Source organism: Misgurnus anguillicaudatus, chromosome 10, assembly GCF_027580225.2.
Source record: "Misgurnus anguillicaudatus chromosome 10, ASM2758022v2, whole genome shotgun sequence".
In the NCBI taxonomy this organism is placed as follows: domain Eukaryota; kingdom Metazoa; phylum Chordata; class Actinopteri; order Cypriniformes; family Cobitidae; genus Misgurnus; species Misgurnus anguillicaudatus.
This window is the reverse complement of record NC_073346.2, coordinates 18,905,663-19,025,817: the sequence shown is the minus strand read 5'-3', so window position 1 is coordinate 19,025,817 and position 120,155 is coordinate 18,905,663. Positions and strand designations below refer to the sequence as shown.

General features: G+C 39.5%; 3 protein-coding genes across 7 annotated transcripts; 2 read left to right on the top strand and 1 right to left on the bottom strand.

Moving 5' to 3' along the window:
* Positions 1-12,679: 12,679 nt before the first annotated feature.
* Positions 12,680-65,175, top strand: erfl3 (Ets2 repressor factor like 3). Of its 2 annotated transcripts, XM_055209903.2 has the most exons (6): positions 12,680-13,274; positions 30,129-30,543; positions 42,387-42,621; positions 59,734-59,849; positions 59,940-60,961; positions 61,050-65,175. In XM_055209903.2, exons 2-6 carry the CDS (start codon positions 30,531-30,533, stop codon positions 61,644-61,646), a joined length of 1,983 nt encoding a protein of 660 aa, XP_055065878.2. In that variant the 5' UTR covers positions 12,680-13,274; positions 30,129-30,530; the 3' UTR covers positions 61,647-65,175. The 2 variants fall into 2 exon arrangements, with proteins under 2 accessions (XP_055065878.2, XP_055065877.2); XM_055209902.2 differs by lacking the exon at positions 30,129-30,543 and having other exon boundaries at positions 12,683-13,274.
* A 2,959-nt stretch (positions 65,176-68,134) lies between these two features.
* Positions 68,135-105,086, top strand: cicb (capicua transcriptional repressor b). 4 transcript variants are annotated; one of them, XM_055209855.2, is made up of 21 exons: positions 68,135-68,374; positions 75,012-78,828; positions 91,691-91,840; positions 92,095-92,251; positions 93,426-93,534; positions 93,614-93,796; positions 93,907-94,039; positions 94,239-94,420; positions 94,498-94,630; positions 94,767-94,864; positions 95,147-96,008; positions 99,709-99,848; positions 99,947-100,107; positions 100,265-100,446; positions 100,545-100,994; positions 101,330-101,736; positions 102,625-102,764; positions 102,972-103,123; positions 103,236-103,370; positions 103,488-103,613; positions 104,663-105,086. In XM_055209855.2, exons 2-21 carry the CDS (start codon positions 75,114-75,116, stop codon positions 104,947-104,949), a joined length of 7,902 nt encoding a protein of 2,633 aa, XP_055065830.2. In that variant the 5' UTR covers positions 68,135-68,374; positions 75,012-75,113; the 3' UTR covers positions 104,950-105,086. The 4 variants fall into 4 exon arrangements, with proteins under 4 accessions (XP_055065830.2, XP_055065827.2, XP_055065828.2 ...); XM_055209852.2 differs by having other exon boundaries at positions 68,136-68,374; positions 100,542-100,994; XM_055209853.2 differs by lacking the exon at positions 68,135-68,374 and adding an exon at positions 68,709-68,921 and having other exon boundaries at positions 100,542-100,994.
* Positions 105,087-109,878: 4,792 nt separating this feature from the next.
* On the bottom strand, positions 109,879-119,579 carry znf526 (zinc finger protein 526). The gene is made up of 8 exons (XM_055210449.2): positions 119,154-119,579; positions 118,454-118,862; positions 118,196-118,356; positions 118,019-118,126; positions 117,147-117,925; positions 116,693-116,819; positions 110,845-112,404; positions 109,879-110,752 (listed from the first exon to the last, which is right to left on the bottom strand). The coding sequence occupies exons 2-8, from the start codon at positions 118,701-118,703 to the stop codon at positions 110,591-110,593; spliced, it is 3,147 nt and encodes a 1,048-aa protein (XP_055066424.2). The 5' UTR covers positions 118,704-118,862; positions 119,154-119,579; the 3' UTR covers positions 109,879-110,590.
* Between the last annotated feature and the right edge of the window lie 576 nt (positions 119,580-120,155).

Sequence of the window (120,155 nt, the reverse complement as noted above, 5' to 3'; positions counted from 1 at the left end):
ACATTTTTTTTGAAAATATGCTAATTTTCCATCCCTATACACTGTTAAAAAATCCGTAGAAATTACAGTGTTATTGCAGCTGGGTTGCCAGTAACTTACCGTAGATTTAAATTTATGTTATTTACTTAACAAGTCTTTATCTTTACAGAATAAAACTATACAATAACAGCATCATGCAAAGCATTCTTGGAACCAGAAATCATCATCAACCTTTTTCTGTTTTTTGCTTCAGATTTTGTTTTCCAGAATGTTTTGCTTGATGCTGTTTTTTTAGTTTTACTCTGAAAAGACAAATACTTGTAAATGTTTAATGTTCATTTAACTTTGAACAAAATGTTGCCATTAAATAAAATAAATTTAAATCTACGGTAAGTTACCGGCAACCCAGCTGCAATTTCTATCAATTTTTTTAAGGTATTGCGGAGGATTTTCTTTTTCCGGGTGGATCATCAAGGCTATTGGTCCTCCTAGTTGTCAATCAGGAGTGTTGCGCAATTGCATTTTTTTAAAAAGTGGAGAAGGCGGTTCTTTTCTAAAATTCGAGAAAATCCTCCTCTACACCTTAAAACATTAGATTTTTTTACCTTTTTGGAATCCATTCAGCCGATCTCCGGGTCTGGCGGTACCACCCCCACGTAGCCCAGCACAATCCATTGAATCTGACTAGACCATTAGCATTGCGCTAAAAATAACCAAAGAGTTTCGATATTTTTCCTTTTTAAAACTCGACTCTCCTGTAGTTAGATCGTGTACTAAGACTGACGGAAAATTGAAAGTTGTGATTTTCTAGACAGATATGGCTATGAACTATATCTCATTCTGGCGTAATAATCAGGGACTTTTTGATATTACGCAGCAGCCGAAAATATTCCCCTTATTAACTTTCAATGGCAGGGGACTATTTTGGGGACTGTGTAATATCATTACGCCTCCTGCAGTCATGTTACATCAACAAAGCCCTTAATTATTACGCCAGAATGAGAGAATAGTCCTAGCCATATTGGCCTAGAAAATAACAACTTTTAATTTTTTTGTACACAACGTAACTACAGAAGAGTGAAGATTTAAATTGGAAAAAATATTGAAACTCTTTTGTTATTTTTAGCGCAATGCTAATGGTCTAATCAGATTCAATGGATTATGCTATATGCTAAAAGTGCTAGCGCCAGACCTGGAGATCAGCTGAATGGATTCCAAAACAGTAAAAATCACATTTTTACCTAGGGGATGTGAAAAATGAGCATATTTAAAAAAAAAGTCAATTTAATCCAGGACTAGGCCTTAGTTATATTAGGGCATTAAAGTAGTTTTTACAAACAAACCTTACAAAAAACGTTACTAATGTGCATCTTGAGACAAACACTGGCAGTGATATATGTTAAGATATGTTAATGCAAGTTGTTTTTAAATTAAGGCAGCTCAAAAATGCTTTTTTAAATCTGGGACTAGGATAAACCCTGTCCAGAATAACGCCCCTTAATGTTACATGATTGGTCTACATAATGGCGTTCTATGCAACGTATCCCTGTCCATCAACAGCCATAAAAAAGGATGTTAGTCCGGCACATAAAATAAATGTGATCATTAGTTTCCATAAGTAGTGAGATGTTTACAGATTGGTCACAGGATGCGTCAGTCATCTCCGCTCCCACTCACAATCTGCCTCAGTCAGACTTTACCCACCCACTCGCAAAGACAGGGGGTCAATCTGTCACTTCATCGGCACAGGTGTGTGTTTTTGTGAGCGTACGCTGATGGACCGGGATGAAACAGATGACGGCGACAGTTCAGGTGTGTAACAAGAGCACGGTAAATTCCACAAACATGGGGGGAGAGCATATGCTCTATTGTTTATGTTATCAATCACAACACTGTATCTGTCATGAAATCATGCCATAGTGATTTAACAGTAAAGGAAAATGCACACCAGTGAAGAGAAAAACAACAAGAAGCATTCGTGATTTGGTGAATATTCTCACACTATCAAAGAAATTCCATTACGCTACCTGTCTGCTTTCACACCCTGACCTGAGCTGCCGCACCTGCCCAAAGCAAACATGGGTTTACAAAAGTATTCAGCACATTTCAAACCTTAAGCAGCTATTGTTATTCAAAGTCGGAACACACAAATGGTTAATAATCACAGTAGTCATGCCTGTGACCTGCGCATTTTTGTGTGTGTAAAAGTATTTAACACTTCCAAAATAATTCATTTGGCAGACACCCATCCAACGTGACTCATAGTGCATTACAAGTTATACATTTTATTACTATCCAAGACAGCAGGCAACTCTGGGTCCACACCGAAGTCAGCAGCTCTATTGCGGATCAGGAACAAAGTCGTCTGCTGTCTTAACCCTGCTGGGACTAAACCCATGATGTTTTGCTATCACCCATCAAGCTACAGGAATGCTAGAAATGTGTTCATACAGTACTTACTAGCACTAGCATATACTATCTAGACATCTCCCAAAGGTTCACCTGTGTCTTGCTCAAGAGTCAAGGGCTCTCTACTAATAACCCTTCAGGTAATCCGTATGTAGGGTATGAATCAAAGCGCTTTGGGTTTCCAGATCAATAATCACATCAACACCAGCACTTTTTCCTCAGTTAAAGGCAATACAGATCCTATGAGTATACAGCACACAAATACACAAACAAAACTGAGAAATGATGGGGGTGTCCCACAACACACATGGACTTGATGAGTCATTTGGAACATCTAGTGCCCACTGTATGAATTTAATACCTACACATATTTCCAATTTCTGTGATTAGCCCACACACACAGTAACATACTTATCCGTCATAGCATGTTTCAGATGAAATTGTCTTGCAGGCTACTTTTACAGACTACAAGATGAGCACTCAAATTGCTGTAATATGTGATCCTGTCTGCAAGATAAAAGCTAAAGTCTCAAATCTAAATGAGATTTGGAGCAAAGTTTTACTATACAGCTTTGACATGACCATACTCAGACAATATTAAAGGGGATATATCATGAAAATCAGACGTTCTCTACGTTGAAGTGCTATAATTGGATCCCAAATCAAGCTAGAAAATCAAGATCAACCCAGTATCTTAGTCTTGGTAAACCATTCTCTGTAGGCATGTGGAAAAAAATAGGTAATTGAAATGTGGCTCCCCTTGTGATGTCAGAAGGGGATAATACCGCCCCTTAATCTGCACTATCCAACCACGGCACTGCCATTTAGTGAAGAGATCAGCTCATTTGCATTTTAAAGGACATGCCCAAAATGGCACATTTTTGCTCACATCTACAAAGTGGCAATTTTAACATGCTATAATAAATTATCTATATGGTATTTTGAGCTAAAACTTCACATATGTACTCTGGGGCACCAAAGATATATTTTACATTTTAAAAAAGTATTATGAAATGTCCCCTTTAAAGATATCAAGGTTACATTTTCACAAAAAGTTATTTACAAGATGATTTTAACAGTAAATCACCAAGAAAAGACTCCAGATAGACTTTTACAGGCTTGGTCACGTGTGTATATTTTCTAATATTTTCTATATATTAAAATTTCATGCTAAATGTTTTTTTTTAATTATTAGAAACATTATAAAATATTATAATATATATTTTTTGTAGATTTAGTGTTAACTTTCTATTACATGTTGTTGTTACATGCGGTAGTAGTTTGATTAAGGACTTGGGGTGTATGGTGCAGTTTCCGGGACAGGGTTTAGAATAATCCAGGACTAGCCCTAGTTATTTTGGACGTATTTTGGTAGTTTTTACAAACATACCCCACAAAAAAACAATACTGATGTGCATCTTGAGACAAAACAGTGGCACTGATGTATGTTAAGATATGTCAGTACAAGGTGTTTTGAAATTAAGGCAGATCAAACATGCATTTTAGTCTGGGACTAGAATAAGCTCTGTCCAGGAAACTGCTCCTATAGGTTTTAGGTTTTGAGCAGCCAGGACCTAGTAAATGGACAACAAGAGTTTCGCCATATATGCCAGTGTTTCACTGTGAATTTGAGGGGAAAAGAAATGATTATAACACCTGGCTCAGGTCATTGTTAAGGCCATAAAAGCAATGCCGACTGCCACTGATGTATTCTGAACGGTTCATTGTTTCCAGAGGGGAGTTTTGCTAACTTTGCAACCACATGCCCTTTCTCCAAAGCCCGCACTCCAAAGGAATGTCAGCCAATCCGATGTCAGCAGACCTGAACAGGGAAAATTGTGATTGGCTAAAAGCACCATGGGCTGACTCTGACTGTTTGGTGCTGTTTACAGAGCCTAGGGCTGTCGCACAGAGACAGGTGTGGTTTTATAAGATACTGAGTGCAAAGATACCTGTCAGGTACAAGGAACACTGATATTCCAAAAAAGAAATCTACAGTACTTAAAAACTGGGATATTTTGGGGCAGTTTCCTATATAGGGTTTAGATTAATCTAGGACTAGGCCTTAGTTATTTTAGGACTAATAGTTTTTGCAAACATACCTTACAAAAAACATTACAGATGTGCACTTTTGAGATATGTCAGTGCAAGATGTTGAGAGCTCAAACATTGATTTTATTCTGAGACTATAAGCCCCGTCTGGGAAACTGCCCCAATATGTGTAGCATAACAAAAAGGGTACACTTCACTTTTTGGAAAATATGCTCATTTTCCAGATCCCCTTTGATTCTTACAGTTTTGGAATCCATTCAGCTGATCTCCGGGTCTGACACTAGCACTTTTAGCATAGCTTAGCACAATCCATTGAATCTGATTAGACCATTAGCATCGTGCTAAAAAAAGTTTTTATATTTTTAGTTACGTCGTGTACCTAAGATTGATGGAAAATTAAAAGTTGCGATTTTCTAGGCCGATTTAGCTAGGAACTATACTCTCATTATGGCGTAAAAATCAAGGACTTTGCTGCTGTAACATGGCTGCAGCCGGCGCAATGATATTACGCAGTGCCCTGCTATTGAAAGTAACCAAAGGGACTATTTTCGTGTGTAATATCACTACGCCTGCTGCAGTCATGTTACAACATCAAAGTCCTTGATTATTACACCAGAATAAAAGTATAGTTCCAAGCCATATCGGCCTAGAAAAATTACTTGTAATTCTCCATCGGTCTTAGGACACAATGTAACTACAGAAGAGTCAAGTTTTAAATAGGAAAATATTGAAACTCTTTGGTTATTTTTGAGCATGATGCTAATGGTCTAACTGGATTCAATGGATTGTGCTAAGCTGTGCTAAAAGTGCTAACGCCAGACCCGGAGATCGGCTGAATGGATTCCAAAACGGTAAGAATCAGTGCCCGGTTGCATGAAACTCCTTAAGTGAGCGTTTCCCTGAGGGAGAAAAAATCCCTGAGGTAAGGGATTTATTTAAGAGCGTTGCAACAAAGGTCTTAACTGTCACCATTACCTAAGTGTTTATACTAAGTATTTTACGGTAGTCTCTGCCAAAACACGGCAGCGGAGAAGCGGTTGCTATAGTTACAAAATCTAACAGCGTAAACAAATCAACGCACGCAGCTCAACAGACGGCGGATTTGTGTACAATGAAACATCGCAAATAACAGACTGTAAAGTGCCGCATGTATAAAATGAAAGTAATTCAAACTGGAAACACTTTAGATTGACGGACAATCAAACCGCTATTCTCCTAATAAATGCGCATCACTTTTCTCTAGGGATTATTTCGAACGTTAGAAATGCACGTTGGTACTTCATTTTCTTACATAAGCATAAAATCAGCCATCGCGTGTGATGTTAAGGGACCTGTTATAGTCCCTTAAGTTTTTAAGGTAAAATGGGACTTTAGGACTTTATAGCAACGCATAGCAGAACTTAAGGTAACACTTTAGCATTTAAGGGTAAATACTTATTGACATCCTTAAGGTTCACTTAAGGGTTTTTCTTGCAACCCATTTTTAATTAAGGGCACCCGTAACCTTATATTTAAGGGATTTCTTAGCCTAAGGACTTTTATGCAACCGGGCACAGGTGTTTAACTCTAGGGGAGCTGGAAAATGAGCATATTTTCAAAAAATATGAAGTGTCCCTTTAATCAACAAACTTTCCAGAGCTCATTTACACTTTTAGGAGTTCCAGTTATTTGCCTAAAATGTAAGATATTCACTAAACACAAGTTCAGAGGCTCATTTCGGTGTATGAATCTATGGTATGTCATACCCCAGCACCATCTCAAATCACTACATGAAGTGCGTCAGCTGGCAGTCGATCAGCAACAGCACTGGGATGACCCGGTTTAGTCCCGTCACGCTGCTAAAACGGACCTCTGATTAACTCCACGCCTCTGAAATGACAGCTGTACCGGATCCAGACCCGTTCACAGCCAGTGCTCTGGAATGAAGGTATGAAGGTTTCTTCAGAGATGAGCCATAGTGGAAACAGCAAACTGTGCCAATAGGAAGAGTTTGTTCCTAAGCAAGATACCAGAGACACTATCAACACACAGCGTGTGCCTAATATAGCAACTGACAGGGCAAGACACACATCTCTTGCTCTCTCACCCCTGCCTCTCCCTGCTCAGATATCACAGGCCTGTTACTCGGACGGGTGGATTTCAGGGTGGGTGTACGCTGACATCTAATTCCGTTTCGCCCATCATCCAGTCTGACTCGTGCATCATAACTTTTGCTCCTCGTTTCCTCCTCCTCACAACACAAACCTCCCTCTTGCCCTCCCTCTCTCAGACTTGTTCTCCTGTCTCACCCTCCTGTGTCTGTCCTTGGAAGAGCAGCGTGTGGTAATCCTATTACTCTTGTGCGAAAACCAACTGAGAGAGAAAGAGAGGGAGAGCGAGACAGAGAGAAAGGGGAGGCTGCGGAGGGGGATTGTCAGTTCTGTGTTACACTGGTGGGCAGACAAAAAAGCGGTTTAGACTACAGAACATGACCCTCAAAGACCTGGCAAAGAATGAAGAAAGAAAAAGGAGGGGCGAAAAGGGAGACGATGAGGTTCCTGACAGTTAAGAGCGCCAAACTTGAAAAGAAGCGCCCATTGGAAAACTCTTTCTGCCAATATTTTTTGTTTTAGGTCAACTTTTTGTACAAATTGTTCTCCGTATATTAAAAGAAATATATTGGTAATCTGGCACAAGGTTTAAGTGACTTTAATCTGATGAATTCAGAGTTGATGCAATCTCATTTAGGTGTCAATCTTAGTCTATTCAAGAAGTATCACTTCACTTTCTTTTGTTCCATCAACAGATCTATTACTTTGGTTGTGCTTCGAATCAACAAAACAGATAAGAGCTTCATCAATACATGATAGAGCAACAGCATCCTTGCCTGTACTCTATAAAATGGTGCTAAATAGCACTAAAAGTGGTTCACGGGAACAATTTTTAGTGCTAAATACCATGTAGCACAATATTGTGCAGAACCATATTGTGCTATGTTAAACCATAACTAGTGCTATAGTGTTAAAAATGGTTCCCCTATGATTACAAGCTTTTAGTAATATTTAGCACTTTTTTAAGGAGTGTGCCTGATTGTTTGTTATCCGTTATTTAGGTACAATTTGTGCTTTGTTTTCCACAGTTCTAGTTAGGGTGTGTTTTCACCTACATTTTTAATGTATATTCAGAGGTTTGACTTCTGAGAACAACTTGTGTCACCCGGGACATTACTTATTGTTGTTGGTGTGCACTCTCATAACAGCAGAACAGAGGGAGGAGGGAGGAAGGGTGTTAGGAAACACTGTATGCTAGGGCATCTGTCTGTCACTCTGATTTAAATGCTCATCATCTTGTAAAAAGAAACCGAGAAAATGATTAGGGGTGGAGTGGGGGTGGGATAGAAAAGGCGGGGTTTCATATTTTGTCGCATATGAGCCACTACAAAAACTGTTAAGTTAATATGACTTTGCACTAAAAAGCAATTACAGACGATCAACCGCATGAGAAAATAGTTAATTTCATGGGTTCTCATTGCAGAATGTGAGGATGAAACAAAGTGAACAAGTCAAACGTTTGGTGACACAAAAAGTATTTATTATAATCTCAGAGATCTGTTTGTTTGAAATTTGTTTTGTATACATATACATATATAATTTTTAGATATAAATAGTGCCTTGATGAATTTCTTTACAAAACTATACTTTAAATTTTAAACATTTTTATGAATTAGTTTGGCAGACCGTTCAGGAAAATAACGTAAGCCAACTCCTTCAATAGTTTAAATAGCATCATATGAAAGAGACCTTATGAACACCCAGAGCTGTTACAGGTTGCTACTTTAAAGGAAAACACCACCGTTTTTCAACATTTTACTATGTTCTTACCTCAACCCAGACGAATCAACACATACCCATCTTCACTCAATGCGTGCGCTTAATCCCCGCACAGCACGTCACGAATGTGTTAGCATTCAGCCTAGCCCCATTCACTTCCCAGGATCCAAACAGGGATGCGTTTAGAAGCCACCAAACACTTCCATGTTTTCCCCATTTAAAGACTGTTACATGAGTAGTTACCAGTGTTGGGGAAAGTTACTTTTAAAAGCAATGCATTACAATATTAAAGGAACAGTGTGTAGGATTGTGGCCAAAACTGGTACTGCAATCACAAAACTTGTGGCCAAAACTGGTACAGCAATCACACATTAGGGATGCACGATTCCAGTAAAAATTATGATTACGATTGTTTTGCTCAAACTTTTGATCATGGGGAACTAACGTACGTATTTCTGCACTTTCTTCTTGTTGCTCTGCCATTATGTTCGTTCAAGATGAATGACTGTAAATCTCTTGATGCCAACTTAAGTCTACCATAACACAGACCGCGCTTGCAAATATCCACTCCGTATACTCTGACTCTGCCCATATCAAGCAAACACATTGCTTTATTCTATTTGCTTTGTGCTTGGTCTTTACACACTCCACTTTTTAAATGACAATATCCTGGCCGGACCACTGTTGTATGTGATATAAGTATTTGAAATGAAAATGATTTCTTTATGTGTAGTGGCATATCAGGGCCATATTATGATTAATTGATATAAATATCTTACATACTGTTCCTTTAAGTTACTCCCCAAAAAAGTGCATAATGTAACTATGTTTAGTTTAATTCAGTACATCATTTTTTTTAATCGAATTAAGTAAACTAAAGAAAGTACCTTGCATAACTTTTTTTAAAAAGTAACTCAAATATTAATGTGTACATTTAAAAAGTAATGCGTTACTTTACTTTTTACTTTAGAAAAGTTATATTACGTAATGCACGTTACTTGTAATGTGTTACCCCAACACTGATAGTTACACAAGTATAGTGGCACAAAATAAAACATAGCGTATAAAAAATGAGAACTAGATTGTATGGCGGAAGACCACTGTAACATCATCACTCATGACTACTCCCCCTCTCACTCAAACTTCCGTCAATATTACTGCGCCCGAGGTCGAAGTGCTGCAAACTAAGTGCTCTTCCGCCATACAAAATAGTTCTCATTTTTTATCTGCTTAAAAAATCGCCACGTTATATTTTGTGCCACCATACTTACTCATGTAACTACTCATGTAACAGACTATATGTAGGGGAAACATGGAAGTGTTTGGTGGCTTCTAAATTCATCCGTTTGGATCCTAAGGAATGAATGCGGCTAGGCTAAATGCTAACACATTCACAACGGTGTACAAAGATTAAATGTACGCATTGAAAAAAGATAGGTATGTATTAATTTTTCTAAATTGAGGTAAGAACATAGTAAAATATTGAAAAACGGTGGTGGTTTCCTTTAAAGAAAGCTTTCTGGTGACATCATAATTTCCGACCCACACTGCTTCTTGTTTCTTTGAAGTCGCCTTAAAAATGGAACTAGTGATTGTCTTATTTTCCCCGTGAGTAAAACAACTTCTGAAATAAATTAGGATAGGGCTGGACTTGAATTCGTCCATCGAGAACCGATTGGATCGTTTGAAGTTGGGATGTGTTGGTATTTGCCAATCGCTGTGATTTTTCCCGGCCACCTGCCATACCATATAACTGGAAGTAAAGAAAGATTGTTTCGAAGATAAGAGGAGATTTGCGTTATTGATTTAAGATTATGGGGCCAAATGAATTTTTTATAAAATAATTAAGCTCACAGATAAGTAATTTGTAAAAAAAAAAGAAACACCACAATATTCCAAAACAAATTACCGTCTTCCATTTCAATTTCATTGCGACTTTAAACGTATTGTGAACAATAAAAATAATAAGTAAGGGATAATGTATAGGCACCAAGTTGTTGTCGCAGAAATATGCCAAGAAAGTTTAATCAGGGCCCAACGTGAAGCGGCAATCAGAATCAAGCATTCCAACAAGCCATAATAAATAATAAAGAATAAATAGGTGTGTGCAAACCTTTGCTTTCTAAATAATTTTAGCCCCTTTCCTGTATGTGGGTGACAGTCGTGCTGGTTAAGCCTGAACATAATCAGAACTGTAGGGGTGAAAGACTCGTGTTCACACGAAAGTGCAGGAGAATGTGAACAATACAAACTTTTCAGAGAAACCAATAACCTTGAGTTTATTGTGCTAACAGACTTGACATAAGAAAGTTCATGAGTAAAAAATCACAATGTGGAAAAGCCGAGGTCGATAGCATGAAATAATGACGTGGATGAAGAAAACTCAGGTGAAGAAAACTGGCAGATTAAAGATGAATATAGCTTATTGGTCAGTACAATATATATGTGTGTGTGGAGGCGACACATCACTTAGAAATAAGCAACTGGATGGAATGATTTTTTTATGCAAGTTACAGAGACATAAAGCGTTCAGAATTTTGTTCTCATTTTTTCCATTGTTGAGCTATACGAGCACCCTCTCTGTTGTGATGGTTTCTGCTACACCCTTTAGTGCACAGGGAAACAGAGACAAAAGTAGATAAAGAGAAAGGGAAGAATCGGACTAGAGTGTGAGAGAAAGGAAATGGAAAAAAGTACAAAATTGTGTGTAAACACAAGAGTAGATTATAGTTATTGTCCATATGGTGAAAGGAAATTGCCCGTCCCAATAACTGCTCTGTTTTCTTTCCTGGGGGTAGGGTGGTGGGTCTCAGAAAAAAGGTGACAGCACTGGATATTTCCAAAACACACACAATCACACGGAGTACAGCAGCAGCATTATGGAGGTGAGATGCTTATCTGAGCTACGTCTGTTTCCTGTGACCAGAAATGACTGCTGACACACTACAGCTTAACTAGCACAAATAACAACAAGAAGCACAATTATGAGAACATCCATAACAAGTCAAAGCACAATAACAGCAGTTTCCTCTCAAAGGACATTCTGGTTATCAGGACAATTGATTAGGTTAAAGCTCATAAATGTCATGCCTCAACTTATCTATTACATAAATGTCAACTCATACATTTGATGGGTTGTTAAAATGAAACCATAGGCATATTTTAGCTTTATGCATACATGAGTCATTATGACAGCCAAAAGAGGATCAATGCATCGTATTTTTGTCAGTAGTACAAGTTTTTGTTTATTGAAATTTTGTGTCCAGCTTTCCCCAGTCCCCTGTTATCTGGCAATCGGATGCACTGATCTAGAATAGGAGATATGCTAAACTGCTCATGGGTGACACCACATTTAGTGAAGAACTGTTCATCAGTCAGGCAAGGAAATGGGAGGGGGGTCCTTTTATGGTTCAGGTGCTCAGCTTTAAAACAGGATGTGTGTGCTTGAGCAGATGGATTACATTCAAATCATACAGGAAACAAACAAACACATTTACACACTTTCTCACACAGGCAGCATCCTTGTTCAATCTCATTAGATTGTGGTCATAGCCCCACAACTTTTTTTCCTGGCGATTTTTTTGTGAACATGAAAAGTCAGAAGGAAGTGGTTACTAATTAAGTTCTACTATTAAATCTGACTCATCTAATCAGATTTCAGTGTTCATAATATCTGATCTAGAAGTCAAATTAATTATAAATATCGGTTAAGCAAAGATACATTGGTTTATTTACTTTTCATTTATTTTTCATTTATTTTATACTAATAAACATATGTTTTACAGACAGACATATTATAATGCACACAATGGGGTGGTTTCCCGGAAAGTGATTAAAACCTAGTCCTGGCTTAAGCTAGTTTAATTAGGAACTATAACTAGTTTTAACAAACATGCCTTACTAAAAACATTACTTGTGTGCATTTTGAGTCAAAACAAAGGGCACTGAGGTATTTTATGATATGTCAGTGCAATTGTTTTCAGTTTGGACAGCACTTACATTTATTTTAGTCTAAGACTAGTCTAATCCCTGTCCAGGAAACCGACCTAATAAGTAATATTTTATTTTGATTATCCTAGTAGCCTGAAGATCCCCTATACTCATTTTATCTCGTGGGGCAAATTTCTAAAAGTTATTATTCATAGGAAAAATTACCTCTTCGTGTGGGTAGATAAATACTTAAATGAAAGCGAAAATGGCCAATTACATCAAAAAACACTTGTTGCTGACGTTAACGGACGCGATGACGCTGAATCGCAGCCCGTCTTCAGCTCGTTGGACGCGGATGTGACGTAATTACGGACAGTGGCTACGGCGGTCTCCATAACGACGCCTCGTGCTGCAGTGACGCCAGCCCCGGCTCGTGGTGAGGGGGCGTGACTCACCCAATGCTCGTGCCCCCCTTCCCCTCCTTCACCCGTCCGTGTGGGCGGCCCCGTGCGGCAGCAGTGAGCGAAACACGACACCCGGGAGAGAGAGAGAAATGGGGGAGGAGACAACGAGTAGTTTCAGACTAGGGAGAGTGGGGAATGAAAAAAAGTCGGTGTGAAAGAGAGAATGGGAAACTGACTGATATACTGCGAATGGCGAACCTCGGGAGACCAGATGACAAACTAACACAAGGATAAAATGTTGCGAAAATGATCCGCTTGCCGTAAGAGAGCGCATATGTAACGCAGAGTGTGCCGCTTTTCCGCCGTGTTTGGGATTGTACCGATCGTTCCCGGGACAGACAGGAAAGCGGTGTTTCGGAACTCAGTTGCACCCCGTCCCGTAGCGCTCGTGGAAGTACCGAACCACTCAAACTCAGAGGCTGTCGGGGGATCTGGAGTGATCGCGTAAAGAGGGCAGACGATCCACTTGGTGTTCGTGCGGCAGGGAGCAACAGGAGCGCTGAACATTTGACAAAAGTTTGGCCTTTTGGAGACGGGGGTGAGGGAGAGGCCGAGTCTCGCCACTGTTGAACTGACAACTTAACCCAGCTTGCTGAGATAACTTTCAACATGAAAACCCCGGGGGACTCGGGTAAGTTAACTTATCCATTCATTATCACGCGCTACCACAACTTCGTTGTCTTGTTGAGCCAGGGATTTCACTTTGGTAATCTTCATTGTAGTGAGAAATGTCAAAAATGTGCTTGAGAATGTGGTTTATTAATCCCTTGACAACTGACTTTTGCTGTAAAAGAGTTGACAGAGTGCAGACAGTTAATGATCAGGTGTTTCCCCAGGAATTAATACTTTGACACACCAGCTGATTTACTACTGTAGTACTTTAGTAAAGTTTATGTGTATTTTTGTGTTTAGCCTACATGGTCGTGTTTCACCGTTGATTTTATTGTCTTTAATCGCACTTTGCATATTATAACGGCTAATGCGGTAAATCACCCATTAAGATTACTTTGAATAATCGGAAGTTATGCTACTGTCCACCTCAGCTTTTCTTTCTGGTAACTCTCATGCCAACACGTTTTACGCAGTTTTCCTTTAAAAGTCACAATTCAAACTTGACTGCTTCATCGGAACACACTAAACCTGTTGAATGGCTGCAACTTTCAAAACAATGTTTGTGCTTGCATTTGCGGGAGTTGGCTACATTAAATGATCAGATCTGGACCCAAACACATTTTTAACATCTCCCCCTACGATGTTTTCGCCGCGCCAGTTGTGTGCAGATCAAGCGCGAGCTTTGAACTCGATAGCATGGCACATTTCAAAATGGAAGCCCGCTGTCTAATCAGCGCATTTATTTGACGATTTAATTACTAGGTTAACAAATCAAGCACTTTACAATCATATCGGTGTTGCAATTTTAAGGCTGTTAGTAAAATTAGTTTAATTAACATAACGTGCGATCAAGCACGATATTGCGTGCTAATTTCCAGTCAAACAGCGCGTGAACATATCACTTACTTTTGTTATAATTGTTTCAGTTGCCCGTTCATTTTAATTCACTTTAATCACTGTTTGCTTACTTGCCCCGAGTATTCATTTTGTAACATGTATCCACTTGTCCAGTGTTGCTGCTGTCCCGCCAACTTGAGGAAGTTTCAGTAGCTGTGTTGTTCAGGAGGCCCATTGTAGTATGTTTGGGAATCCATGTTGGTATCTCTCTCTCTGTTTCTTTTCCCAGTCACAGTTATTTTCTCTCACATCACTATTTTCTCTGCGTTGCCACCCACTATGTGAGAAGTTTAACGGGCTTTAACTACTACATTGCATTCATTCTGCTTGCGCGCGACGTCATTAAATGGTCCTATTATTAATAACAGAGTTTAAGCGCGTGATGAGTTTTGCCTCCTCTCCTTTAGGAAGCGGGTCTGAGCACACCATGGTCACTGACTTAAAAACTGCCCTCACAAGGCTTGTTGTGTTTATTTAAATTGTCTGGTGTGTTATGTGTCACAATTAAACAGTACACAATTAATAAATTAATTTAGACTAGAGTTTGAGGAACAGCTTTGTGCAAAATGCAAATGATTAAAATCCATATAGTTCACAGACTGTTACATACAAGCCATCATAAAGCCTTTAAATTGAAATATGTTACATTTTTCTATGTACAACATTCATTGTATACCCACTTTTATACCAATTTGATGTATCTGTCTTAATTCATGTGATTAATTAAAAGCACAAACATCAATGGGAAACCCTTTAGATGACATTATCCTATTTAAGTGCATATTTAACCTAAAATTTATTGCTGACCTTTTGACCTGCTCTAGAAATGTTTATAGTCTTCAAACGCTTTGCATTTTTAAAATTTCTCAAAACAAATCTGTCATATCATGCATTTCATGCCTTCAATCTGCAGACTTAGTAAAAAGGCTATTTTAATGTACAGTATTAGGAATGAAATGCAGAGAGAAAGGATGTAATTTTGCACGCGTCACGTGCCAATAACTACTACAAGCTCCTTGTGGTTTGATCCGTCTACGGCAGTGCGGGCCACATTCTGACCTCGATAGTTACGATGTGAGCTCAGCTGCTGAGTATGCAGACGAGTGAGCGAGCGAGCAAGTGTTTGAGGTAGAGAATGATACAGTACTGAGTATAGGATGTGGTTTGAGAGTGCTTAATTCTCTATCGCATTTTAGTATCTCTCTAGTCTGTATTCCTACCTGCAAACAGCCACAGCCGTGTTAATACATTGCAAGTGCGTGTACACTTAGTGAAAAAGTATTTTCTGTGAAAGCTGTGGTTTGTTTTGAGAACGGGAGGCGACAGCAGTGTTGATATGATGTGCACCTTGATAAAGTCGTGTGTGTGTGTCTGTCATTCCCCATAACACTTGACACTATCGGCTTCATCAAAATCTCTCGCCACATGAATCACATTAGATAAGAGTTTTTATCAGTTCCTCTACAACTGCCACTTTACATGAATTCAGAAAACGATTTGTAACTCTTGTGTCTACACCGACGTGGGCCTCAACTGACCCTGGCTGATCTCGTTTCCTCTGTAATACCTGAAAGTGTCTGTGGTTTAACTTTAACTGTGGTTTATCTAGTAGGTCTTAGTGCATATTTAGGCTGTATCCTGAATGGTTAACCCTGTAAGGTGCAAGTAAGGCGTCAATGGTTCTACTGTTTTTCACTTAATGAAATTTCATGTTTTTTGTGTACAGTGTTTAATTAACGGGTGCAGAGAAAGAAAGTAAGGTGGGAATTAATATTGGGCGATATTCTCCATATAGTGAGATTGTATTGAAGGGTGGGGTAATAGTTTGCTCATTAATTTTGGCTTTTTTTACTCGTAACAAGTCACTGGATTAGTAGACAAAAACAGGAGCTGCTTTACTTTAAGGGCAGCTGGCAACATTGTCACAACAATTACTTGCGTCCCAGAGAATGGGAAAAACTCACAATTCGGTTTAAAGTTGCGTGCAAAACAATCGCTCTAATGCAAGGAAAGGTCAGAGCTGTGAATTACAAGTTCAGGTGCAAGGAAAAGTCAGAGCGCATTGCGAGCAAACTTGCACAAGGAAAAGTCTGAGCCGGGCATTACAAGCTCATGTGCAAGGAAAAGTCCCGGACGCAATCGCATTGCAAGCTCACTTGCGCAAAAAGTCCAAAGCTGGCGCTTACAAGCTCTATATTAGCAATGTGCATTGGATGTGTGTGAATGTTAATGTGAAACTTTAATGATAATAATAGTAGCATTATAATAATTTTAAACATGCATGGGCAAACAATAAGCCAACTATTCTCATCGGCGATATGTGTGACTACCCCAATAGGTATATAAGAGAAAAGATGCTTACAGATTTAAATTGAATCTTTTGGTTGAATCTTTTGTCATGATCAGACCTCCATTAAAAGGATAGTTCACCCAAAAAAAAAAAAATTCTGTAATCGTTAACTCGCCTTCACGTTGTTCCAAACTTGTTTTGCTGAATATAGACTTATTTTTAAAAGAGTTTGTTACCAAAAAGATCTGGGGCACCATTGACTTCTATAATAGGAAAAAATAATACAATGGAAGTCAATGGTGCCCCAGATCTGTTTGTTGTTTTGTGTGTCAGCCGTTTGCACATTATGTGTTTACACACAAGAACTAAAATCACGTTTTCTGTTGTTGCAAGCCTATAATAACAGTGTGTTTGCGTTCGTGCTGTTGCCTCGCTCACTGTAAGCCGGTTGCCATGTAGTTGCAATAGATTGTTAATTTGGAATAATTAGCCTTTTATCGGTTGTTCACATTGTCACACAGGAGACCATGTGCTCTGTTTTAGTTGTTGTGTTATGCAGCCGCCTGAGTTGTTCAGGTCTCTCTGGAACCAGTTCAACATCAACAGGCACCTTTCTGTGTTTACATGCTTATGTATCCTGTTCAACTGTGTGTGTGTGTTTTGTATTTTCACTACTCCCTGCTTTCCCATCAGGCTTCTTAAACAAGTGCTTCGTCATGCTATTTCTGTGAACACAAAGTCACACGTGGAGGCTGGTTGTGTAAGTACGTCTGACACTGAATTCAAGATTGTATCGATATTGCAGGTGTTGTAGATATTAAAAGGTATGAACTTTTCTCCCGCTCGCCCTTGGGAGAAATTGTCCCTTGATTTGGCCGCATTGGGAATAAATGTTCGCTGTAATTGTGGGGATGGTATATTTCTAGGGATGAATGAGGTCCTCTGGGGTTGAACAGTATTTTGTTTGTTGTTACCCTGTGAAAACAATAAGAGCGTGTCTGGTCCGGCAGGGCAACACAGTGGTTTGTGTGTGTTTGCCATATCAGTGAATTATGGGGGCCAGCGTAGAATACGAACGAAAGTGTCCATGTGTTGGAGTCATTTATGGACTGTCAGAAGCACAGAGACCCCTGTGTACGAAGGGGGGAGGGTGAACATGTGTATGCATGACCCTGACCCAATGACCTTTCATAGCTGCACCCCTAACCCTGCATTCCAGCACACGCCCCTGCCCCCGCCAGTCACATGCCTGGCAGCCAATGGCGTGAGGGCCCGATGCCATCTCTTCCATTTCGAGCATATATTGAAACTCTAGAGAGCGTATAAAGTACGTCAGCCCGGTTTCATTTCCTTATCGAATTTCCTAAATTTTTTAGTGTAATTTCCCATTTCTTTAAATCAGAAATACTAGAATTTAAACTTACGGTTTGATGTAGTAACTAATGTCAGATGTATTCACTAGTCTGTTCACTTGTACTTTAAAGCATTAAGAGATACGTGTCTAACCTAGTTTTCTAACCCAGTGGTTTTCAAACTGGGGGCCGCGAGATGGTGCTAGGGGGGCCCCACTTTTATGACATTTTATGAAATACATTTATTTATCATGAATTCTGTGTAATTAAACCTAAAAAAAAATGAGGCTACTAACCAAAAGCACTTCTTTTTTGTATAATTTAATGTTTTTTTTTTAAATTAAAATGTTGAGTTTTAGAACAGTTTTTGTCACAATTTTTTTTGGGGGGGCCGCGAAGGAATGCACCATACACAAGGGGGGCCGCACATTGAAAAAGTTTATGAACCACTGTTCTAACCTCTTCTTTTTTACTCACAGACAGCTACAGTTGGTTATGAAAGATGGATTTTGAAAGAATAGTTTAACCATGGGTGCATTGTGTGGTTGGACATTTGCATGTCTTTTGCAATAGAATGCATCACATAACCTAAAATATAAAAGTGAAGTATTATTAACATTCTGAAAGCTTGTTCTGACAGTATTAGTGTATATAAAGTCTAGGCTAGACTTGAATACTTTTATAATTTAAAAAATGTCTAATTACATGTTTTTTCACATTTATATATATGTTTACATTTTACAAATCAAACTGTCTATATAGGCAGCAAGACTTTCACGGGTCACGGACGTTCTCTGTATTATAAAATTTATTTAGTTAAAGGAAAACACCACCGTTTTTTAATATTTTACTATTTTCTTACCTCAACTTAGACAAATTAATACATACCTATCTTTTCTCAATGTTTGCACTTGATCGTTGTACAGCGTGTCGTGAATGTTAGCATTTAGCCTAGTCCCATTCATTCCTTAGGATTCAAACAGGGATGAATTTTGAAGCCACCAAATACGTCCATGTTTTCCCTATTTAAAGACTGTTACCTGAGTAGTTACACCAATAAGTCAGGGCTCCAGACTAACTTTTTGATGGGGCTAGGCTAAATGCTAACACATCCACGACGTGCTGTACAAAGAGACTAAGTGCAAATTTTAGTTCATATTCATGGTGTCTCAATTTAGCACAGATAAGTACACTTGGATGTTCTTAAGCTTATCTTAAGAAGTACTAAAGAAGACTTTTTAGTATATAAAGTACAAAAATTTGTGCTTGAAAATGGAGCACTTTAAGTACACTATGGAAGTGTAGTACTTTTCCACTTGGCATAATAGATTCATATTTTTAAAATCTATAAAAAAAGTTTTCTAGGTTTTTTAATCGTTTACACAGAACTGCTTCCGCATGCTTTGTACTTGAACTCGACATTTTTATATTGTCTGTCCCACTGTGAGTTCAAAATACTTGAGATTTGAGAACTTTTATGTATCATGCTATGTAATTTAACAAACCAATAAAAAAATGTAATAGTTATTTCATTTCTGTGTGACTAATACCACACCATATACTTTACAAAAATGTCCTTTAAAGTAAACTCATTAAAGATGAAGAAAGCATGTTATGTCACAACACACAAGATGTCGCCAGGACAACTAAATAATACACTAAAAACAGAGTGACTAGACTGGTTTAACTGACTGGGAGTGCTGGGAGGGTTAAAGGTTATCTTGGCTAAACCTCCACGGACTGTCACTACTTTTTATGATTATACCACTGCAACAGAAATAGATTTTTTTTATTGTAGCAGATGTTAAAGTAAATAAACAATCATTCCCAAACTAAAGATTAAGTTTTTGATAACGTCTATGAATGTGTGTGTGTGTGTGTTTTTACGAGACACTAAAGGTTAAGTATTTTTTTTACTGATTTTTAAGTCTTTGCGACCGCTGTTTACTCTGGCTTTCCATTGTGCTTTCACAGAAACCTCCATTAGCCGTTATTAGACCAACTCATAATTGCACCACACATAGGAGAGTTCAAACATCTGTTTTCAATCATTTAGGACAACGCAATAGAGTTGCACACACTACATATAGCCCTACGGACTACATATAGCGAGTAAAGTTTATTGATTTTAAATAATGGACAAAGTGTCCACGGACGAGCCATTGACAACCGATAATAGGGCAATCTTCTCATGGTTCAGCAAACACTCCCTCTTTTAACGCTGACACACTCTCTCACACTGGTTTGTTTTGCAGAAAAAAAAACGTGGACCTCCCACATTCCAGCTCAAAGCTTAAATCACTGCAGCATGTGTGGCATTACTCATTCCAGGAATTGCATTCGGGCAAACACACATAAGCGCTCGCTCATTTACTCAAACACAACTCTCACACGTCGGATCACATTCTTGGTAACTCTCGCTCTTCGCAGCATTCCTGTAGACGGATGCGCAAGCCCGTTCCAAAAACAGATGCCGTACACGCACAAACACAACCATTTAGTGGTCCTTTGATGACCTTTTTGGTCATTTCAGTGTCTGAGCATGTTTTGAGATTAAAGCCTTTGACTTTAGCCGTGTTCGTGGGCTGTGTTTGCCTCTGTCACACTGTATTTAGTCTTTCCGCCGTGATCCGGCTGCTCATTAGCTCTCAGCTGCCGCTCGCCTCTGTGCGCTGGGTTCAGACTGTCATCGGGACTTACACCGTGTTTGAACCTAATGAAATTCAGGCGGCCGTGGAAGAATGCTTGTATTGCACGTCTCTCCGCATGTGTGCACATGGGTGTTTAGAGCGAGAAATGTAATACAGGTAGTTTACAGTGCCTGCATTGTCATGAGCATTACTCAGTGTAACACCTGCATTATGTGTGATAAAGATGTGAGATAGCACACACAAATACACACCCAAGCCAAACAAAACCGAAACCGACACATTTTTTTAAATGCTTGCTAGCTATGGAGCATTGCGTTGGCAGTTCAAAGGTCATGGGTTAATTCCCAGGAAACACACATTTATTTACACTGATAAATAAATGTTTAACTTGAATGCACTTTGGATAAACGAGACTTAGGTCTGCCAATACATACATTTAAATGTACAGGTCAACAGGTTCGTAAGGCTTCGGTTTAAGGATGAAGGATTATTAATATGAAAAATATTTTTAGCCTGGTTTGAAAACAATGGAGGTCTATAAGAAGTCCCTATTATATTGAGAAATGTGTGTGTGTGTGTGTGTTATATGTGCATGCCTGTGAGATTGTGATAATGTTAATGATACAATAAAAGTCAACACACACACACACTTCTGTTCACTTACTGTATTTCATGACACAAATGCACACAAAAAAAGTATGAGAGAGAGAGAGAGAGTGTGTGTTCGTGTGGTCAACTGCCGGGAATTCAAATGCTGTCTGGCGCCACTTTAACACCCGTCCCCCCTCCACCGTACCCCGTCCCCTTTCCTTCTCTTCTTAGGAATGCAAGATCATGTTCGCTCCCTTTCTCTCTATCTCTCTCTCTCTCTGTGTGTACGCATTTGTTTAAACCTGTTTAGGAGTATATCAGAGTTTGCTCTGAACTTTGGACCACTTTGTCACCGCACTCACTTTGTAATTCATCGGTTAGGCACACCCTGACTTTCTGTTTTGTCAAGGGATGGTCTGTGTATGTGTTTGATATGAACAGGAGTGTATATGTGTGCGCACCTGTGCGCTAAGTACTGTTACTTCCAGGATGAAGAAGAGCAGGTGGAAAGTGTTTTCCAGACTGCGAGGAGAGAACGGCCGATCCGCTCATGGTTGTGTAGATGCTGCGATATTCTCGTACACGTGCTGTGTTAACATCGCCGATTGGATTTCAGGCATCACACCTTCTGTATGAGGATTATAAATGATGCTGTCATTCGGAAACAAGACACCATTCAGTTTAAATTCAGAACATTGCAAAGTTTCAGCACTGTTTTAAAGAGCAGTTTGTCTTTCATCAAATCGCACAACTTGCACTTTCACAGCCAGACGAGATGATGTTAACTCTGCACATGTGCAGTGTGTGCGTTGGCACAGATTTGGCTGTACCTACGAGGGCCAAGTTTTAAAAATGTCCTCATAAATGGAGTAGAGCACACCAAACACTGACTTGTGTGGCCGTTTTTAGTAGTGTAAAATGCTCATAGATTGGTCATATAATGTTTTATTGTAAACTTTATGGGGTGGTTTCCTGGACAGGGCATATCCAGACTTTGAGCTGCCTTAATTTAAGAACATCTTGCAGACATATCTTAAAATATTTCTGTGCACTTGTTCTCAAGATGCACACCAGTAATGTTTTGTGTAAGGTATGTTTGTGAAAACTACTTTAATGTCCTAATATAACTAAGGCATAGTTCTGGATTCATCTAAAACCTGCCCCTAAATGTGTACGGCCTGTTTCGAAGTTAAGGGCTCATTATACTGCCCTACAAAGTCTATGTGCAGTAACTACAGAAACACTGAAACTGAGAAAAATGCCCTTAAAGTTTTTTACACCAACCAGTCAAACATGTTACTGCAATTTTGGCACACACGTTTCTGTGAAATGGGACAAATTGAACCAGGAGACTTTGTCCCAACTTAAGACACAACAGATTTCACAAAGCCCATTTCAACCCTTAACTCAATTTTGACCAAATGCGTAGTTACTGCGCTTTGGCTTTGTAGGGCAGTATAGTTGTGCATAGTTTCTACGGCGTAGCCACGCCTGCGAAGGTTATGCGTCGGTTTTCATTTATGAGTTGATGTCCGCGTCGACGTGCAAACACACATGCAGGCCGCTGGTAGGCAGTATCCACGCACGTTACCACAGCAGCAGCATGTCAATAAAGAAGCAGCTTGGCAAGTTTAACCCACAAACAAAGGAAAACAGCAACTTGGTCCATCTTTGTTCTCACTGTCGCAAACGAAAATACCTATGACACAGTTTTTTACCTGATGGGAGGGGTTCTAGTGGACCAATCACAGCGATTGCGGTCTGTGTAAAACTGACGCGCTGTTAAAAATTTGGCGAGGTGCACGTCAGGCTACGCAGAGGGTACGGTTAACCTATAGCGTAGACTTTACGCACAACTATAAATTGGACTTTAGATTCAGGTTTAGAAGATATGAAGAGTTTCGTTGCAAAACGAGATAACCACCGTTTTTTAATTGTTTAGAAATCTCGTTTTTTGGTTGTGCATTCCAATTAATTTCAATGCAACTGCAGTTGGTTTGTTTTGATTTAAACCTTCATAACTTCAAAAATACAGCTAAGTAGCACCATAAAACAAAATAATAACATGATAATAAACATGTTTTGACAAAAATGTTAAAAAATGGATTTATCTCGTTTTGCATCGAAACTCTTCATATCATTAGCGTCATATGAAAATAAAATCTCTGTAAGTGTTCTGGTATGTGTGAGATTTACTTAATGAAATTAATTAAACTTAAAGAGCACCTATTTCATTGCTAAAAAACAATGTTATTTTGTGTATTTGGTATAATGTAATAATGTGTTTGCGTGGTTTATGGTTAAAAAACACATTCTTTTAAACATACCGTACATTTTTGTAGCTCCATATTTCACTCTCTTCCTGAAACGCACGGATTTGAAAAGCTTTGTGTCCCTGATTGGCCAGTTAATCTGTACGTTGTGATTGGCCTGAATACCGCTGACGTCAGCCGGAAATGTGACGCTCCTTACCATGTTTGAAAGATTCAGTTGCTAACAGATTCAGGAGTTAACTTACAGGCTGTGAGCCCAAAGCGGGAGGAATTATGATAATGTCGGTCTCGTCTACATCAGTGGTTCCCAAACTTTTTCAGCGTGCGGCCCCCCATTGTGTACGGTGCATTCCTTCGCGGTCCCCCAAAGAAAATTTGTGACAAAAACTGTTCTAAAACTCAACATTTTAATTAAAAAAAAAAAAAAACATTAAATTATACAAAAAAGTAGTACTTTTGGTTAGTAGCCTTATTTTTTTAGCTTTAATTACACAGAATTCATGATAAATTAATGTATTTCATAAAATGTCATAAAACTGGGGCCCCTGCCCCCAGTTTGAAAACCACTGGTCTACATCACCAATCCCAGGAAGTAAACTGTTGCCTACAATCCGTGTGTTTGTTGTAGTCCAAGAAAAGAGATTTACTTTGGAGACGATAACTTGTGTCGTTGTTTACTTTGGGGTTTGTACCTTTTGCCTATCATTAACATGCACTAACACACACTTACACACCAAAGGAAATGTAAAATCGTGAATCGGACCATTGGTGCTCTTTAAAATAGAAAACCCTGCCATGACATTGTGGATACATTACATTTATGCATTTGGCAGATGCGACTTTAAGTATATTCAAGCTAAACCTTCGTCTTTCCAGTTTTTGTGTTCTACGTGACTCGAACCCAAAACCTATGTCCTGCTAACGCATAATGAACATATACATAATATTCACATTAAAAATATGTTACAATAAAAGAAACAAATATCACTAACACAACAATAACAATCGAAGTCAGAAAGTTCTTTTCAAGATAGAAAAAGAAAAATGAGTGCAAGTGTGTGATGTATTGATTCAGATGAGTTTTGTGTTTCATAGTGAGCTACAAAAGAGAAGTGTGTGTGTGCGCGTGTGTGCCTCGCTGTGAAGAAAAACCTTTTAAACCATCGATTTTACCTCCATCTTGCCACTCTTCTTACATAGACACACACACATAACCTCTCTGTCACTAATCCATGCTGGAATACCCCAGTGGCATCTCATCTTCCCTCACTCTCTTTTTCTCTTCGTCTTTTCCCTCCGACCTTCTCCTGTTTTTAGGCCGGGTGTTGGTTGCACCCCCCTGTGCATGTGTGCTTGTGCCCGTGCTTGCTGATGTATGTGCAGATTCATCATCTATGTACATTAACACATAGAAATCTCCCACTAGCAACAAGTTTGTTTTCCATCTCACTGTCGTGACCTCTCCGAGTACGCCAACAAACAAACATTCAAGCTCCTAATGCTCGTTCTCCTCTTTCAACATATGGATATGTAATGTCTGCGCTGTTGAATAATACATATCTGATCGGACTGAGAAGTGCTGTATTTAGGAGACCCATCAATTGTTAATGTTTGGCTGTCACAATTGAGTAAAATGCAAAACATCCATTCCTCGTTGCTCTTTCACTCGCTTATTTCTGTGGCTCTGGGCGATGTTGAATGATATTCTGGGCCGAAGATGACATCAGCTTTAAGCTTCTTATGTGTGTGATCTCTGGCCAAAGTGCTTGCCTCATAATTGTTTTAACTGTGCCATATTTAGCCTCAGACATAGTTTGGCTGATTATGCAATGCTTATGTGCATGTGGGCCAGATATTAAGAGACACACTTTATTATTACTCTATCTCTCTTTCTCACACACACACACATATTCAAAGGCAGCTCACACATCATAACAGCATGTGATTGTTGTTTTAGGGGATTAGGGTTCATAACAGAGGCAGAGTCACAGTGCAGCTTCAGCTTTCTGTCTCGCACAGGAGCGTCTGTCCTGCCTCACACTGTCTCAGCACTTACCAGTTCAAAGGTGAAGTGTTTCGTTTTTCAATACTTCTGTTTCAGTGTAATAGGCAATGACAACTCTATTTGGTGTTTTTTTTTGCCCTAAAAAGTTTAAACACTTTGGCCAGTGTACCCAGAGGAACATTTTATTGCGTAAGTTGCCCGCTCCCACAGCTCAGGAGGTTTGAGGGAGGTATCAGTTGTGTTATATTTAAGATTTAACTTGGTCTCAGATGTTTCTCCTAAAATCTGAGAAATATGAATAGGAACAAATAAAACAATGCTTGAAATAAAAAAGTATGGAGCTGGAAAAGGAATGTGGGTTGTATAAGTAAATAGCCTGGATTTGGGTAAATTTGATGAAAAATGTTTGATGTTATATTAAAATATTCAAAAAAAAAAATATTGACTTGCAGACTTGGCAAATCTGAGCTCAATTGTGAAATGTGTTTTAAGGTTCTTAGTCTACGTACACACCAAACGCGTAGCATCACATTGCTCGCTCTAGATTACTCGTCTCACGGGATTTAACTTTGTGTCATGCAAATTATTTGTAGAGTTGAATATTTTCAACTTGTGCGAAGTTTGAGGCAAACAGCACGTGTTTTCACGGTAAACACGCCGCCCATATTGTGTCATTCGCATCGCCCCACGCGAGGACACGTCTGATCTTGACTTTGTATTTAATCTACTCGCGCAAATTGTTGAACTCGCTTCTGGTGTAAACCCACAGTTATGGAGAAATTTGTGAGGTTTCTAGGTCTTTCTCTGGAGAAATATTTGAGACGCGGAAAACTCTCCATTTGAACTCATTGGTTCACTAATAATTGCGTACGTTTTTCGGATTAATACGCATACTTGAACTTCTCACGAAAACTTTTCGCCTAATTTACAACAGTTTGTTGAGTTTGTTCTTATTCTTGTTCTTACATTAGTGAATTTGGATAATTTGTTTTTATTTGTGCTGTCACTGGAGGAAGCCAGTGCTGTCCACCGACCGGAGAAACATTAAAGACTTATTGGATGAGTTAACAAATATGGCATTTAATTAATATGATAGAGATGTGCATCTGTATCTAAAATAAAACAGAGAGGAGATCTAGTGATGTTTGGACTTTTCATAACATTTACATGACGTTTACATTAGGCATTAAGCATACACTTTCATATAAGTAAGGAAGGAAAGCGTGAAGATTTGTCATTACATGCATCTGCTTTATATCATATGTGTAGAAAAAATAAGTATTCTATAATAATGTTTAATATGATGTGAATAATAATTAAATAGATCATGTATTATAATGTATAATTCAGAAAATATTAAAATATAAAATATAATCATGTCAATTTTATATATCAACATTATTATAAACATTATAATTATAGCCTAATATTTGATTATAGCGTACTAATTATTGCGTACGAGTGGTTTTAGGTTTTCTTGAATTTTTGCTTACATTTAGAAGAATTTACATCAGTATAGCACTTCTCGCGCACAAATTTGTGTGTTCACATGCTTAGTGAATGAGACCCATTGATGTCTCTGAGAAATAATTTAAATAGGAAAAAATCTCATTTGTGATTTTTCTTATGGGTTTGGGGCGGAAATGTCAGTTCGTCCAATTAATAGATATAGGGTAGTTGGAATGAATGGGAAAACTGTTTGGAAACGTATTATTTCTGCTTTATTTATGTTTTGTGCTGATAGTGGAACGAAAATACACACTTCACCTGCAAAGATGTCACATGTTTCATAAACCTTTAGCATTGCAGATAAAGACAGATAAATAGATAAATGATTAATCCCTTTATGGATACCTTGTGGGAAATAATAAAAAAGGCAATTTCCCAGTGGAGGGAATTGAACCCGCACGACAGATGGAGATACAGTCCGCTACAATAATATGCAAAATCAGCTGCCACAATTTATACATAGACTACCTGAAGCCTTGTTTATACTCGACACGTGCGGATGAGCGAGTTGGTGCGCATGGCAAAAATGACGTCAACAACACTGAGTGGGCAGTCGTGCGCGTTTGGCGAGACCTGAAGTGTGCACAGCAATTTTTGTAACCACGGGAGCTGCTCCGTATCTGAAAATGACTGACCTTAAGGGCATTCTGGCCGAGCAGGCAAGCCTGTGACGTATCTCAGTTGATTGACCCATGCAAAACAATGCATATAATATTTATCTGAAACTCTTAAACTTTTCCATTTAAAACATAAATTCAAATTCTCTGAATTATTGGCCTTTATTTTGTTGAATGTACCGCTGAATAAGGAATAAAATACAAACCTCAAGATTTCTGTATTGTTTGTTTAGTAAAAACGTAAATGAAATGATCATGTTTAATAAAGACATATTTAAAAGATTGTTGTTTTATTCATGTTCGCGTCAACTATAAACAGTTGTCCATTTGTTGAGACACGCATGCGGTCAGCGGAGGCTTGCAGTGCGGAGTATAAACAAAGCTTGAGGGTGTTGATGGCGACTGGGCAGCCATGTTTGGCTGGTATGAGTGAAGTAAGAGTTTGTAGGTTTACCTTGGCCAGCTTCTCAGGGACTGTATGTTTTTTTTTGTGTTACCTCAGGTGGTCATTTTACCACTTTATATATGTAACAGTTCATTAAAGGAATGTATGTGGATTTTCGGTGAAGTTTATGAGCGAACCATGAACTTCAAGTGTCTCTACCACTGGTAATGTAACTTTATTGCTGCTGCCTGCTGAGTCTGTGTGTGTCAAGCTGTGAAGGCAGATATGTTTTTGGTGGGATTCCCTTGGGTGGGGTTCTGACTAGTCATTTTCCATTTTGTATTATACTTGTGTATTACTGCCAGTGATTGTAGTTGTTTCGCATTTTATCTATGCCCTGTGTTTGCGTGTAGTGTTTATCCAGTTACATAATCACCAGCAGTATTGGAGAGTTAAAACATCTCTCTTGGCGCTTTTCCATTGCATAGTACCCCACGGTTTGGGTCAGCTTACTTTTGGGGGCTTTTCCACTGGGTGCAGTATGTAGTACCCATACTTTTTTTAGTACCACCTTGGATGGGGTTCCAAACGACCCGAGCTGATACCAAAACGTGATGCGAAAACACTGTAGATCACTGATTGGTCTGAGAGAATGGTCACTACCAGCGTCATCGCTATAATGTGGTCCTGAATCAGACCCAAATCTGATTTTTTTCCAATGTGGCCGCAGTGTGAACAACCAAGGCGGATTTGATGCGACTTTTATGTCAATCTACCATCACATTCCCACCACTCCTGGCTTCGTCTCCACGTCCACACAGACCTATGTAGTGAATTTGCGGTTATAACCCTGCAAAAGGCTTTCTCTTCATTAGGGATGCTCCGATCGATCGGCCGATAATGCTTGCTATGTTTCTCAATGAATTACGGTGAAATGCCGCTACATCCAAAAGCCAGGGGGCGCTCTCGCGCAGAAACTCAAAATGCGGTGTAGACGAAGAACAATACACACGCAGCTGTGATGACATGCAGCTCCATGAAATGGCTGAAGGATATATTTATATTGCTGTTCTTCAAATCTTTTCAGGTATTTTCATGATAATAAAGAATATGTTTAATAATTATGTTTGATGAGTGTTGCATTTTCAAATGCATGTTATAAACGACTCAAACTAACAGGGATTTTAGATCGATAAGGACTTACTGATCAAAAGCCGTAGTACATGAAATAGCTCTAATAAGATCGGCTGTCCGATTCAGAATAGTGATCGGTCACGTATTATTAGTGGAGATTGACATTGATCGGAGCATCCCTACTCTTCATTCTTCTCATCCTCAGCACCTGCCCATTAATGTTACGGCTGTCATTACACAAACATTTAGAAAGAAAAGCGAAAATGCTTACTTCCTCCATAACCTCGCCAACTTTGGCGCAACGGAGTGCTGCGTGTGACATCATTGTTAATTGTTTGCGCATGCCGATCAGTTCGAAACATCAAACAGTTCACACTGGTATCTGATATAGGCCACATTTCAAAAGGTAATGTGAACAACCAAACCAAAAAATCAGATCTGAGCAAAATATCCAAATTAAAGGCAGAGTCCACGATGTTTGAAAAACGCTTTGGAAAAGGAGACGGGCCGCCTACCAAAACACACTTATAGCCAATCAGCAGACAGCAGTAAGGAACGTGTCTACTTACCGACATCCTTGCCGGGTTGCGTATGTGTGGGGCGGGTCTATCAACAGAAGGTCCAAATTCTATTGGGGTAGGGGCGTGTTTGTTTCGGTGATTTCAAATATCAACATTGGCTTCCAAACATCGTGGACTCCGCCATTAAGCATTAAGACTTGCAGTGTGAACGGGGTCTTGTATAATTTGTAAAAATGTTGTTCTGCACTATAATACATTTTTTTGCTAAATTTAAAAGAGTCATCTACCCACATACGTTGTAGTAAATTCATAAAATTGTCTTATTTAACAGAAAAATTTGTGCTCCACAACAATTTTTTATTTCATTTGATGATGCAGTTTTAGAGTTGAATGGGGTTAAAAAAGGAAAACTTGGATATTGTCGATAACATAACTTGGATACAAAATGTTTAAGTGGAATCTTGTGACAGTGCTGATGTTACAGTTGGAGTCCCAGTGATCAGGAAGATTGTTGATTCGATTTTTTTTTTTTAGATTCCAGTAGTTTATGGTTGATGGCGTGGTGATATGCGTTGTGTTTATAATTAAGTGAATGCAGTTACATCATTAACACTTGCATAATGCATCAGCCTTTACTTACTCTTGCAGAAGAAGCTTTTTTCTACCTTGAAGAGGGAGAAAAACAGAGAAAGAGTCCGTAAAGGGGACTTGGACAGGTGGAGAGACTCACAAGGGGACTTAAGAGAAGAGAGACCAGTCATTGGGACACAAAAGAGAGAGACAGGGTACAAGGACAACGAGAAAGAGATTGGTGACTGGTAAATGGCCAGGACTGGAACAGAAGAAGATATGGGGTCCTGGGACAGAAAGAGAAAGACAGATGGGAGACTGGGAGAGGTAGAGAGATATATCGGGGACTGGGACAGAAAGGCATAGAGACATGGAAAGAAGGCAGGTAACTGGCTAAAGAATGACATGACGATTGAGTCGGATGGAGAGAGAGACAGATAGCCATCAAGAGTGAAAGACAAACAACAGAACGAGAGGAAGATGGATGGCTGTGGTGAGATCTGGACCCAAAACACTCAGCACTGATAATTCAATCACTCCAGTCATCAATGCGATCTATCCCTGCTGTGTGTGTGTTTCTTCACACACACATACACAGAAAAAGATAAACAATGAATATCTGGACAGAGACTGAAGTAATATAGTGTGATCACACATACACACACAGAGAGACGCAGTGTCTGTATGTCAGGTCTCTTGTGGTGTCAGTGAGGTGACTGTTATGTAATGACCAGCAGCAGGACTTTAATCAGCTTGAGGAGATTCATTTAAGCAGCTCTCGGATACAGACTGCAGCCGTCCTGCTGCTCACCACCACACCACCGTCACGTAGAGACACGTCTGCATGTGTGTGTATGTGTGATGGTGACAGGCGCTATCTCTGCATGTTCCTGTATATGTTTACCATTGGACAAACACACACACACGCATGCTGCGTCCTGTCCTCTGTCTCCCCTTTCCCACACATATACTGAACACACACAGCTTTAATGTTGAGACTTCTTTTAGACACAGTGGTTTTCACACTAGAGCAATGCTATTTACTATAGCTGACCAATGAACTCACACAAACTTGCTGACATTATTAGATTGACTTTGCCAATTTATGAGCCTTTCATATGGTGAGAACCACCACAGGTCATTTTTGACACTTTATTTGTGAGGGCGTTTTAAAGAGTTGGCCCTCAGAAGTATAGCCAAACCTGTACACAGCGCACACACACATACAACGCTCTCACATAGTTTCTTCTTGCTAACGTAAAGTATTACAACTGTGGGAGAGAAATGCTCGTAAGCCTCTCTCTCTTTTTCAGATTGTTAGCAGATGTGTGGTGGACTTTCCCCCTATATCTAAAATTAGAGAGGTAGAAGAATAGCAGGAAGAGAAGGAGAGCAGGACTGATGGAGGTGAAGGAAGGGGGGTGAGGAATGGGGTGATAGAGATAAAGAAGAGGGAGTATTTTTGGCCGGTTACACGTCACACAGACGCAAATCAGACTGTCGTACACAAACAAAGATGAGGAGGGTGATAAAAGCGCTGTGCTCTGACAGGAGGGGGGCGCCGTTTGTGTGGACACTCGTGCAGAGGTGTCGCTTTTGAAAAGACTCAGATTGTGTTTATTGATGGATTTGTTCACTGGGAAATTAAAATTTGGTCAGCATAAACCAGCACGACTTAATTTCTTAAGGCAAAAGGGCACAATTTAACACCTATCCATTGGCTAGATTCAATACAGTGGTATTGCTATACTGTATGGTAGTTTGTAGATGTATGACTTTAAAGGTGGGGTGCATGATTTTTGAAAAAAAAAACTTTGGAAAAGGGAGCAGTGTTGCCAACTTGGCGACTTTGTCGCTAGATTTAGTGACTTTCCAGACCCCTTTAGCGACTTATTTTCAAAAAAGAGACTAGCGACAAATCTAGCGACTTTTTGTAGCATTGTTGGAGACTTTTGGAGACTTTGACTTGAAAGCACGTATCATTCACTCTTCTCAACGTGCAGCTACCGCCGCTTCAGTGGGCTCCACCCCCATCCCAAAGCACTCACAGGTGGCCTAGTCCTCGCGCAGAAGAGCAGAGTCTCTCACAGGCAAGGAGATGTTGTTCATCTCTCCTCGTCCAGACGTCATAATCGTGCATGCGGGAAGCCGGAGCTGCCTGATCCTGGCCGCGATGGGTTACATTTATGGCGGGATGTTAATAAATGGTCTTTCAATAAAATAATTACTGTACAAAAATAAATATTTGAGTGAGCTGAGCAGCAGCACATTCAGAACAGACAAAGTGTATGGAGCTGACGCGTAAATATACCTACAAAACAACGTTTCCCATCACTTATCAGTTTATCCTCATATGTTTTAAAACTGGACTATTTGGACATTTAAACAATAACATTTTTTGTTTTATGAAAACAGAAGGAGATAAACGAACGAGAAAACATTTTTATGCATTTATGTGTATTAAAATTAAATTTGTGACCATAGAGAAAGAGAAACATGAAAAAAGCCAATGTAGTAGGAATGTAAATATGACGTAATGACGTCACTATTATGCTAATGTGGTAATCTAGCGGCATTTAGCGACTTTCCAAGCAAGCTTTAGCTACTTTCCATTGGAAATAGTTGGCAACACTGAAAGGGAGTTGGGCCGAGTACCAAAACACACTTGTAGCCAATCAGCACTAAGGGGCGTGTCTACTAACTGACATTGTTGCTTGGGTTGTGTATGTGTGGGGCGGGTCTATCAAAAGTAGGGTCCAGATTCTATTGGGGTAGGGGCGTGATTGTTTAGGTGATTTCAAATATCAACATTGTCTTTCAGAGATCATGCACCCCTCCTTTAAATATACATTTTAATTATAATGACCCAATAAATTAACCAAGATTTTCAGATTTTCAAGCGTATAATTGCGTGAAAACGTAAAATGTGGGGTGAATGGTGCAGTGCTGCCGATAATTTGTAAACACCGCAAGATGACTTGAAGTGTATATGGGGGCTGTCATAATTTACTGTGGTTTTTGTCAGATGTTTCAAAGTTATTTTTAGATTGTGTGAAGTCAGTTTTCATCAAGTTAGTACAGGTGTCCTAGCCAATTGTTTTACATTAACTGTAGACCGGATCCAATAAAATTAAAAAAACTTGTTTTAGCAAGTGTTAAATTGAGTGTTAAATGTTTTAAAGGTGTGCTCGTAATATTTTTCTTTGTTTTTGATGCAATAAAATTGTTGCATGCTATGCATGTATACTTTTGGGGGTCCACCAAATCTTACATTGCTATATTGTATGTTTTCATGCTAAACATGTTACTTTTTTGTAAATTAAGACAGAAAAATAAACACCCGTGCAACACACATCAGCCCACCTGCTACACCTGTAAAAACTTTGAACCACCGGAGTCACGGTTGCCTGTGTGTGTTTGTAGACCCTGAAAAGTTTGCACTGTTCACAGCAAGCTGGAAAGTGTTAGAGTTGACAAGAAAACTAACAAATACCTGTTGCTCTCGTTCATTTGCTTTCCCTCCCCTCCAGGGGCTTCGCTTATTTCTCTATTCCCTTTTCTTGATCCTACCTATTATATTTGAGATTCGGCACTCTGGTGAAAGGATTAATTGTCGTTTATGTTTTATTTCTTGTTCTCTTCATTTCTAGGGGTTTATTTTTAGGCCTGAAGTGTCTGGTTGCTAGGAGATGGTGTCCAAGAGAGAGAGGGAGGGAGAGAGGATGGAGAAAGCAAGGGAATGGAGGAGAGAGATTGTTTGCGTTGTGAAGGCTGAATTACAAACACGCTCACGCACTGAGTCAGCGCTGACGCAAACTCACACACACGCTCGCTGTCTGTTGCTTGTTTTTCTTTATTATATTTATTTCTCGTGTAGCTTATTGTTCATTGTTTGAACTGCGTGACACTTTTAAAAGTTTGTGACTTCCATCCAATCTGATTCGAAATGAGGGGAAGTGACAAAGGTTTGAGTACAGATGTCAAAATCTGTCCCTCTCTCTGTCACACACGTTCAGGAAACAGAGATGTTGTTGTGGTGCAGAACAGTTGCTAACTTCCTGTACCGCATTGGTGACACATTCCAGGAAACACCCAGTCACACGTACAAATACACACAAATACACAAGCATACCCGCTTGCTTTACTGTAACTCTTTAGAGCATTTAACCCTAGCGCTCCTGTAGTAAACTCTGTAGTTTACTTCAAGACCCACCATGATGCTCAGCCACACTGTTGAAATACTTCATTAATTCAGACCGTCAGGAGTGACATGATGTGTCATTCATGTGTCATCTCAGCCTGAGGGGGTACGTCACTCACCCTAGTGCTTTTTTATTTCAAATTAGGCCTCAACATTGTGACCTTGCAAAAAGGGTTCTGCAAGGGCGGGTCCTGGGCCCGCACAAACTGACACAAACACTCACCCGCTCATGTGATGTGTTGACTTAGAAGGGTTAAACTCTCAGTTTCTCACCTACCTGTTGGAACATTAACACTAGCTGGTGTGTTTGTGTGTATATATATAAACTTAGCTTGAATGTTACCTTTGCTCTGAATAGCTTTGAATGTTAGCTTTGCTTTGAATTTGTGCATCTCACCTGCGCTTCATGACCTAACGTGGACCTAACCTTTATTTTTGACAGCTGTCAGTGTGGGGACTGTATCAGAACACATAAATTGGATAACATTCCGATCACAAAAGCGTTTACATTTGTCTTTTCAATGTGTATGTGGACAAAATCCGGATACAGGTTGCATGTTAATGTCAAGTGTAAACGCAGCCAAATATACTCTGAGCTTTGGGACTCTCTGCAGCTCCTCTGTGTACTTCTATTTTGCACATACTTAACACTCACACATAAAAAGAGTGTGTGTTTACATGTTTGGCTATACTTGGAAATATATATTAGAAATATATGTTTTAAATATAGTGATTTTTTTCTAAATCATTAAATAAATGATTTAGGTGGTCCTCTGTAGTAAAAAGAAAATGTCCTATAATGTTTTACTTTGTATCCAAAATAGTTAGTAGGACTGTGATCTCATTACTTTGTGAAACAAACTTGATGCTTACCTGCTTTAAAAAGTAGTTTACCCAAAATCAAAAATCCTTATACCATTCAAAGGCATATGACCTCTATAATGGAACACAAATGTGGATTCAATTAATATTTAAATTGCCATGTCATCATTGCTTACATGACAAAATAAACGGTGTCTGGTGACTTTGAAATCACAGATTGTGTGATGATTACATCACTAAAATTATACACTAGATTATTACATCTAGTGTATGATTTCAGAATACTAGAGTATAAGAGATATACAGTTGTATGAGCTCAGAACCACATGAGCAAACATTGAGACAATTTTCATTTTTGGGTAAGCAACTCCTTTAAGGGCAGTAGTGTGTTCTGATGTTTTTGAGGGGGTAAATGTTATTTTCTTCAGAAGTTGAATGCACAGATGTGTGCATGTCTTTTCTTTGTCGAGGATTTCAAGTGAAATTATGCAAACAACGGGTATTTTCATAGCATTTTCCTCTCTCTTGCAAAGTTCATGAAAAGACCTGCAACTGGTTGTTAGGATTTTCTGGTCCATGAAAGAGAAATGTTGTGAGAGTGTAAAACTGTGCTATTTTGCTTTTTATTTTCTTTCATTCTTTCTTTCTTTCTTTTTCTACCTCTCATGCTCTCTCTCTCTCTCTCTCTCTCTCTCTCTCTCTCTCTCTTGAACAATAACCCCAGTGTGTTTTCTTCTATTTTTGGAGCTTCAAGGCCACCACTTACCTCCACGGTCTTATTTCTAAGTTCTCCAAGGTATAAAACTGCTCTCTCTCTCTCTCTCTCTCTCTCTCTCTCTCTCTCTCTCTCTCTCTCTCCTTGTCTCTCTTTTATTTAAAGGTACTTTATTGGCCAAAGCATTATATATGAAAAAAGAAACATAGAATAACAGCAAACAGTAATGTGGAATTAAATTCTCCCTCCTTGGTGTTTAGTGTGTGATTCGACCTTCTGCCCTTCTTAAATGCTCATTCAGTTGTTATAATACTCTTTATTTCATATGATGGACTTTAATATCTCTCTGTCATAGTCTATAAGATTTAACTGTGCTCGCTAAAAGCCTATGGCTCTGTGTGAAAGCTGAATAATGCTGCATGTGACATTCCTGTTGAAAAATAAGCATCGCAGTCACTAAATATTTGCATGATTCTTGCTAAAGCTCACTTTTAGATTATTTGATATGAAGTTTGCCGTTCTGGAACCAGTTTTGTTCAGAAGGATATTCCTGGTGGTATTAAGGCACTGAAATAAAGTTTTTAAATATTTTGCACTAAGGCAGTCAATTAGTCACTCTGTGAATGTTGTACACTGAAGAAAATCAGTCTCGGCGTGCTCAACCAAAGAATCAAAGTCAGGAACTTCTGACACACATGAACACACATCATCTCTCTGTGCTAAAATCAGCACTGACCTGTTAGTGTTAAGCCACTGACAATTTCTCTATTTTCTCCTCACATGCAGCTATTTTTTATGAATTTACATTGGTAAACACAAACATGCTTACAGTCTTAGCAGAGGTCCTGTATACTCTGTCTTGTTATGTTATATAAAAATGTAGTGCTAATGAAACCACATGAAGTGAGGTTCTGCTCATCTGGATTAGTTCTGTTGGAAACAGATAAAAAGCCGTGGTAGGTGGTTATAGTTTTGGAGAGAACCAGAGAGTTACAGTTCATATATATATATATATATCCAAACTATACAATTCATACCATATACACATCCAAACTCTCTTTTTTGAGTGCCTCTGTCTGAGAGAAATAGGAAGAGCTGTCATTGTGTCTTTTTCTAGGCAATAACTGAATCTGTCCCCTGTGCTGCCTGACAGAAACTTCTTCAAGAACTTTTTGATAATAAGTTATTTCGGGTTTCTTTCTTTTTAGTTCAACTTTTTTAAACAGAGAGAGTTTAGAGATGGATATACAAGATTGATCTACTATGGGTATTAAAATGAAATATCTTCATGCTTTTATATGTCATCATAATTGAAATATTTGCAGACATAATAACACAAATATTTAGACCACCAAGTACAGTAACTATAATGATAACAATAATTATATTTGCTCTACACTAAAGGGGATCACACACCGGACGAGAAGCGTCGCGTCGCCCAATGAATCTAAAAACAGAACACATTATTTTCTATGAACGTACGCACACCAGTGGCGGTTATTCGCTGTGACTTTGGACTGGGTGTGCCTCATAAGTCTTGAAAAGTGAAGCCGCTGGCTCTTTGATCGCCCCCTGCTGGCTGGCTGCAGTACAAGTCATTAACCCCGCCCTCTCCATTCAAACGAATAAGACTCTGCTCTAAATAAAAAAATTATTTACACTTCCAATAAAAGTTTCCGAAAAATGGTTTTGGTCCTTTCAAGTAGTTGTTATCACGCTGATTAATGTTCAAGTGTTCATTTTTGTGATAAGTTTAGCTACTAATTTGATGCTATAGATACGGGGCGTGTTGTTATGATTGGCGTGGTTGAATTGGTCGTGCAAGTGTTTGGGCGGAAGTTTGATACTGTGGCTCCGCCTCTGGCTCCACAAAGGATTTCTTCTGCGCATGCCTTGGCTCCAAACTGACGTTTTTACGTAACATGGCGGCGACTATGGTCGAACATTTTTTCCTTCAATTCATTACAATGGAGGGAGGGGACGTCGCGTTGTCCATCTTTTTTTACAGTCTATGCTCTGGACACTGCTCAAATCCCTGTCGCACCACTCACATAGTTTAACATTAAATTACATCTTATTTGTCGCAAATCGTTTGCGATATTGGCTGCTAACGTATATTTTGAATTTTGTAGTAGACGCTATCTGACTAAGCTTGTGCTATTTAATGTGCACTTATAAGATACCTCTGAGTTGTCCTAGATGCGACGCAACGCTTATTGTCCATAATGTTATGTTTATATTCTAGTTTGTGCACTGCAGGCTTACGTTTAAAGGTTCAAGCCCTTTCGTTTTGGTTGTTCATCTGCTGGAAAAATCTGTACCCATATAGTTGTTTTGTAAATGCAGCTATTCTTGTAACTTTCAATACTTAAACATTTATCATCCTTGGTGTAAACAGTCATATTTTCCCATAGACATGGTGCCCCCCCCCATCATATCTGGCAGCTATTGGAGTTTAATTCAAATTTGTTTAGTTTCATGTACTTGAAATAGTTCAGGTAGTAGGTGAAAAATGTCTTTCTGATAAACCTCATTTTTCTCACCTCTCTCTCTTTCTCTCTTTCTGTATAGACATGTCATTATGCAGCAGCAGCAGTCTTCCTTACATACTCTGAATTCTTTAAATACTTCCTCTGTAAAGACTTAAGTGCAGGAGAGTTTACAAGATTTACAAGAGGAATCGATGCCAGAGAGAGAGAGAGAGAGAGAGAGAGAGAGAGGTGGGGGGGCAATTTGACCTGAGTGACAACAGACTACTAGAGGAGCTATGATCTCATCCCTCTCTCTCTCTTTCTCTCTCTCACCCCATCCCCCTTTCCCTCTCTCCATTGTCTCCCCATCCCACTCCCTCCTCAGGCCCCTCTTTACTTGTCTTTCTTGTTCTCCTCTTTCTTTCTCTTCTGTTGGTCTCTCTTCTCTTTGACACCTCGTTCTGTTTTTTTTCAAGTTCTTCTTTTTAATTTTTCCTCTCTTTTGGCACTTTTCATGAATAGGGTACAATGCAGGGCCTTACGCTTTTTTCAATAATCATCACACAGTGAAAGGGTTTGCTTAACCTTGAGAAAAACAGAAGGTCAGATTCAGCTTCATAGATTTTTTTTATTTTTTTTATATTAGTTTTAGCTGAGTTTTTTTTCTAACATTTAAAATACTTACATGTAAATACTGAAATGCAATGTTAGTTAGTTAACTAAATATCACGTATTACTTTCTTAGTTACTTAGTATCTATTAAACAGATTGTCAGCATGATGATTGTGGGTTTTTAATTAGTTGATACAAACAACATCAAAACTTGGATGTCCTAAAATCACACTTAAATTATTTGATATTGTTAAAAATAGTCACTTTGTCATGTCTAACAGTTTATCAATCATGTCTAAAAAGTCGTACAAACAAATTTGTACCTTAAAAAAGTGTCAAGCGTAGCGTATTCTTGGAAAGTGCTTTTAACTCTCACACAGGGACACACTTACACTCTGATGTCCCAGGACAGAGAGTATCTCCCTACACACGAAGGCGGTCAGATTGTTAAATTATTGATGTGGGGTGTGTGTGTGTTTGTGGGTCTATCTTCTCTCTTCTGTAATGGGGATCCAGTGTCTCCCCCTGGGGGAGGGAGGGAGTGGATAAAGAGACGGAGAGAAAGAGGTGTATGTGTGGGGGGGAGGTCACAAAGGTTAAGTAGGGTGGGGGATGAGGTCATACACTCTCACACAACGCAACATGCCACTGACACACTCACACAACTTGGTATAACACGCCAACGCTACAGAACGCGATCTGTCAGACATCAGGTGACTTGCGTGATCATAATTGAACTTGGGGAGACGTGACTCAACCAGAAAGATTTTGGATTAAAGTTTCGTTATGGGCGGGGCTACCCAGGACAACCAAGACAAGCGGTTAACAAAACATCCCAATTTCTGATTTACATAGAACACTTTTTTTTAGCTTTACCCCGTCACACTGGTTCGAACACAGTGTAAACATCAGTGCACAACTAATGCCACAGTGTCTGGTTAGGAGTGTGTGTATGTATATTATGTGTATATAGAAGCATGTGTGTTTGTATACTCAGGTTGGTATTTCTGAGAAATGCTAGTGTTTAATTTCACAAAACTGACTGACGATGTGAGTGTGAAATATCTGCCGAAACAAAGCATTGTTAAGCTGGAACCTTCTCTAAAGATTAATATCACATACGCACGGTGCCTGAAGAGGTTTCATCCCAACACATGAGCTCATTGTCATTATAGTTTCACTGCATATATAACATCCGCCCACCCTGAGATGGTACAGTGAGCAGCAGATGAGCGATGCCAATTCATTGGCATCAAAAACCTGAATCAAGATGTTTCTGGATGAGCTGAATTTTATGCTCTGATATATACATTAATGTTTTTGTGTGTGTCCTTAAAAGCAGTAACTGTATCTGTTTTGCCCCTTTGTGTGTGTGTGTGACTCATGGAGTCTCCACTTCATTGTTCATCAGGGAGTTTGACAGACATATTGAATTTGGCTCAGACTTCTTAGCAAGGATCCTTTTCATGCGTGTGCAAGTGTGTGCGCGTTTGTGTGTGTGTGTGTATGCGTGTGTGAGAATGTGAGCTGTGAAACCAGATCCGTGTCTGCAGTTTCTGAAGTCAGACTTCGCTCTCTGGTGCATCGTACATTTGACCTCTTAAAGGAGCTATGTGCCCTCTAAAGTGCGTGTTTGTGTCTTTTGCGTGTTTGTCGTATATAGGGAGACGGCTGAGGTTATAGGGTACGCTTCATTTGATTTCATTATGTTTATGTGCAGACAAAAAAAGATCAAATTCCTTTCTGCACATGCAGGTGTAAAAGCTGGACATTTTAAACTACTTCTCGAAACCAACAGATGAATTGCAACTGTGTTTTTCACAGGGTTTCTGTCGTTTAGGTTGTTGACAGGTAGAAACCGGAAAAACAGGTGATTGTGTTTGTTATTAACATCCGATGAGTCAGCAACAGGAAATGATTCATCCGTTTTCTAAGAGTCGGTGAATAAAGTCTTTTGAGTAACGTGCTTCCGATAATGTCTAATGGAGACGTAATTAAACATGCATTAAAAATAGTTTTGTGGATTTTAATCCACGTCTGTTAGCTTTGAGTTTATGCACTCATAAAAAGTTGACGAAATTAATCTTTAGCAGATGGACACCTTTTAACGTCTTTATCTTCAGGGAAATCATTAAAATACTGATGACTCATCTTGCACTTCACAGGTTGTTTTGTCCAATCATTGTTCCAGAAAGACAATGTCCAACATATAGCACATGCATACATCAAGTCATTACAGGATGTCTTTAAGATTTATTTTGAAGTCTATACATACTTTGACCTAAAGACACATTGCATGAATTAAGAAGTGTGTGTGTGTTAGGTGTGTTAGGTTTATCAAACAGACATTTTTACCAACGACCTGAACTATTTCAAGTACCTAAAACTGAACAAATTTGAATGAAACTAGAAAATGCAAATACAACATTTATGCATACGTGAGAGGAAGAGATGGGGAGAGAGAGAGAGAGAGAGAGAGAGACACTTGTAGCAGTATTAAGAGGATCAGCTGTAAAGAAACTCTTCTGCCATTAACCCATTCAGCCTTAACCTCACCTGACCCCATTTCATCTTCTTTACCCTCAGTGACCAAACATCCTCATTGCAGTCCTTTCGAATGATTTCTGTTGTCTTATTTAACTTATGTTCTGCGGTATAATTCAATTTTTGCTAAATTGCGCATGCCTGAATTTAAAAAAGACATTTACCCACATACACTCACCTAAAGGATTATTAGGAACACCTGTTCATTTTCTCATTAATGCAATGGTGTAATGGTGTGGGGGATGTTTTCTTGGCACTCTTTAGGCCCGTTAGTGCCAATTGGGCATCGTTTAAATGCCACGGCCTATCTGAGCATTGTTTCTGACCATGTCCATCCCTTTATGACCACCATGTACCCATCCTCTGATGGCAGCAGGATAATGCACCATGTCACAAAGCTCGAATCATTTCAAATTGGTTTCCTGACAATGAGTTCACTATACTAAAATGGCCCCCACAGTCACCAGATCTCAACCCAATAGAGCATCTTTGGGATGTGAGGGAATGGGAGCTTCGTGCCTTGGATGTGCATCCCACTAATCTCCATCAACTGCAAGATGCCATCCTATCAAAAGAATGCTTTTTAGCACCTTTTTAAATTAATGCCACATAGAATTAAGGCAGTTTTATTTAACACAGTATTAGTATGGTGTTCCTAATAATCCTTTAGGTAAGTGTACTTTGGAGTAAATTAATAGAATTTGTCTTATTTTAAAGAAAATTTTGAGCTCCATAACTAAAGGAAAAAAGTTTGATGATGCAGTTTTTGATCCACTGGCAGGTCTGCAGAGTTTAAGGGGTTAAAAAACAAAACAGTTTTTTTACCTGTTAGATTATGTGTTACTTTAAAAGAGATCACAGACAAAACTATATGCATGGCTGGACTTTTCTGTGTTTTTGTGGAAATTTTGTGTTCAATGGATTTCAATTCAGTCCAGTGTGTGATCTTTTCTGTCTCTTTGCCTCCACAGGGTTTGCGTTCCCAGACTGGGCCTATAAGCCTGAGTCCAGTCCCGGCTCCAGACAGATCCAGCTGTGGCACTTTATCCTGGAGCTGCTGAGGAAGGAGGAGTATCACGATGTGATCGCCTGGCAGGGAGACTACGGGGAGTTTGTGATCAAAGACCCTGATGAGGTGGCCAGGCTGTGGGGCGCCCGCAAGTGTAAACCTCAGATGAACTACGACAAACTCAGCAGAGCCCTCAGGTATTTTGATGATATTTGAATGATATCATTTGAAATTGTTGAATTTATTGACTGCCTCAGGCTACCGGTGTGAGATAGGACTCGGAGTGATTGTTTGGTTTCATGTCAATATAATGCTGGCATTGTTACAAAGACAAAATTTGGGTATTGATCCAATGCTACATGACTGGCTTTTATGTGTCAGTGTTCCCACGTTTATTTCTTTAAACATTGACTTTGCAAGCAAATCATTTAGTAGACGGTTTAATTTGACACAATTTAATAGTACACTTATTTCAGGCGCAATCCCCATTGAGCAATCTGGACTCAACTATCTTGACCTTACAATGGAAATAGCTTGTGGATTGCCATACGCAAGTTTGGAAGCTTCAACCACTAAACCTGCCACTACGAAACCAAACCGTTTAAAGTTCCTGGCAACATTAATGGGCAGCTGCTTTCTGTATAGAAAACTGACATACAGTTACTATTTACTTAATATTTGATATTTTAAATAAGCAATAAATCTCACAACAGCAGTATGTTTAAATATGCTTCCCAAGCTAAAATCTTCTAAAGTAAACTAACTATAAATAAAGATATTGCTCTTAACAAAAATATTGGACTTTTGCTTCTACACTTCTCAAGTTTATTTTCCATACAAGTGGATCCTGCTAATACTCGCTGGATTATCCCACTGTATCAAAAAATGTAGCTATTTTGGTTATTAGCCTTATTTTTTTAGGTTTAATTACACAGAATTCATGATAAATTAATGTATTTCATAAAATTTCTGTATAGAAAACTGACATACAGTTACTATTTACTTAATATTTGATATTTTAAATAAGCAATAAATCTCACAACAGCAGTATGTTTAAATATGCTTCCCAAGCTAAAATCTTCTAAAGTAAACTAACTATAAATAAAGATATTGCTCTTAACAAAAATATTGGACTTTTGCTTCTACACTTCTCAAGTTTATTTACCATACAAGTGGATCCTGCTAATACTCGCTGGATTATCCCACTGTATCAAAAAAGACTGATAATTACAAACCTTGTCCATCGCAAACACTTTCAACCCTTTAATCGTTTACTATTTAAAAAATCAAAAACCCCTTAACACAGTTTAAGTTTGGCCAAAGAAGACTAAAGTCTATTTCTGCTCAATCTAAATGGAGAACAGGTACACTGAGCGGCTCTTGTGTTGTGTTATGGGATTGACCTTGCTGCGGTAGAGGTACTGAGCACTGTAGCGGTGCAGTTTGATCTCTAAAGGGTAATTTATAGTCTACAGTAAGAACAATGATGGGCCAAGTTAAGGAGTGATATGACTCAAACATCAACAAATGTCGTCTATTTACCTCCATCACTGCTGGTCTTCTCAAATCATACACAACAACCTGCTTCTTCTTCTTCATTTGTGGGTTTACTGGCCAAGCTGCTTCTTTTTTGGCTGTTGCACTGCTACTGTGGGTTGCACGTGTGAAAATTTGTCCGCATGTGTAATGGCATGTCAACACGGACAACGTCGCAGAAGTATATATGAAAACCGAGGCTATGCCGTAGGACCTACGCAGAACTATAATGAGCACTTAAAGCTGGATTCACACGCAGATCTTAATGCCCAATTCCGATTCGTTGACTATATCTGATGTTTAACAACCCACTTATGTTACGGACGCTAATGCATGTATCCAATTTATATTAAGTTTATTTCCACATATGAATAAAGTCTGAAAAGATCAAGATCCATGCACTTTTTCTTGCTTACATGTTCGTGGGTCATATCCGTAATTTAAAAAATCATAATTGAGTCACTTTAAGCATGCAGTGTAAATGCGACATAAGTAATCCCAGTCCATTTACCTGCGCACTATCTGATGTCATTAGAGGTCACACAGGTGAATGTATTCTGAGCTCAGGCTGGCAAGGAGCAGATGATGGTTTTACTACATTTTCTGACCTAATCTGCATTTGTTTCTGTTATATCTTTATTTTGGTCCCTCATTCGGCCTCTTTAGGAGATCAGTGCTGATCCTCGAAGCGGATAGAGGCTGATCTGTTTTTGTTTTTAGAGTATTTTCAGGACAACCCTCACCGTATATCAACTAAATGATACTACTGCACTGGATGAAATCAATCATACAAACTATTGATCCCATTGCAATTCATAAACCACTACAGATGAAACTTGTTTATGTGCCTTAAGACGAGGTAACAGCATAGAGGAGGATTAACTACATGCTATCCAGTTATCCAGAGATAGACAGTGCATTTATATCTTCAATTAATCCTTGTTATTTCTTATTTCTTAGTTATTTCTAGAAAGTGAGCTTTAAACTGTTCATCCTTTGTGAGCATCTGTCTGTGTGTGAAGTGTTGGCATTAATTTGATCACTTTGCCATGTGTTGTGCTTTGAAAACAAGTAACTGTGAAGCCAAGACACTTGTTGCCTTAAATTTATATGACTTTCCCTATCCCAAACGCAGTGTGAGCTAGGAAACCAGAACCAGGACAGTGTTGGACTGTGGTGAAACATAATTTGCTGTCAGGGAGAAAGCTGATCCTTTGATCAATCTGTGTATGAGTTTCTTAGTGTGTTTTGGGATGGAGATCTTTGCATTGCATCCATCTGAAGGTCATGCGGCCTCATATTACATTTAAGGCCCTGTTTACACGAGAACGCTTGAGGGTGAAAACGAAAAATATTTTATCGGATGTGCCTTTCGTTTACACAGCGACGGCATTTTTGGGGTTAAAAAAACTCAAAAAAGTAAAACCACTCTCCAGAGTGGAAATCTTAAAAACGCTCTACCGTCGCGTAAAACAGTGGTTCCCAAACTTTTTCAGCGTGCGGCCCCCCTGTGTACGGTGCATTCTTTCGCGGCCCCCCAAAGAAAATTTGTGTCAAAAAAACTGTTCTAAAACTTAACATTTTAACAAAAAAAATTCAATTATACAAAAAACGTAGCTATTTTGGTTAGTAGCCTTATTTTTAGGTTTAATTACACAGAATTCATGATAAATTAATGTATTTCATAAAATGTCATAAAACTGGGGCCCCCCTGGCACCATTTCCCGGCCCCCCTGGGGTCCCGGCCCCCAGTTTGAAAACCACTGGCGTAATAGTCTTCTCACGGTGGCTCTCATCGCGTATGCTTTTACAGGCATGCGCCAGTTCAGGAAAATAACAACAAACATGTTGGATTATTTTCATACGTCGGACCTTCAAGTTGCCATAGCAGCTCTAATAAATATACAAGAGTCTTTCCAGCAGTTGTACGAAATATTCACAGCTAGTATTACTGATCAGAGAAGGTGCATTAATTACCTCCATCAAATTGTTGATGCACCAATTCGTCGAAGGCAAACCAGATGGCTTTGGACGAGACCTGAGAGAACAAGGAAGAAGGTTGTACGCAGGTGGTGTTGTGTATCGGTGCTTTACATTGCCACCTAGCTGCCTGGAGTGCATACTACATCGAATATCACACACTTTTGCGTCACCATATGCACGCAGATTTCCCCCCAAAACGCTTGAATAAACACAGAATAAAAGTGATAATGCAACCCCACTTTTGCCTTTTCTCTTCAGATCGTTTCCGTGTAAACGTAGCCTTATTTCTGTCCTCTATTCTCCTATCATGCCCTGTACAGATTTACAAAATTCGCAAGCATAAGGCTGGATTATGTTACTCAAGTTTTAAAATCTGAACAGATTTAAAATATCACGTATTTGCTGACTTGCCCAAAATCTCTTGCTGAGATTTACTTGCATTTCACAGTCATATACTTGCAGTTTTTGAGTCTATTAGAAAGAAATTTCCAATCATTCAAAATCAGAGGTGTAGCAGTTTAAGCACTCTCTTTATATTTATTATTTATAATTTATTTTCTAAATCCTAATTGTATTGCTGCGGAAGTCAGTTTACATTAGACATCAGTACTAAAACTCTTTATAGCATACAAACGTTTTTAATCGAATTTGGTAAATGCACATGCAACGAACATATAAAACACATAAAAAACTGCTTTCGTGGAACAAACGTAACTTTCAATAAACTTTCGCAAAGAATCAATAACAACAAAGTCTTTTTTAGAGAATTTTATTTATGATAACAGGCAAAATAAACAACACATAGATTACTTTAGTTCAAATCATAGCTAAAGTGTATCAACAACTACACTGAGCTAATGTTACTGTGTAAAATGTTTATTATATAATGAATGTAATCTTAACTACAGTTCGCCGTCTCCCCTCGTCTTAAGAAAAACCAAAACATTTGTTATTTTCGATGAGGTATGTGTACCAGAGTTCAGTTTAGCCATTAGCCTGACCATTAAACAAACAGAGACTGAAAGTTAAGTTCAGACCCATAACCACGACAACACATGTGCGTCTGATGAAAATGTCTATAGTTTTTTTCCCAGCATAGCACATGGAACTAACACTTAGCCAAATATAGTATTAGTCTGAATATGGGAAATGCACAGCAGTTCCTGCATTACAATATCAATGCAATTTTAGTGCACTTAACAACAGACCAATAATTCACAGGACAAAACACATTGTGGTCAGCACAAACCATATTTATCCTCGCTGCATCTAAATCCATATTTAATGTAGTCTGGGTCATATTTTCTTATATTTCACGTAGTTTTGTTTACGAGTGTTTCTGTGATGGGTTTTGCTTCTTTTGGTTTGTAAGAGATTAGTTAGTTGTGAGCGTTTTATTAGTTGCGTTTATCCTTAGTTTTTCACCTGTTATCCTGAACAAATGAGATTAAACAGACATTACCGATTACAAGTTAAAGTTTCTGATATCCTTGTGAGTATCATGTGAAAGTTACAGGGCGTCCCACATTTACATGATCATTACACAAGATATTATTGTGCACAGGCGTTGGATGTGATTTTATCACACTAATGTAAATGTTGACACCAATAATGTTGACACACACTCTGAAACAGTGTGTATTTAAACTAGGGGTGCACCGATACCGCTTTTTCCATGCAGAATGTTCCGCTTAAATCATCCTTTCCATAAAGAAGGTCCCGATTCGGCTCTGATACGGATCCCAAGTATCGGTGCATCCCTTATTTAAAGGTGCCGTAAAATGTGAAACTGTATTTACATAGGCATAGATGAATAATAAGAGCTTTGTTTGTTTGTGTGCATTTCCTTTTTCTAATGTAAACCTCATGGATGCAAAAGACCACTAAAAAAAAAACAGTCCAATCTCAACACAACAGACTTGTGACATTACGGTCGAGATGTACGCCCCAACATTAAAGGGACACTCCACTTTTTTTGAAAATATGCTCGTTTTCCAGCTCCCCTAGAGTTAAACATTTGATTTTTACCATTTTGGAATCCATTCAGCTGATCTTCGGGTCTGGCACTACCACTTTTAGCATAGCTTAGCATAATCCATTGAATCTGATTAGACCATTAGCATTGCGCTAAAATTAACTAAAGAGTTTGGATATTTTTCCTATTTAAAACTTGACTCTTCTGTAGTTACATCGTGTACTAAGACCGACAGAAAATTAAAAGTTGCGATTTTCTAGGAACAAGGACTTTGCTGCTGTAACATGGCTGCAGCAGGCGTAGTGATATTATGCACTGCCCCAAAAATAGTCCCCTGCCATTGAAAGTAACCAAGGGGACTATTTTCGGGCAGTGCGTAATATCACTACGCGTGCTGCAGTTATGTTACAGCAGCAAATTCACTGATTATTACGCCAGTTTGAGAGTATAGTTCCCAGCCATATCTGCCTAGAAAATCCCAGCTTTTATTTTCTGTCGGTCTTAGTACACAATGTAACTACGGAAGAGTCAAGTTTTAAATAGGAAAAATATCCAAACTCTCTGGTTATTTTTCTGTGTGATGCTAATGGTCTAATCAGATTCAATGGATTGTGCTAAGATATGCTAAAAGTGGTAGTGCCAGACCCGGAGATCAGCTAAATGAATTTCAAAACGGTAAAAAATCAAATGTTTAACATTACTATTCATGAACCTTTCAAATAAGGTAATAATAGACCATTTCATTCTGTGGACAAATCCTAGGGTTGTAAATGGACATTTAAAACCGTTTCTGGATAATTTTTGCACTTAATAAAGCCACATACCTTCTATGTAGATATTGGAGAACATTGTAACATATTGTATCAATGCATTCTTTGGCACCTTTAAAAGCTTATTCCATTCCAGTCTCTCATAAACTTTCATTGTATGTGAATTACTGTAAAACCCAAATTTCTTTACCCAAGGACGAGTCGACATGATTTTCTTTCTGTCAATAGATGTTAACTTGTTTTGATCTCTGAATATTCCTGTAAAAACAGCACATATTGAACAGACTGCAGCCTCTTAATGTCAAATTAAATAAGTCATCTACTCTGTTATCTGCTATTGTTTCTTTTTCTCTTGTCCGCCTCTCCTTTCTTCCCCCATCTTATGTCCTCTGCTTCATTCTCTTCATGATAACAGTGACTCACTGCCTTTCCTCCACATCTTCACCGCCTCCTTACTCCACAAACCCACACTGCACTCCTCCATCTGATTCATACCTTCAATCTGACACTTCAACTCACAACAGACCTTTCAGAACCAACCCAGCACGCTTGTGACACACCGTTATACCACAACAAGTGCTGCTTTTCATGTATCATGTGTTCTTTCTAATCCTGAAATTTGACTTGATGTTGGCTTAGTTGGGTTGTTGTTTCATTTATGTTTTCCCGCTGGGACCAGGGCTCATCACCTTCCTGCCACACGCGCGTGGAAATTCCACAAAAATGGATTCTATTGTCCTACTGTTGATGTTTCACAGAACATCAGGACACAGAAACATTACAAATTTCCCGTCTGGCTCGAAGAGCGACGGACGCCCAGCCACACGCTCCCCTCCCTCGACTTATCTCATCCAACTCTCGTTAAAGCTGTCCCAGACTGGAATAAACAGAAATCACTGGAGCTAAATCCCTCAGTGCCGATGTTAATGATTTTTTTTGGCATTGAGCAATGAAGTCATGTGATGAGTTAAAATGCAGCAAGTGGCCAGTTTTTCTCTCCTACTGTTGTTTATCGTGATCTTTCACTCGTTTCCTATTCATCTTTGCTCAACAAATGGTGAACATCTTTGTTTATCATAAAGCCGTTGAAATAGTTTAGATCACAGGCATATCAGTGTCAGGGAAAAACCAGCTTGGTTTTATTGTCCATATAATATCAGGGAACGCTTTGTCTCCAACATGTATTTTAGGCAGAGATACTTTCTGGGCTTCTTGGATATTCTTACCTTTGGTCAAATAAAATAATTTATGTGTGTGTCTTCTCCGAAACATGCAGTCAGAATGCACTTTTCACCAATGCGAACCACCAACAGGAAGTCACAGAGCTGTCTGACCAACTCCTCCGTCATTTTATAATGTGATTTTATTTGATGTCAGACACTTTCAATGCAATCATCAGTATCAGGACTGATCGAGTGTTGATTGAAGTGGCTGACCGTGATTCCTTCTTCACTCTTTGGAGATTTGATTAAGATTGACTGTGTGTGTGTGTGTGTGTGTGTGTGTGTGTACTTGTAGAAAGTGTGTGTCAGAGGCCTTGTCCTACAACAGCTCTCTTTGTTTGGAGGAGGATGACGGCATGAACATGTGTGTGTATTTTTGAGGGCAGCCTTGTGTCTTATTGTCGGGGACAGAATGAGCTCTTTATTAGCTCGGTGGGTGGAGATACACACACACGCTCATGCTACACACTGACACGCGCTTACACGCAGCGCACAAAACATGATGTTTATCTCTGGCTTTTCAATAGAGCTTATGGATGGGCTGGATCACACTGTACATCCACCATCCGCCCTAGAGCCACGCAGGTCCACCCGCAGCCCCCCCCCATTACTTAACATTTTCTGCCTCTTTCTTTTTCTCTCCCTGCGTCACACACAGATGTAGCCTACTTAACAGACTTGTATAAGCTTTTAGCTGATTATAAATGATTATAAAACTTTAAGCTTTATTTGAATAAAAAAGAGAAAAAATATTATTTTGTTTAAAGGTCACGTTCTTCCTGATCCCATTTTTTTAAAACGTTAGTGGTTGTAGCTTTTAGAGCATAAATAATACCTGTAAAATGATAAAGCTCAAAGTTTACTGCCAGGCGATATATTTTCTTTAACAGAATTCGCCTTTCAAAGCCTACAGCTAACGGCTGGTTTGGACTACAGCCCTCTATTTCCTGCTTTAATGACGTCACTAGAATAGTTTTTTGACTAAACTCCGCCCACAGGAATACGTCAGTCGCCGGCTAAGCTAACGGCAAGCTAAGCTGCTATCGAATCACAACACATTAAACAAACTACACAATCAGAACTCTATACGTATTTCTGAAGGAGGGACTTCATAGAATAAGGAAGACATCAGCCCGTTTTTAGGACACTGAAAACAGCGCTAAAGAGATAACTAAATTGTGTGAAAAATAATGCGTTTTTTTTTTACACGTGAAACATGAACACGTTATATTGCGCACTGCAAACACAATCAAAACTTCAAAAACACCAAAAGAACGGGACTTTTAATTTATAAATAGTTTTTCAAATGACGACATATAAGGTCTTAAAGCTCACGTAACACACGCTGTTTCTGCATTTCTGATGTTAATCTGGAGTACCTATAGAGTAGTATGACATCCTTTATATCTCTAAAGATTGTTTAGTTTAATCAGATTTATAAAAGAAAGATTAGCTTTACCGAATCTTTCCGATAACGTACGAAAAAATGAAGAAGGAGGAGTTTCTACCGCGGGTAGAGCGAGTACGAGTCATGCAACACAATACAACTTAACTTATGATTCACTACATGTTCGTGTCATTTATATAATATGCACGCGACTATTTCCAACATAAGACAGAAGTCTTACTTACCGCATGCAACTCGTGACCCGGTTGGGAAAATCCACCGCATCAAACACACACGCAAAACTCCGCTGCTACCCCGGATAATAAACTATATCCATTGTTTTCATAAGGCTGGATTTCTTCTCCTTACATCCAAAACACACTTCTTCATTCGTGCCATTGTTGAGTTTTGAAATTAAACAAAGCTGTCGCGTGATGTGATTGACGGGTGGGCAGGGTTTTCCGGGGGAAGTGCCCATATAAAGAAGTGATACGTATAGAAAACCCCTGAAAGGTCAGTTGGACCTGTAATCAAAAAAAACTTTCAGAAACTTGTACGAACCCTGGCGAAGTGCATTCGGCACAGAAGTACTCTGTAACACGTCCAACTGCTTTTTTGACACTTTGTCTACGTTTAGCATGAGGAAACAACTCTATAACTGTTAATAAGTCAGAATGCTTGAAAAACCATTGAACCCCCCCTTTAAGGGCCCGCCACAGCAAGAATAAGAATGATAACTACATAAGTGTCTACACCAACAGACAATAACATTGTTTATTCTAGTATTAAAGCACGACATCCAGGGGGCGGGGTAAAAATGGACTTACAGCTCCCCCAGGGGCGGAGTTGAAAAGTGCAGATCCAGAGATGCCATTGGTATCAGACACTCTTCTGCAGGCAGGGGGAGGGGCGTCATACACGTGTTGCTGCGTTACCCTCCATTTCCGCCACTTAACTCGTAACGTAATGTAGCAGCTAGGAGGCTGCTCAGGTTGACATACAACAGTACGAACTTTGTCTTATGACTACAATAAAAGTTGTGCCTTTAGGGTGAAATGTAATTTTTTTGCTAGACATGTATTGGAGTAAAACATTTCGGGTAAGCCTACTACGAGTAATCTTACCACATGCAGTGTTAAGACCTATGAATGCACAAACAGTATAAACATGCATCAATTATTACTGATATAGGCTATGTCAATGTTATTTAGAAATCTTTATCATCACAATTGAATAGTGTTCATCTTTGTATTAGGATGCTCCGATCAATCGCCCGTCATATCGGTACAGGCCAATAACGGCATTACAGGTTTCCCTCATAGATGGTTTAACTTTTTTTATTTGCTACTAGGAGCACAGTGGCCCCCAACTGAACATTTGTTTTTAAGGGGCGCATTTACCAGAAAATTTAGGAATAGCTTTGGTAATAAGTTGGATACATGCTAACCAAATAAATTCCTTCAGAGATTTCCACAAATTGTCAGGAACGTGTATTCCCGTTACACCTAACCGTGATACTTTCTAATGATAGGTGTAGAAAGTACAATGTGCTGTTACTAAATTATTAATCAAACGTACACTTAAACTGATAAGAGTCAAACGTTGGCGTTGGTCGACCACATGTGCGACTTATTGCGGGCTGCATACAATTCAGTGGCACACTGGTTCAAATTTTGGTGGAACAAAGTATATAAAGTGGGAGGAGTTGGATCTAGCATCCAACCCCGCCCCCTGGACTCGATTGTGTACTCGCAGTGAGAACCAATCTCGTCTACACCAACAGACAATAACATTTCTGTTTATTCTAGTATTAAAGTCATCACTATGTAGTTTTCCTGAATGTAAAAATGCAATTAGAGCTCCCCCATGTGGTTGACGCAGTGCAAGCAGTGCCTGGTATCAGACACTCTTCTGACAGTGCAGGGGGAGGGGCGGGGCTGTCTTTTTGCCTTTAACTCTTTCCACCGCCACTTGACGAGTGTGCTTGTAGCAGCTAGGAGGCGGCTCAGGTTGCAACAACAGTACCAATTTGTCTAGTTAAAAGTTGTTCCGTATCATTGAAATAATTTTAGAGACATTATTTAAAGGTAAAAAAACTACATAGTGTTGCTTTAAATGCACAAACCTTAAACATTTCAATGGATACTGATGGCTGTCAATGTTTGTATCTGTTATCATCACAAAGATAGTGTTCATTTTGATCAATCGCCCACATATCGGGATCGGCCAATAACGGCATTACAGGGCTCCTGTCACAAACTAACTTGTATTCACTAGGAGCACAGTGGCCCCCAACTGAACATTTTTGCGGCGCAACCAGAAAATTTAGTGGCACACACTGTAAATCAACATGCTAAACCAAATATTCCCATATTCCACAAATTTCCAGCTGTATTACTAATAAATACTTTAATGATAGATGTAGAAAGTACAATGTGCTATTTCAAATTCAGTTTGTAAATCACAAAAAAGGGTCTGTTCTTTACTTTGGTCGCATATTGTGCGACTGGATTTATACAATTCAGTGGCACACTCTCAACATTTTGGTGGCAGTCAGGAGGAGTCCTGCATTAATTGACTCGATTGGTTCTCGCTGAATTTGCCAATCTCGTGAACCAATCTTTCCGTTTACTTTTGTCATCATAGGGCTCCTGAATGTGGATGCAACTAGTGACCATTTTTACGCAGTGCAAGCATTTTTATAACCCGTTGCTCAAGTGCGACATGCGGATTTGGATTTTTCTTTTTGCCTTTACAGAGATATGTGTATTTTCTATGAGGATGCGCTCCTAACAGCGCGACGTGTCTTCACATCCCCATCAAACAGCATATACAACACATATCTATAGCGGATAATTGAATCCTTTATGCTAAAAGTTTATTACTTGCATGCGTTTTAAAGTTTTGACAGTTTAAGGGTTCATTTTACTCGCAGCTACTGTAACCTAATTCATCTCTCAATAAAATGACTCTCTGCTCTTGACTAAAGAACTGTTTTACTTCATACGAATGCGTTTATATTTAATTTATACAGTAAAGTGCTTTATTTTCATTACTTTTAACAGACATTTTAAAGTCATATTAAATTAAATTTCTTTTTGCAGAAGAAATATTTGTTCTGCTAATTTATTTGATTATCTATTTAAAACAATAATAAACCTAATTACTGCAAGTAATATAACAAAGACAACATCTGTGGTATTACTTAAAATGTTATAAAATGTTAACAGTTACAGTCATCAAAGAGTTTGCATATCAGCTTGAAGAATCGACATTGGTATCGGCCGATCACGAAGAAAACAAAACGGTAATCGGTATCAACTGCAAAAAACCTGATCGGGCAACCCTATTTTGTATCATTATCAATATAGAGCCATTTTTAAGATTTTTTTCTTCTTGATGGTGATATTTAGTTAATGCTGGAAACACATTTGTTCCTGAAGTATAGCTAAGTGAAAGAAATTAGGACAAGTGTATGTGTGGATATGATTTCTCAGGACATAAATTTGTCACACATTTGTGTGGAAATTTCAGACCTTTTTCCAGCTGGCTTTTACCAGCATAGTCAACAAGTTCTTAAATACACATATACGAGAGGGTTAACATTGCTTTATCATAATTCTGACTCATAATCCTCTGTCACTTTCTTATTCTATCCCTTGTTCTGACCCGATTTGTGAATACCGGGAATCACTGTAGCTTTCGTTCAGCTCCTGTATTCCCATCAGTTAAAGAATATGTGCTCGGAGAGCTTTTAATAATCTCTGTTTAATCCAAGTCTATTTTCAGTGAAATCTGATTGTTTCCTGGAAACCTGCTCGCCTGTACCACTCATTTAGTCACCAACAGGAGTGTGTGTGCCTGCCTGTGAATGTTGCAGTTTAATCATTTTCCCTCTAACCTTTAATAATGTTGGTCAAAATGTACCCTTTTTGAAAGTCCAGTATGCGTTGTGTGTCCATGAGTGTGTTCACAGTTTAAACACAAGTGTGTAAGCGAGTATGACAGAAGAAGGGTTGTGGCCGCTAGATGCACTTGCTCAAAGAATCCTTTCTTGTGCTTTGAAGTCAGGTCAAATGCTCTTTAAAGTGTGTTTGGGTGCAGTTGTGTGGGGGAAAGCACTGCCTTCACTGTTGCTGTTCTGTGTCATGGAGCATCACATTATTGACCTGTGAAATTGTCATATTTAGAGGAAAAAAACAATCATGCGGGTTCTCGTATAGGTTTTTTTTTTCAAGATTGTCTCTCATGAAAGTGCAAAACGCAAAGCATAGCAGTCACTTATATAATTATACACTGGGTTTTGCCGTAAAAGGACAATGCAGTTCAGTGTTTAACCTGTGCCCACACTATTAGAAAGTAGCTTGTGTCAGTGTCTTTATTTATTTTTGTACTAGTTCTCTTTAGGAACGACAATGATAATCCGGGATTCAAGAAAATGCTCTTTTGAACTGGTTCTTTTTAGTGAAAACGACTCACAAATGATTTACAGATGAACTCATCTGTCTGAAATAGCTCACACACTGACAGAATCAGTCATTGCGGTTACTGAATCAAAATCTGGCTTACTGACTAAACCATAGGTCATTACATTTGGTCATGTCCGTCTGAAAATAAACCAAGAACTGTTACTGTATTAAAGGGACATTACACCCAAAAATGAGAAGGTTTTAAATACTATTTGTTACACCAAAGCTATTCTGCAATGTGTTTTTGTTTGCAATATATGAAAATCCAGATGCAGATCCCTCTAAATGCATCATGTTTTCTTATAAATTAAAGGATTAGTCCATTTTCTTAAAAAAAAATCTAGATAATTTACTCACCACCATGTCATTCTTTATTCAGTTGAGAAGAAATTATGTTTTCTTTGAAAAAAAGATTTTTCTCATTTTAATGGACTTTAATGGACCCCAACACTTAACAGTTTTAATGCAGTTTAAGATTGCAGTTTAAAAGGACTCTAAACGATCCCAAACGAGGCATAAGGGTCTTATCTAGCGAAACGATTGTCATTTTTGGCAAGAAAAATAAAAAATATGCACAACTTCTCTTCCTCCTCCGGCTGTGTAAAGAGCCAGCGCGACCTCACGTAATGACGTGGAAAAGTCACGTGTTACATGTATGAAACGCACATTTGCGGACCATTTTAAACAATAAACTGACTCAAAGACATTAATTGGTATCATTGGACATACAACAACGTTGGAACGGTCCTCTTTCTATACACTTGTAAACACTGGGGCGTAGTTTTGCATACGTCCTCTTGACGTGATGACGTATTACGTGAGGTCGCGCTGGCGCGTCACAGGACCGGGGATAGACGAGAAGTTGTAGTTTAAAAGTGCATATTTTTTATTTTTCTTGCCAAGGATGACGGTCGTTTCGCTAGATAACACCCTTGGGCCTCGTTTGGGATCGTTTGGGGTCCTTTCGAGCTGCAATTTTAAACTGCATTAAAACTGTTAAGTATTGGGGTCCATTAAAGTCCATGAAAATGAGAAAAATCCTGAAATGCTTTCCTCGGAAAACGTGATTTCTTCTCGACTGAACAAATAAAGACATCAACACTTTGAATGACATGGTGGTGAGTAAATTATCTGGATAATTTTTTTTTTTAGAAAATTGACTAATCCTTTAACATTTTTTATCAGGCCCTTATGTTTGGGTTCAGTAATTTCATTTTAATGGCACTGAAAAAGTTATTACTCAGTAATTGGAATGTCTTATTTTCACAGTCACTTCAGTCATTTAATTGATATTTGACACATTTGATTGTCTTTTGCTGCAAAACCCTGTAAGTAGATGCAAAATCTCCACTTCTGAAAGTCACTTTCCACTGACCTTTCTATATAAAGGTAAATGCCTTGAAAATTCTGTCAATATCCTTATATTATATTATATAATCTGTATAACTTCTTTAATCGGGTATCTGTGCATTTAGAGGACTTTAACATTTAGAGGATTGCCAAAAAGTGGTATTTCTGAATAGCCTGAGGCCAGGATTAAGCAGATTTGAAGTGAAAGTATTTGATGAAAGTATAATACATGCCGAGCACGTTTGGTCAATATCATTATTTTTGTCAGAAAATACAGAGAAAGAATCGTAAATGTGAAATCTTGAAAGTCCTTGCCAATCTCATCCTCAGATGTCTCCGACACTCATAAGTAGAATAAAGGGTATCTTTCCCAGCCTGTTGATTTGTATGTCAGTCCAGGATGTCATCATTAGAGCATCCCTTCATCTCAACTCAAAATTCGTCCCATAGCTCAGGTTATTGCCTCCAGCCAAACAGTGCAGAAGTAAGTGGATTGTGTGAGCTAGTTGTCTGTTTGGTTGGCATGCTAATCCACAGCTGTCTCAAGTATATTTATATCTCACTGCGTGAGTCACATGATCGCCGATCACCTGCCTACATCTTTGCTTTTGTTAATAATTGTATTTAAGGTACGATCTGTGAATTCTGTGGTGTCTTTAGCAGCACGCTTTTCCTGTTCGGCGGTTGACAGCACACAGTAGTGGCCTATAAATGTAATTCTTGTCAGAGCCCAAAAAAACAACAATGTGTTTGAACATTCTCAAATCGTCCAGACCACATTTCAAACACACACGCGTCTCTTTCTAACCACAAGTCTGTATCCGTCTGTCTCAACTTAATCTCCTACAGACACTGATGTCTGAACTTTAAATGTAGACACACACATGCAGGGTAAGTTCGCATATCTGTGCTTTTAAAAAGCAATGCGTCAGCGTCTCTCCCAAAGCGTTCACTGAGAATTGTGGCTTGCAGGTTATCAAGTAAAAGATGAATTGTAACAGGGGATTTAATACACACACACTATTGTGCAGGTCTGTAAGGAAGTGCAATGCTGTTGGAGTTACATAAATGGATGAAAGGTTGGGAGGCAAAGAGAGAAATGTTATGTAAAGAGCCGGGAAATGAAAAAGGTTAATATATAGATAGGATGAGAGAGAGAATGGGATTATATAAGAGGATTAAGAAAAGAGAATTTATCGGCGGTTTATAGTGTTATATAAACATGCACTTCAGTGACCTAAACTGTCCTGACAGGACCTACAGTCGCACAAATATACACATGAAAACATTTTCATGTTTCACTTTTAACCTCATGATCTGACAATGTATTGAGCTGCATAGACTGTGAATTGAATAAACTTTCTATAGAGTGTCGTCTGGACAACCACTTGTTAAAGGGATAGTTCACCCAAAATCATTTACTCACCCTCATGTTGTTTTATACCTTTGTGCGTTCCTTTATTCTGTTGAACACAAAAGAAGATATTTTGATAAATGATGGTAAGCACACAGTAGACTGTACCCATTGACTTCTATAGTAGGAATAACAAATACTATGGAAGTCAATGGGTACATGTGCTTACCATCATTTATCAAAATATTTTCTTTTGTGTTCAACAAAATAAAGAAACTCATACAGGTTTAAAACAACATGAGGCTGAATTTAAATTTTTGGGTGAACTATCCCTATAAGGTACTATTAGGTTAGATATTTCGCATTTTTTAGGGATGCACCGAATGTTCGGCAACCGAAACAAATGAGGCACTATACAATGCTTTCACACAGATGACATTTGCTGCATTTATAAAGCATGCGCACTTATCTCTCCAAGCTGGTTATTTGATCGCTTCATCAAAAACGTTATTAATAAATATAAATTGATTCTGTATTTTCACTTATTCTACCGAAACTGAAAATGCTTTATTTGCTATTTTCTGCCGAATAATTTCGGTTGCCAAACATTCAGTGCATCTGTAATTCGTTTCAAATTATTTTGAAAAAAGTTGAATTTAAATATTTTGATTTCAAAATTAAATTTATTTTGTTTTATATTTTTTATATTTTATTTATTATATTTTTATTTGTTTTATAATTTTGTTTTAATTATAGCACACATTCAAGTCGATCTTTTTTCCTCAATGAAGTTTGAATGTTTTATTAAGCATATTGTGTGCGTGACTGAATGGAAGCAAACCCGACCTTTGGTCGTGGCCAGTGACACGGAATCTATAATATTTCTTAATCATTTTACATTATAATTTTTTATGTTTTTGTATTGAATTTCAGGTTTAAAATTAAATAATGACTCACAATTTTACATTGTGGACTTTTCCCCTGGTTTTAACCATACGCAAAGGTCCGCACTGCCTGATTTTTGTAACCTCACTTTGTATGCGTAGGTTGCGTATGTGCAGACAGAAAAATATAGTATATAGCTCAGGATATGCATTGCATTTGTCGCAATTTGGATTCATCGAACATCTGTGTACAAGTACGAGTAAAAAAAAACTTTACTTTGCCAGACTGTGTGTACGACCATGCACGTATGTTCGCGTACATGTAAAAAACAGACTATACGCCAGGCTTTATACTTAATACTGTGTTTCTGTTTGCAGGTATTACTACAACAAGAGGATTCTGCATAAAACTAAAGGAAAACGCTTCACTTACAAGTTCAACTTCAACAAGTTGGTTTTGGTCAACTATCCTTTCATTGACATGGGGTCTGGAGGTAACTAAAAAAACAGCACAGTTTCACACCTGCATTTACACAATATAAAACTCAGCTCACATCCTTCCATTTGTTTTTGTCTTCCCACAGGAGCGTCTGTTCCCCAAAGTGCTCCGCCAGTGCCTACAGGTCCCCATTTCCGTTTCCCTCCATCTACTCCGTCAGACATGCAGGTGTCAGATGTGCTGCGGTCTCCCAGCAGCGAAGAGCTGCGCAGTCCCGGCATCTTCGGCACGTCCCGCCGCATGGGCCGCGGGTCCGTCTCCGACTGCAGTGACGGTACGTCCGTCAACTCTGAAATTGAAGAGGGGAACGGAGGAGCCCCAGAAGAGAGAGTGACGGAAAGAGTGGCCGAGCGAGGAGGAGGTGGTTTCCGCGGTGCGGTGCATCCGCGTCTGTCTCACGAAGCTATGTTCAGGATGTACGGCGGACACGGGGGTCACCGAGGTCACCGGCTTTCAGAGGTCACCGGGCACAGGGTTCATCCTGAGCCTCTCTCGCCCTTTACCGTTTCGCCTCTACCCGGTCCAGGAGGGTCAGGCCTGTTGGCACCTCCTCTTTCGCCTGCGCTCTCCATGACCTCTGGCTCTCACCTGCCCTACTCCCCCTCCCCAAACCTGTCGCCCATGCCTGGCTCCATCTTTTCCTTCAACCCAGAAGACATGCAGCGCTACCTGCAGGCTCACAACCAGAGCGTCTACAATTACCACCTGAGCCCTCGTGCCTTTTTCCATTACCCGAACATCATCGTTCCTCATCCTCAACGGGCCGACAAAGGCATCCCCGGACCCCACGGCTGCGACCGCGGCCCCGCCGAGAGGCCTACAGTGCTCAACAGCCATCACTCCAGCCTCCCCCCACCGCACGCTCCCTCCATTCACCACCACCTGGGGGAGGACCAGCACCTAAAGTTTAAACTACAGCCTCCACCGCTGGGCCGAAAGCAACGTGATGGGCAGGGCAGGCAGGGGTCACTGTCCTCCACGTCTACGTCTGGTTTGGGATCCTCCTTGTCGTTTGGCAGTGACCTAAGCTCAGCCAGCGGATCGGGATTAGTGTCCAACTCCTCTTCAACCGGCTCGCTAAACAGCGCTGGACTGCCCAAAATTAAGGTATGCAGGAATTGCATAACACTGTGTTAACACCCACCTAGCCCTTTGTCCTATATCTCACATGCTTCCTCTTTCTCTCTCTATACAGGTTGAGCCCATATCTGACATTGAATCAGAGGAGGAGGTTGAAGTGACTGACATAAGTGATGATGAGCCTGATGAAAGAGACGAAGAGTTTGACGTTTTCCCTCCTCGCTTTCATAAACATCATCATCATCACCACCACAATCATCATCCTCAAAGCCAAAAGCACCAACAGCCCAACGGCACTGACGCCCACCCAGATGATGACTTAGAGGAGGAGGTGTTCAAAACCCCTGCCCCTCCACCCTTTTTCATCCCACCCGCCTCTTTCTCAGGTGATGGTCGGCGCGGCAACACCTTTGTGAAGAGCGAGCCCTTAGAACCCGCAGACACTCAGCCAGGGTCCGGCGCGCTCCCGCAAACGCCATCCCAGTGTATCCCGCTGAAGCTCAGGTTCAAACGGCGCTGGGACCAGGACCAGCACATGGAGGAGGCAGAGGACAAGAAAGTGAGAGGAGAAGAGCGGAGGAACGGAGAGGCGGAGGAGAGCGGGAGTGGAAGTGGAGAGGCAGAGAGCCCTCCTCCTCTCGCTCACCACCGGGTCAGCGCTGAGCTCCACCGCGCCACCGCGCAGCTGTCACTGGAAAACAAGGACTGCTGATACGCAACGACTGTCAATGCGCAACACTGCTGATGGACTCTTTGCGTGAAACTTTGTAGATCAAGGACTGCTGATACTGACAAATGGCTTTCTGGACAATGATACTGACACACACATCTGCTATAGCATAGCTACACTGACCCCTGCTTAAACCCTGTTCCTCCCTGTGTCACTCGAATTTAGCCCAGGGTCTTGCCAGCACACGTACATACAGTGCATCTCAGTATAACAATGATGTGGAATGAATTCACCCATGTGCCCCAGTGACCCTCAGGAGTCATGAACTTTAACTTTTGGCACTAAAGAAAATTTTATATTTTTAAAAGAGAATTTTATTTTGCAAAGTGCCTGTGAGCCTATCCCTCAAAATCAAAGAAAGAGAGAAAGAGAGAGAGAGTTCAAGGAAGACTAGCTTAACTAGAATGGTTTAAGGGGTTTGATCTTAATTTTTCAGCTGCCCAGCATTATTTTCCTCAGTGACATGATCATGTCATGATATGATGTGGTCGTATACAAATGCACAGAAGTCACAAACTTTCTCTCGCAAACAGAAAGACACTGTTTTAAAACCAGCCTGGTCAAAAGTCAGAACCCTCAGGGACAAATCCCCAACACACACTTGCACGCACACACACACATACAGATATAATCCCTTCCTTGTTCCCTGTATGAAGCCTGAACAGATTGTTGAAACTGTATGTCACAACTGAGCATTTGTGCAGAAAACGTGTGTCCGAGTGTGAATGCATGTGTCTAGCTGTGTTCTCAGGATCTGTCCATCCTCCGTTTTATCCAAACCAGCTCACATTTAATTGTTTTACTGAAGTCATGTGCTCTTCTTCTCTGGGACCATACCTGAATTTCATTGCCGTGATGCAAAAAACACCGTTCAGAGACTACACTTTTAAATCTCTTAAACTTTCTTAGACGTTGAATCAGCTGAGGTGTCAGTCCTTAACCAGCATTACACACATAACGCATGTACAGTGATACTATAAATTAACTGTTGATGCATTTAAGAATCTTGCTTGTACCCTTTCTCATCTTGGTTTATCATACATGGTCTTTTAGTCGATAGCAGATCTGACTCAGGAGTCAGGACCACTATGAGATCTTATTGCGAGCTGGGTGAAATAAAAAAATCAGCGGTTCAATAGAGGGTATGCATGTGACGTCACCTTCGGCGAAAGTGACTGCGATTACGCCCACTGAGTGGCAAAAGACAGAGCGGCAGCATTCGTGTACAGTGTGAAATCAGCGAAAACGCGTCTAAATGGGAAAAAGCTAGACTGTACTAACAAATGAACAAGATTTCTGAGCTATCGTTTTACAGACTGCCAAAAAACACCGAAAGAAGAAGTAAATTGATCATTCATGCCAACATCCACAGATCACAGGTGGGTTGACAAGTTGCTAGGGTCACTATCAAGCAGAGGTTTTACTTTCTACTTAAAAGTATTTTTTCAAGTATTTGTATTTTATCCGTGTTTTTCTTTTGGAAAACACATTCCAAAGCAAATTATCATAAAAATTACATTTCATACCTACAAGTTTTTGTTTTACATTTAATATTGAAGTACATGAACGTACTTTTTCTCAAGTAAAAGTACACAATTTTATGTAATTAGGTATTAAATAAATTTTAATATGCAATGTTACACAGTATGATTATATGCTTTAGAATGTAGTGAAGTAAAATTTTTCCCAATACAAACACTATAATAAAGCACAGATGCTTGGAAAATGTAACTAATGTAACTAAGTATTGTCCACCTCTGCTATCAAGTCCAACTAAATTCAATTTAAGCTGATAATAGTCAGTTTTACTGGCATTTTCGCAGCAGCTGCTATGAAAACTAGCCATTTTGTTAAACGTTTGCCACTCAACAGGGCATGCTCCGGCGTGGTCACGTGGAAAAGTGACGTCAATGCATACCCTCTATAAAAAACTTAAAGATCTTAAAAGTCACTCCTTTACACACGTACACACATACACACTGCCTCCTATGCCTTGTTATATTAGCATGTCATAAAAGATTAAGGGAAAATAACATTAAAAGACCAGTATACACTTAATATACCTTTATATATAATATGTGTTAACCATACTGTAAACAGGACTTGCATTAACAGATGTATCAATTTCAGAGCGTTTTGGATTGGAGGGGAAAGTTGACTCCTCTCCTCAGGGATGTTTTTTTGGGTGAGGGAAAAAAATGTTGCTTTTTAACTATTTAAAAATTGTAGGGTAGAAGAGCGAAAGGCAGAATTAGACAAAACTTTTAACAAAGCTGGAGAATTCGCACCACAGATTCTGCGGCACATTGGGTTCTTAACCAGCATGCACTTCCCCGACATCCTGTTCTTACTGCCACAACTGATGTCTGTGTGCTCGTGTGTGTATATATGTGTGTGTGCGCGTGTGTGATCGAGTGAAAGAGATTTTGACAGGCTGTATGTCAGTCCACATCCAAGAGGTATTTGCTTCATGAACCTCATCAATCTGTGTGCACTAAAGCCTCATGGAGGACTGACCACAGGAATGAAAGCAAAGTGACATCAAGTGAGGTGCAATGGTTTCCCAGTGACAGGAAAAGTTATCTCAGTGTCTCGGATAGCTATAATGATACGTTTGACAGAATCGGACTGTTAATGTTAACCGAATGTCAACCTTCTCCTTTCTAGCTGCCTTACTCCCTCTTCAACCAGATTTGATTATGTTAAAAGATCCCCTCCTACTTTCTAATGAATTATTGGACATTATTTGGTCTTTACCCATGGTGCACTTGTTTTTGACGCCCGGTATACCTCTTTATGTTAGGGGTGGTGTTTAATTTGAGATGGGTGCAGCAGCCCATTCATTTAGGGTGCTGTGACAGGTTATCCCAGGATGTTACTCTTTTAAACCAACATCATGTCGTTTGTTTTTTCCACTCAAGTTGCTCCAGTTTTGTTTTTTTGTCGTTGCTGTTAATCATAATTATTATTAGTTGTTATTATTTTTGTTCAAATTTGTTTTTGCTCACATTGTAGTCATGATAACATTGTATACATTACTGTAAAAGAATATTTCCCTCCACCCATGCCTTCCCACTGAGCAACAGTGTGTCTAGTGTAACATTTAAAATATGTAAATTAACGTAAAACTGTGTCTTTAATATGGGCGGAGATACGGACAGATACCAGATGGAGGAAGGGCATTCTGGGGAGGATCGGGCGTATAATTTGAACTCGAGTCATGTCATGTAATTGTTATTTTGTAGTGTTACTTATTTCTTGCTCTTGTAAATTTTTTTCATTGGGGGATTGTATGATTTTAAAAAAAGATATATTGTGTATTGTTTTATTGTGTAAAAGTCTCTATCTTTCTCACTTTCTATCTCAGATTTTATTTCTGTGGTTCCATAACTCATAATAACAGGTTTTAATACCATGATGTAACATTTTAATTCCTCCTTTATTCATTTTTGTGTTCTTTCAGAATTGTAATTAAAATGTAATCAGGGTCAATTAAACTGGTTAAAAGCCATCTGATTCTTTCTGGGTTACTTTTGAGACTCTTTACACCAAACAAGTGATTTCTTCTTTTTATAATAGGTAAACTATAAAAGTCTATATATGTATAAACTAAATAAATACAATTTTTAATGCAAAGTAATGAGACATTTTAAACATTTCGCACTTACCAAAGTGCTGTAAAGACATTGAGTACTGTAGACAGCCTGTTGATGTATCTCGCATATATTCTTTAAGACTGACCTCTGCTGTCTAAAGAGTAGAATTACAAGCGTTTACATCATTTACATTTATTTTAGAAACATCTTAAAAATAATTTTGCACACACATACTATTGACTTCTGTTACTTGTATTAATTATATTTAATGCAATACTGCTAATTATAAATTAATATTTTTATTAATTTAGAGGTAAATGATCTAGATTTAGTTCTTCATCAACTAGAAATATCATAATAATACAAAACTTAGCATTGAATAAAGGTTCACAGCCTCGCTTACATCAATAAATGAAACAAATGTTTTACTATTGTGATTTTGTTGCATATAGCCATTGCACATATGTGTAATGTTCACTGAAGAGCAATAAATATGTTCTTATATGTTCATATAGCTCAGTTGATTGAGCATTGTGTTAGCTGTGCATAGGTTAGTGGTTCTCAAACTTTTTTAGCGTGCGGCCCCCCTTGTGTACGGTGCATTCCTTTGCGGCTCCCCAAAGTAAATTTATGACAATTTTGTTCTAAACGTAACATTTTAATTAGACAAAACATATTAAAGTATACAAAGTAGTGCTGTTGGTTAGTAGCCTTATTTTTTTTAGGTTTTATTACACAGAATTCATGATAAATTAATGTATTTTATAAAATGTCATAAAGCTGGGGCCCCCCTGGTTATCTTGCGGCCCCCCAGTTTGAGAACCACTTGCATAGATCATGCAATACTCATACTAATAAAACACAGTTCAGCTTGAATGCAATGTAAGTCGCATTGGATAAAGGCGTTTGCCAAATTGCATACATTTCTTTTCTATATCTCTATATATGTCCATATATAACTGTTTTATAATTAAATCAGGTTCAAAGATTTAAATTTTAAACAGACTTATGTATTCCTTTTTAATCCATACTACTTATATTTCAACATCTTATTGAGCATACAAACAAAAGCTAACTTTTGTCCTATAAGAAGTTAATCCATTAATAAATAAATATCATAAATCATCATCAGCTCTGTCTATTCATTACAGTAAGTATAAGCACATGCTGCATAAAACAACTCTGGTTAAAAAAGTGGGTTATGTGATTTAAATCTGATCACATTTCTGCCTCTGGTTCATCTCATCATCTCTGTCATGTTTTGTTTTTGTCACATACTCTGTCTGTCGTTCCTCTTTGATTTCTTTTATCACCACAATCATTTCATGGAGCTAGATGAGGGAATGCAGTTTACTCTTGCGCAGTGGGAGAGTATGGTAGAGGGATGGACGTATGACAATTGATTGGCACTGCATTACAGAGCCAAATAAAAGAGGTCGTCATCATGGTAGGGGTCAGGTCAAAGGTCAGGGCTCTGGGGAGTGGAAGAAGTGTTAATGAGGGAGGACAGACACTTCAAATTTGCATGACCATCTTTTGTAAGCAGACAGCTACTTGAGTAGTGCAAGTTCTAGTACTTTTTTAGTGAATTTTAAGTTTTTCCTTGGTAAAGTTTTTCCTAAATTTAGTACAGCCTATTCTCTGTTGTGGTGTGTGGATAGTTTAAATGCATTTTAAAATGAAACCAACAGGTGTCGCTGTGCATTGCTTTTATAATTTTAGGATGGTGCGTAGTATCTGATTGTGTCTACAACAGCGATTATGTAACGACATCTTTATGGTTTTTCTTTCGCTTATATGCACCAAAAGGTGTGAAATATGACTGGCCATATTCAGCTAAAGTAAACACGCAACGACAAGGGGTAATATTTGCTTTTTAAACAATATTTGAATATTTTAAACAATATATCATTTTTTATATATTTTATTAATTTCTTTATTAAAAAAAAGTACACTCCTTTTTTTGCAGTGTGTCATGGAACAGTAGTTTAAATTGCCTTCATCAGTCACTAGTATGTTGTTGTCCTACTACGCATCAAGCATGGGGTTATGTGAGTACGTCAGGCCACGCCCCTACCATCCAGCTGGTGGCAACATGGTTGATGACTTCATCGCTGAGTTTGATCATTGGCTCGTCGACGCTCTCCTTCTGGCCAATCGCACAGCGACCTGATGACGTCACCCCTGAATCCTACAAGGATTGTATGGAAGGGGCGTGGTGAAACGGCACATACGTTAGATACAGCCGGATGGGCCACGGTGATTGGCTCTTGCGCACGAGGTGAGGGGCTGTTGCTGAGAGAAAAGAGAGGCAGAGTGGGGAAAAAAATTGTACGCGAGAAAGTCAACAGTGTCCGTCGTAGAAGGTTCCCGTATTTACAAGTGTAGTAGTGGAAAAGTGAAATGCTCGGTCGGAGACATACCCATGCATTTTTTTTAGATCCCCCATTTAATCTAATTTTCAACTTTAAACTCTATTTTAGATATTCGAGTAAATGTATTTTATAGACAGTATTAACACAAAATTGTACGGTGTGTTTAACTTAGACATTTCATGGGAAATATAAAACTGTTTGTGGTAAACATGCACTTTTATTTGGGGAGCGAAGACTAGTATTGCGTTATTGGCCAGCGCATCTTGAACACTACCCTAGTGCCCGCCCCCGGCCTGTTCCTATGGTTCCCAGCGCTCTCATTGGGTACTGTAACTTTTGGAGTGTGAACCGGCTTGCTGTCTTTTCCAACGTGATTCGTCGACAGGACACGTCAATCAAAGGGAATTTGCCGCTGAGAAACGCCTCTTAGTTTGTGCTGTCACATCCATAGGTTACTGTATCTGTCAGCGCGCTCTGATTGGTCAGGCGGGCCAGCTGTTAGTGGTTCATTCACCATTTTGTGACTGTAGTGAAAAAGGATTCATATAGTTTTTAATCCCTGTCTGAGTTGCTGTTGGGAGGGGGGCAAAGATGTTTAACGGAGGACCGACAGAAAGTAAAATTCCCGACAGAAAGAAGACATGGACGGACGTCGCACGCCACTTCGGACTAAACGGGAGAGCCCATCTGCAATTTGCCCCGTAAATCCATCGGTTAGCACGTATTTTTGCTGTTTTTGGTGAGTTGTTATCAACCAGCTGGGTCCACTGTTAATACTAATGACACATCGTATTCTACAGTCGGATGTGTTTTATGCAAAAGTCATCGCTGACTAAAATAAATATCAAGGAAGAAGCAAGAAAAAGGGAGGGGGTGGGGATGCAGAGTTAAACTTTATCAAATGTTTTAAAGACTGTTCAAACCAAGCGTTTCAATAACTTAACAAGTCATTTCGTCTTGAAATGTTTGGACTGAATGACACGAGTTTGAGCAACTTGAGCAGAGCAAATTGGCACTTACGCGCGTTACGCACTGGCAGGATTACGCGAGTTGAGCTCGAGGAAGGATTGCACTACCCAATAATAACGTCACGGCGCCAATGTAAAAACAAACAAACGAATGCTTCACTCAATAAGCGATACTTGGACTTACTTCACGCGCTGTCATCTGCACACTTTCCCGTGACCTACTAGAACGGCGCATGACGGTGGATCATTTGCAACTTTTGCCGCGCGTACGTCCTTATTGACACGAACAACCTATGCGTAGTGTTTCTGCACGTCGGCGTAAGTGTGTTTTTACACGTTTTAAAGCTTTCTTTTACTCTCTAGTAAGGCCATTGTGTATCGTAACCCCGGCTGTTGCGAGTCCTTGGCATAGTACTACTCGCGTGACATTGTGAAGCGCTGCGAGTACTCGAACTACACCGGCGGGTTTCGTGCGCAGTCTGACGGTATGATTTTCAGTCTTGTGCATTATTGTAACGACCCACCGCATAGTCTGTATATTTTCGGAATACGTCTGTATAGGCTGTATCTAATAGTATTTAATACGAACTGCAGTTTTTCTTACAAATAATTGTGTGTATTTGATTAAGCATTATTTTAAAAGTATAATTCACGGCCTTCTTGAGCAGAGCTTCTGTGCTGGCACCAGTTATTTATTTATTTTTTTATTTTTTTATCCTCCTTATTGTAAGATTTTGTCAGATCTGTTATTTTCAGAATTGCATGTGCTCTCTGCAATTCATACACTTTGCTGTATACATAATGATTGTCTGCATTGAAAACATCCATCAATTTATGTTTTTTTATCAGGTCAACTATGCATGGTTTTGCAAATGGTATGTACAACTGAGGACCTTTGCTCTTTTGGGTCTTTTCATATTTGTGAATAATATGATTCCGATGTGACTGATGTGGTGGATTGTTAAAGGATAGGTAGGATGTTGTTTTGGGCAGCATTGGACCTACGTCATTCAGTCCATGTACTGCTTCAGCGTCGAAACAGCTTGATGGCTGGCACGCACTTGGTACACACTTGCAGAACACAGCCAGTAAAATGTTTAGGCACCGATTTCGAAGTGTCCGAGGACTCTTGGAGAGGCTTTTTCAAGTGTGTGAAGTGTTTGGCAGCTGATCTTTAAAGAGTGCGTCGTGTGTCCCTGGTCTCCCTGTCTCTTGACTTTTTTTGTATTGCATGTTTTTGCTGTTTCATGTTTGTGACTGTAACATCCCCTTGGTGACCCACTTTATGTCCAAATAAAGCAGGTAATTTCGTGGGAAACGGTCGGGTTTGGGAAGGAAGTCATAGCACCCATGCATGCCCACGAGCTGCACGGCACTGCACTGCTGCAGCCCTGCACCCTCCTGCATGCCCCCGAATGCACATTTGGAGAGCAATCTGTGAATTAGCACGTCATCCATAACAGGATCTGTGTGGATATGCAATGTGTTGCATGGAGTGGGCAGATGCTTTATTTTTAAAAATCGCATTGTGGTGTATGGCATGTTACACTGCATGTGTTGGGTTTTTGTTGGGTTTTTGTTTATGTTGCTTCGTAACACTGCGGCGAGGCAGTGCACTATAAGACTTATTCTCCAATTAAATCTGTGCAGTGTGACAGGCTGGCATACTGGCATCACAACTATGTGTCAATCCATGTCCCCCTTTTTGTTACTTTTTGTTTGCACATCAGTAGACGTTGAGATTTTCGGTTGCCTTACGGTTTGAGCAAAGTCTTATATGCAATCAGTTGCTTCAATGTAATGACAACTGTGCGCTGTGAGAAGCGTGTGTATGCGTATGTTTGATCTTGTGGTGTGTTTGAGCTTTCCATTGCTTTGTGACGCACGTAGACATGTAGGTTTTGAATAAAAAATTATAATAATTCTGCCATATCAGTTTTAATAAAACTGTCCTCAAGACCAATATTTAATTTAGTGTTATCACATTTTATCCAGGGTGAACTGAATTATGTTCTGGCTCATTTAATTCACCTTAATAAATGTATATGCTTTGTAAGGTAATGACTATAATCGAAAAAGAAAAAACGCTTTTGTTAGATATATAAAAAAGAAGTATCTTTTAATATTTCTCAAGTAAATAATTTGACCTTTTAGTATAAAGTGATATAATGACAGTCTCATCTATTTGTCAGTGTGTTTCTGTTGTTTTAAATAGAATAAGGTTGTAATGTGTTCAGGGTTTTAGTTGTTGCCCTGATTAAGGATGGCATGTTTTATACCCAGAGCCATCAACTGAAATCACATTCCAGTATTGGACTTCTGTCATACGGCTGATGTTTCACTTGCTTTATTTGTACCTTTAATAAAGGTATCATGCTAATATCCAAAAGACTTTAATTGACCAGATATAGTCATATTCATAAGAATAGACCTGCCACAGTCACATGAAGGAGACGTTGGCTGAAATGTGTGAGTTTTGCATGCCGCACAAATTAAATTCCTCAAGGTTTAAAAAATTGGTAACACTTTACAATAGTTAATGCATAATAAATGCATAATCAAACATTAACTATCAATGAACAACACTCCTAAAGCATTTATTAATCTTAGTTCATGTTAATATTAGCATTTACTAATACATTGAATGTTGTAATGCACTATGAACTAACTAATAACTGTACTGACATTAACGTTAAAAAGAATTAATAAATTATTAAAACTATATTGTTTATTGGTTGTTAGTGTTAGTTAATTTACTAATATTAACAAATACAACCGTAAAGTGTTACAAAAAATAAATAAATAATAATAATAACCTGTTAAGAGTGTGTTAATAATCAAGCATACTGTACAGCGGTATATAACTAATTATTTTGATCACTTATTATTTGATAACTCTTATATACTAAATATCAAAGAACATTGGATAGCTTTTACAGCATACAAGTTTTAAATAGGTGCCACCTTGAATCAATAATAAATTGAGACATGACATGTAATACTTTTTACAAAGGAAACGTATATTATTTACTTCTTGACAGCTGAATGACATCCAGTAAATGAATAGCAAAGTTACATTTTAGTTGTGGAGAAGTACTGAAGTAATTGTATTGGTATCTAGTATCACTGTCAACTTGGCAAGTGTTCAAGCAAGGGCATTTAATCTAGTGGATGCATATTTGAAAAGCAAACTTCATCTTTGTGAAATTACGAATGATACCACAGATAAAACTACAGCTAGGTTATAGCTTTATATTTAATAATCAATGTAATTTCCTGTCAATTATCAGTGGTTCAAGTATAATAGGGATTTTGTGGTTTGCTTGATTTATAGATTAAACAAATCACATTTTCAAGATTGTGGGTTGTGCTGTTTGACGTCGCTCGTGGTGTTTCAGTTTCCTGAGTAGGAATTTTTAGAAGCAGGGATTTGTATGTAAACTTGGCAACACATTTAAACAATGTTTTAGCTTCATGGCAAACAAGGTGATCATGACATATTCTAAATTGCTGTGATACATGACTTCTGATCATGTTATAATTTGAAAAAATATTCAGCTATTAACAAATTACTTAAGGCAAATTTAAGGGTTAGATCAGTTATATTTGTGCGCATATATATATATATATATATATAACCAACAATTTTGAAAAAGCTGTCATGCATTTACAGAAAATATATATTTAACAGGCTATATATTTTGTAGTCTTCACTTTTAATTTCACATAAAAATGTTTTTTTCTGACTATTATTGTTACTTGATTTGGTTAATTTAATCCAAAATGTTGTACATACAGTAGTTAACTATGATTATAATCAAATAGCAACTGATAATGTAACCACATTGCAATACACTGTGTGACTGAACCTAAACCAGAGAGTTTTATGAAACCGTTATGTTCGAGCGATATATGCCACTTGACTTTCTTCTGTTGCATGTTTTTGTTTTTTCATGTGTGTGTGACTGTAACATCTTGTTGCTGACACACTTTAAGTTCAAATAAAGCATGCAACACAAATGAAAATAGTTGTTTTTGGAAAGAAAGTCATAAAAGTCTTTTGGGCTGATTTTGGTATATTTTGCTAATGAGCATAGGACGCATTTGTGGTTATTTATAGTTAACATTTTGCTAGTATTTCTCTTATCTGTGATTATTGTTATAAAACTATTTCACACCAAACAGGAAATTAAAGTGAGTCATTAATACTACATTTTTTAGACCTTCCTGTCCAAATGAAAACACACCTTTTGGTTATAACAATGGCCATTAAAGTCGCCATGCAACGGAAGCAGCGATTGTCTTATTTTCCCTGTGGTGACGTTTATCTGAGTGAAACGGCTTATGAAATGAAAAAAGGTAGGGCTTGACTTAAATTCATTCGCTAGAATCGATTGGATTGTTTGAACTTGTTTCGTGTTGCTAATTTCTAATCACTGCGATCTTTTCCCGGACCCCGCCCACCTGCCCTACCATATGCCCGGAAGTAAAGAGAGATCGTTTCGAGGAGGGGAGAAGATTTGCATTTTTGATTTAAGATTATGATGAATTTTTAAAAATAAGCCCACAGATAAGTCATTCATAAAAAAAGACCACAGTATTCCAAAACAAATGAAGTTTTTCATTTCAATTTCATTTCGACTTCAAGTGAATGTAGGGAAGACAGGAAGGATATTAAAATTCACTGAAGAAAGAAACAGCTGTCAGACAAACAGACAAACGTAAATTCACCAGTAGTTACATAACTGATACTAGTGGAATTTATTGTGCCCGGATTGTTGATAGAGGATACGCTGACTCATGATTGGTTCTGATGCATCTAAGCAACTAAAATTGAAGAACTTGGATGCAAAACCTGCTACAGTAAGTGCATCTGACATGCTTACTTGTCAAATGAAAAAAATATACATAACAGGCATTTAATGGATTCTGACAACAAACAGGTATTTCAGACTGGCCTGAGGCTGGGGTTAAGTGGATTTGAAGCGAAAGAATTTGATGAACGTATAATACGTGGTTAATATTATTATCTCCTTTCTTTAATGAAGGTGACATTTAGCGGCTTTTGCATCTGAGCTCCTCAATTTTTTAAGGAGTTTCCACAAGAACATGCTGTGAACACTTTAAAAAAATCCATCCAAAATTTCAGGATAGAGTATTGATACTTATAAAGCAGTTGTTCTTAGTCTTGGAATTACGTAATTCCTTCAAATCTTCAATTTTAGGGCCATCTCTCAAAGAAAATTCCTGTGCCTGTTTTCTTTGTAAGGGATTGTCTGTTAACACATCTTTTGTGAGTGGGTGGAAGTGTGTAATAGTAAAGAGAGAGTGAGACATTTTGTGTGTTTTTACACATGTGTTCATCTATGAATGAATAAAGACTGGTGAGTAGGTAGTGACTGGTGGATAGCATGTTTATGGGAGGAAATCTGTGAATTTATACATTTGTTGGAGTTTAAATGAATTTATGAGTATTGATAAATTTAATTTAAGATTTTACTCATGTTTGTGTAAAGCAGCGGGACAGTGGATACTAAAATAGTATGTATTTTTGTTTGTACTATCATAAGGATGGGAAAGAAAAACACAGATGCATATAAACAAATAGAAGACTTGCACATTGATCAAGTCACTTGCAAAAATGACTTCTGTCCAGTGTATTGTAGAGAGACAACTTCTTTTCTGAAGGTTTCCTGAGTGTAAAGATGTTTTTATATTCTGTTTGATGCACAGCTTGCTTTTGTTTTTCTTTTTTTTCTTACTTTCTATATGTACCCTGTGCTCTATGTGTTTCACCTTTTCATTGACATTCCATTTTTTTTTAAATTTAGATGATTCATATGCATCACATTTTGTAAAATGTTTTTGTAAAACTTTTAATTTTTAAGTCTGTATCATTAAATATAAGCTTAATGCTGGCTTTGAGTCCACAATAATCTGTTTGCAAACAAGTTTGTCAATCTGTTTAATGTGGACACAGAACAGGTTTTTTATTTCCTTGCTTTTCTATGTATTTTTATTTTTTATGTAAATATGTAAATATGCAATATGCATATGAAAATATGCAAACTAACATCGTTGGCCAGTGAGAATTGAATTCTGTGTTGCCTATAAATATGGTTGAGGAAGGTGGATAACCTCTGGCCTTGCAAAACATAAAGGTGGTTTATTAGTTGCTTTGATAGTTAGGAAAATCTTTGAATTTATGCATGGGTCAAATGACATGATAAATTATTTTTGTATAATTATTTTTTATGATGACTTCACAATTTCACATTTTGTAATGTGTTTTTTTTTTTTTAAATATCTATTAAGTAGTATATTCACAATTATTGTATTTTAACAGGTCAGGTGTGTGAAAATTTCTCAGATTTGTCTTTTACTGATTCATTTTTCTTCTTGTTTCAGGTTGTTGTGAGAAAAAGCAGTACAAACAACCTCAAAAGAGCCTATTAAAAGACAGAAGGACAGCAAATTGGAGACATATCCTAAAGTTGCCGAAACGAAAAAATGAGGCCACCAAAGAAACAGAGAGGACGCTCTCCTTTATCAGCAAGAGCAAAAGGAGCGAGAAAACGTGCCAGCAAGCTTGATGGACATTCAAGAACAACACAGCCTGCACTTTCACCCCAGAAACAAACATCTAAAGCAGACAGCGCTCAGGACAAGCAAATCAAGAGTAACAACATCCCAAACAGGGATGGGCTTAGAGAACAAATAAGAGAAAGAACAATGGGAACATCAAAAGCCGAGGAAAACATAGTTATAGTAAATAAGGCAAAGAGCCCAAGGAACATTATCACGAAGAATTTAGCAGAAAATACAGACTCAATTAAGATAGCCAGCAATGCACATGAAAATGTATACAGTAATAGCACAGACATATCTAACACAGATACACAAAACTCTTCTAGCACAATCAGTAAAGGTAGCAACCAACATGCAAGCAGCACACAAAATACAAACTCTATAGCCAGTGGTTTAAATAAAAGCAACTCTTTCAGTGCCAACCACACTACCACAACACTCTCCAGTCGAAAAACAGCCACTTTTAAAGCCAGGGTGCCCAAGAAGAAATACATGTATGAACATCAGGCTTCCATTATCTCTCCCATCAGTTTAACCCCTGACTTTCCCTCACACACTCTTTATAGCAACCATCTAGGTTCCTCACACTCCTCAATTCCTCAGAACAGTACTGTAACGGATTTGGTTAAAACAGAGAGTTCTGATCTGGAAATAAGTAGAAATAGCAGTAAAGAAATAGGGAAAATTGCAAGCACAGAATCTCAGAAAGAAAATGAAGCTATGGGTAATTTAATGAAAAGCAAGGTGGCATCTGCAGGAGAGAAGGTTGTGCAAACTGCAGAGGCAGATGGATATGGGGAGCAAGCCCCAAATTCTGTGCGTTCATCATCTACAGACACAGCCAGTGAACACTCTCTGGATCTAGAGGTGCTAGAGCCCTCCGGCGTGCAACAAAATTCAGGGAGTCATGTAAGGGGATCAGAAAGACTGCTGCCTAACAATTCAACCCTGCCTGACCAACAGAACGCACAGAGAGGATCTGCAGCAATATCAGAAGCACTAGCTAAAGGACTGAAAAACCAAAGAGTGCTTGCACGTAGACGTCCAAGAACTAATGAAAAAGAAGGCGGGACCCTAAACAAGGAATGTGTATTTTTTTGCGGTGTGGTGCGTGGGTCCAATAAAGAGCAGTTGAATGTAGAGTTGCAGGTTAATGGGGAGAGAATGCTGCTCTCATATCCATATCATACATTAGTTAGTCGCCCACACCAACCCATTGACCTCATTTTAGACGCCCCACCCCCAGGAAATGAACTTGTGGAGGTTGGGACGCGTGTTTGTGTGCCTTACAGAGGAGATAAAGGTAAAGAGTGCTTCAGAGAAGGTGTGGTGGCTCAGGTAGACTCTCATTCAGCTGTTGCATTCCCCTACATGGTGCTTTTACAGGAGGAGCCGGAGCAAAAGAAAGAGAAGTGCACCAGTAAGGAGTCACAACAGACATCAAGTAATCAGACTGTTTGGGTGGCCCGCCAAAACCTGCGGCTCCTTGTTCCACCATGGGATGGGGTTATGAGAGAGAAAGAGCGAGAGGAAAGAGAGCACATGGAGGAGATGGAAGTGGAGAGGGAGCTATGTCAGTTAAGTGAGGGATTGGAAACTGCGGGTCCTCTCAGGGAAAACTGCAGATTCCCATCTCCAGGGGTTCATCGCTATGAAAGCACACATCTTTCATCTTCCACTTCACCAGCAGTTGTGATGGTAGCAAAAAATATTTTTAGTATAGCAGCTAGGAAAGTGTGTGAGGAAACAGGGAATAGAGAAAGAATTAGAGAAAGAGAGCATGAGCGAAAACAATTGCAGACCCCAGAGGTGGACATGGAAGTTTTACAGCTTAACATGACACCTCTTCGAGTTGGAGGACCCTTAGTCTCAGGGGAGCCAAAAAGTGGGCCTAATAACCACAGACACATTCTTTCCAAACCTCCTGGGTATCCAAGTCCCATTACAGTGATGCGAGGCACCTCTGGGACATCTTTAGGAAGTCCACAGCCAGCCCCTTTACCTGTAATTTTAGGGTCTGATGGAGGGATCTCTCATCATATGCCACCCTCTGTGCCTCCTTCCCCTAACTCTAGGGGGTCTTTGACACCTCTGGAAAAGACTCCTACACAGTCACAGACCTCCACCCCCATTCCAGGGAGTTCTGCCTCATCTTCTGCTTCTTCCTCAAGATCAAGAACACCTTTGTCAGCTAACCAACAGAAATACAAAAAAGGTGATGTGGTCTGTACGCCTAATGGAATCCGTAAGAAGTTCAACGGGAAACAGTGGAGGCGCTTGTGTTCACGGGAAGGTTGCATGAAAGAGTCCCAACGTCGTGGTTACTGTTCTCGCCATCTGTCCATGCGTACCAAAGAAATGGAGGGAGCAGCCGGAGAGAGAGGGATTGGAGGTGGTGGAGGGAGCAGCTCAGGGACTGTCACCCCTTCAGATCTGCGGGGTCGTGCTAGCAGTGAATTTGATTGGGATGAGACTTCACGGGACAGCAGTGAAACAAGCAGCCGAGGTACTGACTCTCGCCCACGTCTTGGATTGCCATCACTGCTTCCTCAGGATTTCTCTCGCTTTGACTTTGATGAGTGCGAAGCTGCAACTATGCTGGTATCCCTGGGCAGCTCAAGGTCTGTAACACCCTCATTCTCACCAATTTCCAATCAGTCCCCATTCTCACCTACACCTTCTCCATCTCCTTCACCACTTTTTGGTTTTCGCCCTGCAAACTTCAGCCCCATCACTGCCTCACCAGTTCTGCCTCCCCGCCGCCACAGACAGCCCAGCGGTACAAACAGTTGTGCTGCAAAACATGGAACAGGAGGTCTAGAGAGGGAAAAGGACAGACACTTGTCTGGTATTGTGCCATCCTTCCACACCAGTCTAACTTTCACTGTACCCATGAGCCCGGGCAGACGCAGGACGGATGCCCCACCTCCCCCAACTTCACTTTCACAGGAATGTGCCAAACCTGATCAGGAACAAATCAGCCATGATCCTTCTCTTGTAACAAATGTCTGCATTATCACTCCTCAAACAACTACTGTCACACTCCCACAAAGACTTCCTTCAACCACTGCCTCTTCCCCACCAGCTTCACCCTTGATCGTAGAGTCAGGTTCACAGTGTACAGTCTCTCAGCAACCTTTGAGAGATTCTCCGGTAATAGTGAGAAATCCCGAGGTTCCTCTAATAAAGTTTACAGAACTTCCACTGGCTAGAGTTGCAGAGGTGGACAGGACCATTTCCACAGAAAATAACCAAAATGGTGTACAGTCAATGACAGGATTACAGGTTCCTGTACCAATTAACGCTTCTTCCACTAATGGACCAGTCTTACTGCAAAACCCCTCCTCAACTCTTGTTCTAGTGTCTACTACCTCTTCCATTCTAAACCCAAACCCTGCAGGTCTACCTACGCATTCCAGCGCCACCTTGGCCTGCATTTCAGTGCCTAGCCCTGCCCCAGGGCCTGGTCTCATTGGTGCAGATTGTGGAGGAGGACAGGATAAGAGTGGTCCAGTGATGGTGCAGCAGCCTGTCCCTTGTCATCCTGCTCCCACTGCTTTGCTGCCACTCATACTTCCCACAGAGACCCTGCACCCTGTGCCATGTAAAGAAATCATCATGGGGCGACCTGGAACTGGTAAGAGAATTCTATATTTACATTTAATGCAAATGCCAGTATTCCAATTGTGTTCCTCTAGGCAGATTGTTGTTTTGGTTTGATGTTACCAACATAAAAGAACATGCCATTCAATAAAAGTTTAAATAAATACATTTAGGAAAGCAAGCATACGTCTTTTTCTAGTTTTGGTCATTTCATCACAAATGTCAAAGCAGATTCCATGTCATTTAGACGATGAATATACATTGTAGACTCATGATTTTTTGAATGACTTCTTTGAAGTATGAGCATTGGTGAGTACGAATTGTTAGACAAATCAATACTGAAAAGCTTGACATCCATTTAAAGCATGAAGGAAATAACATGCTTTGTATAAATGCAAACCATATGGTAACAGTTGAGACAATGCTAAGGATAATATAAATAAGGGACTGTGAGATCAACATTTTGTTACAATGCAGCGTTGAGCACAAAACAATTATATTACATTCACCCCAATCATTTTTAAGTATTCAGTGTTTTTAATTTCAAAATAAGTCATTAAAATCATAAAGTTTAAATATTTCAATACACATCTCTCAAACATAATCCCCTGCGGTGCTGCACATTCTGAAGAGGTGAAACTGAATTTGTCAGAAAAGGGAGAAAAATGCATTATGCAAAACTTAAGAATAATAAAGAATAACCTGTTTACCTGTCAGGCCTTTTGTTTTAAAGAACAAATACATCCAGTAAAAAATTGCAGTAAAATATATTGCACACATCACTTTATCAAAGCAAATGTTTGCTAAGTCACATTTTGTGTACTATAAAAGGGCCAAAAATTCGTAGCTATGACCATTAACTGACCATTCTTACAGGCAAACCATTTCCAACATAACTCTTTCCCATATCATTCTCCAGACGTTTTCCCTTCATAATAAAATATTGTCAAATCAATATTTAAAGGAATAGTCTACTCATTTTCAATATTAAAATATGTTATTACCTTAACTAAGAATTGTTGATACATCCCTCTATCATCTGTGTGCGTGCACGTAAGCGCTGGAGCGCGCTGCGACGCTTCGATAGCATTTAGCTTAGCCCCATTCATTCAATGGTACCAATCAGAGATAAAGTTAGAAGTGACCAAACACATCAACGTTTTTCCTATTTAAGACGAGTAGTTATACGAGCAAGTTTGGTGGTACAAAATAAAACGTAGCGCTTTTCTGAGCGGATTTAAAAGAGGAACTATATTTTATGGCGTAATAGCACTTTTGGGAGTACTTCGACTCGGCGCAGTAACACCCTTCCTCTCCCAGGGGAGCGGACTTTTCAGGCGAGTTATTACGCCATAAAATATAGTTCCTCTTTTAAATCCGCTTAGAAAAGCGCTACGTTTTATTTTGTACCACCAAACTTGCTCATATAACTACTCGTCTTAAATAGGAAAAACGTTGATGTGTTTGGTCACTTCTAACTTTATCTCTGATTGGTACCATTGAATGAATGGGGCTAAGCTAAATGCTATCGAAGCGTCGCAGCGCGCTCCAGCGCTTACGTGCACGCACACAGATGATAGCGGGATGTATCAACAATTCTTAGTTAAGGTAATAACATATTTTAATATTGAAAATGAGTAGACTATTCCTTTAAAGTCATTTTATCTGTATGCTAGGTAGACGTCCATTTATTTATTTGATCAAAGAAGTTATGTTAAGAACAATTTGTACATGTTTTATTTTAAGGTATTCTGGCCTTTGACCAGTTATCTTATTTTATCAAATTCAGTATCGTTTTTATTTGTGATAAAACTCTGAACATCAGATGCAGTTTAAAAAAAATAAAAATTATGTCTGAAGATTCAGTAACACTTTACAATAAGGTTTTATTTATAAATGCATGAACTAACATGAACAAGCAATAAACAATATCATTGTCATCATTGTATCATGTATTAAAGGGAACATATCATAAAAATCTGTGTTATAATTGGGTCCCCAGTGCTTCTATCATCCTCAAAAATGTAAAAAAAATCAACCCAGTAACTTAGTTTTGGTAAACCATTCTCTGCAAGCATGTGAAAAAATAGATCATTGAAATTTTGCTCCCCTTGTGATGTCAGCTGGGGATAATACTGCCCCTTAATCTGCACTATCCAACCGAGGCACTGCCATTTAGTGCAGAGATCAACTCATTTGCATTTAAAAGGACACCAACAACAGCACATTTTTACAAAGTGGCAATTTTTACATGTTATAATAATTCATCTATATGCACAGCTAAATCTTTATTGTTAAATGTACACTGCTGGTGTCTATATGAGTACAATATATGGTACCCATATATACACAAGCAGAGTACATTTAACACTGGTGATTTTGCTGTGTGGTATTTTGAGCTAAAACTTTACATAGGTACTCTGTGGACACCAAAGATTTATTTGACATCTAAAAAAGTCTTGTCAAATGTCCCCTTTAATTCTTGTTAATGTTAGTTAATGTCAATAAAGTTATTCATATTAGTTTAACAAATGTAAACAGGTATGACATTTGTTTTTTTATAAATGCATTAGTAAATGCTGACATTAACATGCACAAAGATTGATAAATGGTGTAGAAGTTTTTTTCCATGTTAGTTTATGTTTACTAATGCATTAACTAATTGTTAACCAATATAGCCTTATTGTAAAGTGTTCCATTTAAAAATCTTAAATATTGATAATTATATTTATATTTGTAAATGTTTTAAGATGTTTTGTGCTCTTACAAGCAGATTCTTGCTTTAGTTTAACATAGTTTTAATTGACTAAAACAAAATTCCCAATTCCCTTGAATCTCTCTCTACATTTTCTTAAACCATTCCTTCTTTTCATTTAACACGATGCTCAGTCCCTGCTGATGAAAGGCAGCCCACAGTTTAATGCTACCACCAGAATTCCTCACTTATATACATATCTCTAATATCTCTTTAAATTATGTCTTAAAATCTCTGTTGTGGTCTAATCTGACAAACTCCAGACGTAGTAAAAATTATCCTTTTGTGTTACCTTTAAAATACAGTCCAGTGATATGCAGAGATCTTGTTATGGTTGACCTGTTCTCAGCTACTGTAGCTAGTTCAAGTGTTTGCTGTTGCTCTTATAAATCCCTTTATATGTGCAGAAAATTTGTATTAGTTAAGTGTTTGTATAGTTTGTTGTAACTTTTTAATAAGATAGTCAACAGTACAAACTGGTTTTAATTTTTGTAAAAGTATTCCAAAAGCAGTTGTTTTACTAATGTAACATCTTTGAAATGCTCTTTATTTTCCAAGCTGGAGAGTCACAAATTGCACAATGATCTCTTTATCCAGAAAACATTGTAGTTATTTTTAGGTACAGACTATGGCAATTTTATTTTTATTAGAATAAATGTTTTTAAGTGTGTACACAAATTCTGCTTCACAAGACCAAAATGCTAAACATCATTTTAGTATTAAAACCAAGAACCAATCATAAGTAAATGGCACATCAAAATAGATGTTTATCTTATCTGCTTAGAAAAAAGCACACTTTTATATACTTGTGGAATTTAAGTTAGTATTTTACAATTCAGCTTAAAACAGTTACATTTGTTCTTCATCAGGAATCTGTGCTTTGGCATTAAAAGGGAATAATTTTGCAATGTGGATGCAATCATCAGCTGCTTTAATAGTGGTTTCGATTAGATTTGCATGTCACAGTATTGAGTTACATGTATAATATGAGTTTAAATATCAGTTACATGTTCACATTTAAAATCAATAAGATAACACTAAACACAGTCTTTTAAGTTTGTTGTTTCCAATACAAGTTTCTGTATGTGTGTTGTTAAGGCACAGTTCTTTTTCGGTTGGATTTCATGGTTACTTATGTCTAATTTTGTATGTCTGAATAATGTCAGGAAGTCCTTCACTGACGTTTTGGACTTGTGTCAAAGTGTGTTCTCGGTGTGTGTGTTGACATTGCAGACATAATGACAGTATGTATTAAAAAGGATGTTTTGTAGCGTGTATGCTAGTGTGATAAAAATATCACTTGTCTGTCTTGTGTCTATTCATAGAGTATTTATGCATGTGTGGTGGTATGTGATTTGCTGTGATCAAGAGTGTATATTTTGTAACAAGAAGAGAAGGGAGTGTGTCCTCCGAAATGGCAAGAAGGCCTTTGTTAAAATTTAGGCCCGATCCTGTAGGCCTGCCTTGACACGCAGACTTGGAAATGGACATAAATAGAAAACAAACTTGCAGACATGCAGAAAAGCAGGTGTCTTAATTTGAATCATATATTTTAATCACATCTTATAGATATAGTTTATACTTTTTCTGTTAAATACATATTTAAATAATTCATTGATATTTTAGTTTGTGTATCTATGTCAAGTAGTGATATAAAAACAAAACTATACAGTCTCAAGAGAAATCAATTATTTTTCACAAATAATTACAAAAGTACTGTGTTCTCTAAGCAAGCTGAGATATGCATGTTAAAATGCGAGTATACTAAAAAATACATATTTATTAAAAAGAGACTTTATACAGTGCATTTATATCATTCTGGAATCGCAGTTGTGCTTATATTTAATTGTTGTTCATAGTGGTAACAACTTCACAAGCACAATTTGCAGGTCTTGTTTTAGTGAAGTGCAGGCTGTACAATAACACATTAGAATAAGAGCAGCAAATATCAAACTTAATGCATATATTTGAACTAATACCATTCTGAAACTGTTTGCGTTTGCTTTTTAATGTCTCTAAAAAGTATTTACAGCACCTCTACGATTCTTTCTAAAACATCAAAGCATCACTTTAATTACACATTGAGTATTTTATTTTATTTTGGGCTATAGACTTTTGTTTATATTTGATATAGATGTATATTTAGCTTTTCTAATAAATAAGCCTCTACCTTGATTGAGCAATTGAGATCTTTTAAATGTGCAAGCCTTAATGCTGCCATCTGTTGTATGTGTTTTTGCAGCAAATCCAAAACGTAGATCCAAAAAATGATGTCTCCCCATTCATCCCTGCCGTATATGTAATGCCATTTGAACTCTCTAAGTTTTTTCCTGTCATCTCCATACCTGTGTGTCAGTATTTTCAACTTTATCCTCACCTGTTTCTTTTTCTTTCTTTCTCTCTCTCTCTCTCTCTCTCTCTCTCTCTCTCTCTCTCTCTCTCTCTCTCTCTCTCTCTCTCTCTCTCTCTGGTGCAGTGCAGAAGTCTCTGTATTTCCTCTGATCATAAAGTGTTCCTGGGAATGCCAGCCGTGTAGTGTAGAGTTTCACCATGACAACACACACGTTTGTGTTTCCATGTTTTATGGGGACTTTCCACAGATGCCATGACTTTTATACTTGACAAACTATATTTTATCCCTAAACATAACCCTCTCGGAAATATTTTTCTACTATTTTAGATTTTCAAAAAACATCATTCTGTTTGATTTATAATCTTGTCTCCTCATGGGGACTAGAAAATGTCCCTACCAGATCAAAAAAATGACTGGTATCGCTATCTTTTTGTGGACATTTGGTCCCCACACAGTAGGGATTGCCAGGCACACGCACACACACACACACACACACACACACACACGTTGTGTTTCCATGTTTGATGGGGACTGTCCGTAGACGTAATGACATTTATAATTTTATACTGTACACACTATATATTTTATTTCCCTCCCCTAACACAACCCCTAAACCTACTGCTTACACAGAAAACTTTCTGCATTTTTAGATTTTCAAATGAATATCATTTAGTATGATTTATAAGCTGCTTTCCTCACGGTAATGAAAAAATGTCCCCACAAGGTCAAAAATTACTGGTATTACTATCTTACCAAGACCACACACACACACATATATGTGCACACACACACACACACATAGATAAATAGACAGCATTTTACATTTTCTATTTGTATGTGAGTACATATGTGTATAGTATTTAAATCTGATTTGTTTCATGCTAGTTTTCAGTAAATGTATCATTTCAGTTCTATCTCAAGGGAGATCACAGAATCTGTTAAATGTATCTTGCACATACATTCACATAGGAGCCTCAAACAGTTATCTCTCACTGCATGGTCCGTTTCATTTTTAAATAGGGCAGTGCTGCCCCCATGTGAACAAGGAGTGCCATTACAAACACTGAAGAAAGAGCGAGAGAGAGAGAGAGAGTTTCATGACTTCATGTTTTTTTATCTGTAGAGCATGCCATGCACCTAGAAAACAGTCAGAAAACAGTGTCAGACTTTGTCAGGCTAAAAAACAGCCGACGTAGATAAATTGTTGTTTAGTTTCGTTTTTCATCTCTGTTCTCCGTCATATGTCCTCCAAGTAACTAGAATACCAGTACTGGCAGATGGCAGCAGCGATATTAATATCATGCAAAAGGGCATTGTTTCTGTGTGTGGAGGGTTTATACTATGGTCAGTGGTCATTGAAGTGCCATGATGAGTGACATTACTCATAAAGCTGTTACTATGGCAACAGGAGTATGCTTTTGTAATTATGTAAAAAAAAAAACAATGATTCGACCGAAGGGGTGATGAGGATGGGGCGTGCAGTATTAACCCTAAAGCACACTGTGCCTAACTCATCTCTGCATGACAGAACTGTCGCTTTCCATTGAATAATAATAATATTTACTGACGACTCTTTGATTATTTGCTTAGTCTGGAGTATGTTCACGTTCAATAGTTTTTGGTGCATGACTAATTTTAAAAGATTCAGCATGGAAAGAGTTAAAAACTTGTTTACTACAATCAGACTCTGAACTGAGGGTTCTCAGCCACACCTTATTGGCTGTTGCCAAGAGCTCAGCGCGAGCTCATTGGTTGAAATAGAACTCAGCCCCTCCCACTGTTATGACACATTGTGTTATATAGAAGAGACATGTATGTTGACACAATCTTAAATCAGTTCAATGTGTGTGGACTTAAATGTATGAGTAAATAATGTGTGCGGCCCAAAAGAATCACTCGTACGCTGCATGATCTGTCTCTTTTAATCTATTCATAGATTTGAGTCTTTCTGTTACCATCTTCCCACATACAGTGAGTGGGGCCTTGTTTTCACAACTTTCACAACTCCCTCCTCCCCTCCATAGAATGACTCTCGTTCTATTTTTACACCGCTGACTTGCACACTTTCCCCTTCCCACCCATTTTCCCACTCTTTTCTCAAACATTCAACATTAAGTGATTTTATTCATCTACTCTGAGTGTCTTTCTGTAATGTTGGCTTTAAACAAATACACATTGGAGGGTTTTACTGAGATAGCCTGTTAGATTAGATACTGCTGTGTGAGGTATGTGCTACTACAGTTTGCCGACATTTGTTTCTCTTTCTCTCACACACAAATCTTTCTCATTGTAGCGTGACTGTTTGTGAGGGGACTGGCTGATACTGGGCACAAAGCCAATACCCCTCTGACCCATACAAACAACCCAGTCACTGAGCTCTCTCATGTTTAGCACACACACACATAAACCTACACAGATACACTGATACTATACGCTGTGAGCATGCCCCTATCATGCTGCCTGAGACCTGTATGCACTGATAATAATGTTTTTAAACATGCAGTCACCTTTGCCTATGTCTTCATCACGGTTAAACAGTGGTCATCCAGTTTCATCTCTCTGCCTTATAATACTCAAAATAAAATTCAGCATGCAGGGTAATCATATGAATGAATATTGAATAAGAAGATATACAAATATAGCCTTTTTGCTACTCCTTTTATTTAATCTGGTTTTGTTTACAGCTGGGTTGTTAAAATGTTAAAAGAAAAACACAACTAATGACAAATCTCATTTGTTAATCCACCACATTAACCATTTTTAGCAGGCAAGTGTTCATGGCTTTGGGTTATAATGTGCACTAAAGTGTTTTAAACCAGAGAGTGTGTGAAATGTGCAGTGTAAGGTAGTGGGTTTTTTTTTTTAAACTGGGGTCCGGGAGGAGGGGGCCTCCAGTAGGTTCTAGGGCATTGGTGCCCAAACTTGGTCCTGGAGGGCCAGTGTCCTGCGGAGTTTAGCTCCAGCTTTCCTCAGCACACCTGCCTGGAAGTCTCTGGTATGCATAGTAAGACCTTAATAGGCTTTATGCCCAGCTGCACTACTTCCTGAACTCTAGCCAGCTCCTTGTTTCCTGTCTGCCATTATTGGACAAACTGATTAATCCAGGTGTGTCTGATTATTGTTGTTGTGACTACTGAGGTCAGGCACACCTGGATTAATCAGTTTGTTTGTGACTACAGAGGTCAGGCACATATATATATATATATATATATATATATACACTAGATGTCGCCTTGGGGCTCTGAGCATGCGTCAAAACCGCCGCCATCTTAGAACAGGGGTCTTGTCATAGGAAGTATCTAGGTACGATACCGGACTTTTGTGCTGCATATGGATGTTAGGGGTACTAGCACTATGCATTACAGTTAGAAAAAGTTAATTTTCATAAAATCAAAACTTTTATTTTTTCATGGACTAAATGCTAAATACATGTCTGACTGTTGAAACGAACCAAAAGAAAATTGCGTTCATGACGATTTATGGTGATTTCATTTCTGTTACACCATTGCCTACAATAACGCTGATACGGGGTTCCCCTGTTTCAAGATGGCGGCTCTACTTGATGCATTCGGTCCAATGAACTGCCGTAGCCAAGGCGACATCTAGTATACATATCTATGAGGTCAGGCACACCTGGATTAATCAGTTTGTCCAATAATGGCAGACAGGAAACAAGGAGCTGGCTGAAGTTCAGGAAGTAGTAGAGCTGGGCATAAAGCCTATTAGCTGCTTCAGGTCTGTTTGATTAGGGTTGAATCATTTATATTTTCTTTGTACCTTTCTAGTGTGTTTTCTTATTACAGTCCCCTTTATCTTACTTATTTGGGTTTATAAAGCAGGATTCCTGGTAAAGCTGCTATGAAACAAGATTTATTGTCAAATATATTTGAATTGATAATGAATCTTTTTATGTTTATACATCCAGCATTACTCTACAGTTTAGCCAATTATATATTTGTTATACATTAAAATATGTTAATTGCTATATTTTAGGTAGGGGGTCCCTCACAATAGGTTCGTAATATTTGGGGGTCATGTGCATCATAAAGTTTAAAAAACCCTGGTCTAAGGTACATTGGATGTTATAATGTGAGCAATGTTATTTGTGGTGTCTTGTGAATGTGTGTGTGTCTTTGTGTCACAGCAAATCCCCAATATTGTTCCCATCTTTAAATTATTATGCATCTTTACATGTTTTCTTAAATTTTTTATTTATTTACTTTATTGTGCATTACTCAATAACACTCTGGCTATATAAAGTATAATACAAAATGTTTAATAATCACTTATGTATATGCCCCCCATTTCTCTCAAGGGGTGCAAACTGTCAAGGGCGTTTGTGAACATTTGTTGTTATTCATATTAAGCTGTGTTCTTAATCAATCCCAAAATAATGCGGCCGTGTCCCATAATAAACCCAAATCCCGAGATATATAAAATACCTGATGTGACAAGCTGTTCTGTTTTCGGCGGCTCGACGTCACAGTGGGACAAATATCACGAGAACCCACGTACAGTCATGCCCCAGATTCTTTGAGTGTTAATTATTCATGAGCTCGTTTTCAGCGGTGACCAGTGAGATGCCGAAAGACGATGCCTGATTTGCATATGACTGACATTCCAACGCTCGCTCGCACCAATCAGAGTTACGCTTGGTTGCGTCGTTCACCAATCAGAGCATGCGAGGAGTAAAAGGCGGGTCACGGGCTGGGCGAGGTTGACACGCTGAGAGAACGAAAGAGGGCAGCCTACTATACAACAGGAGGAAGAGGGAGGGAAAGAGAAAGAAAGGGTTTGCGAAGCGAGAACTCGAGGGAAGAGTCGTGGCCAATTGCATGATGTTATGATACAACGACTTTTTTACTACGAACACCTCGGGGCAAGCTGGGAGGAGCACGTAAGGCGCCGCGGGTCGCATCTGATCAGAAAAGTGACCCTGCTGCAGGAGAACCGCACTGGACTTTACGGGGGCTATTATTACAATTCAGACCCGTCATTTCATCACAACAGCACTGCGCCGGATCCTCTCTGTGCAGCTTTTTTCTCTGTTTTGTATTTCCCTTGTTGTCCGTAGTAGGTTAACACACGGTGGAGTCGGACCGTTTCGCGCAATTATCTATTTTAACTAGTTTTACGACTGTGTCAGAGCTGAAGGCGAGGGGTTTAGTGGTCGATTAGCTTTTCGGATGAGACTTATTGAGGCTGGACTGTGTACGAGAGAGGGGAGTCGCAGAAGGCATTTAAAAAAGAGAAGTCCTAGCATTGCGATTAGAATTCAGTTTAAGCTTTAAATTGCTGCGAGTTTTACACTTAACTAGATTGTTTAATAAGCTTTGAAAAGCGAAATTGTTAGGATAAAGAGAAGAAACACAAGAAGATGACCAGCGTGCGGTTGTACAATCTACAAGGGTTTCATTTTCTTTGACATGATATGATATGCTGCTATTATCCTGTTTGTTGCAGTGGTGTAAGTGTGACTGTGAGGCAAAGTAGTATTATTAACTAACATAGACCATTTCAAACACCATCACTGGGAACATTTGGAAAAGAAAGGTTTTTTATTCTGCAAACCACAGCTACAACGTTACAACAGTGTAACTAATGATTGTTAATCTGGAACATTGCACAGGTGGATTGTAGGTTGTTTTTAGCCGAGACCCTTGTTTTAGTAGTTTCTCGCTGGCAGAGGCGGTCGTTTGTTCCTCTTTTTAACCGGTTTGTTTTCCGTGTAGTGTTACAGTTTTAAAGCGTGACATGAGGACAGGTTTTGTGGTAGCTCTCGAAGGTGCGGATGCGAGACCAGGGGCGTTCCCGAGGGGACGGACTCATCTGAAACTGCGCTGCTAAAACCAGGTCCGGATCTTCAATGCAGCCCCTAAACCATCCAACCAAAGTGGCATTATAAAAGAAGTCCGGTTGGTGCTTGTTTAATGGGCAGGATGTGATTATGCGTTATTCAATCATTAGTAGGAAAACGATGCGTTGTACACCAAACTGATACTGATTTAAATCTCATTTGAAACAGGATGTGGATATGATAAAGTCGCGCACTGACAGTTAGATGGAATGATAGTGACCACGTGAAAAAGACAGATGTGTATCACATGTGGCCTTTTATCGATCACTTGATACGTATCGTGTCCCGTTTGATGAACATTATCCTTTATGATTTTGCGATTAAGAACTCGCTACCGATTCGTGTCGCAACCCAAAGAATAAAGAACCCTCGCACTGCGGTGTAGTAGCACTCGTGCACATCACCATGCTAACCTGCTAATCAGATTTGGGCTTCCCTTTTTCACGATAACCATTTTCATAGTTTGAAACATTTCTCATTTTGTGCCAGTGTGTGCTGTTATCTTTTTATAGCGGAATTTTATATCGTTGCCAAACGAGTTATTAATCGTGTCGTTGTTTATGTTAATCCCCCTGGGCTGAGGTGAGCTCAGGTCGCGTTTGTTGCACTACTCGAGACCGAGGATGACCGAGAGGCCTACTTAACCCTTTCATGACCGCAGCCATCCGTAAATGTAAACAAGCTCAGACGTGGAGGGGGGGCAAGCAGGACCAAAAATAAACCACGTAACCTAAATAATATCCATACCCGAAATCGCATATCTAACCACAACAGCGTGTATATTAATACCAACATTAAAGTGTTTAACACTGTCATTTGTTATTAATCTGGAGCGACGTTCCTGGAGGTGGAACGTCGCTCGACTCTTCTTTGCGGTACCTGATAGCACACTGTCATCAATTCACAGAAATATCTGTTGTCTGGGCCAATATATTTTGTTTAGTACCAACACGAAGAAACTCAAGTAACGTTAGACGGATGCTGACTGCATCGATTATGGCCGCCTTTTTTCATCGCTGGACTCAACATCACCTGTCTGGGAAAAGCATCATGTGGATACTTCGTTTGTAATCGCAACAACGTGTGTTATTTCATATCAGATGAACATTTGAAATTGTACCTCTATTTATTTAATGGACATATTACACGTGAAGCTTTTTTTTGTAAAAAGTAATTGAGGACCTCTCTCAATCATGTTTTCATCGGAAAGCCCGCAGTATCTTCGCCAAGGACTCAGCATGTTTGGTCAGTCTTCATTACTTAATGTGTCTTACTGTGTTTTCCATTATAACTATATTGTAAGAACCGTTATATAGTGTTAATAAATACTGTCGTTGTAACGGTATCACAACGTGCATAAACATTATTGTTTATGATTCATATTGATAATGATTGACTTAAAGTGATTGTTTGCCTCATATGACTCATGAACAATCTGTTCATCTAATTTGCTGCATTACTGATTCAACAGTGATATTGAAAGGGTTTATGTCTGATCTGTCTGCATTAACATTGGTAAAGGATGACTCTCGTGAAACAACACTGTGTTCAAGCAACACGAGTTTACTTTTATAACATCTGATACTATAAGCAAGATAGCTTTTATAAACAACAACAGACTTGTATTGTGCCTCTTAAGTGAAAATGTAAGACATTATGTAGTAATCTGAAATATTCATTTTCAGACATTCATTTATTTATTTGATGACTTGTATGCTCACTTTTTATTTCGATGTTACAGAGTCGTTGTGTAAATCCTGTCTGTTTTTCCATAATATTTGGATAGTTTTTACAACCTAATATTTTTCTTGTATGCATCTTGTCAGTTATATTATTACTCATCATCAGTCTTTGATCTTACTGACGTTAGTGTTTATAACCTGGCATTAATGCTACATAAAATAAGTGCTCTGGTATTTTTTTATCTGTAGTGTGGACTAATGTTGAGCCCAGATCGGTTCCAGTCTTTCCTTGGCATTCATTGGTTCCTTTCCTGGCACCCACCCAATCAGATCCATCGGCTCAACCTGGTGAGGGCCAACAAACTGTCAGTCATCCGCAGACAGCCTCTCTGAAAAAGGGTAATATACTTGGCACCCATTGTCTTAATCCAAAATGAGCTTAACAGGGTTGATCAACATTTTGGTTAGATCATTAAAAATATTAATGTCGGATATTAAACCATTTAAAAGGAAGTGTTTAAACAATTTTGCTTTGTAACTCTATCTACTGTAATTTAGCCCATACCCAGTCCAACTTTGAACCTCAGAGGTGGCCAGATTTAAGAGGGATTTGTTAAAGATACTGTAATGAATAACCCATCTTTCTTGTTCAGAGTCTCAGAGTGGCTCAGTGCTAAAGGAGATTATAGAGGGGGCACCAAATCCTTCCTCACGCCCCGCTCCCTCCGTCGACGAACTGCCCCCGGAGAGGGAGAAGGATGTGGAGCGGGAGAGACCCGACAGTGAAACCGAAAGTGACGTGGATGATGCGTAAGTGGTCTTGTGTGTGATGTGATCTGTCATTCTGGTTCAATGTGTTTTGTTGCTCTTATCCTCTGAAAAGGCTGCATAATGACATCACATAGAAAGAGAGAACAAAAGCATGTGTTTGAATGACAGGAACGAACCAGAGGCTGTTTACATTAATGAACTGTCATCTCTTTTTTATTCACCTTGTATTTAAATAATTTTCCATTTCATAACAACGAAGTACAATTCCAGCAAAATGTATTCTTCCTATTATCCTTACTGTACCGTTTTTGCATTAGGGTGTTATTGATATTCGTAAGGCATCAATTCCTCTTCATTTTATATATTGATATGTTTAAGCGCTGTGCTTTTTGTTTCTGTGGTAAGCTGCAAAGCAGTAGCACATCACCACAGTGCATTGCAGTTTTCAGTAATTGGCTCCAGTCTTTTGCTGTATTGTTTCACGGCACAGTGAAGGGCCCTAAGGGTTTTCTGTGAGAGAAATCGGTGGATCTTTTGGGTCTGTTTTTGGCCACAGCAGCTATGCTGTACATTTTGTTACAGTGTAATAATTCTCAGTGCAGAATGTAAAACAGAAAACCATCCAGCACCATGATCGTGTGCATTCAAGCATAGGTCGAATCTTACCAAATTGGATAAAGCAGTCTGCTGCGATCGACTGACAACAGTAAAAATGCATCCTACATGTAGTACCGCTACATTTGCGAGTCTTTAAGTGAGTGTGTTTGTATCAGCTATGAATAAATAAACGTATATGTACTCGGGACTAAATCATGGTGCGCATTAAAGAGAAGAGTGCGTGTGAGAAAGAATACAGCTTTTTGTAAGTAAAGATCAGAGATTGAGAGCGCAAGCTGTTGTGTATGATTAATAAAGGTAGATGTGGAAAAAAAATCAATGTAATGTAATATGACGATAACCTTTGCTGTGGGTGGGAATCAGCAGGGATCTAGCAGTACAATGTTACTTTGATTTCTGCATCATGATATGCTATTATTGTGTTGATCTTTTATGTGTGTAGTTATTTAAAATCATGATATATTGTGATATTTGTATAGTTTTAGCGACAGTATTTAGATTTGGGTCAAAATTGAACTAAAAATGCAAAATATTGGCAGATTAACCATTCGGCTGGACCCCTATTGATTCTTCTTTTCTGTTTTTGTTTCTCCAGGTTTTTCCCCGGTGTTCTTCCTGATCCGCCAATCCCGGCATCTCCTGGAAAGCGTAGATCTCAGTCCCTCAGTGCACTGCCCAAAGATGACAAAAACAGTCCTGGCAAGGTACACATTTCCACTCACACACTCATAGACATGCACTATCTCACGTAGACACGTCCACTCATTCCTCCATCCCTTACAGAGGGAAAAAGATCACATACGCCGGCCCATGAACGCTTTCATGATATTCAGCAAACGCCATCGTGCGCTGGTTCATCAGAGACACCCAAACCAGGACAACCGCACGGTCAGCAAGATACTTGGAGAGTGGTGGTATGCCTTGGGACCCAAAGAAAAACAAAAGTACCACGACCTCGCATTTCAGGTTAGTGGAACGACCGTGTATTTGCTAGATGCATGTTAGACACACTTAATAATTCTATTTAGTTTTTACAGTCATTTATTATGTTCATCTGGTTTTGTTTCCATTTACAGGTGAAGGAGGCACACTTTAAGGCACATCCTGACTGGAAGTGGTGTAATAAGGACAGGAAGAAATCCAGCAGTGAGGGGCGTGGCATTCCAGGGGGAAAAGAGATCCGTGAGCGGAGCATGTCAGAAACCACAGGTATGGAACAAGATATAAAGTGACAAGTTTATTACTGTACAATGTGTCCATGCATTTTCATGTCTATAATAAATATTAAATATTATTTGTATTTTGTGGATTCTGAATTTATTTATATTTTAGTTCATTTAATTTATATTTTATAAATGTAAAAGATCATATTATATTTTTCTATTAAATGCTGTTGTGACTATTTCAGAACCACCAACTGTCTCAATGGGGGTGGAGCTTAAAGGGGTTGGACCCGGAATGGTGTCAGAGCGAAGTGGAGGTGAGGGACACAGTCAACTGACCCGGCCCCGTGCCTTCTCTCAGAGCGCCATGCATACTCTGGAAAGGAGTGAGAGAGCCAATCCACAGGCTTTAGCTGAGCTCGCACAGGTAATGGACACACAAACTCGTATAATACTTTATATGTACAGAGATTCTTGCTCAACTACCTCCTCTTGTTTTGGTAGATGTGTGGTGATGGAGGTCAAGTTTCTGGGCGCGGTGCTCTCTCTCAGACGCAGAGGGGGGTAAGTGAAGACATGACCAGTGACGAAGAGCGCATGGTCATTTGTGAGGAAGAGGGAGATGATGATGTCATTGGTGAGTCATATTTCATCTGGGAAGTTTTAAAGCTTGTTAAATCAAATAAGTACTTATGTAATACGTGGCCACCACATGTTTTTAATCGCCATGTATATAGTTCGGGCTTATTATTTTGTTATCATGTGGTATTTAGAGGACTCATACCCAGGAAGCTCTATTGACTTGAAGTGTAAGGAGAGGGTGACGGATAGCGACAGTGAAAATGGATCTGGAGATGAAGGAGAACGCAAGGTATCAGATTTGATGTCGGTTTTTGAAGGTGTTTGAAGTGCTTATGTAGTGTTTGAAAGAAAGCATGTTCATCCAAGTCTGAAAAATCGCTTGTGGTTCTTCAGCTTTTCTTAAGTTAATTATTAATGAGGTTTACAAAAAGCTATTACATTTTCATTAGCTGGTAAAGGATCTGTATTATTGCAAATGACTGCTGTCTTTGGCTGATTTATGTATTTGTTTTTTAACTGTAACTATTTTAATGCTGTTATTTCTCCTCATTTTTCACGTGTGCCACCTCAGAGGGTTTTTGCTCCAGTGATTTGCTCCTCATCTTACGGCCCGGGTAGTGGTCGAAGCGTATCTCTGTCCTCGTACCCCACCTCCAGACCCTTTAGCGATGTTTCCTCAAAGAGGAAGCGGACAATAGAGGGAGGTGATGGAGAACGAAGGGAAGGTGAAGGTGTGTCGCAGTCTCTCCCCCAGTCCTCCATGGGTCAGTCCATCCTGGTCAGCTCTGGCGGAGGGGTGTCGTCAGTACTGGGAGCAGTGAGAGTGGCATCCACCGTTGTTACCAATGTGGTGCGTCCAGTCATCAGCACGCCAGTGCCGATCGCCAGCAAGTCCCCACACGACAGGAAACTCGCCCCGCCCCAAACGCAACTTCTCATCGGACCTGGTGCCACAGGAAATGTGCAGACAGCTGCTGCTGGAGGGGGTGGGTACTATTCCTCATCATCGCCCAATCCTATTGCATCAGCGGGTCAAGGCGGGCTGGTGACCAATCTAGTTTTGGGAGGCACATTTCAAGCCCCACCCACTGTACAGCTCGTCACACCTCCTTCACAAAACCCCGCCTGCCCTGCATCGGCTCCACTTACTCATAGTAATGGTCCACTGCCTCTGTCTGTGCTGCAGCCTCACGTTCTGCCCTCTGCCTCATTAGCGCCCTCATCAGGCCAAAAACCGATAACGCAGGTCCAGTACATTCTCCCAACCCTCTCAACCAACAATCCCAAGAGCCCCTCCCCTCAGCAAGCCAGTCAGCCAACCAGTATCTTCACCCTACCCACAGCTCTACCCACCCATGCTTCCTTAGCAAATGGGAAACAGTCGGGATATGTCTCCAATCCTGCTGTGGGAGTGGTTAACCCAGGAGCCAGAGGTGAGAATTCATAAACTGATGTGTTTTAACATTTCATAAACATATGTGTTAAAGAAATGATTCACTGGAAAATAATAATGATTTCAAAATGTACTTTTCCCATCTAATTGGTATATGACTTTCTTTCTTTAGCTAAACACAGTCTAAGAGTTAAATGAAATAATATCCTGTCTTTTCCAGGCTTTGTAATGCCATTTAATGGTCATCAATGTTTTGAAGCTCATCCATGCTTCATAAAAGTAATCCATACTACTCTAGTGCATTGATGTCTTTTAATGTGAAATAATAGGTCTGTAAGAAAAAAAAGTGTCTTGTGAAAAACACGCATATGAGTAGTCAAGAGATCATTGAGATTTAATGTTATCATTGTGTAGCTGTAAAGATCATCGCGCTGATGTTTACCAGAATACATGACATATCGACACTAAATAAACTCAAAATATAAGTCATTTTCTTTTACAAACATATAGAGCTGCAACAACTAATCGATAAAATCAACAATTTTCATTATCAATTAGTTGGTCTGTGACGTCACATGCCCCCGCTTTGACCCGATCCATTGTCGAACATCGGACATGTGTGCGCTTATCATTAAAGTCAGATTATACAGTTTTTTTCAAACAATGCGACCTACACGTTTACCAGCCCCTTCTTCTAATGCTGCGTTTACACTAGCCGCGATAGAGGCATCAAGCGCGAGCGATTTCAATGTTAAGTCAATGTGAAGACGTGTTGACGCGCGTCTGGAGGTCTTGTGGCGCGAATGAGGCATTTAGCATGGCGCGGTAGACGCGTCTAGTTTGCGCGAATTGCGCATCTGGCATGGCACGCGCAAATGGTGGTTTTTGTGCATTTTGCATTTGACGCGAATTTGCCGCTGACGCCCGAGTTGAAAAATTTTAACTTTGGCGGATTTTCGTGCCGCGTTGACCAATTTTGAGCCTGCTAGCTGCTGTGGCGGCAGCCCGGAGTCACTCATTAATACGGAGGAACGCTTGATATTGTCCGTGAGCAGTCACCCGGAGCTATACGACATAAGTTCTTATTTCTATAGAGACAGGAATACAAAGAACCTGGCTTGAAAGAGTGTCCGTGAGGACAGTGGGCAACCTGGTTAGTTGTAAATACACATTTCACTTTTGAGTCACATGACGTTTATCGACCCGCGGCATTCCCGACATTTTTTAAACTATTTTCCCCCTATAGTAAGGTTACCAAATACAAACCGGTAACTCTATCCATGAACGCACGATCAGCATCAGCAATCTTGCAAACAGACAACCGCATAGCAGCTGCCCCTCCCACAAGAAGCAGATTTTGCCTCTGACGTGCATCAAATGCTTGCTTTTGCTTCCCGTCTACTTCGCTCTACATGCGCGCATGCATTCAAAATGTTCAAGCGGCAAACAAGACGCGGTAGACACGATTATGAAGCCTCAAACCTACCTAGTCTCCTAAAGATGCGTATAAATTGCACGAAGTGTAAAACTCGTGCAATACATACGCCAAATTCCACTTTGGCGTGCATATGATATGCCAGTTCTTCCCATTCACTTAAACGGTGCATCTTTTTTTGTCGTTTTATTTATTGGTTTCCCAATTTTTTTCAGTTTTTTAAACCATTTTCGCTTGGGTTTAGTGTTAGATTTTAGATTTGCTTAATGAGGTTATTTAATATACAGGTTTCTTCATGTTTTTGTCCATATTTAAGCCATGGTCGCTTAAAGTTGGGGTTAGAGTTGGGGTTTGGGTTAGGATGTCATTTTTATATAACAAAAAGTTATTCTAACCCTAAACCCAAGCTCCTCAAACGCGGCTGGTGTAAACGAAGGGTTAATGAGCGGATGCTAAAGTGCAAAAGAACGCTGTTTTTTTTTTAAGTTGGCAGCCAGCGCCAGCATTTTTCTATGATTTTCAAAAAAGTTTAATGCCTTTTTTAAAAAAAATTCTTCTTTAAATATATAAACATACAATATATCAAATGAAAGAACAGACCTCTGGTTTAAAAAAAAACTTTAATTCTATCTTCATTTGTTCTTTTTATCATCTCTCAAATATGGTTAGGTTTCTTCAAAAATACCAAATTATGAGCAAAAAGCTGAGATAATTGCATTTTTGTGAAGGACTTTTGAATGAGATCAGATTCAGAACAATCATCAAAACATACACAGAGTTTGAACTGTTTGGCCTAGGGGAATACTTCCGGGTTTTATAAGTTTGGTAAGAGCACCACGTGGTGGATAATAGCGGAAATACAGATTGCTAGAAAAACTCATTGGCAGGGAAGCGTTTTCTCTGGCGGAGAAAGAGTTTCATTTAAGGTTTCATTTAATATATAATATTAATATATGTCTTTTAATATAAGTGAGTTTGTACTATAAAAATTGTAATGCACCACTAGCTAAGCACCTTTTTTTAAATGCGCACAGTTTGACAACTAATACATTAATTTAAGTGCATGCAGCACTGCGCAGACGATCAGCCTGTGACATCAGACGTTTTTGAGAGCCATTCGAAAGCCTAATAATAAGCCTGGTCGTGCGATGACGAGAAGTGCACTTCAAGTCTCAAGTCGCTTTCAAGTTGCTTTGATTGGATGTGCTGATTGGTCTGCACAGCGCTGCAAACAGCTTGCATCTGAGTCAGTCACAGGTGATCCAAGAGGTCTAGATAAGACGAGGATGGTGTGTCGGCAGGTGTTGTAAAGGCAGGTGACGCAGGCCTTAACAGCGCGAGTCTCAAATTAGTGCATGCACACCTCCCAAAACAGATGAAATGTGTTTAAACTCATAATCACTTCTGTCGTAGAAGCAAGCGCTAAGTAAGCTTAAAGTTTAAAACCAGTACTGCTGAGAAATAGTAGTTTGCTTAAACAACACACATCCCTTAGGAAAATTCACCATAGTTTTACTATGGTATTGTTAGGGAAACCACAGTAACCACACATAGCCAATTCACTCACATATTTTAACCAAGGTATATCCAGTAATTATATATCATAATGAAAATTCACCAAAAAAAAGATATGCTAACTGTTCATCTACTATAGTAAAACCATGTTTGATTTTCATAAAGGATACTTCTGACAATAAAGCAAAACAAACTTTTTAATATGAGAGTATATCTAAATTAAACAACATTCCTTAATCATTGTATTAAACATTTTATTTCATTTCAGTAGTTTTCTTATTAAATGTCTAATTAAGTCCTTTTTAACTATTAATAAATAAAAAGATTCCTGGCATTTGGTATTTGATGCTTTTTTCGTTTGTACCAAACGTGACACTTGAACCGAGTTACACCGCTAGTTGTACCGTTACATCCCTAGTGAATAATACCCTACTTTAGTGCCTTACTTAGCTATAATAAGTGAAAAATCTATTTGAGTATTTAGGTTTTTTTCCGATTAGTTGATTAAATAAAAAAAATCGCCCGATTAATCGATTATGAAAATAACCGTTAGTTGCAGCCCTACAAACGTATCACTTTGCCTTGCATTTTCTGGTGAACTGTTCCTTTAAATGCTAATTGGTGTTAATGTGAAAACAGTGTCTTTCATTGTATTGTTTCTCAGAGCTTTATTGTTTGGCTTTGGGATATATCCAGGTACTGTTCTCCATTGTTTTGTGCTGTGCCAGATAGAACAATGTGCGCAAGACCCATTTATTTTTTTTAACACTGTTCTTTTTTCTCCCTGCAGTGCAAACACAGTCACCAGTCTTGCAGGGCAAGATGCTGGTTCCCATGGCAACAGTAAGGGCTGCTCCTGCCCCTTCTCAGCAGTTTCCCTTGGTAGCCCCTCCTCTTCCTGTACAGAATGGAGCACAGGCAGGAAGCAAGGTGTGATCTCAATTGTTAAACTTTTATAAAACAATCATATCTCATGTGGAATTGATATATTTAAAACAGTGATAACTAAGTCTTATCTCTCCATCCAGATCATACAGATTGCTCCCATGCCTGTCGTCCAGTCTCAGCTCCCATCTGCCGGACCAGTGCAACCCGGGAGCCCGTTTTCTGTTACTATGGGAACAGCTACAGTGGTCGCCCCAGGCTCTACCCCGTCTCAGACGGTGCTGCTACCACCCCCACCTACAAGGTATAACATCCACTCACTTAAACTCACCTAGCAGCGCACATAAACATCTCCCCCACTCAACTCCCACACTCCTGAAGCTCTGCGCCACTTGAAAATAGCCCTGACTTTGCTTCTCTCACTTTCAAACTCTCACTCTTTTTAACTTTCTCTCTTACAGAATCACTTATGTACAGTCCACTCCTGGGGTTCCCTCTCCTTTGCCATTAGTTCCCATGACAACAGGCTCCTCCTCTCAGGCAGCTTCAGGAACACCTGGATCTGCTTATGTGCCATCGCCCTTGCCAACGTTTGCAGCGATTGCTCATCCAGGACAGGCTATGGTGCAGCCACTGATTGCAGGTCAATTTCCACTTTCAAGCAAATACAATTAAGGCTTTTGTACCAAAAAACACTTTGCAAGTGTTAATATTGCAAGATCTTGTGTTCTCCTCCAGCAGGTCAGCCATCTCTGCTTGCCCCAGCCCAGTCACCCAGTGCCCCTCACGCTTCAGCCATCACCACCATCTACACCCCCACAAGTGTGACTTTGGCATCCGGGGTGGTGTCTATGGCGACGGTGTCACCCAGTGTGGTGTACACCGTGTCCAGTCCTTCTAGCCTGTCTCCCCACATCCTTCCTAAACACACCACAACAAACTCCGTGGCCTCAGATAGGCAGGGGAACGTGCCATCACACTCTGAGCGTCAGCTGCACCAGGACAGAGCACCTGACCGGCAACATGCCGACGGCATGTACCCACAATCCTCTGACAGACAGTCGGAGAAGATCTCGGTCACTCAGATGGACAAACAGTTCCAGGCCCCAAGTAAAAGCAGCTCAGCTGCTCCCCCGCCAGGATCTTCAGTGCCATTGCAGCCTGGGAGCCCAGCTCCACCCTCTCATCCTGGTACGAGTCTGCATTAGAAATAAATAAACTAAAGCTGATATTTTCAGTTGTAATTCATATTTAGACGGGACTATTTTCTGCTGAGGGGGTTGTGTAAATTGTTCAAAGTGATATCTATTCAATGTTATTTTCTGAGAAGCGTGTTATAAATAATAGATACAAGTTTTTATATTTGGACACAAAGACAATAGACACTTTTATGCTGGTAACAGGAGATCCCAGTCCAGTCTGAATAAGTTCATGTCATCCTTTGTTAATAATTCAAAACATTTTAAAACCAGTCCTTGTCTAAATAGTGCTGCTATTATTCATAACTGTCATTTCTTTTTAAACAGGCAGTGCTCCTGGTACCCCCAAACTGATCACAGCAAGGCCTCCTCAGAAGGTGAAAGCCACAGTGGCTAACATCCCTGTGGGCAGCTATGATGGAGGAGGACGAGGAAAAGAGAGAGAAAAGGAGAGGGATCGGGAGAAAGAGAGAGAACAAGATAAGGACAAAGATGGTGGGAGTCGATTCTCATTCGAGGTAGACAAGGCGAGTGAGACCAGCTCCCCTGCTGCCCTCCCACCAGAGGAGGGGACAGCAGAAGGCACCTCCCACTCTGTGGCAGAGAGCGGTCCTGCCAGTGGGCGTGGCAAAGAGCCAAGCGCCAAAGATGTTAGGCCCCTTAACCTGACTGCACACTCTGTATTGGAGAGCAGTCCTGCGAGTGGACGTGGCAAAGAGGCAAGCGCCAAAGAGGTTAGGGCCCTTAACCTGACTGTCAACAATATTATAATAAGATTTAATGGTGATTATAGTGTTATTTAAAGGGACAGTCCACATTTTCTGAAAATATGCTCATTTTCCAGCTCCCCTAGAATTAAACGTTTGATTTTTACAGTTTTGGAATTCATTCAGCTGATCTCCGGGTCTGGCGTTACCACTTTTAGCATAGCTTAGCATAATCCATTGAATTTCATTAGACCATTAGCATCGCACCCTTGGTTACTTTCAATAGCATGGGACTATTTTTGTGTCCGCTGCAGCCATTTTATTGCAGCAAAGTCCTTGATTATTACGCCAGAATGAGAGTATAGTTCCTAGTCATATATCTGCCTAGAAAATCGCAACTTCCAATTTTCCGTTGGTCTCAGTGCACGATGTAACCACAGAAGAGTCAAGTCTGAAACAGGAAACATATCAAAACTCTTTGGTTATTTTTTTGCACGATGCTAATGGTCTAATCAGATTCGATGGATTATGCTAAGCTATGCTAAAAGGGCTAGCGCCAGACCTGGAGATCAGCTGAATGGATTCCAAAACGGTAAAAATAAAATGTTTAACTCTAGGGGAGCTGAAAAAGTAGCATATTTTCAAAAAAAGGGGAGTGTCCCTTTAATTCTGATATCAATAACCAGGGATTTAAATACTGGTTTATACATAGTTTTATTTTGCATAAACTGCTTTGATTAACCAAATATAATTCGTAGTAACAGTTTTTACATAATAGTGTTATAATAATAATTTACATGTATTTATTATTACTATATTAATTATAGGGATAAAAGTATTTTTAAAGCAGTTACCAAAAAACATGTAAATCTGCTACAAGGAAAATATTTCAACCAATGTTCTCATTTTTTTCAGGACTCCTGTCCTTCCTCCCCATTACCTCCTCCATCTGGATCAGATCCTGCTCAGCCTCACAGTGATAAAGATGCACCACCTGCTAAAAAAGTCAAGGCTCGCCCCCCACCTCTCAAACGACCATTTGATTCTGTTGACAGGTGCGTATCATTGTTATGTGTTTTATCCTTACGTTCCTATATATGTCACATGTTTGTAGTAATTTATCCAATATTTTTAATGTTGGACTATTAATTATGTACTATTATTGAGTCACCTATATGCCTACATGCGTTCATAAATGGAGGATGGATTCTGATTGGTTGTTTGTAAAAAATAACATCTTACCATGATGGTCATGTGTACAGGGTCCTGTCGGATGTGTACTTTGAGGAGCGCTTCGCGGAGCTGCCTGAATTCCGTCCAGAGGAGGTTCTGCCCTCTCCGACCCTGCAGAGTCTCGCCACCTCCCCACGAGCCATATTGGGCAGCTACCGCAGGAAGAGAAAAAACTCCACCGGTGAGAGTAAAACGCAGACCTCCGCACTTATCAAGTTTAAATGATTACTGTGCAGGAAACTGAAGGTTCGTCTTTTGCGTTCGATACTTAACAATCCTATTCCTGTATGCAGACTTGGACTCATCCACTGAAGATCCCATCTCTCCTAAAAGAAAAAGCCGTCGCAGATCTAGCTGCAGTTCAGAGCCCAGCACACCTAAAAGTGCTGCCAAGTGCGAGGGGGACATTTTCACCTTTGAAAGGCCAGGTAATGTTCTTACTTTCCCATAACCTCCAATTTAAACCATAATTGTACGTTTAACAGCTTTGATTCATGCTGTATTGTTTCTTTATTCACTCGCTTTATCTCTATTCTCTGGTGCAGATGGAGAGGACATACTGGGGGAGTTGGAGTTTGATAAGGTGCCCTACTCCTCTCTTAGGAGGACTCTTGATCAAAGGAGAGCTCTCGTTATGCAGCTATTCCAGGAACATGGCTTTTTCCCCTCAGGTAACACTCATACCCATGTAGCACTGGTACTAAAATGAAAAAAAATGATATAAGCAACCAACAACAACCCAGTCACAATACATATCCAAATAAAAACTGATGTTTTAATGTTTTTAAATAACTTTATTCAGTATTTAGGGTTGTCAGCTAGGGGACCGGATACTTAATCTGGTTCAAAAAGTCTTACTGTGGGTTTACACCAAACGCGAAGCGTGCAATCGCATCGCGTTGCTCGCTCTAGATTACACGCGGGAGTTAACTTTGTGTCATGCATATTTTTCGCTCGAGTTGAATATTTTTAACTCGCGTTTGAGGCGAATAGTGCGTTTTCTCGGCAAACGCGCTGCCCATATCACGTCATCCGCATCAGCCCACGCAAGGTCTGATCGCGTCTTTGCATTGACTTTGTATGTAATCTACTCGCGCAAATCATTGAACTCGCATCTGGTGCAAACCCACAGTTATGCTGCGTTCACACCAGCCGCAGTAGAGGCGTCAAACCCGAGTGATTTCAATGTTAAGTCAATGTAAAGACACGTTTACACGCATCTGGCGCGAATAAGGCGTTTGGTGCGACGCGGTAGAAGCGAATGATGCGAATTTAGCCTTGCCGCGGGAACACGCAATCTGAACTTTGGCGAAAAATCGTGCTGCCTTAACCAATCAGGTGCTTGCTCTAGCAGTGACATGATTACAGGCAGTGAGCGGAGTCGCAGAAGCCCCTCCCATTAGGTGAATTTCCGTGTAAATAATTAGAATTTCATGTGCGGCTTTCACGCGCGAATGAAGCAAATAAACTCAAAATGTTCAAGAGTCCAACTACATGCGAATAGCGCATTTTTGCCACCTCTACCGCGTTTGGTGTGAATCCAGCATTAGGATAATTCAAAATTAAATAATAAATAGGGTTTCTTTGAAAAGTGAGGTTGTCTTAAAAGGTGAACATGGATTTGTAAAGGATAAAAATCCCTACATTAGACAATGAGTATTGTTTTTTTATCTTCCTGTCTAACATCCTCATTCTTCTGCCCCTATCTGTCAATCAACAGCTCAAGCTACTTCTGCGTTCCAGGCGAGATATGCTGATATCTTCCCCACGAAGGTGTGCTTACAGCTCAAGATCCGCGAGGTCCGACAGAAGATCATGCAGACGGCAGCTCCATCGGAATCGCCTGGCATTTCAGACCCTTTGTCGTTACCGGGACCTTCCGGGGCAATGCCCGGTGAAAGAGGTGGAGGGACTGACCCTCAGGAGAAAGAAGCCGAGAGAGAGGGGGAGCTTAACAGCCAAGAGGAGCCCAGAAACGCTGGCGATTCCCAGGACTCCACCAGATGAGGTTGATGGACAGCTGGAAAGAGAGATTGAAGAGCAGAACTCTCCCCTCAACATCTGCATAATCCACATTTGTTGTCTTGTCTCTGCTCAGAAGGATGTGCTGCAGACGTGCAAAATTTTCAATGGAGCAGATGAGGGGAGAAAATTGGGGTGTTGAACCTTAATTCCTCAGTATTTTATGTTGCTAAACAAACAATTTCAAATAAGTTACATAAGACTTACATACATAAAGACATTTGCATACACCTCTGTGCATCGTCCTAAATGTACACACTTGAATTTACAGCATTATATTAGTCTTTAGGCTTCCTTTGGAGGATTGTGGGCACGTCCTAAGCCAGTGATGTCACGCTAGTGATGCGTCTAGAAGGTGGGACACATGAGGGCACCCAATCCCTTTTAAGACTGAGTTGTGTTTTTATGGCCTGATTGGCAGTAGCTTGGCCACTGGTTTTTTATTGGCTCACGGGTTGCTGCCGGTCATTGTGAGGCTGGCCTCCATTGGCTGAGTTTAAGTGATAATGAAGACTTTAATTTTTGATATTTTCTTTCATGGAAAGCTTTGTTAAGGCACTGAATACCTTTGATGAGGGACTCATTTTGAACCGTGTGCTGCCATTCGCAAACCTTTTCATCCTATGATTGGCTCGAGTGGTTGTCAGTCAAACTGGATTCATTCCAAAGCCTGTGATTGGCTAGCCATGAAGGAAAAAGGTAAAGGAAGGGAAGTCAACAGGCACATTATTGCCCTTGATTTATGTTTTTTTCCATATATTAAGAGATTCCACGTATTTAAACATTTCTCTACCTACCGTTTTTGTATTTTACTTTTCATGAGCTGGTGAACCACGGAGCAAGGAGAATGTCTGGAATATATTAAGAATTTACTCTTAAGAATTGTTATTAATGTTTTAGAGAAAGACACTTGATTTTCAGCACACTTCTAAAGGTCATTATGTTATCAAATTTCTCATTATTACTGTTCTTATTAATGTTTTGTTGTTCTTGTGGATCAGATCCTTATAACCGATATAATACTGTATTCCTATTATTAATATACTCGTTTATTTTTAGCAGAAACAGAGATGAGTTTAGGTGTGAAGAAATAATTCTCCACCTCTACCCTCCCTCCTAGAGGCACTTCCACTACTTTCTTTAGCATTTTTGTAATTTCTTGATATTCACGTGTTTCTTACCAGAAAGTAATTACATAGGCTTTTATGTCAGTCACTCCAATTCTCATTCTGGCAGTTATTCTAGTTATTTTTTATTCACCACTTACATTCCTCTCCTTCCTCATTCCTTTCTGTCACTTTATGATTCTTTCCTCAATCACTTTAGGCTATGAGGTGGGACCGGGGGCCATCAGTGGTGATCTGCAGCGTTGGTCTTAGTTGTACATAAATAAAAAAGACTCCATACCGGGAAAAAAGCATCATTGAAAGAAACAAAGCCAGTACAGAAAATGACATTGTAAACAAAAGAGAAATAAATATGGTTATAAACTTTTCTTACTGTGTTACCTTGTTTTGTTGATTTCCATATTTTAAGAAAGAATTTATACTGATAAGCTCTGAATTTGTAACTGTATCTCTCAGTATACAATAAATAGATGTTCAAAAAACAGACATGTAATTGCTTAAGTAAGATGAATTGAGTTGTACTAACAGTAATAGGGTGTTGGATACTACAGTAGGATGTTGTATATATTTACATTCTGTGATTCTGGATCATTTACAATACCTGAATTTGTACGTATGAATGATTTAGTGACAAAGGTTTTTTCTTTTTTTGTTCCAAATAGATCACAAATTTTTCCCTTTTAAAATCTTTAAAGTCTGTGTAGTGATGTTAAATATTGTATATTATATTGTAATTTTGGAGTTTTTTTACACCACAGAAAAATTTGTTATTAACCACCCAGCCAAATTTAAAAACCCCGCCAAGTAAATAAAACAAGTTATCAAAATATGGGAAAAATAATAGAAATTTTGCTCCCAAATGGGTAAAGAGGTGGGACGTGGGTGAAGCTGAGGTGGCAGTTTGCTGAAACCATGCCCGCTTAGCTCGACTCTAGTGACAGCAGTGGCTGTTAAACGTCACTCAAGTGGCCACGCCCTTAATTATGCAGAAAGCTTAATATAATTTATACCACAGGCCTGTTGAATGCAATATCCTGATTGGCTGAGAAATGTTCCATGGGTGTTGATTATTTTTCTGTAAACGGCACACCTGTCAAATGTCTTAAAAATAATCACCAGAGCAATGTTTGTGGTAACTGTGGTATAAGCGGTCATTCGCGTCATGCTGCATTACCACCTTGGTTGTGCATTATTTTCTTATAATTCAACGGAGTTGATGAGTTACAAAAAAATTCACCCCCCTCACAGTTGTCATGAATGGCAAAATTAGCTATATAGACCAAAACCACTTTTTGTACCAGGCTGTAAACATATTTTTTTTGCTCTAAAGTTGGGCATTTTAACATGGGGGTTTATGGGAATTGACTCCCTTTTGGAGCCAGCCTCTGGCGGCCAGTCGATGAATTGCAGTTTAAATCACTTCCGTATTGGTTCCATCAGAGAGATCAGAAAGGTTGCGCCTCGCTCAAATCCCGTTGCACAGTGTTTCCAGGAAACATGTTGTTCAACCTGAAAACCGTAGCAAAATGTTGCACACCAGATTGACCTTGAACGTGCCCCTGGACTGTGCCATAAATGAAACACTATTGGTTATTTTAAAAAAGGGGGAGGGTCTTCTTGATAGTTTCGTTCTGACTTCCTGTTTCAGTTAAAGTGATGTCAACAAATAAAATGATACTCCACATTGCAGGGCAGTTCAGTGGGCCTTTAACTGAGCATCACATTCGCAAGTCATAAGCATATGACAACAACATTCAAATTAACTACAAATAATTGTCAACTTTGTAATTGTTAATAGGCTATTCAAAAATAAGAATGTCTAAGAATGTTATGACATATTCAGCCTACAAATGTGACCTCTGGAGTATGCAGCCTTGCGTTTGAAAAACGGTCGTGATTGTGTTAAAGGGACTTTATTTGAAAATATTTTCCAGCTCCCCTAGAGTTGGACATTTGATTTTTGCCGTTTTGGAGTTTGTTCGGCCGGGCTCCGGGTCTGGCGGTGCCACTTTTGGCGTGGCTTAGCATAATCCATTGAAGGAGGCGCAATGATGTTGCGCGGTAGCCGAAAGGAGTCCCCTTAGTAACTTTCAATAGCAGGGGACTATTTTCGACTTCTGCGTAACGCATTGCGCCTCCTGCAGCAATTTTACAGCTGCAAAGTCCTTTATTATTAGGCCAGAATGAGAGTATAGTTCCTAGCCATATCGGCCTAGAAAATCACAACTTTTAATTTTCCGTCACAATAAATACACAATGTAACTACAGAAGAGTCACGTTATAAAAACATTGAAACTCTTTGGATATTTTTGAGCGTGATGCTAATGGTCTAATCAGATTCAATGTATTACGCTAAGCCATGCCAAAAGTGGTACCGCCAGACCCAGAGATCAGCTGAATGGATTCCAAAACTGTAAAAATCAAATCTTTAACTCTAGGAGAGCTGGAAAATGAGCATATTTTAAAAAAAAGTGAAGCATCCCTTTAAGAGGCCGGGTGCCTCCTGTGTGTCATGCGTTGGAGCCTCGTGGTCTACCTGGCCCAAGTCCGTGACTTAGTTGGTGCAGGCGAAGATTTGCAGAAGAGTTTAAGCGCTTGCCGCAGATGTTACACTCCAGATTGGTTTTTAATACTGATGGAACGCTCTGTTGCTCGTTCGCCATTTCTGTCTGCTGACTGCCAACCTGAGAATCCTGGGAGATGTTGTGTGGGTTTGTAAGGTTGGGATGTTGTTCCAGGCAATGCAAGTCTCGTTGACGTTTGCGCAAGAACCCCTCGGAACAGTGTGGGCATGGGTATGCTGCTGGTGATCCTGGGTGATGAAGAAACCGGTGCGCTACGAGTTTAGCAGGACGGATAAAAGAGGCGGAGCAGTCCGGACAGGGTGAGGGCATGGCATTGCCGTGAAGATGCTGACGGTGTTGACGGAGATTTGAACATTGAAACTCTTTGGTTATTTTTGAGCCCAATGCTAATGGTCTAATCAGATTCAATGGATTATGCTAAGCTATGCTAAAAGTGGTACCGCCAGACCCAAAGATCGGCTGAATGGATTCCAAAACTGTAAAAATCAAATGTTTAACTCTAGGAGAGCTGGAAAATGAGCATATTTTCAAAAAAAGTGAAGCATCCCTTTAAGAGGCCGGGTGCCTCCTGTGTGTCATCAAACAAACGTTTTAGCCGCACCCAAATAATCCTGAACACAGAAATGTCGATAAACTGTTTAACGATGTAACAACTCTCTAAAATGACTTTACAAATAATTTAAAGGTATAGTTCACCCAAAAGTGTAAATTATTTATATTAATAATTTATATAATTTATAATAATAATGTATTAATATAAATTATTTAATAATCATTTATATTAATCATATAGTAATCATTTACTTATCATCATATTGTTGTAAACCTGACTTTCTTTCTTCTGTTGAATACAAAAGAAGATATTTTTATAAGGGCACCCATTGACTTCCACAATAAGAAGAAAATAGGTTTTGAACAACATGAGGGTAAGCAGATAATGACAGATTTTTCATTTTTGGGTAACTATCTCTTTAAGAAATCCTTGTATGCTTCACACACCCAATGCAAGTTATCAACTATCACTGCCTTTATCTAAACACCACCATCTCAGGGGTGCCCAAACTTGGTCCTGGAGGGCCGGTGTCCTGCAAAGTTTAGCTTCAACCCTGAATGTCATAACATTAATAATTAAATTTATTGCAGGGCAGTATAATGCGTTATCAAACCTGCATGTTCATAAACCAATTCCAGTGGAGGCAAGAGACAAACTTGTTAAGTTTATTAACATCTCTCCAAATTGTCCCAAGGATAAAAAATGCTACAAATAACATTCAGTGTATAGACAGAGAGAGAGATGTAATACTGAATGAAACATACTTCCTTTCACCATCGCAGTAATGACCTGATGCATAATGCGGATTTGTTTTTGTACCCACTTTTCCATGTCATTCATCTTGTTCTTCTCAAAGTGATTCTTTAGCTCATGAAATGTAATGTGCTGTCTCTGGTCCGTCACAATAAAGTCAGAATGTTCATGAGACATCAGTGAGCATGTCATGTTATTAACTAACAAGTCAAGCATCATTGCATCACTACACCAATGTGTGTCATTTTTACGTCTGTGTAAAAATCTGTGTAGTCATGCCCTTGTCATAAATGTCTGAACAATAGTGGTATACAGTATGTATTGGGTCATCAACCACCCTACCACAGACTAAAACTTTATTTTAGATCTTGCATCCTCTACATTGAGCCTCATTTTATGTCCATCACAAGCCACACTAAATCCATCTGCTTTTTGGGAGTAAAGTAAAAATGCATAAAACTGACCTAAGAGAGTGGCTGTTTGGTGATACACCTGTTTGCAAAAACATCAATGTGGCTTTTTGTCTATTCGAGCATCATTCCCGGTGATCTTCCAGTTTGAGGTGATCCAAAATGGCCACTGAAATGTTGCATGGGTTTTTATAGGTCTCACATTAACTGCAGGTTGTCCACAGTGATGGCCTCCATGTTGATGCCGCCCTCCAGTGCAGTGTGGTACAGCTCAATGGCCTCCGCCAAATCTCCACTCGTCTCTATAATGGCAATTGGCTCTCCAAACTCATTACACATAATAGTGGGCATGCCTTGAGTCTGTGACAGTAAAGAAAACATCTCAACAATCTCATTTAATTTATTAACTACATTTAAATACTAAATATTTCATATAAGTAACAGCTGCCTACCTGTGACAGATTAGATGTTTGTATCTGAATGACTTGGGACTGTCCAAGCTGCACCCCCTGCTGGCAAAAACCTGGTACTGCATTTGTAAGGTCGAGCTCAGAAGCCTCCACAACAGCAAAAGTCGCCATGTCGATTTCTGAACTAGCGTCTCCATTTTGCTCCGGCTCCGGTTGCTTTTGGGTGCGAGTGTGGGTTTTGCGGTGGTTCCTAAGGTTTGAGATGGTCTTGAAAGTCTTTCCACATTCGACGCAAGCGTGTGGTCTCTCACCCGTGTGTGTACGCCGGTGTTCTGACAGATGCATGCTCTGCACGAAGGCTTTATCACAGAACTCGCAGCGAAACGGACGCTCGCCCGAATGTGTGCGAAGGTGCTCACGCAGGTGCGCGTTTTGGCGAAACCGCTTGCCGCAGATCGAACAAGGATACGGACGCTCTCCCGTATGAACTCTCTGATGTAGTGTAACGCTCGAGGCCGAAACAAATAGCTTTCCACATACCAGGCAAGGGTGGGACTTCCCAGCAGATGAGGCGGAGCCTCGTGGTCTACCTGGCCCAAGTCCGTGACTTAGCTGGTGCAGGCGAAGATTTGCAGAAGAGTTTAAGCGCTTGCCGCAGATGTTACACTCCAGATTGGTTTTTAATACTGATGGAACGCTCTGTTGCTCGATCGTCATATCTGTCTGCTGACTGCCAACCTGAGAATCCTGGGAGATGTTGTGTGGGTTTGTAAGGTTGGGATGTTGTTCCAGGCAATGCAAGTCTCGTTGACGTTTGCGCAAGAACCCCTCAGAACAGTGTGGGCATGGGTACGGTGCTGGTGATCCTGGGTGATGAAGAAAACGGTGCGCTACGAGTTTAGCAGGACGGATAAAAGAGGCGGAGCAGTCCGGACAGGGTGAGGGCATGGCATTGCCGTGAAGATGCTGACGGTGTTGACGGAGATTTGAAGATTGGCTGAAGGCTTTGTGGCAAACGTCACACCTGTACGGACGGACTCCGGTGTGCGTGAGTCCGTGGCGGGACAGATTAGCGAGAGACGAGAAGGTCTTTCCACACACGCTGCACTGAAACGGACGTTCGCCCGTGTGGGTGCGCAGGTGATTGCGCAAGTGGATCTGCTTCTTGAAGAGTTTACCGCAGATGGTGCAACTGAAGCGTCTTTCGGCGGTGTGAGTGGTTCTGCGATGACGCAACAAACGAACCTGCGAGGAGAATCTTTTCTTACAAGTAGGGCAAGGGAATTTTAGTTCTTCCTCTGCAACAGGAATTTTGGAGTTGCTTTCCTCTTTTCCGCTTCCTTCCACTTTGCCAGTAGTTGAATGGTTTGGGTCACACGCTTGCATCCTTCCTCCATTTTGGGTTTGCTCTGCATAAAATCCGTTCTCTGTTGGCTCCGCAGACTGGGAGACCACAGCAATGCCTTCGATGAGAACAGGACCGGTCTCATCGGGATCTTTTAAAGGGGAGACTGAGGGTTCCTGACGTTGTTTCTTCCATGCAGCCTCGCGCTCTTTTGCTCTTTGAATGATCGACAGCGACGACTGCTTCGCCATTACAAACTGCAAATGGGAGAATCATATTTTAAAAAATGTGATCAATCTCATTGTTTATTTATAGTTAACATGCACTAGCATTTGGTGGCTTTTAAAGAAAAACATAATAAAACCCCTTTGTTAAATGATTAGGTTTGACAATTCATGTAAATGACACAGATTATTAATGTAATCAGAAATTTATTTTAAAAAAATCTTTAAGCTCAGATGCAAAAGCCGCTAAATCCCACCTCTGTCAAAAATGAGAAAATTATATTTATCTTCGGCACATATTATAGGGGCTGTTTACACTTGGTATTAAGATGTGTTTTCATCGATCAGATCACAAGTGGACAAGAGAGACAAATCATGTTTACACCCACCTATTTGGCCATTTTCTGTTATTCACAAGCTGTGATCACTGATCTATATAAATGACTGGATTAGAACGCTTAACGTAACAGCGTGAGGTGAAGCCAGCGCAGAGTTCGAGCGGCCATCTTGGTATACCCAACCGGCAGAGGGCGTCAGTAGCCTCTTCATTACCATGAATTTACCAGAATGAATTTACCAGTAAATACAAAAATGTGCTGTTCACACACGCAGTGGCGTTCCGTTATTTTACCAGTAGACATCATTCACACATCAGTATCAAAATATCGGTAAATTCGTTGAGAAAGCGGAAGTACCTGTAGCACGCGGCGAGCTCAGTGTTGTATTTGTAAACAATCCACGTCGTTCATATCCACGGTCCGTATTTTGCTGTTTTCACGCCTGTGGTAAACAGTCGCGAAGTTGCTCATGACCAAACAACAGTGAATGAGACGACGTCAAACCGAAAATGCGTTTTTAACAACACTACTGTTTGCACGTTAGGCTTCACAGAGGGCGTGCTAAGGACGTCGGCAATTCGGCGGTAAGCTGTTTTAAACAACTTTGGTGAAGAAATGTGGACGTAAACTTCAGGTGTGCTCAACTTTCAAGCAGCATGTGTGTGGAAACGTCCGTAAACAGTGCAGGGGTAAACGCGTCATCTGTATTAAAACGCTATGATTGGCCCGAAGCTGTCAGCACGGTCTGACGTCATCCGTTCTAAATGCCGGTAATCCTATAATTTTCGTTCACACATAGCGCTTACCGGTAAATTACTGGTAATATTACAACCTGTCTTACTGGTAAATTGGGAGCACTGATTTACCGGAAAGGTTCTGTTCACACATGATCTGTTATCTGCAATTTACCAGTAAATTACCAGTAAAGACTGTATGTGTGAAAGGGACTATTGACTTCCATTCAAAATCATGATTTAAATGTACCCGCAAAAATATATATATAATTAAATGTACCCGCTTTACAGCGTATCAGTCACACAAGATACATTTTTAGGATATGTGTACGTAAATTAATTTTTAATTCTGGTGTTATTTGCAATGGTAATGTTTTAATCGGGCAGGATAATGGATTTATAAAAAACCGTTATGGTGAGTGTGTCTGCTGCATTCTGTTAATGACACGGGTATAAATAAAGTTTTTTGGACATTCAGCTACACGATCAGCGTTATTTACCTAAATAAGTTTGGTTAACTTGTAAAGATAACATAATTACAAAGCCAGCAAATGATTGCATGCACATACAGTACAAAGCATGATTATTTATTTGGATTTCAGAATGAGCACGTTTGTCATTAATACTAAATATGCTGCGGTCGGCCGCTGATGATACTATAATGAAGATAAATGTATAATAACTGATTAAAAAGCAAAATATACAACTTTCAGTAAATAACTATGTACATGCTTAGGACGTTTGTGTTGTTATAATGTACAGGGTAACATCAGATATAAAAACGAAGACTAGTAAAGAGATGTTTTATCATTAAAATCTGATAACGTCCATTGATTTAATAGAATGTTTGGGTATACCAACATGGCGGCGCGCGGTGGCTTCACAGTTGTGACATCATGCGCAATCCAGTCATTTATATTCACCTTATTTTTCACGACAACAAGGGCGGCGCCATTTCGCTCATTTTGTCAACGTTCTTCCGGCCGCATACATGATGAGAAGCTGAGGCAGTGGCTAAAAAAGCTCACTCAAGCGCCTTTATGTTTGTTTCTTACCAATTTTAACGAACGGGAAGCCGACTGAGGAACACCCTTATCCCAAGTAAAGGTTCGACTACGATGTTCCGGTAAATTTAAACCACGGCGGGTGTTGCAAAGGTGGCCAGTTTCAGGTAAGCTATCTTAGCTAACTGTGCTCGTTCGCCTAAAGTTAGATTTGTGAACTCCGTTCTACAAATACAGTTAAGAGCAGTAACGTTTGTTTATCAAATGCAACTATTTTGAATGATTTTATTTGTCCACATTATATATTTACGATCGTGCAACGAGATATTATAGTACATACATCACATTATTACAGTAGCCCACGTGATTCCTACAAGTTACTGAGATTTCAGATGCTAGAATGTCAGTTCATTTCTCATTCAGATATTGATAATGACATATTAAACAACGTATTCTTTAACACTGAAGTTAGAGGTTGTGTGTATAATGTTACTGTCTCTTTTTAATGCATCTCTCTCTCACACACACTGTTGTTTAAGTATGGGTACAATTTATATATTAATTATCATGATGCACGTTTATTTTAAATACTAACATAAAAAATGTTTATGGTTATATTGTTTTCACAGATGCATTGATGTGTAGTGATGCAGTGGACAACTGTGAGGATGATACAATCAACATGTTCCTAAACTGTGATGCAGAAACACAATGGGAGGATCCATCCGTCTCTGACCACAACTACACTTTAAAATCACAACTCAACCTGAAGCAACCTACATCTGATATAGAAAAACAATGGTGCGGTTTCCCTGACAGGGCTTATGCTGATCCCAGGCTAAAATGCATATTTGAGCTACAATAATTTAAAAACACCTTTTACTGACATACCTCAACATATATGAGTGCCATTGTTTTGTCACAAGATGCGCACCAGTCTTGTTTTTTTGTAGGGTTTGTTTGTAAAAACTAAAATGTCCTAATATAATTAAATCCTAATCCTGTAAACCCTGTCCGAGAAACTGCTCCAATGTGTTGAGCTGGCACAAATGTACAGAAACAACCATCCTTGTCAGCTTTACACAGGGTTGATATTGCATCCATTACACAGTCGCCAAGCACTTTACCAGTACATACACCAACAGCTTCCAGATATACACTTGGGATCAGCTCCTGATGACTCTAATAAAGCTGCATCTTAATTTATTGCAGATTTTACCTGTTGTAAAGTTACATTAAACCTTCATATGTGATCAGATGTCATGCAGTGATATTAAACATTTACAATGTGGTATGATGCCATGCATTTATATTAAACCTTTACAATGTGATCAGATGTTGTGCAGTTATATTAAACCTTTACAATGTGATCAGATGTTGTGCAGTTATATTAAACCTTTACAATGTGATCAGATGTTACCTGTCATACAGTTATATAAACCTTTAGCCTACAATGTGATCAGATATTATCTGTAAGGAATTTCTTAAACCATATGTGAGCTTTGTAGATTCCACTTAAAAGGATTTAAGTCTCCTGATTTGAAGGAATAAGTGTTGGCAAGTTTGCAAATGAATTCTATCATGGTACATTACCACATAAAAATGAAATAGTTATTGGACTGGCTAAGGTGCACACATGCTTTAAAAAAGACGAAATCACTGTGTAAATATTGGTAGGCATAAGTACTTTAATAATTTTCAATGCTGCTCCACCAACATCCTGACAGGACGAGGTAATATGTCCCATAGGTTACTTGCCGCGGCCGCTTCATATCGTCTAACCACGAGACGATTGATGGGACAATATAAGACTATCCGAGCGTCGTATGAAGTTTTAACCGTGCTCCTAATTTAAAATATTTACAGCAGTAGCGATATTTGTCATTTCGCTTAAGTTATAGTGAACTACAAACAATCATCTAACCACTAAACTAACTACCGAATGCACTGTGCCATATTAGCAGCGGAAGTCTGTTGACAAAATGCGGAAGAGCGAAGAATTAAAAAGGGGCGTGGCGGAATAAGGTGAATAGATCAGTGGCTGTGACGCGTTTTGCCAAGATAGCAACGACCGGTTCCGCCTCTTTAAGAAAATAAGGCATTTCAATGACTGACTAATAACTATTTCATTGCCATTAAAGTGAAATTACTGAACCTAAACATAAGAGCCTGAAACAAAATGCTCATTTTACACAAAAACATGTCAAGAGTTTTGGATCTGAGCTTCATAAAAGTCAACTATTACCGTAGTTTCTGGCGCCACCGGCTCACGGATTCTGTGGGTGCGACGATGGTAAAGGAATTTGGTCATGTTGGTGAAGCTTTTAGCACAAAACGGACAACTGTGCAGTGGTTCAGATGTATGAGATTTCCTGAAATGAGAAAGACAAGATAAGAATGCTAGATTTGATAAGAGGGAAAACACAATACAAATCACAAGCAGCTTGTGTGTGTGTGGTCCTGGTAGTACCAGTCAATTTTAACCTTGTGGGGACATTTTTTGGTTCCCATTTTTTGGTTTGTTGGTTCATATATGTGGTTTATAATGCAATAAACATGGTTTATAGGTACTAAACAACAAACTAAATGGTATTTTTTCATAAACTAAAGACTGCTAACAGGTTTTTGTGATGGTTGGGGTAGGTTAGGGGAATAAAATATAAACAAATGTGTGCACACGCATGTGTGTGTGTTAATACCTGTGTATCATAAGTGTCATTTCTGTGGTGAAGCAATGTCCACAGTCGACACACAGAAAACGTGCCTCACCAGAATGTGTACGCATGTGTGTCTGAAGTGACACCAGTTTCTTAAACACTTTATCACACTCTGGGCACTCGTGAGTTCCTTGTTCGTGCACACGAATGTGTGCAGCGAGCCGATTGGCTGTGGTGAACGTTCTATTGCACTCCTCACACTGAAGACTGCTGGGAGAGATGGGAGATGTCAAACCCTGACCGGCAAAAGGGGCGCCGTGTACCCGTCTCCCACCAGTGACTCTGCCCTCTTCTGAGCCGTCATTTCTTCTTTCGTCTTCCTTAGTTGCAGAACCGTCTTCATACCCCACCATCACCCCAGTACCCCCACTTTCCTTGTCCTGGGCTAAGAAGTGCTCCCCCTGGTGTTGGAGAAAATCCTCCGGTGTGCTGAATAGCAGATTACACTCGGAACATTCGTAAGGATGGATAATTAAAATTTCGTCTTCTTCTCGCTTTACCACGTTCACCTGGCCAGAGGATGCGAGAAGGTTCAAAGTGGTCAAGTTGTCCAACCTGATAGGATCGGTAGGTAAGAGGGGCGCGAAGAGTTTGCCTTTTCGGAAAGCATTCGAGGCAGAACCGTCAGCGATAGCTTGGGCGGAGCAGAACTGTAGGCGGAGCATAGCAGAGGAGGAGCCAGACAGGGAAGCGTTTGCTGGGACTAGCACAGCTCTGGCAGGGGCTGCAGACTTAGATGGAGCTTCTTGATCTCGAAGAGCCTGAAAAAAATAAAGTTAAGTGTTCGAATAAATTAAAGGCATGGTCAAAGGTGGTACTAACAAGAATTAAATATTTAAAAAGATAAAACAGACCTGGGCTAAGGTTAGGATCTGGCCTGCCCTTTGCTCATCCAAAACAAGATTTTGCACATTGTGCGACTGAACCTGAGTGACTGACCCGTCTGGCTGAAGAACAAATTCCTGAAACACGAAAGAGATTCAGACACTGCAAAGAAGGCAAAAAAAAAGTGTTTATGTGCATATACTCACTGTTTCAGTGCTTAATGTGCTGTGGGTACTGCTTCTGCTGTGTGTCTGCCTGTGTGCCAACCACAGATCAGGTGTGTCAAAGAGAGCCAGGCATTCCAGACACTGGTATTGGATTGGCACTTCTGAACTGGCTCCACCCACTTCGGTGACCTCACAAATCTCTGAAAACAATGCATTAGCATGTTAATTGCGAGTATTACTATCACCCATCTCTAAGCTTAACCAATCCTATGAAAAATCTCGAATACACAGACTCACCCTGCCCTGCCTCCCTCATGTGCAGCTCCTGATGAAGCAGCAGTTCATCTGGGTTCCTGAGGATGGCTCCACACTCCAGACATTGATACTGGCTCTCACCAGTTTCAAAATCCTCATGGCTAGGCTGGACCTCTTCCCCCTCTCCTCCAGTATGGATCTGTTGGTGCACTAGCACCTCCTCTAATGTATTAAAGAGCTGCTGACACTCACTGCACATATACTGATGCTCTACGTACTCCTGGTCATTCATGGTAACTATTACAGTACTAAACCTGAGGGTGATACTTAAGATGTCAAGATGCTTGGTGTGCTGTGTGTGACCATAAGCAGAGGTTATGAATTACAATGACAGGGTTCAGTATGCATTCTTGTGCCAGATATGAATCCAGAGCCTCAAAATAACAAAGGCCTGGAAGAAGAAAGAGTAAAGTTTATGTAACTTTATGCAAATAAATCAGATGGTCACATTTTTTACAATGTAAAGATGCATAAAGGCGCAAGTTCCTAAAACAGTGTTCCTCAACCCTTGGTTGGGATCTCAATATGACTTAAAAAACGACTATAAATCAAAATATTTCTATGTGGTTTGCTATTTTTATACCAAATGCACTTCTTTCTAGTTAAGTCAAGCTTTCCAATAGGCCTTGAAGGTAAAAAGTAATAGTCCACTGTCATATACTTTACAATTACTCGTGCTTACCCTGTGGCGAACAGTCGGCGGCGCTCTTCAGATTTTGTCAGAGCTTCTGGAGCGCACCGCTGTGTCCTGATCGAGTCACCCCGCTGCACGGCGGTCGTCAGGCGGCGCTCTTCACTTTTCCCCGCAGGTCTAAAAGCGTTGTGCGAGGCCTTCTTTCCCCAGCCGTTTCCGAGGCTTTCCTCGTTGGGCAATCCCTCGTGCGCTCTCCACTGTCTCGCGGACGCTTACTGGTGTTCAGAATGCCTTTCCCGCATAAATAAACCGGTATTATTCCGCGCGACGTCCGGTTTGTTTATTTATTTTGGTGAAAATACGATGGTGGATGTGGAAATGCGCCGTTTGTCTGGCCTCTGTTCCTTGCACTGTGCGCGCTGCCCCGCCTCAAGGGATGCGCGTGTGGCTTGCGGAAGGCGGTCATTGGATGAAAAGGCTGTTTGTCAAACTGAAGCCGTTTTGATAGACAGCCTTGATAATAACTAGCGATTAGACTAGCGGTTTATTTTACAATGGGGAGGTAGATGATGGTTTTGTTTTATTTGAATAGTGGGTAAATACCACATTCACAATATTATAGAATAGTTTTTAAGTAACATTTTAATTGTTTGTGCTGTTTTTTTCCCATACACCATTTGTTTTTATTTGTCCTACTATGTCCTGCAAATGAAGAAAATTTTCAAACTTAAAGGGGTTGTTTAAACCAGGACTAGACCTTAGTTTTATTTGGAAATATAACTATTTTTACAGAACATGTCTTACTAAAAACATTACTTGTGTGCATTTTGAGGCAAAACCAAGGGTACTGATGTATTTTAAGATATGCCAGTCAGGGCAAGTTGTTTTCAGTTTGGACAGCTCTTATTTTTTTTAGTTTAGGACTAGTCTAATCCCTGTCCGGGAAACTGCCCCAAACAATTTTAGTTGCTTATGTGTAAGAATGCGTCAGATGTAAAGGCCTCCAAACCACCCATAGCTGAAACATCTGATTTCTCCTAATGCCCAGCT

Excerpts from the sequence above, each read along its gene's own strand:
- erfl3 (XM_055209902.2), top strand. The coding sequence starts at position 13,253 with ATGAAAACCCCGGGGGACTCGG. Across the intron at positions 13,275-42,386 it reads GAAAACCCCGGGGGACTCGG|GGTTTGCGTTCCCAGACTGG; the intron begins GTAAGTTAACTT and ends TTGCCTCCACAG. Across the intron at positions 60,962-61,049 it reads CTGGACTGCCCAAAATTAAG|GTTGAGCCCATATCTGACAT; the intron begins GTATGCAGGAAT and ends CTCTCTATACAG.
- cicb (XM_055209852.2), top strand. The coding sequence starts at position 75,114 with ATGAGGCCACCAAAGAAACAGAGAGGACGCTCTCCTTTATCAGCAAGA. Across the intron at positions 94,421-94,497 it reads CTTTAGCTGAGCTCGCACAG|ATGTGTGGTGATGGAGGTCA; the intron begins GTAATGGACACA and ends TTGTTTTGGTAG. Across the intron at positions 100,108-100,264 it reads CTACCACCCCCACCTACAAG|AATCACTTATGTACAGTCCA; the intron begins GTATAACATCCA and ends TCTCTCTTACAG.
- znf526 (XM_055210449.2), bottom strand. The coding sequence starts at position 118,703 with ATGAATGACCAGGAGTACGTAGAGCATCAGTATATGTGCAGTGAGTGT. Across the intron at positions 117,926-118,018 it reads AGATCCTAACCTTAGCCCAG|GCTCTTCGAGATCAAGAAGC; the intron begins GTCTGTTTTATC and ends TATTTTTTTCAG. Across the intron at positions 112,405-116,692 it reads CGGTGGCGCCAGAAACTACG|TTTGTAATGGCGAAGCAGTC; the intron begins GTAATAGTTGAC and ends TCCCATTTGCAG.